The sequence below is a fragment of the Haemaphysalis longicornis genome, unplaced genomic scaffold (genome assembly GCF_048455015.1).
Source record: "Haemaphysalis longicornis isolate Haplotype H1 unplaced genomic scaffold, Haemaphysalis longicornis Haplotype H1 scaffold_8, whole genome shotgun sequence".
NCBI classification, from domain to species: domain Eukaryota; kingdom Metazoa; phylum Arthropoda; class Arachnida; order Ixodida; family Ixodidae; genus Haemaphysalis; species Haemaphysalis longicornis.
In genome coordinates, this window is record NW_027526445.1 from 194,977,607 (window position 1) to 195,106,280 (window position 128,674).

Sequence of the window (128,674 nt, forward strand, 5' to 3'; positions counted from 1 at the left end):
AACTAAACAGGAAGTAGAGAAGGCTCTCAAGGACATGAAAAGAGCAAAAGCTGCAGCTAATGACGGCGTAACCGTGGATCTTTTAAAGGAGGGAGGAATAATCGTACTGGAAAAGCTTGCTGCACTATTTTCGGAATGCTTATCAAGGGATCAAAATGGGCCCATAGCCTGAAAAAACAGCAACGTTATTCTGATTCATAAGAAGGGAGATCCCAAGTACCTCAAGAATTGCACACCCATCAGCCTAATCTCGGTTGTTTACAAGCTGTTTACCAAAGTTCTAGAGCGTCTAGCTGCAAAGGCGGCGCCCACGACGCCCCCCGATTGCAGCGCCAGATTTATCTATAGTATACATTAGTATGAAACTCTGTGGCTGTGGATATTCCAGAAAAGTGGTACGTACCTCCAGAGCAGCACATAGTCGCAGTGTGGGATTGGCCAACCAAAGAATTCATCACGAGTGTTGTATTTGTTTTGTTTGCGGCGGCCAGCACAACCAGCTGAGCGCACCCATTTCGTTTGGCCCTTGCGCCTCAGCGCTTTCCCCCCTCTCCCACATCTTTGTAATCCTCTCTGGATGCCAAGAGTTAAATACGCGCTTGTCGCAATAAACGTTGTTGTTCTTTGCCCGACCCTCGTCTATGCTGCTGCTCCGTGCGCGCTCGAGTTACCATAACAAGAAAGCTTCGCGTTCAGCCATCGTTGTTGTTGGACGGAGGGGTGCACGATTTTTTTTGTAAAAGCTATGTGCAATGTCCCTTTGAGGTTCTCTATATATTTTGTTGTTCGTATGGGCTTCTGGCTTTCTCATGTGTAACTTCAGTATAGCTCCCTATCCAGCTTCATGCTTCTATCCCCCCTTCATCCCCCTACAGGGATGAAGGGTGAGTTGTGTTTAAAAGTACCTCTGATCAGATGATTATTTGTCGTCACAATACTATTACGAGAAACGTTTCTAGTGTTACTAGCGGTCTTGCGTCTACTGAAAAATACCCCCGGTGTTGATGATAGTGAAACACGGGGATTGCACGAGTGCGGGGGTCGTGAGCCTAGCTAGCTTCTCGAGCCCGTGCAGTGATTCTATTATATATTTCTGTAGCCGTTTTCCCAATTCAATTCTACAAGCTGACTTTATATTGCTATGAAGGGGGTGTGTTAGACCCAAAAAGCAGCTCCGTTTCTTGGCCTATCCCCCACTTGGGTATGCTGACGAGTGAAAGAGTTACAACAACAAAAACAATTCCTGCCGTTGAATACATAGCCCTGTACTTACAAATAAAGTTTAATTCTCATCTTCTATCGATATTTATTGCAAGTGATCCAGTCTACTCTTCCCCCGGTCGAGACGCAACAAGTGATTTATGGGATTACGTGGTTCCAACAGTGCAGGAGGGTTCAGCAGTGCCGGCCTCCCGTAGACAATAGATGGACACTTGCAGAAGCCATAGCGCGCCTAATATTTGGCCTAACCCTACGGGGTTAGTATCAACTTTTTCCGCTTTCAAAAACGGGGGGAATGTTGCGAACAGATTTTTAAACTGGGGTCTCGTTTTTTTACAAACGAGTAAAAAATATGAGCAAAAACATGGGTTTTCGGGGTGTCTGTGTTTCTGCGCGCCGCATTGAAAAAAATCTCCCAATATCGAAATTCTGTTCGCAACATTCCCTCCCTTTGGCTCTTCTGATTGCATACATGCCGGTAGAAATCTTCTGAGGCGAATAGTTTTAGCGCTAGGCTTTCTGAAAGTTCTGCAGCTCGAGAACGCTCGCAATCAAATTTCCCACTCTTGTTGGTGGCTCCGTCTTTCGTAATCAGGAGGAAACATTATTAGGCTCTACCACTCACCGCGTACACGCTGCGGTCTTGGTGTGTTACTGCGCGGATAGCCGGACTTCTGGGCTTATGCGGCATACGAGCGAAAGAGCGAAGAAAAGTTTGCCGTCACTCATGCGAGTGGCACCACCGCTTTGATTGCAACTATGCATTGCAGCGTCATCTCTTGCGAGCCGGGTTCCAGGCTTATCAGCGCGCGGGGAAGTGCACGGTTAGAACGATGGCGTTGGTCGAAGCGGTGAATATTTTGCTTTTTCACCGAACGACGGCTTGATTCCGCAGTAATGCTGTTTAGTTTTTTTATTATTAAACTCTGAGCAAAGACGAAGCGCTTGCTCGAAGTGACGCGACCTCAAATCTTGCCGGTAAAGCTGTTGCTTGTGTCCATTGCATACTGGCGGTGTCACGGTGCAAAAATGCTGGAATAATATTTTTCTTGTACGATGGGGAAAGAGGGCAAGGGGGTGGTTTCGCACTTGAGCGGCTAAAAAAACTTTAGTGGAGCTTCCTGAACGGAAAACGGCACCTGACTTCTTTAGTTTTCTGTTTGCTCATTAAAACGTTTTGCCTCCTCTTTCTGCTCCTTCTATTCCTCCTTCTCCTCTCTCTCTCTCTCTCTCTCTCTCTCTCTCTCTCTCTCTATATATATATATATATATATATATATATATATATATATATATATATATATATATATATATATATATATATATATATATATATATATATATATATATATATATATATATATATATATATATATATATATATATATATATATATATATATATATATCTCCCCTTCGCGTAGCATGAGCAATATACATTTAGGAGCACCCGTTTTTCAGATTACAGGGACAGCTTTTTCTTCATCTTCAACTTTGGCATTCCCGCGAACGGAGACTTAGCTTATGCAGCCACTTGCATCTGCGTACGCGTGCGTTAGCGGAGTAATGCGTAAACCCGCTGACTCGTACGCTAATATGAAGCAGGTGTACCACATTATTGTATTGTTCAATTAGCGTAGCAATCTTCCTAAATGTCAGGCGCCTCTATAGAAATCGTAAAATGCAACGTTTTTATTACTTGATTCCTTGCTTATATCCATTCAAGGCTGCAATTGCTGAAAGTTGCAGATGGAGGTAACTGTGCGAGCGCACAGAATGTTCACCTTACTTGAAATTAAGTATATAAAATCCAAAGTATCACTCTCCTTGTACTGCAATTAATGGAAATTCTTCAGACTGACCAATGAGTTACTTTTACTGTCGGTATGAAGGTTAATTTTTCTGCAGTTTAAATGTGCCCTTCCAAAATTACTTCCAAAATCCTCCTTCACACCGTTCGATTTTCAGTCCCCAAGGCAAAGAAATGCACGGTGTGCTGTGAGATGCACTGATACAGCGTAGAGGTAAGAAAGCCACGCTAGGAAGTTTAGCTTAGTCTTTGAAAGAACGAAATTTGATTTTTCTGTTTTTTTCCCCGTTTCTTTCTTTCATCTTCTTTTCCATCCGTGCTAGCGCGGTCTTTGTTTAATAGTGACCCTTTTTATTTCCGTTCTTTTTATTACGCTTAGGGTCCATCGCTCATTTTGAACCCTTTAAAGCATGGATAAACGATTGGTCGTCAATGACCGTTCACCGGTGTTCGCCTTCCTTTATTTTTTTTTATTATTTTTTTGTGTCAGTCCACGCGCATACATTTTTTTGTTTATATTCGCGGTCTGTGTACAAATGAGACACGAACGGTACAATGTGTTTTCTAGTATCAGCGCATAATACGTATTTTAAAGCGAAGGTGCCACTTGCATGTAATTGTAACTTGTATCAACCTGTTGAAGCGCAGCACAAGACGAGGGACAAAAACGCAGAAGACGCAGATCGCACAGTGTGTCTTCCCAGTGTTCTTTCCCCTCGTCTTGTGCTGCGCTTCCACACGTCGTTATGTACCAACTCGTCAAAACCACTACTCTGCTGTAACTCGTATGCATTCATGTGTCTAGTGGGTTGGCTACAACAGCGCTTGCCTTGTTTATGCGGCACTTTCGTCGTCAAACCGATCAACGGCTTTCTGATTTTAACCGCACCCCCCCCCCCCCCCCACCTAACATCCAAAATTGCTGTTGTTGATGCTGAAATAAAGATTTCAGTGATTCGTATTTGTTAAAATGCTCTTTGGCGGGTACTTGGTTCATTTGCTTTCATTCCATTGGAGCATGCTCGGCGCATTTTTGTTACAGAAGAGACCGATCTATACCAACCACCGGCAGGCCACGACGGTGACTTTCTTGATCTTGTCCCATCCATCATGCTGGCGCCATGGCTTGTAATAACTCAGCGAGGTTCTGTCCTTTTACACTACATAAATGATACTGTTGGGACGCGTCGCTCGGCAGAGCTTCGCAAGTGAACAACTCGCGTCCCAAACAACAACTGAACTTTTATTATCATCCTTCGTCTCGAAGATAACTTTCTCGTGCGGGCGCATGCGCTCTCTGCACCGCACACAGAAGCGCCGCTTTGCGTCGCCACAGTACTCCCCCCCTAGTGAGTGCGCGCACAACGGTCGCACTCGGACGACCCACTGCGGTTCATAAGTTCATGCGCACCGGGGGTCTCGTCCACCGTCCACTCCGCGTGAACCGTTTGAGGATTTGTTGGGGCTGCGCTACGTGGTCTGCCGGGGGTGCCTGCGAAGATGGAGCTCGAGGTGGTGCAGGTGCTTCGCTGTCGGAGTCCACGTGTGCTGGTTTTACGCGGTCTAGAGAAACCACGTCGTGACGACCACCTCTGTCGATTGTAATGTGCTTGTCTGCCCGTCGCAGCACCTTGAAAGGCCCGTCGTACGGGGGCCGGAGTGGACGCTGTACGGCGTCGTGCCTCACAAACACGTGAGAGCAGGAGGAGAGTTCCCGGTCCACGTAGACTGGCCGGGCTGCGGGCGGACGCGGAGGAACAGCGCGTAGCTTGCTCATGATGTCTCGCAGTCGCACGGCGTAGTCCGCGTTCGCGTACACGTTCTCGTCCTTACTGGTAGCGAAAAACTCCCCTGGGAGGCGAAGCGTTGTTCCGTACACCAGTTCAGCAGAGCAGCATCCAATATCTGCTTTCAGAGCCGTCCTAACGCCCAACAGAACAAACGGCAGTGCCTCTACCCAACTGTGACTCGCAGTAGCCGTCAGGCTCGTCTTCAGATGACGATGGAACCTTTCCACTATACCGTTGCTTATCGGATGGTAGGCAGTTGTTCTGATGCGGGAAGTACCCAAGAGCCGGGTGACGCTTGCGAATAGGGCGGACTCAAACTGTGTTCCGCGATCCGTAGTCACGGTTGCCGGCACTCCGAAGCGGGCCACCCAGTGGAAGATAAATGCGCGAGCGACGGTATCAGCAGTCATGTCTGGAATGGGCACGACCTCCGGCCATCGCGTGAAGCGATCGATGCAGGTTAGCAAGTAGCTTTGCCCCTGACACAACGGCAGTGGTCCCACAATGTCAACATGCACATGGGCAAATCGACAGTCCGGCAGAGGGAAGGATCCCAAGGGGGTCACAGTATGTCGCTGAACTTTGGAGCGCTGGCATGCGAGGCACTCTCGTGTCCAGTGTCGGACATCCCGGTTTATTCCTGGCCACACGAACCTCGCTGTGCATAGCCGTTGCGTGGCTCGAATCCCGGGATGCGCCAGGCTGTGCAGCAAGTCAAAAATGCTGCGACGGAGGTTCGAGGGGACGAACGGTCGGGCCCTGCCTGTAGACATGTCGCAGCATACGGATCCTGTGGGTTCTGCCAACCATTGCAGCTTCAAGGCGCTGGTTGAAGACGTCAGTAGACGCTTCAATTCTCCATCACTGCGTTGAGCCGTCGTAAGTGTGGTGAAGTCCACGCCGCTCGGCAGGCTGATGGCATTCACTGGACCGCGCGAAAGAGCGTCGGCAGCAGCATTATCCGTGCCACTAACATGGCGTATATCTGTCGTGAATTCTGCGATGTACGACATTTGGCGGAGCTCCCGTGCCACGTGCGCACCAGAATCGGAGTTCGCGCGCAATGCGTAGGTGAGTGGCTTGTGATCCGTGAGCACAAAAAATTCTTGTCCTTCCACATAATGCCGGAAATGCCGGATAGCCGCGTATATGGCCAGGAGCTCCCTACCAAAGGTGCTGTACCTTCGTTCGGACGGGCTCAGTTTTCTGGAGAAGAAGGAAATTGGTCGCCACACTCCGCTCACCCTCTGCTGCAACACGGCTCCAATCGCTGCATCGGAGGCGTCCACCATGACGCATTGAGGAACACCAGGCTGCGGGTACGTGAGCATGGTAGCATTTGCGAGAGCTTCCTTAATCATCCGGAATGCTTGTGTGGATTGGTCGTTCCACTGAATGGCAGTTGCCTTAGATCCAGATGCCGCAAGTAGGCTGTGGAGAGGGTGAAGGATGTTGGCGCATTTCGGGATAAACCTACGGTAGAAATTCACGAGTCCCAGGAACTCTCGAAGCTGGCGGAGGTTTTTCGGCTGTGGAAACTGCCGTACTGCTTCCACCTTGTCCTTCTGGGGCTGTACTCCGGCACTTGAAATGCTGTGGCCCAAAAATGATAGTGTCGGTACCCCAAGCACGCACTTTGCCGTATTGATAACGATGCCGTTCTCTGTCAGTCGCTGAAGTACGTAGCGCAGATGCCGCTCGTGCTCTTCAGGAGTGCTGCTAGCAATCAGAAGATCATCGAGGTATACCTTGCAAAAGTCGAGGCCACGGACAACGCCATCCATGAACCGTTGAAAAGTTTGGCCGGCGTTGCGTAAGCCGAAAGGCATGCGTAGGAACTCGAACATTCCGAACGGCGTTGTTATTGCGGTCTTGGGAATATCCTCCGGTGCTACGGGTATCTGATGATATGCTCGCACTAGATCTATTTTAGAGAAAATGGTAGCACCATGCAGGAAGGAGGTCATGTCATGAATGTGCGGGACTGGGTAACGGTCTGGCACGGTTACCCGATTCAGCGCTCGATAGTCCCCGCAAGGGCGCCAATCACCGTCTGTTGATTTTGGGACCATGTGAAGAGGTGACGCATATGGGCTGGATGAAGGACGTACTATCCTGAGTTCCATCATGTGGGCAAACGCCTGTCGAGCCAACCGCAGCTTCTCGGGTGACAGGCGCCGTGGTCGCGCATAGACCGGTGGGCCTGTGGTTTCGATGTGATGCAGGACGCCGTGCTTTACTTCTGGAAATGCCTGTGGCTGTCGCGTCAGCTCTGGGAACTCTTGTAGTATTGCGGTGAAGTACGCTTCTCCAGCCGGACTAAGCAAGGCCGGGCTGATAGGGGGGTGCCAACACGGCGTGCCTTGTACCGCTCCCCGAGAAACAGGATCTTGAAGCCGTTTGTTGCGGACGTCGACCAACAGACCGAAGAACTGGAGAAAGTCTGCGCCTAGTATGGCGAATTTGACATCAGCAGCTATGAACACCCAGCTAAACGTTCTGCCGAAACCGAAGTTCAGCGACAGTGAACGATGGCCATATGTTGTTATCACCGTGTTATTGACAGCTTGCAAGGGCGATGCACTAGGTTTCTTTCTTTCAGCTTGTGACGCCGGTATAACGCTCACCTCGGCGCCTGTGTCAACTAAGAAACGTACTCCGTTGTTGCGGTCGGTAACGAAGAATACCGAGGGACGACTTGGAGGCAACGTAGTAGCACTGGTCGCCCTCAGTGCCTGCCGCGGCTGTTTCCCGAGTGCGCGCACGGTGGGACACATTTACGCGCACTACTTCCGAACCTCCGATGATACCAGCAGATATGCTCGTGCTGCTTTTGCGATAGCGGCGTGTTAGGCTCGGTTATCGTTTGCGCCCTCCTGCTTGCGTGCAAAGCTGATACTTTTTCGGCAAGTCGAGAAATCTCCTCACGCATCTCTTGAAGTTCGTTTAGAGGCTGTTGCGCTTGCACGGCAGCCATGGGTGTGGGCGGGGTCATCGCTACCAGTTTGTCAGCAAGTTCGGCGGCTGCGGTTAAATCCTTGTGCTCTGAGGCCGCGACGACCATGCGGACGCCTGAAGGCAACTTTTGCAAAAAAAGTTCTCGGAGCAATGCTCCATCTATCGTGGTTGATGTCTCGCCGAGCAATTGTTGCATGTGCCGCAAAAGCTGACTAGGAGTACGGTCGCCGAGTTCCGTGCCGCGAAGCAATTGCTGCAGTCGTTGTGGTTCGGAGGGCGTAACTCGGCGAACAAGGGTTTCTTTTAGCGTTGCATATGCGTTTTCGACAGGTGGTGCGAGCAACAGATCCCTGATTTCACTGGCTATGGCGGGCGGCAGACTGCTGACTACGTAGTGGTATTTCGTAAGGTCTGCGGTGATTCGTCTGGCTGCGAACTGAGATTCCACTTGTATGAACCAAAGTGCGGGGTCCGCAGTCCAAAAAGGGGGCAGCTTACCGTCGACTGAGGAGACTGTCGGAGGGGCGTCGGTCGTGGACGTTGAATCCATATTGCGGCTGGTTCGACACTCCGGTCGCTGTGTCTGTATTCCGGGTCACCAATGTTGGGACGCGTCGCTCGGCAGAGCTTCGCAAGTGAACAACTCGCGTCCCAAACAACAACTGAACTTTTATTATCATCCTTCGTCTCGAAGATAACTTTCTCGTGCGGGCGCATGCGCTCTCTGCACCGCACACAGAAGCGCCGCTTTGCGTCGCCACAATACCATCGTAGTCTTAACACTTTTATCAGAAAAATCTTAAATTGTATTTTGGATGAAGCAGGTTGGAGCTATTCCATATTATATTTCCCTTTTTCCCTTTTTTTCAATCTATTTCTGGTCCCACACATGGATGTGTAATTTACGCTGTATGTTAACCTAGGGATTTGGGAAGCCAGGCATGTCCTGCTCAGAGAGATGATTTCGCCTTCACGTAAAATAAGTTGACTTGTTTGTTTCTTTTCGAAATATCACGCATTGCTTCTTATTTTGTGTATGCCCCCATGCACAGCTCTTTGATGTTTTTTTTTTTTAATCGCTTATTCTCCGCATTTCATCCGCACTTGGGGCGGCGAGATTCAGTGCCCGTAATTATTCAGATTTTTCAGCCCATTTCCATAACTCCGTCCACAGTAAATACATCTGTAAATACATTTGTACCCCACACGTGAATCTGACAACATCCAGTTTACAGGCGGAGCCTGTACCTCATAATGCTACGATGACGCATCCACCGGTGGCACGCTTCACAATTATCGCTCTCACGCTCTCACAATTATCACTCTCACACACACGCACACACACAGACACACACGCACGCGCACACGCACACGCACACACACAGACACACACGCACGCGCACATACGCGCACACACATGCACGCACGCACGCGAACGCACAGAAGCGCGCGCAAGCACGCACGCACGCACACGCGCACGCACACGCACACACACGCGAACCCACGCACATACGCGCACACGCATGCGCGCACGCACGTGTACGCACACACACGCACACACACACACACGCACACGCACACGCGCGCGCACACACACACACGCGCGCGCGCACGCACGCACGCACGGACACACACACACATGCACACACGCACGCATGCACACAACCGCGCACATGCACAGACGCACCCACAAACACACGCAGGCACGGACATGCACACACGTACACACACACTCGCTCACACGCAAGCGCATGAACACGAAGGCACACGTAGGTGCAAGCCAGAGCTCTTTGATATTACTTGATGTTCTCTGAGTGACTTTGATACAAAGTAACTCGGGGTGCAAGCATGTCAGGAAAATTTGACGCCAAAGTAGCATCGCGATTTCATGCAATTAATAATCTTGCATTGTATTTTCTGCAGATTCTTCACACTTTTCTTTTAGAATTGCGAAATCGGTTTACCATGTCCATATAACTCGCGAATAACCGTTGCTCTCCGGAATAAATCAGAGTGCTACTCAAAGATTCTTGATCAATTCGATAGCAAATTCCGGGCCTTGCCTGTACCTTGAAATACTTCATAGAAAGATACGCAGCACGCCCGTCCCACGTCGGGGAACTATACGAATACAGTGTGGCTAAACCGCACCACCCGTGTGTACAGGAATAGCGACGTCCCTTGCTCAGTGGAACACCGCCGTGATTTCAGGGTTGCGGGCAGCAAAAACACGACTACCCAGGCTACAGTCATCACACAACGGCAACGCAAAATTTAGCAATTTACTCGCCGTGGTGGCTCAGTGGCTAAGGTGTTGCGCTGCTGAGAACGAGGTCACGGGTTCGATTCCCGGCCGCGGCGGTCGCGGCGGCCGCTTTTCTGATGGAGGCCACAAGCAAAAACGCCCGTGTGTACGAGATTTTGGCGCACGTTAAAGATCCCCAGGCGATCAAAATTAATCCGGAGCCCTCCACTGCGGCGCGCCTCATCACCTGCGTTGCGTCGGCGCGATAAAACCCTACAATCAATCAAAATTTAGCGATTTAAAAAAGCGAAAAGAAAGCACTCGGGAAGGTTCCCATAGCAACCTTGCAGTACCCGTGCACAACCGGACAGCCTAAACAAATATGTCCAGATACCCGTCACTGCGTGGCTGCGACAAAAGCGCAGCGAAGATGCGGGTGCCATCCCGGCCGCTCTTCAGATGGAGGCGAGAAGGAACAACGTCCCCGTGTCGAGATTTCGCAGAACCATCTGCAGGTGGTTGTAATTCATCCGGAGCCCCCCACTATCGCGCGCTTATATCCCAGATGTGGCTGCAGCGTGTTACAGTCCCAAAATTTCAATTTTTTTCAAAGCGCCCCGAGCGCAGTCCAGGCCGAGTTGACCTCATGCCCGAACATGGTACACCACGTTCGGAAGTCGCCTTGTAGTCACAGCGTCAGCAGGCGCATATTCGTTATCTCGCCTCTGCCTCAGCTGGCTGCGACGCGCGTCTGTCGTAGCCACGTGAACGCTGCGACTATTGATAACGCTGGGTCATGTAGTCTTAGACAATGCGTGAGACTGCCCAGTTCGCGTTATCTGTTACAGTAAACGGTCTCTGTTTTTCTGTAAACGTTGTTAACGGAACGTTGAAAGGTGGTTTCTGAAAGTGACAGAAATGTTGCGTTCGTGGCAGGCATTCAATTAATCTGCATGGGTCTTTCCATGGTTCGAAAGAAAGCAAGAGCGCATCAGACAGGACGGAAAGAGTAGTATTGATTGATTGTAGGGTTTAACGCGCCGACGCAACGCAGGCGATGAGGCGCGCCGTAGTGGAGGGCTCCGGATTAATTTTGACCACCTGGGGATCTTTAACGTGCGCCGAAATCTCGTACACACGGGCGTTTTTGCTTTTCGCCTCCATCAGAAAAGCGGCCGCCGTGGCCGGGAATCGAACCCGCGACCTCGTGCTCAGCAGCGCAACGCCTTAGCTACTGAGCCACCGCGGCGGGTCGGAAAGAGTAGTATAAAAAACACTTGCGCAAGTGTTTGTCAAGTTCTCTTCGTGGTCCGCCTGATGCGCTGGTTTCTTTCAAACTTATGTATTGATCAGCCCAACTTTTCACTCTTGTTTATGGCGTTATTTTCTGGTAATTACTGGGGTCATTGCTGGAGGTTAATTTTTACCAATTGCTTTGAATGTTTTTCGGACATGTCGATTTCGAATAGTGCACAATTGAGTATTTATTGTTCTTTACGTTGTCTGTACATATTAACATTGAAGCTTCTCTTTCACAGCACAAAAAGTCCAAAAATATTCATGAATGATCATACATACGAGCAAAATCTTCTTTGTTAGCTGAATTTTTCCGTTTTCTGGAATGTTTGGTTTATTTAGGAAGACGGCTACGTTCACGGCCGCCAAGGCGTGCAACCACGCACTATTTTATTTATTTATTTATTTGAAGCGCTCACCAACAGTGGTGTGCCTTCTCGGGTGAGGCACTGGGTAAATGTGGAATATAAGGCATACAGAGACAACACATAAGCAAGGGTAGTAAATCAAAAATGGGTAAAAGAAATGTGCGGGTATACGGGGTGTTTCATCGAGACTAATTATTTTTTTAAAAATGGGATTTTGGAAGTAAAGCTGTTTTTCTTGCGCTAAGTGATCAGGGGCCGTGCCAGGTGCCAAGTGTTTTTTATGGAAATAAGTAACTTGACTTGGTTAATCACCGTTTAAATTATCCTAAGTTAGATGCTTGATTGTAATGATTAACTTGTAGGGTATCATGAGTCCATCTCGTATCGATTATTGCATTTCCGAAATTGTAACTGCGTGCAGAGGTACAGCGCTCAGAACCTAAGCTCACCAGATGTGCGTAAAGGGTATAATGTGCTGTTGGGCTAGTTGGTGCATTATGTATCACGAAACTTGCGCTAAATAGACAGAATCAGACGAAGGAATCGTCCGTCCGCATCCGTGCGCATCGTCCGTCTTCCTTCGTCTGTTTATGTGTATTTAGCGCAAGTTTCATAATACACGTGCGTGAAGCCTCGGGGCGGAAGGTGAGCGCCGCGAAGCTGTGCCCTCAGGCTCATGTCACTCGGAGCTGTACATGCCACACGCACGACAGGCTTTATCTTCGGCCCGAACAGAGGCAAGGGGCACCTGAACAGCCGAAAAGCATCTGATAGCCGGATTTATAGGTTACAAAGCTCCCAGTCTGGGAGTTATTACGTCAAAACAATCTTCGGTCGGCCCATGTGGCCACCGAAACAATAATGACAAAAAAAGCGCTCCGACATTGGGAATGAGCGTCTCGGGTTACTGTGTTACTGAGGGGGAGGGAGGGGGGGAGGGGATATACCACTAAAAGTGAACTAAGGGAGGGCATGTTTTGGCCCAAACGGATAACCATTGGACCACCGTGGTAACGGAATGACTACCCTGAAACCAGAATAGAAAGAGCAGATTGATTGATTGATTGTAGGGTTTAACGCGCCGACGCAACGCAGGCGATGAGGCGCGCCGTAGTGGAGGGTTCCGGATTAATTTTGACCACCTGGGGATCTTTAACGTGCGCCGAAATCTCGTACACACGGGCGTTTTTGCTTTGCGCCTCCATCAGAAAAGCGGCCGCCGCGGCCGGGAATCGAACCCGTGACCTCGTGCTCAGCAGCGCAACGCCTTAGCCACTGAGCCACCGCGGCGGGTTAGAAAGAGCAGAAGACCGCCAGCGCTATGAACGAATGAAATAAAGAAATTAAGCGTAAATGAGTTATTCGGACAGAGCAATATAAACGCAGTTGGACCTCCACGGGCAACGCCCTTGATAGGCTGATCATTCAATCATTCATTCATTCATTCGTTCATACATACACACACACACATACATACATACATACATACATACATACATACATACATACATACATACATACATACATACATACATACATACATACATACCTGCGTATGCACATACGTACGTACGTACACTACTCAATTTACGCAGTGTGGACTTATTATGAAAAATTGAGAAAAAACGTGCGGTAATTTAAGTAAACCGGCATCAAATTTCGTTAGTCACATTTAGCTCAATGTATAACATATGACTTTAGCGTTGCGGTAACGTTTACCTAAGCTGTGACCTACGCATTGCACTTGTTACATGCGCTTTCGTAGTTCCGTAATATTTATGGTCACAATAATTTGTTATATTTCTTTACAAAAATAAACAATACAACAAAACGCCTCAAATAAGTGCGCTGCGTAGGATTTAAAGCCGTATAAATAGAACATCTTGGTGCACCACACATTTCGCGGAAAAGAACAAAAAGAACGAGCTAAGAGAGAAATCACCATTGTTACGTAGAGGAAGAACAGGTCATAAAAGAGCGTTCTAAGCAGAGCCATGGCTGGATCCCATCCGCAACACCCCGTTTCCCGTTTCGCTTCTCATGCTAAATACACCGGGCAGCTAGCCAAATTGAATTGTCCAAGAACTCACAAGTCGTCGCAGCAATTGCCACAATTACTACCGTTCGAACGAATAATAGTGTGATCGGGAAAGTGATAGTTCTTCATGTTTGGTGATTTTTTATGACATGTTATCTCGTCGATACTACGTACAGTCGTGTACTTTTACTTCAAATCCTATGTTGCATTGAACGAAACTTTTCAAAAGCAATACAGCGGTAATAAATTCCAACTAAGCTGTTTCACTATTCGAGAAATGTTGTAAATGATGTTATATCGACTGCGGAAAATATTAAGGAAGAAATTTGCTCAGAGTACAAATATGTTTGCATGTTAAAAGCGAAGCAGGTGACAACTTTAGGCACCCCTCTTCACCTGAAAGGGCTGATAAAGCTGTAGTTATCGCCAGCACAACGCCGCGCAGCGTGATTGGCTCGCCCGCAAGAGATGTGTTTTCAGTTTCTGCTCTGACATTGGTGTGATTTTCTTCATGCGTAACACTCGCAATCGTCGCTGAGGTACTTTAACCCGCATAAGTGGGATAGAATTCTCCTTGAAGAAGTCACGTTTCGTGGCTTCCACAGAAGCGCAGCGAACTAAGCTTCTATCCCGCAAATGGCAGGATTGACAACGAATGCTGAGAGAAGCCTGCAGCCTAGTAGGTCCACACGCACCCCTTGCCGCTTCCGTAGCTCGCTGCAATGCTCTTCTGTCGGTCGGAGCCATGTAACCGCCGCCGTTTATGCTGGCGCGAAAGTAAATTGTGTGTACGCGCTGTCGTATTTCTGTGTTCTTACCTGTGCGCGTAGATTGATACCAAAGGTTTAGAAAACCTCTAAATACATTTTCTGTCGCCTTCTTAGACGCAGTGGCCTTATCTGGGGGTCGCAGGAAATGAATGTATCTTTTCATTCGCACCACGAGAAGCACCCTCCTCGCCCTCTTTGCATGTCGCCGACTTCGTGTTCTCCAGAAAAAAAAACAGCATGCAAGAACGCAAAAAGAAACATATGGGCCAAGTCATGCCGGTATTCATTCCGTACTGATATCTGACATTCTTGGCCACGATCTTCGGTCGTATCAGGGAACGCTCGTGTCATCGCACGACCGATGCATGCCGTCATCGGAGCTATATTTCCTTTCGTGCGGCGGAATAAGGCGTGCTTCGGTGTGCTGGTTGTTTTTACACTGCTAGATTGCAACTACCTGACGCAGCTTTTTGGGGGCGGTACGTGATGCCATCTATGAAGCGAAAAAGTGCGAATCTGAGATGGCGCCGAACTGCTGAACCCTCTTAAGGAGGCGGCTAAGGAGGCTGCATCCCAGGGCCTCGTATTCAAGGTCAGGGAAAGGAGGTCCATGTATTGTAACTTGCCTAACGTAAAGGAACTTCGAGCTGCAAACATGACCTGGCGAATACCAGAACGAAAACACGCCCCCCCCCCCCCCTTTCCCCCCTGCCTGACCAACCCCAACATAGCAGCGGGCGGTCGCGGCTATTCCGCCGAAGCATCGACGCGGTCCTTTGTTTCCGAGCCAGGAAATTCAGGTCCCCGCAAGCTCCATGCGTCTCGTGCTGTTTATTTGTTTGTTTCAAACGCTGCGGGGCTCGTTCGGTCTCAGTGGGTTCGCCATTAGAAATATACATGGGTTAAAACCTGCGCGCGGGCATAGTGTGTGTCTGCCCCGTAGACGGCGAAACGGAACGGCACACGAACGGGAGTCCGAACACGCAGCCATCCGAGTTGACACACCAATGGGCCGAAGCTAAGCAGGCAAGATTTAATGCGGTGCTTGGCTGCTCATTTTCAGTGTTCGCAGAATTGCGCTTCCGCGTGTCTTTCGTCAGTTGTCATCACGCCGTGAGAGAGTGGAAGCATAAGAAGGAGACACGTTCCCGTTGTAGCTCCCAAATACGCAGCGCTCCTTTGCACGTATGGGCCCTAACAGTGCCGATGCAGCGAACTGGGTCGGCCAGTTCTGCGTACATGGTTCCAGTGGATGCTTGCTTTTTCTGCATCTTTTTTCTGTTTCACTGCCAGCTGCAACGCGTTGAGCTGCCATCGGCGGGTCGCATCCGTCTTGCCTCGACACGCCCGTAATAGGATGGAAAACCGGACACACTGGACACACCGGACAGGCGGGACACACCCAGGCGTGTTCTGGAAACCGCGAAGCAGCAAAGCCGTTCAAATCGCAGCGGGTGGCCGCGCAACCTGTTCTACATGGTGCGAATTTCGCCTGCGAATTCGCCGATGTGGCGCCGCATTCTCGTTGCTGTGACATATTTCGAAATGTATGAAACAGTCAAACTTCTTCTGTGAACACCGCTTGGCATTTGATAATTCGTCGCAGCAACGAAAATAGAAAAATAAGACAGTTGTGTTGAACGAGCGGCGCCGCATCTGCGAATTGGCAGCCGCTCCATCGAGCCGCCAGCCACTGAGAGTGGTATGGTTCCGATGCGTTGACTGTGCAAATCTAACGGGTTTTTACCTCATCTGCGGCGCTGCTCGAAATTCGGGAAGCCCATGCACTGCCGAGGCGGTGCGTCAGTTGTGCCCGAGAAAACGGCTAGCAAGAGAAACAGAGCAGGGACGATACGTACGATAGGCATTGACAGTGCATTACCAGAGCCCAGGTGCCGGGAACCAGTTGCATGGCATAAATAGACTCCGTGCTCATTCCAAGAAACCACTGTGTCTTCACTTACCATATTTTCTCGCGGTCGTCCCTAAACGATAGTAAACTTTTATTTTTTTAATGTTTTTTCTGGTGTGTCTTTGTCTGCACTTAATATATACATATGCATACATATATATACCGTATTTATTCGAATATAAGGCGAGGTTTTTTTCCAAAATTTGCGGTCTCAAAGTCATACCCCGCCTTATATTCGAAGCCCAGTATCCTTGGTATGCCGATTCTGGTGTGACAGTTTTGGTTTCCACCTTCCAACTATTTCCAAGCTTCCTAAAGAGCCCGACGACACTGTTGCAAATGTAACAAAGATATTTCAGAATAAAACGCATAAAATTTTACACGAACGCAGGTTGCAGATAGTAACTACCGAGTTTCGGCAGCTGCAAGGGTATTGAATAGTTCGCGATACAGCAGAGGTCATGGCAGCAGACGCCTTCGACCATGTCAACGAGCTGAGCCAGCAGTAGCCGTTCCAAGCCAGTAGCCGCAAAGCTTGTAAACAAGTCGGGACGCCGTTTTGCATTTTTTGTTAGAACTCTCGGAGTCCCTGCTGCAAGATTTTCTTTCTCTGTGCTTACTTCACGCGACCAGCGCAATGGCGAGTCGTCGTTGCCACTACGATGCAGCCTTCAAGAGGAAAGTCATAGCAGAGGCGGAAGTCACTGTAAACTGCGCGGCGGGTCGAAAGTTTGACGTTCCCGAGAACAACGTGCGTCGTTGGCGCAAACAGAAGACGTCGCTCTTAGCACGCGCCGCGACGAGGAAGGCTTTCCGTGGCCCACGAAAGGGAGCGTTTCCCGAAGTGGAAAAAGTGCTGACGGACTTCATCAAAGAGAGAAGAGGCCGCGGTTTGGCAGTTACTACCGACATCGTGCAGATGAAGGCGCGCGAAATCGCGAGAGAGCATGGCATTCCCGCTCTCAAGTTCAAAGCCAGCCGGGGCTGGGTGCAGAAGTACATGAAGAGGGCCGGGCTTTCGTTGCGAAGGCGGACCTCCGTGATGCAGAAGTTGCCAGGAGACTATGAAGAAAAACTAATTTCCTTTCAAAGATATGTTATCGGCGTGCGACACGACCACGACTCCCTACTTGGGCAGATTGGCAATGCCGACGAAACTCCGATTTTTTTTTTTTATTGACATGCGGTCGGCCCAGACCATTCACCACAAAGGTGATCGCCAAGTGAGCCTGCGCACTACAGGCAACGAGAAGGCTCGGATAACCGTGATGTTAGCCTGCACCACCGATGGGCGGAAGTTGCCCCCCTTCATCATCCTGAACAGAAAGACTATGCCAAAGAACGAGGTGTTCCCGCAGAACGTCCACATTCGTTGCCAGGAGAAAGGGTGGATGACGGACGAGCTTTTTCTTGACTGGATAAAGTCGGTGTGGTGCCGGAAACCAGGGGCACTTCTCGCCCGGAAGTCAATGCTGGTGCTCGACGCCTTCCGCGGGCACCTCACGGAAGGAGTGAAGAAGAAGCTCATGGACAACCAGACGGAGCTGGTCGTCATTCCGGGAAGCATGACGAGTCAACTACAGCCGCTTGACGTTTTCCTTAACAAGCCCTTTAAGGCACACGTCAGACGGCTGTACAACGAATGGATGGCGCCTGGCACTGTGGCCCTGACGCCGCCGGGACGTCTGAAGCGGGCGTCCCCGTCTATGCTCGCCCAGTGGGTGATCGACGCTTGGGCAGCGATCCCCGAAGCCATGGTTGCGGCATCGTTCCGCAAGTGCTGCATTTCAAATGCTCTTGACGGTTCCGAGGACGATGACCTCTTTGACTGCGCAAGTGACAAGGAAGATTCGGATACCACCACCTCTGAACACAGTTTCTAAGTTGCACTTTCGTCTCGCTTCGAATAAATCCCGTTGTGTGCAGATAGTTCATGAATACTTGGTGCCTGCTTTGCTGAAAGGTAAGGAATTTAGTTGCCTTTTTTCTTTCGTTATTTCTTTTTCTTGAGTCCTTCAACTCCCCCCTCGCCTTATAATCATGACCACCTTATATTCGAGTAGAAGAAACTTATCGAGGAGACAGAAGAAATAGTTGAGAAAATGGTAAACGCACGATTAAAAACAAAAACAGTGGTTTACTGACGTTTCGACTGGAGGCCTGGGTCTCAACTATGTATATATATATATATATATATATATATATATATATATATATATATATATATATATATATATATATATATAAATTGTAGAACAGAGACGTACGGGACGAGGGATTCCGTAACACATCAAAGTTGCAGTCCTTATTGCCAGTGCTGTTTGGCGTTTTAACAGTGTTTTATAGCGCCGAATGAGGTATGATTACCTTTTTTTTTATGCAGGAATAAATACTTGAAAATTCAAGTCGAGAAAAAATGCGCCGTTTTTTCCGGAAGCGGGAATCGAACCCACAACCTCCGCATAACGCGTGCGGTGCTCTACCATTGAGCTAGTTCCGCGGCGACTCCTCTCTCGACTGTACCGCGGGGTTTTGTATTTACGACTGCTCAGAGCCCGGTCAACTAGCGCCGCCCCTCGACCACCGCGGGAAGACGTAGAACGTATCTTCCCAGCGGCCGCACGTAAGACGTGGTCGGAAAAAAAAAGAAAAAGAGGCAATCATACCTCATTCGGCACTATAAAACACTGTTAAAACACCAAACAGCACTGGCAATAAGGACTGCAACTTTGATATATATACATATATATATATATATATAGGGAGTAGTAGAACTTTGAAGATGGTAGAGAACACAAGAGAAGAAAAACTTCGAACAAGGTAAAAGCACAATTGTGGCCTACGTTTCAGCAAAGAGAACTTGCTGGCCTACGTTTCAGCAAAGAGAACTTGCTTTCCTCAGGGCCCTGAGGAAAGCAAGTTCTCTTTGCTGAAACGTAGGCCACAATTGTGCTTTTACCTTGTTCGAAGTTTTTCTTCTCTTATATATATATATATATATATATTTATATATATATATATATATATATATATATATATATACCCGATTTTACCCCCCCCCCCACTACAAGTTGTGAAGTAAGAGCGTCGCGAAAATATCCTACCCGAAACTACTGAAGAACCCAACGTCAACGAGATTTGTTTCACATGTCCTCGGCACTGTTCCTTACTGCCCAGTCGATGTATAGCGACTATGACACGAACGGGGCGTGGCAGCTTGCTTATGGGCGGAGATTATGGAAGGCATAGTGCTTGCAGTGCCGACGGGATCCATATAAATTAGCCCAAAGAGGTTTGCTTAAAGAAGCTGCAGAAGTTTGTACGGGACCTGAAAACTTGCGCATATTGCTACCATCAGTTACTGTCATAACGATCTTGGAACTCCTGTTTGCGTAATGCAACGCTGTGTCGTGCACACACTGGAGATCATTTAGCCTTAACAAAAAAAATTAAGGAAGCTAAGGAAGGACGCGTAAAGCCCGTTCTACATGGAGCGATTTTCCCGGTGAATTCGCAGATGCGGCAGCGCTCGTGCGGCAAAATGACCTTTTTTCGTTGCTGCGGCAAAGTGCCAAATGTTAGGAACGATCGAGCATACCCAGCAAACGCCGCTCGTGCGGCGTGGAGGCGGTAGAGGGGCCGGAAATTGTAGCCAATAAGAACACAGCTAGGTGAACGTCACGGTCACGACACGGCATCACTATTTGCACGCTTAGCAACCAGATGGCGTTGCTTGCATACGCGCGGCGTAAGCGCGGGCGCACCAACAGAAACGTACGCGTGTTCACAACACCATGTCGCGCGCCGTTTTCAACGAATGCTTAATCAGTGTCCGCGGATGTCGCGGACATCACAGCAGTTCGGAAGAAGTACATAAGAACCGAAGAAGTCCCGTCCGAGTTACACCAAAATTTGCTAGGCACGCAAAACAAGCGAACCCAGGGTTGCTCGCTGTGTGTGTCTTCTCTGCTATGTGTGCGTATATTGAAAAATAATTGGCGATTGCTAAATGAAACAGCTAATAAACACATTTTTCCTGCAAAACAATAAGAAACAATTTCCCCAGAAAGAACTATAAAACTTATTTTTTAACATCCCAACAAGCTTTGCTCGTGGCAAACCTAATTCGGTCTGGAAACAATGTGTTTCTGAAGTGCGAAAATGGCGACGTTCGCAGGCCATGTAGACGACATTTTTAGACATTGCGAACTTCGCAAGCGCGAATGTTCGTTCCACCGAATTCGCAAGCGAAAAACGCACCATGTAGAACGGGCTTAAGGCTTGGATGTTGCGAAGCTCTACGCAACCTTCACAACCATCACGACGGTTTAAGTCCACGATTGCAGCCGACTTGCTGATTCTTCGCTGCCGCAACCACCTTTACAACATCACTATTGCTATGAATGTGAGCTTTTTCATTTTTTTGAAAGTGATAGTCATTGGACATCACCTTGGAGGGACGTACGCTATGCGTGTCGATCTCGTTCCGAGCAAGTGTTGCCCGAACGCTGGAGTTTTTTCTTTACCGATATTAGCCAATAAGCTATGTAGGTATGCGTGGCTTGACAAACGGGCGCAGGGGACGCTGGACGGTCGTCGCGAGGCATGTACACACGTGCGCTAGGCAATTTCTTGATTTTGTTAACTGCCGGGCGGTCACCGCAATCTTGGCCAATCTCCCTAAGTGGGTATGCTTGGCTTGACAAACATGCGCAGGGGACGCTGGGCGATCGTTGCGAGGGTTGCGAGGCATGTACACACGTGCGCTAGGCAATTTCTTGATTTTGTTAACTGCCGAGCGGTCGCCGCAAGGCCCGCGCTCACGTGCACGCGCTCGGCAATTTCTTCGTACTTTTAATTTCGGACCCAAAAAATTATGATTTGCTAAATAGCTTCGCTGTTAAAAAGGTTAAATATACTGCGCCAGCTGCTTCTGAGCCGACGCTTTGTCTTGTCGGCATACAGTGGCGAAATGCGGACACTGGCCAAGGCGCAAACAAGTTTGGCCTCTTTGTCATCATGACAGTGTCTGCAGTCATCTTCGCGCAGGTACTACAGTACAGATTCCTCTTCCCCTGTTGTGACGAGTTGCAACTTAATTGAAAAATAATTAATAAAAATTACCAGTGGCTTAGCTCGGCTATTCCAGGATATACGTAAGGTGAGTTAAGGTTCAGCAGGTTATGCTTAGCTTTCCTGGTTGACTAGGATTAGCTTGATTATCATGTTTACTGCTGCTTCAATGAAACACACACGGTATACGCATTATGTGACACATGTATATTTATCACGCGGCTCCGGCGCAGCGTCACCACTCGCCCTAGAGCTAAGCTGGTTCCACAGGCGCACGCCGGTGTTGCTACGACTCACGAGCCATCGGTTCCACACCCGGCCACCCCTCGCATGGTCATCAAGTGGACCGGGCCGCCACGTGCGGAACGGAGGTCGGCGAATACGCTGTGCACGTGGGGTGTGTGAGAGACACCGGGCAGCGAGCAACGTTCTGTGCGCCGTGTGACGTCACTGCTCCTCGCGCATGCTCAGCACAGCTCTCCAGGAGCCACGCGGCACTGCTCAACCTCGGCCAGTGTAGCTGCACGCTACAGACTCTTTGTGCGTCTAAAAGCATATTAGGCAAATGTAGGTTTGAACCTGTCTTTTTACAAAACGCATAAAAGTCAAAACAACCGCCTAGCTTCGTCTTAGTTCCATGGTTCCGTCAAGCCATGCCGGTTCAATCCAATCCAGTAGCTTGCCTTGTGGGCGTGGCGCGCGTGCATGGCAGACCACGCGTGCACCGAGCCAGTTCGGGCTGCTTGGGTCTTGGTCGCTGCGGGATTCCTGGCGTCGGGCCTATCGCGGTTCGTGCGGGGCTCTCCGGAGGAAGGGGCAGGAGGACAGAACCGCGGCACAGTTCCGCTGCGCCCTCACGGCCTTCGGCTACCCTGCGGTCACGAGGAGGCGCTGTATCCGGCAGGACCTTTGTGAGGGACCTTCGCGCGGGCATCCCGGCGACGAGTCCCTTCTTCGCTTCCTAGCCGCTCTGCCGACTGCCTCTCCAGAGAACCGCTCGCATCTGGGGAGAGCGAGATGGCTTCGGGCCAAGCGGTCGACACCAACGTGATGACCCTGACCCGCTTCGTGCTGGCCGAACAGAGGAAGGTGCCCGGCGCCACGGGCGACCTGACGCAGCTTCTCACCAGCATCCAGTGCGCCATCAAGGGCGTCGCGGCGGCGGTGCGGCGAGCGGGCATCGCCAACCTGTGAGTGGCAAGCACTCCTTCAATTTCATGGTGGCTGCGTAATTCTCACGGCAGTTTCCATATAAAAGCTGGCTGGCCTAACATTTGCTGAATAACACTACGTCCAAACGTAACCTAACATAACATAACCTCACCTAACCCAGCGTAACCTAACCGAAGGCGTCATAACCTACCCAAGTTTAGCCCAACTGCAACAAACCCTATGGTAGTGGCTACCATCCCGGCAACCGTGACAATAAGCGTAATAAATTTCTCACGGCAGTCTCCTCTGATTGGCTAACTCCTCTGATTGGCTAAGCCCGCCACCCGGAGATTCCATGGGAGAAATATTCCCTAGAAACTCTTTGGTCCTGTGGCGTTGACGTATAGCCCTTGCTATTCAACAATAAGGCTCAGGTTCGAGTCAGACATTACGGAAGCTTTTCTAACTTTCCGAATTTTTGCGGTCATCGTTATTTTGCTAATGCTTAGGCCAGTTGAGCCGAGTTTTGCCGTCGCCAGCAATTCTGCCTTCATTTGAGCGCCGTTGCGCCATAGCCTTGGCAGACCATCACGTGACTCTCAGCGCCGAACTCCACCTTCGCTGCCGGCTTGGCGTGTGCGCACTCCGCAGCCTGACCACGTGACCCGCCTCGCGCCTGGCTGATAGGAGCACTGCGCTCGCCTAGTCAGTGCGAGCTTGGCCATGGATGAGAGCGAGTCCCGGCCGTCTTTAAGCTCTGCGCGGGAGCGGCAGACTCAGAGCCGTCGTCGGCATGCGGCGTCTGACCACCCCGAGGATATCGCCAGACGAGCTGCTTCGCTGGAAAGGGCCCGGAATGCCAAGCGCGCGAAGCTAGTGTCGGAGTCTGAGTTAGAGCGGGCCGTTCAGTTTGCTTTGCATATCCAGGGTTAACTGACCTAAGCCGCAGCCATTTTTGCAGCGTAAGCTACACTGGCCGAGGTTGATCAGTTTCGCGTGGACCCTGAAGGGCCGTGCTGCGCAAGCGCGAGCAGCATTGTATTGTATTGAATTGGATTGGATTAAATTGGATTGTATTGGATTGGATTAGAAATTCAATCCAATTGGAGTACGGGTGTGTAGAGAATTTGGTCTGCCCATTTGCCGGTCGGCGCATTCCAGAGGAGTGACCTTCAGAGCTGCGGCAGACGGACTGGCGCCGGCGCGTGCCAAGCTGTGCGCCTCCGTTGCGCAGTAGCCAAGTCTGACACTGCGCCGGAGCCGCTTGGCAGCCGTTTCGCGTGGCTCCTGGAGAGCCGTGCTGCGCATGCGCGAGAAGCAGTGACTGGACCGTACTGGACTGGACTGGATTGGATTGGATTGGATTGCTGAATCTTAGTTCATGCTAGGTATATCCCGGCATAGCCGAGCTAAGGCACTGCTATTTTTTTTTTAATTTCCGATTGGCTGCACATGTTATTGTTCCCCGCCAATGATAACCGCGCATCCCTCGGGCCTTTGGAGTGGCCCAGTAGTTAGGCTGCCGGTTTCGGTTTCGTGGCGTAAAGGCCCCGGGTTCGATTCTCGAGACCTCCCTAACCACATTTTTTTAGGCGCGCCCTCCCAACACCTGCTCGAGGGCTCCTCTCCTCCTCGCCGCGTTTCCTCACACTTCTTGTGCTAGCATTTTCCCCCTCTCCATTTCGCCGAATATGATAATTTTCTGTTAACGCTCCGCACGGGCAGAGCTCAAGCGTAACAGCTCCATTGTTATAAACTTGCGTGGGCTACAAGCCATATCAGTTTTAAAGAGAGGCCTGTCGCATAATTTGAAGCTGAAACCCTGGGTGTGTCGCTGAAACGGCTGTATGCTTTAGAGCAAGCATGAGGTCACCCACAATCAGGGTGACTGAACGTCTGTATCAAACATTTCCTCAGTGCGATAAAATTCGTGCATTGGTGTTTCTCAAAGTTAAGACAATCTTTATTAGTTTTGCGATATCAATTCAGCTGTTTTATTCCATTTCGAACCCTTCAGAAAGCGCAACACTGAAAAAACGCGACGCGAACGAAAGTAACACAGGACGAGCGCTAACGTTTCGACATGCAATTTCACAAACTAGCCCAACTCGCCATTCTGCTGCAGCAGATTATATTCCATTCACACATTGGCCATCTCTACAAATCAAAAAACAAACGCGGCCCTAATAAAATATGATAAATATCCGTTTCTACGCGGTTCCTCAACGCGGTACCAAAGCAAGTGCACGAAAATGAGCCACCCTGCACCAACCTAGTGAGATCGCATTGCTGCACCCATGCAAGAGTCTTATCAGTGTCCTCATAGCACAGTAATTAATTTCCAAGTAATCTCAAGGCTGTGGGGAAACGCGACGTCAAGAGTTGGCGAATACAGTCTGGTGGGCGCAGGTACGGCATGGTGGGCCACACGAACGTTCAGGGCGAGGAGCAGAAGACCCTGGACGTAATAGCCAACGACCTCTTCATCAACCTGCTCAAGGCTTCGTACACCACCTGCCTTTTGATCTCCGAGGAGAACGACACTGTCGTCGAGGTCGAGGCTGACCGCCAGGGCAAGTACATTGTCTGCTTCGATCCGCTGGACGGCTCCTCCAACATCGACTGCCTCGGGGCCATCGGCTCCATCTTCGCCATATTCCGCAAGGTAGTCATTCTCTCCCTCGCGGGTCCCGCACACTTTGAGGTGCCTCGCGAGCATGCTGTTCTTTTTTGTAGACAAGCACAGATAAACCAAGCCCGAAAGATGCACTGCAGACCGGGCGGAACGTTGTCTGCGCGGGATACGCTCTGTATGGGAGCGCGACCATGGTTGTCCTGGGCTTGGGCAAGGGAGTGAACGGATTCATGCTTGACCCTGTGAGTAAGCCTTTGTTCACTTCTCATACTCCGTTCATTTAGTCCTCAGAGGTTCCTTTAGTTGAAGTGAGCTCAAACTGAAACAAAAGTTGTCATATCACAGCTTACGGCCGGCTACGAGAAAACTGCAAGTAAAAAGATTTGTCTGAATTGCACGTACCATGCAGGCAGTAAATTTTATCTGTCGCCAATCGCCAGTGGCTAAGGCTGCAGCCTCTGAGCACATTGCTGTGGGCAGTGCTTTAGGCGGCCTCGGTTGTTTTTGGTATTGAAGTGAGAGCCAAACTCCTTTATGAGATTTCGGAGATCCTCAATATCCCCATTTGGTCACAAGTTAACCCCGGAACCTTACAGCACTACAATTATGTCATAGGTGTACCTTCGATCCGTAAACGCTGGATTTCGTTTTTGAAGTTTTATTTACCTAGTGTTCCAGGCATCAGTGAGCTGCTTATCAACAATTTAACGCCTCCGTTATGGTACATCTTATGAAACAGCCTCTATTTTTAGAACAATGGGAATCTTGAAAACAACAATCTTTGGGTTAATAGAAACGGGCACAACACTCTTTAGGGAATTACGTAGCCTGAATTGTCAAAATGATGGAAGCTCTGTCAGTTCTGTATGCCACACTAACCCCTATTGTACCACCGCGCCACGTCGCAGTCTACTTAGAATCGAGCTAAGCAATAGACCCTAGCGTAACCAAAGCGCAAAGCGTGGTCATGATCACTTGTACGGACAGACATTCGGACACCAGCTGCAATGAATCGTCGTTTTGTGCAAAGTACTGCACGCTTTACACTGCAATACACAATTGCTACCACACCTCCTGTCTGGCCGCGTGGCCTAGTAGTAGCGTATTCGCTTTTGTGAGTACTTTTGAGGTAGTCGGTGGTTCGATCCTTGCTGGTGCTGTTTTTTTTTTTCTTCTGCGACTCCCTCTCAGCAGTTGGTCCTCGGGGAGTATCGGAACGGACCAATCGGGTGGCAGACTAACCGTTCATCCGCTCACATTCAGTCCCCAAGGGGAGTAATGATTGTGACAAAGTCAGTTAGTCCCCCAAAAGACGAACTTGTGGTCCTTTTACACGAAAGTGTTTTTTTTTTTTTCGGGATGCCCAACCATTTGAGTGACGTCATACCTGTCACGGAATTGACGCCAGTACAGCGAAGCAAGAGCCTGTAAAGGGTGCACCCTTGCACAAAGTGTCTTCTTGAGGGGAAGCCACTTTCAGAAATATAGAGCACGAAAAGTTTGTGTTAGGGTTTTATATTTTCGCACGAAAGTGTTTCCTGCCGGGTTACACCAAGATTTCACTGACGTCATATCCCTCGCGGAAATGACGCCAGTACATCTTTGCCGAAGCAACCTGCCAGCAGGACGTCGCTCGATAAGCATACCCTCAAGACTGCCGCCGGCCCGCAAATCATGCTCAGCTGTAGATTTCGCTGCACATTTCACCTTCGCGTTTCACCGATTCCTCTGACAGAGGAATCAACCACATTTTTTTTTGGTAACGTGTTGGTTCGTAACTTTCACTGCGTACCCCACCCATCTTTCTTCTAATAAAGGAACGTGCACTAAATTTAAGCGCAAGCAGGTTGTTCTGCAAGCTTATAATCCGTGCTTCATTTGCGTTGGATTTCGTCGGCTTCAGCCAATCGCAATGAGTCGCCTATAATACGTCATCAATTCAGTCCGGAAAAGTACCTAGGGTGTCACATGCCCATTCTCTGTTTTCCTCATTATACAGATTATTTGACTAGAGTTTGGGTTAAAAGTGGTGTCTTTCTTTCAAAATCAAATCTTTCAAGTGGGTCAAATTTACGTCCCCCTTTGAGGCGGATCGAGAAGCAAAGCGTCTCAAGCGGCAAGGCTGCGCCCACGCGAGGCGGAAGCAACACGTCTCAGACATTCATTTGCGAATTCAAGCTTTCGCATCAACAAACCATAATCTTTCCTGGGTCTATTCTTCCCCCAGTGCTGGAGAACCTGCTTTACGTGTGCATTCTGCGCGTGCGCTCTGTGTTGCCCCCGCTGCACCTCGTGTGTAGAGTCGCGTTTCGCGCGTGCCGCCTGCAGGCCTTGGGCGAATTCATCCTGACGGAGCGTGACATGAAGATCAAGCCTCGTGGCAGCATCTACAGCATCAACGAAGGATATGCCGCTGCATGGGACCCCGCGGTCACCGAGTACGTCCACTCGAAGAAGTTCCCCCAGGTGAGAGCTGCTCTCTCGTTGTATGCGGGCGCGGTAGTCGCTGCCGGACTTCTGGCCAGCCTGTACGACATGCAGTGCTTCCTGCACCAACCCTGCGACAGAGCGATCTCTGTTTCACAATAATAGCGTAAGTGGAGATGATTGCTCGAACGAAATCTTGAAAAACTAGAAAAATAAGAAAAATATAAAATAATTACGGAAAATGGCGAACCGTGTAACGCCCTGCATTTCCGCAATAATGAAGATTTCCCAAACGTTCCAAACGTAATCGTTATAATTACGTAAATGGAGATAATTGGTCGGACGAAATTTTGAAACACTAGAAAAATAAGAAAAATATGAAATGATTACGGGAAATGGCGAAAGAAGCAACTCGAAGAAGCAGCATGAACGAACGAAACGCGCATACTTAAAAACAAGGCGCCCGCGGGTGCGACGTGTGCCCTATCACGTGTTCTGTATCGAATGGCGTGGTTCCTCTCCCCACAGTCACAGCAGAGTGAGTGAACCGTTTCACTCTCGGGTACTAACTCACGGTCGTAAAGAGTCAAAAGAATGCCTGTTCCAGCGGGGGCAAAGTTTTTCTTTTTTTAAGTTGCATACCGAGACACTTACAGTTAAAACGTGGCTCAACAAGGGGTTAGAGGTATTGTGGGGCACGGATTGCACTGTATGTAAGCAACCAGAAACCATTGATCGTGTGTTCATACACTGCTGGATTGCGGTCCACTTCTGAGATGTGCTATATAGCGAACTCTGCATAACGACTTTCCATTAGACCCACACGGAATTCGTTACCTCCCTAGCTAACAAGAGAATGAAGTACCGTACGATTTACTGATGCTCCTGGGCCTCCATAGTATGTGGAGAGCGCGCAAGGCCTGGCTTTATGGCGACGTGAAAGCTAGGCCGGCGAGGCAGGCGTTCCGCGAGTGTGTTGCGCTGTTTATATTGAGGGGATTAAAATTCAAGGCTCGGTACCTGATTGGGCGGCACGTGTAGAACTATTGAAAATGATCAAATAATGTTATAACACAGCCAGCCAGGGCACCCGAATGGTGGCACTGTACGTGTTTTTTTTTTTTTTTTTTTTTATGTTCAACTGCTTAGCGTTGTTGCTTTTGTTATGCCAAAGACCGGCAACATATCCGGATGGCGGCACCGCACGTGTGTCGGTTTGTCTTGCATTGTAATGTTGCTGCTGTGAGTATGTAAAAACTGGCAATAAATTAAGAAAATGGTCGTTGCCGAGAGGGTAAGAGAACTGACACGCCTCGAGATTCGCGATCGCTGCGCCGCCTGCCGCCGCTTCTCCGCGGAGTTTGCGGGATTAGCGCTGCGTGGCTGATAGGTGGTCATGCAGTGTTTTGGTTCTCTTTCGCTTCTCTTTGCCTTTCCGCGCACTAAACAACTTGTTATGGTGACGTCTGTAAGCTAACTGCACGTTTAGGGCACTTAAAAAAAACAGCTGCGTCTTGGTAGAGCGCTCTAACGCCAACAAGAGCTACCCGGGGAGGCGGTTCTGCGCGCTTCTTGGCCGCTCTTGCGGGCGTCGGCGACGGCAGCAGCATATCACCGCTGTCACCTTCGAATACGTCAGCACAAGTGATCGCCTCGTTTAGACCTGATATTGGCACTGTAAGAGGTTGGTTCGTTTTGCAGCGCAAACAAATGCGGCTTTGCTTCGAATATGTACGTCGTAGAAAAATATGTTTCGGGGATGTGATAACCCAATAGCTGACAAAAACTTGTGCCTTTTATGGGAATATAAGCCACGCGAAAATGTTAAGTACACTCAAAGCCTGTGCATTGTCAGATATGTGACCACTTAAGCCTTATAGTAAGAACCAAGGTATATGTAATAAAATCACGGAAAAATGAAAGGTCTGCAAGTCAGAAATAAATAGAATAGTCGTAGGGGAATGAAAAAAAAAATGAGTGCAGCTTCTGAAATGCTAAAGACGTTTGTTTGAGCAAGGTAGTATTCACCAGACCAACTAGATGCGAAATGCACTGATATTTCGCTAGACATGGGGGGGGGGGGGGGGGGGGGGAGGGGGGGAGGACGCTCAACTATCGTTGTTTACAAATGCGGAGCGAAATCAACGAATGGACGTTTTAGTAACCACACACACAAGCTGCGTGTTCACTTTTCGTTTGTTTTTCGCCTTCAACGGACGGCTGGTCACTCGGCGGACGCATTTTTTTGAAGAATACAGCGTTGACAGTTCACAAGCGATACGAGGTGTCGTTGGAAGAGTTGATTGATGGGTTGCAGGGTTTAACGCGCCGACGCAACGGAGACGATGAGGCACGCCGTAGTGGAGGGCTCCGGATTAATTTTGACCACCTGGAGATCCTTAACGTGCGCCGAAATCTCGTACACACGGGCTCGTTGGAAGAGTGTCGTATCTGATAAGGGTCTCGATTTCGGTTTATGCTAGATTCTGCAGTCTCCCTGTGTCATACGATGTTTCGAAGAAGATTTTGGTCAGGGACGCGGATATCTCTATAAGCCCATCTTCGCGGTTCTCGTGGAGGATAAATGTAACAGATGAATATTTGCGAGCGCTCACCTCGGGACAAGACGACACAGCATTAAATTTGTCATCGTGTGCTGACTCCGGAGTGTAATTTTGCATTATCCATCGTACTTCTTTGGTACAATGCTTGTGAAATTTATGCCGCATTGGCTTGTTCATGGTACTAATCAATATCTGATATGTGATATTGGCAGGGGTAACTTGCGTGCTGTCAGGTATGAGTGCTCCGCTGGATTTTGTAAGTGCACAAAGTCGATTTACATCATAGTGTGTATGGCCGCAACATGACCATCGGAGGAAACACTGCTTACGGAGACACTGCAACTAAATTTCAGGGCAGCGTAATTGCAATCAGCTGCATGCAAATGCTGGCTTCGGGACGCCGACCTGTGACACACGCCCGGCGCTGATATAGATCTCACTAAGATCGCGTCATATACGTTTATACTCTCGTGAACACACCACGCTTGCGAACAGAGTGCCTGCTCCACGTTATTCGGTATTTTGAATGCGGACAAACGGTAAATCGCTCTCTTGAACGAGCCCCAAAAGCAACGGCGACATAGGGGAGCGGGCCGGGGACTCCCGCGCCCGCTTTCGAAACGGGCCGCTAGGGGGATTTCAGTGGCGCCCCTACAGGCCGCGCTCGAGGCGTATATTGATTCACCAGACACAGATTCGAATCCTGCCGCTGCCGGTGATTTCTTTTCTTCATACTGTTATACTGAGTTTTGCAAAACGCCTGAATCAACGAATTGCCAAACAGCTTCGATGTTAAAAGACATCTTCCGCGTCTAAAGAGTGGAGCTTAGTAAATTATAAAAGGCTCGATCTTTCAGATTGAGCGAGCTTGTATACGTCTGCACGTCTGCACGGCCCCTTTAAGCGGTTATACCAGGCGGAGCACCTTGTATGTAATCCCCATGCAGTGCCTGTTGTGACGGAAACCGTGCGTGTTCTCAATTTTCCGCAGTCTGGGAAGCCGTACGCTGCCCGCTACACTGGTGCCATGGTTGCCGACGTCCACCGGACGCTCAAGAACGGCGGCATATTCTTGTACCCTGCCACCAAGAGCGCCCCCACCGGGAAGGTAGGACACCTGCGCCTTCAGGGTTGTGGTGTGCGCGAAGGCACTCCTTTGCGTCTGGCATTCCCTCAGGCGCCTATTCCGGGTGTTCGTATAGACCAGTGGTCCTAAAAAGGAGTCCGCGAACCCCTGAAGGGTCCCCTAGGGCATTTCAGGGAACCGTAAAGCCCTCTCCGAACCTCTCCCCCATCCATTTCTCGTGTTTTACAAACCTCTTTCTGGCAATGCAAAAACGGTGGCTTCGCTGCACGACTTTCACGTTTCACTTACATTTCACGTTTCACCGCGTCGCGTAGGTTTTGACGTTGGCTTTTTGCACAGCACTCGAGCTTTGCTAAAAAGCCAGACATACAAGGGGCAGTATATAGGTGTTTCGGTAGCTTTTGGCTGCAAAAGCAACTTTTGTGACAATGTGACATGCCTCACCATGAAAGTCCCACGCAAAAGTCGGGCAACGAATGTGCATGTAGGCGACGTTATCTGCAAGTGAAAATTGTTTGACATTATGACACGAATGAACACAAATCATCGTGAGGTACCTCATCACTCTTACCAGCCCGAAAGGGGGCCCCGGCACACTCACGGTTAAAAACCACTGATAACTTCTGATAAGAGCACGTCATGTTGTTGCCTGTGTTGCACATGCGCAGCTAAATTCTTTCCGTCAACTCCGCCAGTTGCAGTGCCGCTAGCACAGCCTACTGATGCAATGGGTGTGCCAGGGAGGATGTAGTTTTGAAGGTGAATAGGAGGCAGAGAAAAGAGCAAACACTTCTTTCTCGCCATTGTGACCGCGTTTTCTTGTTGGTATGCTTATCTGGAGCGGTCGAGAAGACATGGAAAGATTGAAAAAGCTGTGAAGTCAAAACTGTCGGATAAATTATTTATCTTGTCTGCTGTACACCGAGCACCCACAGTAGACTTCGCTTCTAAGCGCAACCGCATCGGTGGGAAGAAATTTTTGTAGAGTCAGTATCAGAAGCATGGGACCAGGATATGGTTACCTGAGCGGCTTTTATTAAACACCTACCTTTATGAAGGTATGAAGCGCAATACACCGAGTCCCCACAATGCCAGCTCCACAACTTTACACAAATATGAATTGCTAAGAAGACATTTTTTAAGTATAAGTGACCATAGGAAAGCGCTAAGGCCCTGAGCTGTTTTTAAAATATCTCTCTGTAACAGCCATCCTTCCGTAATTGATGAAGCTCATAACTCTAAAGCTATCTGGCAATACAAATAGAAAACAAAACTCCTTCTGCTAGATACACCCGGTCTTAACTGACTTTTCTGCGTGTTGAACATTGTTAAAATAACCAACTTATTGTGTCTAGGGTGCTCTGTACACCAATTTCCTCTAAAGTCGGCCTAACTTCTATGCCCAAATGGGTTGGCCCTAAGGCACTTTCTATGGGCGATGTAAGTGCTTAAAGGAGCCATGAAGAGAAAACACAAGTTTGGTTCATTCAAAAGATTGTCTCGTTAGAATCATACTGACACCACTTTTAACGTAAACTTCGCTCAAATAAGCTACATAATTAGGAAAAACGGTAATGGTCATGCGACCCACCAGCTCATTTCCCGCAACAGAACCTGTGATGTCACATGGGCTAAGCTCTGCGATTGGCGGAGGCTGGCAGAAGCAGACGCAAATTAGGTAGAGCTTACAAACTAGACGAACGAGCGATTTGCGCTTAAATTTAGGGCACATTCTTTACAAAGCAATAGGAATGATGGGACAAACAGTGGAAGTTACGAAAGCACATGTAAACATAGAAATACTGATGCGTTCTGCTGTTCGTACTGCGCACAGCATGCTTTGGTTTAGCTGCACAGCACTATGGGGCTTGGGGTTGTCTCAGACGACACTGGCCGATTGACGCAAGCAACGGTGTCTTACGTGACCATATTTGTCGAGCGAGCACTGTTTCAGGGAACGATTATTTTCTCCCAGAACAAAAACAAGCCAGGTTTAAATGCGGGCAAAAACAAACCAAACGCTTGCCACGGTATGGTGGCGCCATCTAGGTTATGGAACGTCAAGAAACGCGGGAACAAACCAACACCGCTACAGGGTGGAGACAACCTTTGAACGGTCCCGTGCCGCCGCAATTGGGCCAACGGGCTCAACGCGTTATTCTTTTCGTTTCCCACGAGACCTAGCAACGCGAAACAGACAATATGATTCAAACTTCTTCAGTAAACCGCGTTGCGGCGATAATTTTAGCGCGGTTTTGACACAATGACTTGCTTCGGCGGCAAGCGAGCAACCGAACATGGCGGCGCCAGCGTTACGTGTCTCTACCCTGTTTGGCGGATACGTGAATGAAGGTACTCTAGGCTGCAGAGCGGTCGGTTCCCGTTCCCGTGATGTCACTTGGGACCACGAAAACGCACGATTGAGCGGGAAAATCAAAATTTTAACCTAAATTGTTTAATTTCTCAGTGAATAAAGCACCGTTTGTATCCGGACAAGCGCTGGGGGCACTATAAAACACGAAATCTTTCGAATAAAACCAACTTGCATTTTCTCTTCATGGCTCCTTTAAGGCCATTAGGCCCTTCTTTATTGAGTCCACATTACATGTTGCGCATTCTAACACAAGAATCCCACTTACCTACTCGCAGATACCAGGTATTTAGATCGAACCCGCGCCCTCGTGTTCAGTAGCACAACGCCTTAGCCATGCACTGAGCCACCGAATCGGGCAAAGCCTAGATAAATTGAATTTGACAAGCCTTCATCGCGTTCATCATAAGACCACGCATTGCATTTTTTTTTACCGCGGTAGGTGCAGGAACAGCGCGTTGGAGAACCGTGTCGAGCAGAGGCGAGATAAAAGAAAGCACAGTACGAAAGAAACGGTAGGTACCAGCACATGGTGCGCGAGCACTGCGAACGCGGGAGGATTCAACTGAACTGAGAAGTCTGCATTGTATTTATCATAGATGGTTCAAGAGGGAAATGGAAGAGCGGGAGAAATGCAGAGAGGAATGGCCGCACGGGGAAATGTTTGAGATGACTCCATTGGAACGGACGGGGTTAAGCTTGCATGGGTTTATCACGCGCAAATGTGTATGCATTCTGTTTTTTTTATTTTCTCAATCTTTTCCGTAGGTATTTTTTTCTTTTCAACAAATTTACTTGGGCGCCGGTGCCGCTGTTCATTTATTTTAAATCAGAATGCCCGCGATAGCTTGCTGGTGCGCGGGCTTTTCCCCAACTTTGGTTTAGGTTTTCTTTGACCTGCAGCCGCTCTTTTAGCGGGGAGGGCATTCCTGGTCTGGCAACCATGGTAGCCCCGCAAAAAAAAAATGCCGGGAAAATTTGCGGGTACGCCAGCCGAAATGCTACCGAACCGTACCATAGGGCTAGTGAGCACAAAGTGCTCCGTAGTAACGGTGGCAAAAGGCGATCATTTTCGACGGAATTGGCGGATTTTTTAAGGGGGAATCGTTAAAGCGAAGCTTTCTGCGCCTCAGTGGTGCCATCGATCGTTACGCCCAAAACGCAACGCAGGAAAACCCACTTACACAGTGGGTTTCCACAAAGGCTTATCAAGCGACTCAAAATAAAAAAAAAACGCATCCCGTGGTGGGAATCGAAGCCGACGTCTTCCCGGTTGCGCCATTTCGATAGGGTCGAAGAAGTTGGCATTTCGGACTTTGACTGCGATTGCGCGAGAGCAAGCTTCGAGTTTTAACCACTTTTCGCTCAATAAACTTCGGGATGATTAACGGGGCGAGTGCTTCGGGAATGGTCGCTGCATGCAGCTGCGGCTGCTGTACGAGGGCATCCCGATGGCGTTCCTGTGCGAGCGCGCGGGCGGCATGGCGCACACGGGCAAGCAGCCCGTGTTGGACGTGCAGCCGGAGTCCCTGCACTGCCGCTGCCCCATCTTCCTCGGCTCCCGGGACGACGTGGCCGAAGTGGTCGAGCTCTACAAGAAGCACCACCTGGCCTGATCCATCACTGCTGCTGCTGGCATGCTGCGCTAAATTGCGGCCTGCATCTGTGGGCTGTCTCTATTTCTGATTACATTTTCGCACGTTGAGGACTTCGCGAGCTTGTCACTTCCTTTGGCGTTGTCCTTATCTCAGTGGGTAAGGTGTCTTGCGGGGATCAGATGTGGAGCCAATCTGATTCGTTGGTAAAATGCAGTCCAGAAATGTGGTGTTGACGAGTACGTAACAACTACGTTCCGAAATTTGGGGCATGGCCCTTACTTATTAACACGCAGAAACCATTTCTTCTTGCTCGGCTAGCACGCGAGACATTCCGGGCCTTCCGAAGGAGGATTCATTTCTTGCGTGATTGCATTTGATCATCATTAGAAAGGGGGGGGGGGGGGGTGTCCTCTGAGTAAATGAAAGTGTTTTATTCCGGTATACACAAAGATTTTCATGACGTGACGCCATGAAGTGACATTAGTGCAACAAAGCAAGCGGCTTGTAAAGGGTGCACCCCTGCACACAGGGTCTTCTTGTGGGGAAGCAATCTTTAGTTCTAAAGAGAACTTTATACGTAGGGTTCATTTTCGGGTGTTATATTTTAACACGAAAATGTTTTATGCCAGGATATATCAAGATTTCACTGACGTCATATCCATCACAGAAATGACGCCAGAACACCTTTTCCGAAGCGGCCCGACAGCAGGACGTCGCTCGCCAAGCACACCCACAAGACATCCGCCGACCCGCAAATCATGCTGATTTCGCTGCAGATTTCGTTGCACATTTCACTTCCGTGCTTTACCGATTCTTATGAGACAGGAATCAATCGCAGTTTTTCTTCTTTTTTTTTTTGGTACCCACAGCGCCTGTTGTCATTACAGTGGGGTGGGCGGGGGGGGATAACATAAAGAGACAACTAGTTGCATTGATAACCGAAAAAAACATCCGTTCACACAACAATCGTTCACACAAGGAGCGGAAAAAAAAGAAAATGGAAAAAACATATGCGTCATGCTCTTCGAATTTTACAACTCACGGTTGTCAGTCGCAGCGCAAAGCGGTACAGAATATCTGCGAGTTTCAAATGCTATACAAAGAAAAGGCTGCGCCGTTTCCCTCGCTTGCTTTCCACTCAGTTGCTGTCGACAATAAAAGTTAACACAGTGCATCGACAACACGAGCAATAAATTACGAAAAAGTAAAAGTACAACGCTGTCCTACCTTATCAGGATACAACGCAGTTCGAGTGTTTCACACACACGCACATGCACACACACACGCACACAAACACACAAACGCTTTTAGATGCGGAGCATCGCATGCTCGGGGCTGTGTCCCTCCCTCCCTTGTCCGCACTCTACTGCGCATGCGGCCAACCAAAGGATCCACCGCGAGAAAGCTTCGCCTTCAACCACCATCGTCGTTAGACGGAGGGGTGCATGATTTTGCTTTTTTCTGAGTACAGATCACTGCCGCTCATGTGCACTTTATTTAAAAAAAAAAAAAAAAAAACTGGCAACCGGCGCCACCCGCTCGTGCCACGACTACACATTATCTTATTGTTGGATGCATATAGACTGCTTGCGCCATGAAATCACTGCGATGGAAATGAGGAAGGGAAATTCTTTGATTTATTAGCGTTGCCTCAGCAATCAAAGCACCTTTCGGCCCTGAGTCAACGTCAAAATGGCTATGGGAAGGTCACACTTTGAAACTAACTGGCTGTCTGTCGTCAGTGTCCTTCAAGCAACAGGTGATTCGAGCGTGGGGAGAGAAGGAAGACTGACTGTCCGACTGCGGCGGACGTTTTGTTTTGTTGTTTTTCTCCCTTGTTAGCGCGGCTATAAAAGCGCGTCCCTGGGGACACCAAGTAGTCTCATGGGGATGCCGTGATGCCATGATTTTAAAGCGAAGCTTTCTTCGTCTCATTCATGGCGGTTCCGTCATCTAAAACACACTGCAGGTAAGTCAACTTTACACAATGGGATGATATGACGCAAGAAATAACACTTCTCGTATAGAGAACCGAATCTGGGTCCCCCGCAAATATGGAGCCGACGTCTATCCCAATGCGCCATTCCGGCATGATCAATGATGCTTTCGTCTGACTTGCAGGTGGTTTCTACTTCGATCGTTGACGCTTTGAGGTTTGATTGCAGCAGCTTTGACTTCGCACTTCCCCATTTGATTATCGCACGCAAGAAAGCTTTGTGTTTCAACTATCTTCGTCATTAGGTGGACAGACGCAGGATGGACAGAGGGGCGAGCATGAGATGCGTTGCATCTAAAAAAAAAAAGAGTAAACTCCCCAGTTTACTCCCAACTCGCCCCTTTCTCCGACATATCGCACGCAAGAAAGCTTTGTGTTTCAACTATCTTCGTCATTAGGTGGACAGACGCAGGATGGACAGAGGGGCGAGCATGAGATGCGTTGCATCTAAAAAAAAAGAGTAAACTCCCCAGTTTACTCCCAACTCGCCCCTTTTTCCGACATAGTACGCACCCTTCATCACATAGTCCAAGGTAAAGTTGAGAGAAAAGATTATCAGCGTTTTTTTATGTCGCGTAACTCCATGATATACTGAATGTATCATTCTTGCGGGAGGAGATTACCATAGGCTTCATCTCAAAATGCATTCCGAATAGTTGTTGGTAAGTGCTGCAGGGACCCCTTTAAGTGTTTTTTTTATTTCCCCATCACAAGTCCCTATTTTCTTAGCGCTAATTTCGACACCTATTGTACACAAAAACAACTATTCAATGTTAAAAAATATTCACTCTAGATAACAAGTCAAATCAGCTGAATACAGTTGCTAATAAAAATCCAAACCACGTGAAAAAAAAAATTGTGCATGCCTGGTTATTCTTCACGTGTGTAGGGTAATAAACTTGGGTGATTTCACTTTTAAAGCTTTTGATTACATTGCAAATTTCAATGCAGAGAATGGTGTACAGTGGCTGACCAGCACTCGCAATGTTCACTTCAGAGATCCCTTATCACCAGGAGAACTGCTCCACTCTGCGTCATCCCAGTCCTCTTCATTTCCGTTCACAAAAAAAAAGAAAAAGAAAAAGAAAAAAGTATCTGAATCACGTTATCTTCACTGGAAGAGGATGCCAAAAACAGAAAGCTTCTCGATTTTGGTTGACGAGACAGCTACGCATGCATCGCTGCCACCGGATGCCCCGTTCTCAGTCAAAAACTGCGCTCTTGCTGAAGGAGGGAACGAAATCGTCCATTAAAGGCCCTCAAATTTCACCTCAACCAAATTTATTTTGAATGTGTAGTATGGGCCACCAGATCAGCTAGGTCAAGAGTGGTAGCGCCGCGAAAAGCTCCATTAATCAGTCAGAAGCTTTTACGAAAGCTCCGCTGCAGACCTTGCTGCACCTGCCGGCAGATCGCGTCAACAGCCAGGATGCGCACGCCTGTGACACTTCGGCCGACCGGAACTTTTTCCTCTGGCCAGCTACATAGCCGGACAACTGGTTGAGCTCTGCTGTGCATGCTTCACCCATTTGCTTCCCCGTGCACGCGTAGAGCTTGCGCGCAGGCTTGCTCCCGACATGTTTTCTGTCTGGCCGCTCGCTGGTCGGCTGCAACGTCACTTCAATGTAACCTTGTTGACCGCAGCAAAGAGAACAGAGGACGAGGGATACAAGGACGAGCGCTTCAATGGCCGCGCTCTCCTCAGCTTCGGTTTCAAAATCGCCGATTTTTGCTGATCACTTGCGGCGTGTCTATGCGCGTATTTCAGCTGTTATATTTTGTACGTTGCTTTATTTTTAGGCTGACTATACGGAAATAGTGTTTTCAAGAGGTCGAAATTTTGAGTGCAGCTGGCCTTTAAGAGGAGCACCTATTCTGGAACGACAAGAACTCCTACGCCATGATGTTCTCTACCCGAGTTTGTTTCAAATCCCAAATCATCACTTTTGCTTTCCTCCTTTCCACAGCTCATTGGAGTGACCCAAGTTTTATTTTGAGGCGCATACTTAACCCCAAAATTTTGCCTCACAAATTGAACCCTGGGAATACAGACGAGGTCCTCACTATTCGTTGTCCCAACAGAGGTAGCTTATGGTTCATTATTCTGAAGGATTAAGCCAATGATTTCCCGGAACTCTTTTCCCAAGCAAAGGCGCCATTAGTGGCAAATAGCGATCGATTGATTGTGGGGTTTAACACATCGATGCTACACAGGCAATGAGGCGTGCAGGCAATGAGGCGTGCTGCAGTGGAGGGCTATGGATTAATTTTGAACACCTGGGGATCTTTAACGTTCGCCGAAATCTCATACACACGGCCGTTTTTGATTTTTGCCTCATCATAACATTAGCGGCAATTAGAAGCTGGCTAACGTGACTGAAATTCCCAAACGAATAGCCCTCACTTGCCCTTCTCTCCTCTGGCAGGCTTGTCCGTGGACAATAGCCGATGTTCACAGCAGCTTGAGATAGCGAGGGTGATTAAAAAGGTAGATGAATTATAAATGCGTTGAAAAAACTAATTACACACTCTAAAATGCATGCATGAATTGAATGGGCACTGACTCTCAGATTCTGAAGGCACCCAATTTTGTAAACCGACAGCCAAAGTTAGGAACTGAGTCAAGATTTTAGTAGTCAGAGAATAGCCCATCATCTCCTTCTCGCACAAGTGAGGAGCAAATTAAGGAAAACTGCTGTTCTTGCACACGCACGAATACAGCCAAAACCTCTTCAAAGGAGGACGTAAGCCTGAATTTTTGCCGCTTCTGTGGCCTTGCAGCCAGCAATGCCCAAAAGCGGATACACCATGAACAAAAAAAGGTGTGCCCTCTTCTTCCTATACAAAAAAAAACAAACAAAAACAACAAACAGCAAGCTCTGTTCCCTCTTTTGCAGCAGAGGAACAGTCGCGAAGGATGCAACAGTGAACACTTTATTAACCTCACAATGATGTACAATCAACGCAAAGCATTCAGACTAGCACCAGCAACTCGCCGATGTCTCCGCTCATGCAAAGAAGGCAGCAGTACTGTAGAGATTCCTTCGAAAGCAGGCGCAACAGAGGGTTGCAGATTTTAGCGAAATTTCTCCACACCACAAAGCACGCGCTTTAGCTGTGTGCATTTCAAACTGAGTTGCTGAAGCCGCTACAATTCACATTTTAAATTAGGAACCCCTCGTTACAGCCACTTCTGATGGACCCCGTACATTGCATGATGAACTCAAAACAACCTGTGCTGAGCATTGAGGTGAATGAACCTAGTCTTCGGTCATGAAAAGCGAGCAATGTGGTTCTGTACACTGCATGAACAACTTGTCGTTGCACGGTCTTCGAGTGGCTGCTCCCTCCGAGGCACTGACTACAGTCCTATGGTGTACGACCGGCCACATGAGTTGTGGACGGTGCCGGTATCTGGACTGGCTACCAGCCACTCGTACCAGACCTTGCGCGGTGACACACACCGCCAGAAGTGCACCTCCAGCTTGCAGCCTTTGGGCAGACGCATGGGTTCCTGCAAAGGGATCAGGGCACAGGTAGTTCGTTAACGGTAAAAGCTCGTTAATTCAAACTCTGTTAATTTGAACTTACAGTTAATTAGAACCGACTCCCCGGTCTCGGTACAGCCCTGTAAATTTCAACGGGGGAAAACTCCCGATAAATTGAATGCATCGGTTATTCAGAACGGTTCATTCGAACTGGGATCCCCTGGCTTCCATCGCTTCTCGCAGGAGTCAGCCCACAGTGATTACAATGTGTCGCAAGCCAAACCAAATTTACTACCAAATTTACCAAACCCAAGCCAAACCAAATTTACTACAAAACAACAACAAAAAAAAAAACAGCTTATTTCGCTTCCGCAGTGTGCCGCTACTTTTAATTTGATTGCCTCGACCCTGCCATGTAAGTGAACGCATTTTCAAACATAAACAGCGTCATTATTTACAATATCATTTGCCATAGACATCTAAACGAGTCTAGGAGTGGCTTCTTTGTGTTGTGCTCGCGCAGTGTGGCATGATGTCCATTCATTCTAGCCCGCAAATTTGAACCCCGCTTAATTCGAACAATTTTACGGTCCCCTTCGAATTTGAATTAACGAGCTTTTACTGTACTTCCAAAGTTCGTCCACTTTTTACTAACTCAGCCATTAGCAAGGCACCATACCGTTCTGCTGAGGGTGAGCGCACCTCCCACCCAGTCTAGGACCTGTCCACTACTGATGACAACCCCAAGTCATTTATGCGTTACAACAGCTTCATTATCACGGTCAAGCCAAAGGAAAGAAGTTACGAGCCATGCCAATCCACGAGAGGGGATGACCAGGGAAGCTGCATAAAATGCCCACCACACCCACGGTTAGGGAATGTACCAGTATCCGTCTTTCTTGGTCATTCGGTAATGGTAGTGACTATGGCTTTGTGAGTACTCAATAAAACTAGGGAGGAATAGTTTTATAACAGGAGGAAAACATGGGGCTGTCTGCTTCCCTTCCGTGGAAGCCGGTGTATCGACAATAGATGGGAATAGATGTATCGACAATTTTTGCTACTTCGCTGCGAGCTACCTAATTATGAAAGATACATGAAGCCCTGCCTGATGGTTGTCATTGTAGCAGCCAATGGTCATATAATTTACTTACAGAAGGTTTTCATAAAACAAGAGTTACAGTCATTTGTTGATGAGAATTCCCAATATGGTTTTGCCCCAAGTTGTTTTTGACACACAGAACAAAAATGCATGGAACCCCGGCCAATGTCCGTTCCAAACTCAGAACACTTTAGTTTATCAGCATGAATGAACGAAATGCTTTTTTGATGCGTTCTTGAGACTCCAGCAGATGCTAGCATGAGAAAATTCTTGCTACTCAGCAGTCACGCAGTATGCCATGCTTGGGCCCCAGCCCCAAGCTCCTTCTGGGAGGATAACAAACATCCTAGTATGTGCAACAACTGCGCAGTCGCTATCGAAATCATGGGCCATTCGAAACATGATACAGACCCCCGAAGCTCTCTACGGTGAAGAATCAAGGGAGCCAAGGTCGTCTAATGGCTCCATCTTCCTCAAAGAGAGGGTCCTCTGCATTTCCATTGACAGGCCAAAAAAGACACGGAACCCTGCTCACACGCAGCTACGCTGTAAAACGTAAAATTTGGGGAAAACATTGAATTTAGCCGCAAATGGCTTTATATAGCAGGAAGGGTCTTCCCTCGGCAACAGACTGTCCTGAGGATAGTTATAAAGAAAAGGGAGAGGGGGGTAGAAGGGGCTTTAGTGCGTCAGACACGTCATCATGCGATTGAAGCAGCTCTGAAGTGTACTACCTTGACCATAATTTTGTTTAGTTATGAAGTTCATCTTCACAAGGGGTTCCAGGCTCAATTTTAGGGGTTCTGGCTCAGTTGTGTGAACAGGATGCTGTTTTCTTCAATCAACCACGTGTTGTTAGTGCTCGTGCCATCCAGTTCTCTTCCCTGTTTTACACACTTGTAGTTACGAAATGTACATGTGTAAGTGGTGCCATAACAGTGCCAGTGACAATAGGAGTGCCTCCCTTGATGCCTGAACAGTGCCCACGCCAAAGACTCGTATTAGGCAAAGCTGCTTGCAAACAGAACCTTGAAGGCTGGAGGCATGGGAGGGCTTCCCATGTTACCTTGATGGGGAAATACATGGGGAACCAGCTGAACATCCCGGGAGAGTGGGAGTTGGGGCAGATACCTGGAAAAAGGGCGAGAAGAAAAAAAACAACCAACGTCACATGCAACATTATGGGGAACAACTTTCTCCACAAGGTTTGCTGCATGTAACAGGAAAAACAAAAAAATCTTCAGTGAACTAGTTTCCACTGGGTTGTTCACCTAAGCAAGCTTTTAGTGCCCACATCGTGAACGGGTACTATTAGAGACACTCCAAGAAAACAGTTTTCCACGCGGTGAAACTTTTGATGCAGCTAACTAGAGGACTGGTGGGCAGCAGACGATTTAGCCCAAGGCCACAGTGGCGTGTGTATCTTATTATACAGTGGAACCCTGATAACATGACTTTCAAGGGACCGCACAAAAAATTCGTATGACCGGTATGTCGTACGACCGCGGTACAGGTAGATGCTGCCCTAGTAGGCGTTCTCACGCGACAGGTGGGCTAATGACTTATTAAAACTACTGGTGCAGTCTCGCACAATTTGCAGACCCCTCACGGAAACCCAAATTTCTTTAAAAAGAAAAAAGGAACACCCATTTTCTGCCCCTTCCCCCATGCCATTTCTGCTAGCTTCACAGCCGAGCAACGTGCGCTACGCAAGGTAAGTGGGGAATGCCGGAAGAGGTGAGAGTGCAGAGCTGGCAATGCTGCAAGCAAGTCATACAAGGGAGGGAAAACCATCCCTGGCAAAAACCGAAGCAGTTACAGTGTCCGACCGATTTTTCGGACCTGGAGGGGAACGAAAAATAGTCCTAATAAAAGAGCATCTGAAAAATCCGTGAGTCTTGACTCCTATGGGACAACTGGCAGTTCCTCGGGAAAGTCCGGAATGTCCAGCAAGTCCGAATTTTTGGAGTCCGGAAAAAACGGTCGGCTACTGTAAATGCGGGAAGAGATGGCAACCAATTTAGTGGTGACCAAAGGGGAAGTAGAACAAATAATACTAACATACGGCAAGGAAAGAAAGGGCGGGAAAGAAGGAAACAAAGCGACAATGCAGCTTTGAAAGACACTGATAGGCAGAGATAAGGTGATAAAAGCGGTAAAATGCAGAAAGAAACGGCGGTTGGCATTTGAAGAAACGAACAGGCCAAGAGAGAGCATCGTTAAAAGAAGACACTTGGATCGAACGGATGAGGAAAGTGGGAGTTCGCACATTTGTCGGCTAAGATTGGACCTTCAAATTGGTGGTCCACTGGCCACCGACACTTTGAGTTGTCACGGTCGGCGCGTTGATGTTCTGCTGCCGCGTGGGGCCATCGAAAGTGAAGGGTCTTCATACAACTTTTTATAATTTTCAAGTAAACTTTGTGAAACTTGTCAGTCTTGCTGCTTTTTTCCCACTGGTTTCGAATTGCCATAATTTTTTCAGCTGGTCAATTCGTTCCCAAGATAATTGGAGATAATTAGCCATTTTTGGAGGAATAATAGACAAAACAGTTTCAGTCACAAAACTGTAATCTCTATACTTTGCTGTACTATGAACCCTGGTGAGTGCAGTAAGAGAATCCATTTTTTAATGGAGCGCCTGGAACTAATTTCACAGCTCATTAAACTTTGGTGGCACCAGTGGCAAGGAACCATTTCAGATGCCCATTTCAAACACCGAAGTTTAATGAGCTGTAAAATTAGTTCCAGGCGCTCCATTAAAAAATGGATTCTCTTACTGCACTCACCAGGGTTCATAGTACAGCAAAGTATAGAGATTACAGTTTTGTGACTGAAACTGTTTTGTCTATTATTCCTCCAAAAATGGCTAATTATCTCCAATTATCTTGGGAACGAATTGACCAGCTGAAAAAATTATGGCACATTTGAAACCAGTGGGAAAGAAGCAGCAAGACTGGAAAGTTTCACAGGGCTTACTTAAAAATTAAAAGATGTTGTGTTAATTAATTTATTTATTTAGAAAATACTGCAGGCCAAGAATGGCCCAGGCAGGAGTGGAGGTGGTACAATACGAGAACATGACCGAAAAAAAGAAACAATACAGGTGGCACAAACTAACAGGCAAATATACAAACTAATTACGGTACAAGATCTAAGTCACTTCACAAAAAATTTTCAATACACCTTAACATGTTTCCAGATTCAAAAATGTGATGTGGTAGTTCGTTCCATTCTGTTATTGCGTGAGAAAAGAAAGAGTATTTGAAATTGTTAGTTCGAGCAAAGATAGGAGTGAAGTTTTGTGACTGATATCATCTAGTTGAACGCGAAGATAACAGAGCAAGAATATTTTTTAGGTCTAGTACAGTGTTTTTTTTTTTGCTGGATAGATAGAAAAGAAATTTTAGTCTTGCTGTTTTCCTGCGACATTCTAAAGTTTGAATTTTGTTATCATGCATTAGTTCAGTTGGGGAATCAGACTGGCGAAATCGGTTGAAAATAAAACGGACGGCTAACCTTTGGATTTTCTCTAGATTGTTAATATCTTTTTTAGTATGCGGATCCCACACCACACATGCATATTCCAAACCAGACCTGATTATTGTATTGTATGCTAGCAGTTTAGTAGTGGGGGGAGAACTATTGAGTTTATTATGCCTAGCATGCCTAATTTCCTACGTGCGGATGAACAAATCTTTTCAATGTGAGAAGACCAAGTTAGTTTGCTAGTTATTGTTACGCCAAGATATTTGCAAGTTTCTGTTAGTAAAATGGGGGTTCCTTTTATACTGTACGGGTAAATAAATGGCTGTTTCCTGTTAGTGATGCGCATGAACATAGTTTTATCAGGGTTTACATTCGTTCCCCAGCGGTCACACCACATTGGCAGTGGTGCAGCATTACCTGATCATTTAAGGAGGTAATTGAACGGAATAGAAGACAACCATCAGCAAATAAGCGGATTTCTACACCTTGTTTAGCACATGTTGTAACATCATTAATATAAATAAGGAAAAGCAGAGGCCCAAGGACACTTCCCTGGTGAACACCGGAGTTAACAGGGAGAGGGTAAGAACAAACACCGTTTATGTCAACAAACTGTGTACGTGAACTTAAGTATGATGCAAAATATTTAACAATTGCAGAGGGAAAACCTATCAAAAAATTAAGTTTGAGAATTAGTTTGGAGTGCACTATCGAATCAAATGCCTTGCTGAAGTCAAGAAAAATGACATCGGTTTGGCCTGATTTATCTAGTACCACGGAGAATGAATGGACACAAGGAATTAATTGGGTAGTTGTGGAAAAGACCTTTACGGAAGCCGTGTTGGAATGGCGATAGAACATTCCGCGCGTCTAAAAATTTGATAATGTAATTTGAGATGATGTGTTGCAGCAGTTTACAACATGTGCTTGTAAAGCGTGAACCGCATGGTGCGTTATTGCACGCGATTCGGGCGCGTCAGCGTTGCGCGTGCGATTTTTTGACGCCCGCGTCGGCGATTCAGTGCGAGCGGCAGCTTCTTCCTCGCTCAGAAAATGACGCGTGTCGCGCGCGGCAGTGGGAGGAGCCTGGCGCCTTGCGCCAATGGGGAGGCGCACACCTCATGGCGGCGGTTTCGAAGCGCTCGCGACAGCTGGCTGGCTCTGCCGGGGATGTTTAGGCTTAGCACCCCGGCAGATATTGAATGGGTGCTTTCACTAGCGGCGCGGATGATGTTTTATAGTACTGTTTTCGCCCACATTATAAGCTCCTTTACCGCACAAGCAACTTCATGCGTGCCTTGAGCGGCATTTTAGAGAGTGCTTAGAAGCGGTCGCTTGAGCTCCCGACACCACTTCGTGGCCGAAGCCACTGCCACGTTGCTGCCGCCGGCCTCACCGCGCGCACCATGCGGGTGGTTCCGAGGTAGCGTTTAGCACGCTTGTGCCATGCGCGGCGCGTTTTCGCAAGCAGAAAATGCTCCATGCGGTTCTTGCTTAAGTAATTGGTTATGAGGAGATTATTTCCTTTTTTAAGTACTGGTACGTGCCAAAGACTCGTGCCCCCTTAACCTTCTCAGTGGCTCTAAACCACAAATGAGAAATGCCCCATTCTGCACCAACAGCAATCCGGGCATGCACTGGAAGTGAGAGCTTCAAACGGGATGGTCTCACTGAGCTTGACGTCCTTGTAGAGCACCGTGTCGAAGTAGCCTGCGAATCCGTGCAGGTAGTAGTTGTCCTCGATGTCAAAGTGCAGGACCTTGTAACGGCTGTTGTCGATCGGAGTATCTGGAAGGAGTCAAGGGGTTGGCCGACACTAGTCCCGAGGGCCGAAAATTGCCCAAAAAAGCACTTTTCTCTTAGTGCGCACAATATTTCCCCTGAAAAGTTGGCACTTGAACAGTACCAGGTACCTGTAAAAGCTGTAGAGGCCCGATTTCAATGAAAAGAATAACAATTCTTCCATAATTTCCACCTTTTTCACCTCAAGCGGTACTGCAGTGGTAGGAAATCATTTAGAGGTACATCCCAGCATGTAAAGCGGCTAGAAAGATCATTTCTTTTGCAGTGTAAAGCTAAATGTTTAAATTTAACGAGTTTACATCGTCTGCAGAAACAATGGCAAAATTACTGCTGTGGTACAGTTGCACTCCATGGTGTTTCTAAAGCACAACAGGATAAGAAGTATTAAAGTATATCATAGGTACACATCGAAAAAATTGCCCGAAACGAAATGTCATAACATGTTGCACAACTCTAAACTTTCACCACAGACAAAAAAGAGTGCATGTTTGCGCTCAGGATGTTAAAACACTCTTGAGGAGTATAAATCTCAAGTACATAGGTTAAAAAAGAAAAATAATGTTCCCAAGGCTCGTGTTCCCATTTAAAGAAAACATAAAGAAAAACAGAGACCGGTTTGTTTGCCGTGTTGCACACAGATAGTTCCATTTTGACAGCTCCTGTCCAACTACCCAGAATGTCGGCACAGGCAAAAGCAAGGCCCAGCAAACGAGAAACACGCCATAAGGTGCTAGTGACTTGGATGTAAGCACACAGGCCTGAGACCTTGGAAACTCTTTCCCGAGCCTCCAAACCAAAGGGAGTCCAAAATAATGTTGCCGGGGAGAGCATCTGTTCCACTGACCTCTGTTTGGATGCACAAAGGTGAACAAGGGCTGGACTTCCGTCAGGATGGTCACATTGTGCAGGCGAACCACGTAAGGTGTCTCCACGGAATGCTGAAAGCACACAAGAGAGACGGGAAACTTCACCGTGCAGTCATTTATACGTGTTAAGGGGGGCCACTGCTCTTAAACCAACTTCTTTTAATTTTCAAGTAAGCTCTGTGAAACTTGTCAGTCTCGCTGCTTTTTCCCCACTGATTTCAGAAATGCCATTATTTTTTCAGTTGGTCCATTAGTCCCCAAGATAACTAGAGATGATTAGTCACCTTTGGAAGAACAGTAGACAAAACAGTGTCGGTCATAAAACGGCACTCTTTGCATTTTCCAATAGCATGAACCCTGGTGACTGCAATAAGAGAATCGGTGCTTGGATGCACCAATTGGAACTAATTTTATAGCTCATTAAACTTTGGTGGCACCAGTGGCCAGGAACCATTTTGAGTGCCCATTTCAAACACCAAAGTTTAACAAGCTGTAAAATTAGTTCCAAACTGTTTTAAGAGCAGCGTCCCCCCTTAACTTCATTCATTCATTTCCCGATGATCTCTCCTCAAGGTTGGGCAGCAAGCAGCCTATGCGCCTCACCAGCGGGTGCTTGTCCTTCTCCCGCTGGGCCACGGCCTCCGAGTACAGCTTGTGGGACTGCAGGGGGGCCAGGTAGGAGGTGTACTCGCGCGGAATGCTGATGCCGTCATCTGGCCACCAGAAGGGGGGGCGGGGACGACACGCAAGACAAGAGTACAGAATTACAAACACGTGCTTGGCGAAACATCGGGGCAAAATACGCGCCGGAACTGATTTGAAAGGTGTTTTTTTACCACGAAAGTGTTTTATGCAGGGGTGCACAAACCTCACCAATGTCATATCCGTCACGGAAATGACATCACCAGAAAAAGTTCCATTGGTGCGGCGGCGCTACGTTTCGAGCCTGCGATTACTCTGGCCATAACAGGACGTGTGAGACGCTCTACCAACTGAGCCATGAAGTCATGCCCGGGTAGCTGTACAAACGCACCTGATGTCTTTCCCTCTAACTTGTCCATTCAGATGGTGCTTGCCGTCTAGGACAGGTGAAGCGATGTAGTGCGTCATGCCGCTAATGAGCGCTGATAGCTGGCGCCTCGATAGGGCGGCATGTAGCACTGGAAGCTGCTGTGTTTATCCGTACGTTGCCTATGTAGAACGCCACTCAGCATGTGGAACACCACCACTGCATTCCACAAGCTCATCACAACGCAGGTGTCCGGCGTACACAGCATGGAGCAGGACCAATGTGGTCGCACCTTTACCTAAGCGACCCGCCAGCAGGACACCGCTCGCCAAGCACACCCACAAGACTGCTGCCGGCCCACAAATCATGCTTTTTTCGCTGTAGCGTACTGTGATTTCACCAAACAATTCGCTGACAACCCGTTTGGTTTCGTTCGCACGGTTTGCAAGTGCCTGGAGTTTCAATCGGATTTACGCAATGCTCCGGCATGTGCAATCCAGTGTCTAATGTTCATGCGTGTAACGGTGCCACAGCGACAAAATATAAATAGCGATGTGCAAGTTCATATCGATACACAATAAACATTCAACTGCTCCTGTGAAGGCACATTTAACTTTCGTGTTTTACCGACTCCTATGAAAAAAGGATCAACCACATTTTTTTTCCTTTATCTAAACGCCAAAATGCAGGGTGCAAGAAGAGCTCGTCTACAAAATTAAAAACAGTACTGCAAGCGCTGCCATACAAACCATGTTTTTTGTTTCCTTTCCTCCAAACTTTGCCATTTTAAATTTGCACACTGAAAGTATGCGCAGGATGTGACCAGTTTTCTGCTCAAATCGGGCGCAGTTAAACGTAGACCTGCGTAGTTCCGGTTTCAGTGCAACAGAGAAGCCATCCTCTGCGAGGTATTATAGCGCAGAGGTTTCTCTTTCCAGCCATGCAGCGGGTTTCTTGGGTCGTCGCTGCTGCCACAGGGCCAAGAGGGCACACCAGATACAATGTCGGGGCTGAGACAGAAATGTTCAGTTGCCTTCACAAGCAAAGCTAGGTCAGCCGTCAAACGAAGAAAAAAACAGCGCATAAAAGAGACAAAAACTGCACTCAACTTCCAACTGGTTTTATTGCGAATAAAGCACAATATACAGATAGCCACCCAACCTGGAGATGCGCCAACAATAGGCTGTCGGAGCATGCGAACAATGTAAAAAACGTGCAGGAGGAGAAAGATGTGGAAGGCTTCTTGGCAAGCCATTGTTTGAGGTGTAAAGACTGTTCGCCAGATTTGCAAAGCACTCCCATGATCAGGAAGTGCAAAACACGGCTGTCACGTGAAATTGTGGAATCGCAATGAATTTTAACACTTGGTGAGGCATGCGTCAGCACAGCCTCGATCATGCTGTCTGAAAAAGAACTAAAATTTCTACGCAAGCACAGATGAGTCGCTGGTCGGGCGGCTATCTATTCATTCGCAATAAAGCCAGCTGGAAGTTCAGTGCAGTTCTTGTCGTCCTTTCTCGGACCTTGTTTCGTTTTTGCACTGTTTTTTCTTCGATCATGTACGAGCATGCCCAGTTTCCCCGTCAGCCATCAAAAGCCCTGGCAACTCTTCCAGCTGAAGAGGAGAGTAAATGAATGCAGCCCCCATGGTTGGAAAAGGCTGAAGCAGGTATCTCCTGCATGAAGGGCAACACTGATTGGGTACCAGCTACGCTGTCAGCAACGCTAATTGTGTACAAGGCGATGCTCTTATCTTCGGCGAGTTTTTGCAGGCCAAAGATAGGAGCAGCTAACCAAGCAGCTAACGAGGGCTGCTGAAAGCGAGATCGCAAACTGAAAAGGCATTTCACATACTAACCTCACATAGATCAAGCGATAGCTATCAAACCTCATCCACTATACTGCAGTTTCATACATTACATATGACAGGAGCTCCCTAAAAGGTGTGCTCGGACACTCACAGTAAATTCCTCCCTCAGGCAGCTTTCCTCACTCACAGACGCCAAGTGTCTCTCCAAAACATGTGCACTGCAATCACCAACTGTGAACCCAGACATGTGCCTGTCACTTCAGGCAGGGCTCCCGCATTACACTGTGGAATAAACGTAATCTGTCCCTAAAGCGTTGCACAGCTGCTCATTCCCTTTTGCTACTGCCGAGTTAGAGCGACTGCTACCTTGTGCATCACAGGTAAAGTGTGGGGAATTCTTGTGTGCGGACACCAAAGAAAAAAATGAAAAGTAGCGGAGAAAGCCGGAGACCTTTGAGGAACCGCTGGGCGCCGTCCAAGCACTCGGGCGAGACCTCGTTGTCCCCAAAGGAGCCGAGCAGCTCGGACACCAGGACGTCCGCCTTCTCGGGGGCCCGGAAGTCACGCATGTCGCATGACACCACCGTCACCTGATCCTTCCACTTCTCCTCTTTCTGGCAGAGCAGGCTGCAAGTGTGTATAGACAGAAAAAGTGGAGGAGGGGAGAGAAAATGAACATCTCCCCCCCCCCCCTGCTACGGCACCATCAAGGATGGCAAGTACTGGTAACTAAAACTGACGGAACGCCGATAGAATCAACACCTGAGAATGTCATTCTGAGCGAGAAACGTCCAATAAACTGGAATATAAGTTGAGTTCACCCCCTCTCCTCCCAAATGTGCATGAAAGTATCCACTCGTCCCTGTAGTGGTCTTTGGCAGGTTGTCTATATTAGTCTGGCAGCCATAACAGCACGAGCATCCTACTAAAGTAGAATTTCGATGATACAATTCTGGGTGATACTAATTCCGGGATGATATGAATTTCTGAAAAGTCCCGGCGAAATTGCATCGTTTGCAATGGAAAAATTTTTGGCTGTTACAAACGGACCTGCGCAGCCCGGCAGATGATACGAACGAGCCGCCGAGACGCCCGACTGCCGAACGAGCAAGTGACGGCTCTCTCTCCCCTCTTTATCACTCTTTCTCCAGAAACGGCCAGGCTGTTGTTTTCGGCTCGCGAAAACGTGCCACGCAGCACGCCCCACGCACGGTGACACCGCCGCGAAACCCCCCACATGCTGCGCATGGCGCGGCCAGCGGCAGCAACATGGCAGCGGCTCCAGCTGCGAAGTGGCGTGCACGCTCAAGCGATCGCTTCTAATATTCCTCAAAATGCCACTCAAGGCAGACATGAAGTTGCTTGTGCGGTAAAGGAGCTGATAATGTGGGCAAAAACGGTGCTATAAAACATTTTCTGCGCCGCTAGTGAAAGCTCCCATGAAATATCTGCAGGGGTGCTAAGCCTAAACATCTCCAGCAGAGCCAGCCGGCTGTCTCAAGCACTTTGCAAGTCATCAGGCTCCTCCATTCTGACGCGCGCATCGTGCGTCATGTTCTCATCGAGGTAAGAGCTACCACGGGCGCGAAATCGTCGATGTGAGCATGAAAATACAGCACGCACAAAGCCGAGGCGCGCGAATCGCGTGCAAAAACGCACCATGCGGTTCACGCTTGACTGATGTGGCGTGTAGCGAGCTTGGGCACAGCGAGTCAGGAGACGAGCGCGAAGCCTTACGCGCTCCAGAAAGGACTGCTTTGCGACATGGGGGTTAAAAAATAAGCAGAAAAAATCCCGGATTTCTTCCCGCGGAAGTAAGAAAAGAAATACTAACCGAAAACTTTTTTCAGCACTCAATTTTTTGGTCTGTGTTGGTTCATACGAATTTCGGATGATAAGAATAATTTTCGCAGCCCCACGAGATTCGTATCATCGAGATTCTACTGTACTGGTATCCCCACCACCCATGCCTCAATGACAGAGCCACATTTTCTCAAAGGGCAAGCATATTAACAAGGTGAAGGTTTGGGCGAGTTGGTATATCATACTTGAATATTCAGAGCGCAAACGACTATTTGCGCTTTACTGGCCAATGACATCACGGGAACCGACCACTCTGCAGCCTAGGGTGCCTTTATTCACGCGCCCGCTGCAGGGGGTGGAGACATGTATACGCTGGCGCCGCCATTTTGGGTCCCTCGCTCGATGCCGAAGCAAGTCGTTGTATCAAAACCGCGCTAAAATTACCGCCGCAACGCGGTTTACTGGCGAATTTTGAATCATCTTATCGGTTTTGCGTTGTTGGGTTTTGTGGGAAACAAAAAGAACAACGCGTTGAGCACGTTGACCCAATTGTGGTGGCAGGGGGCCATTTAAAGAGTGTCTCCACCCTGTACGGCGGCGCTGGCATCGAGATACCCTACGGCGGCGCTTGCGCGTTTGTTTACGTTACTGAACCTATGTTACACCACCATACCGTGGCAAGCCGTATTTCAACCTGGCTTGTTTTTGTTCTGAGAGAAAACAATCGTCTCGTGAAACATATTGCTCGCTCGACAAATATGGTCACGTAAGACACCGTTGCTTGCGTCAATCGGCCAGTGTCGTCTGAGACAACCCCCAAAGCCCCGCAGTGCTGTGCAGCTAAACCAAGCATAGTGCGTGCATAACCAACAGCAGTATACGCACCGGTACTTCTATGTTTACGTGTACTTTCGTAACTTCCACTGTTTGTTCCACCATTCTTATTGCTTTAAAAGGAATGCACCCTAAATTTAAGGGCACAGGGTAAGGCGAAATTTTGAAAAAATGACTTTTTGTTTTTCTTCGCAATTAGGGAAGTTCAATTCCTTGTGCACATTTTCCATATTCACACTTGCCTTAAAAAGTCTTATTTCTCGCTAAAAAGCAGTTTTCCCGTAAGCAAGTAGTAAGTGCCCACATCCTCTTTAGAATGTTCTCAGGGTTTATTGTCATTTTTTTTCATCAAAAAACTTCCAGTTTCAGATCAAAATGCTTTTCTGGAATCATCTGTATTAAGAAATTGCATAGCAATCATTGCAGAGCTGATTTTTCAGTGAGGGCAATCCCAAGACCCTGTTGCACGTTTTTCCACATTTGCCCTTCGAAGCTGCGAACAAAAAAACATCTTTTTTGGGCTTCACACTCTAATGATTGTAACATTGGATGCTGTTCTTTTATTAAATGATGAAGCAACGCATGAGCCAGCATTTTGAAATCATTCAGACCAAAACCTGGAAGCAACACCACCATTAAGTGGCTTAAAGAGGTTGACCACAAGCAAAATACTTTGTGAGCAGATCTGTACGATGGTGCACAAAATAGTCAAGGAAGGACAGACGACCGGGTGAAAAGCAAAAAAAATGACTTTGGCAGTGATTATGAAGCTGCTGCTTTTTAAATAAATGGCTCCATTGGTGTTTTTGGCAAAAAAGTATTGTTTTTAACCTCTTTTTTTACTTTAAACTCAATTATCTCAAAACAATGTTTTTTCTTACATAGGTACCATTATTTCCTATATCGTTCACGATAACGAGCTGATTTTTCCCCCCTGTCATCTACATAACGTTTCACACCTGCTGTACTAGAATTGAAAGTATGCACGCAACAGTTTTTTTGTTACACAATTTTTAATGCTAAAATAATGCCAAAATTTAGGTACTAACAGACAAAAAATGATAAAAACTGAAATTTTTAAGGATGTTTATAATTATAGTACAGTTAAAAGAGCACAAAATTTGAAAGAAAATGATATATACGTTATGTAGATACCTTTATTAGATGCCGAGAAAAATGTACCTCAAAATGGCCAAAAATGCATGGGAAGTATAGGGCTTACCCTGTGCCCTTAAGCACAAATAGCTCATTCTGCAAGCTTTTAACTTATAGCTCAGCCTAACTTGCGCTTGCTTTTGCCGGCCTCCGCCAACCGCAGAGCAGGCTGGTATGACATCATAGGTTCTGTTGTGAGAAATCAGCTGGTGGGTCGCATGGCCATTCCCTTTTTTCCTAATTATGCAGCTTATCTGAGCGAAGTTTATGTTAAAAGTGGTGTCAGTGTGATTCTAACGAGGCCGTCTTTTGAATGAACCAAACTTGTGTTTTGTCTTCATGGCTCCTTTAATGACCAACTGGACTGCATCACATGTTCTTATCCAGATAAGCTACTTCTTGCAGCGATACTCCTAGGGACGGCTGGCTGACACTGATACATCCCTAGGACTACTGCTGCAAGAAGTAGCATATCTAGGTAAGAACATGTGATGCAATCCATAGTATCAGTGTGTAACATGCGCAGGTGGTGTGTTCCTACTTTTCAAAGTAATCTTCAGTTGTGAGTGCAACCCTGTTCGTGTTTACCTCAATCCTTCGTCCATGTCTTTTTGTTCCTAGTGAAGATGTTTCAGTCGTAATATCATGAACATTGTAGTCATTGTGGGTATGCAGTCAAGCCCACTCAAAACAATCATATAACACTCGCTTACCCAAAACAAAAACAGTGTGATAATCAGAAATAACATTAGAGCAATGGCGCAAAATTGCAGACAAAAGGCACGTCCGCGAGCGGGAGTGAAGCATCTACGCACGTTTCTAAGAGAGACAGGTGGAGGTGGAAGGAACAGGGGTCAATCAAAAGGTGCGAAGAGTGAACACTCACGAGACAACCGCGTTGGGGTTCTTCTCAACAGCATAGACGCGAACCTTCCGGTCGGCGCGCCGAGCAGCATTCAGCGTTGCCGTCACCAGGGGGCCCCTGCCAGCTCCGACAACCATGACGACGCTGCAAGTCGCATGTCAAAGAGGAAGGGGGCAGAAAGGAATTACTTTCGCCTTTGGCGAGATTAGCTCGCGTTTTGCAGCCGGCACTAATTATTATTCCAAGCAGCGTCACCATTCAGTGCCTAGACTGACGCCGAAATGCCTGTTGAAACTTTTGAAATGCCTCTTACTGACATGTGGCAAAGAGAGAGAACACTGCTGCTACTCAGTCTGCTGAGCAAGTTTCATCTAAATCACGCTTTCGACAAGCGCGCCTTGCAGAGGCCGTAAATTTTATCCCGCTGCACGAAGTAATCTGCGATTGCGTCGATACGATCCTTCTTTCGTGCCGTTGCCGTCAACTCTGGCTGCCATTTTGAATTTTGCGATCGGGCAGCTTCCGGTAAAGACTGCAGCTGTTTTGTTTCGACAGCAATTGTGGCTGTTTTAAACGTGGTTGATGTATGGTTACTGCATGTTTACTTGTTTTTTAGACCACAGTCGATAGTATTGTCCACAGCGACCATAGTGCGAGCTTTCCGTCCACAACATATTATTCCCACTCCATGCTGCCCATGTGCTTCCAAAGAAGTACCTCATCGCGATCCATGATTGTGGTTATGCCGTGTTTTCGCATCCTACTGTTCATGCCTGCAAAGTGCTCGCTTCTGAGTTACGAGACGCTGTATAGTCTTTGCCCATGATTGCAGTACAGCAACTCCAGTGCAAGTAGTTTTTTTTTTCTTTTCAAATGTGTATCGTGCCCACTCCGGATTCTTGGAGTAGCACCAATGCGAGTTAAAAAGTGCATTCTCCAGGTTGAAAAAAAGAAAAAAGAAAGTGATGTCTTCCAAACATGCAAAGTAGCTTCTACTTTGGAGCAAAAACTTGTATAAAAAATCAAGGCCTGAAAAAAAAAAAAAAAAATGATATTCGATATTCGATTTAATATTCGGCTTTCTTTCCAAATTCGAATCGATATTCGCTTCGAAAGTTACTTTTCGGTATTCGCACACCTCTAGTAACCACCAACCAGATAAATGACCAGCTTTCAACTCTCTCAAAGCATCGCCCATGGGTCAAATTTAAGAACAGTGTTGAGAAGAGGGAGAAGGCAGATGAATGCATCTGCCAAACCACAGACTCCAAGCTCTTGATTAACTGCTTGTGACGCAGGGAGGCAAATCACCGAGCACAGATAAATGCGACAAGGAAAAAAAAAAAAATGAAAAGAGGGAGATACCACTCACATCTCCTTGTCCTTGCCCAGCTCTTCCCCCTTGTCGATGAGTGCAAGGTATATGGCCTGTGGTAGAGAGGGAGCAAATAAAATCCAGTCAGCTGCTCTAAAAAGCTTGCAGTTTCGGGGGAAAAAACCTCAACCAATATTTCCGTTTCATACAGTATTTGTGTACATGCATATCTGGTTTTTGTTGTTGCAGCCCGTTCAACATGGTGTGAGTTTACCTGCGAGTTCGCAGCTACAGCGCCACTCGTGCGGCAAAACAACTCATTTTCGTAGCTTTGGGACACGAAAATACCGTAAAAACCCGCATATAATACCAGGTGTAATTTGAGGAAAGCAAACATGAATAATAATAATAATAATAATAATAATAATAATAACAATAAAAACAACAACAACATTAATAAAGTAATTTCAAATCTGCATATAATACGAGGAAAAAAGCTGAGAGAAATCATTTATTTGCATTGCAGTTACTGTTCAGCTGTAGTCAGCTCCACTTTATGGCATGGTTATTCTGTAATTGCGACCCAAAATAATGGCAATCAATCATTAATTATCTAAAAAAAAAGATCAAATTTCAGAAATCTAATTGCAGATTTGAAATCAGCACAAAGAACTGCATAATACTGCGCAGTTTCATTAATATTGGTTAGTAAATAAAAAAAAAACCTCTAAGACCAATACGCCCCCTCAAAGGCAGCTGAGTAGCGCTTTTGCAGTCCCAACATCATGATAGATAGACTTTCAATGAGCGTGCCGATTCTTGGTGTAGTCCAGATGGCACCACTTGAAAGAAGCAGCAGACCGCTGAAACCACCGCAAGATGGCGCATCATCCTCCACGACGAGTCTTGACAATGGCACTTTCAAAGAAACCCAAAACTGCAAATTTTCGGCTGAAAACTTTGGTGGGTATATAACACAGGGCAGAAATTTTACATGGTAAAATTTAGAAGAAAACTTGCACTATATGCGGGCTTTTACGGTACGCCATTTTGCTTCACGAGCAGAGCCACAGCTGCAAATTCACCGGTAAATTCGCGCCACGTAGAACGGGCTTGAGCTCTCACACCGCAGGCAGCGTGTTTTCAATGTGCAACAAGAGCCCCTACTTGTAGAGTATTGACAGTGTTAAACACTGCATCAGGAACGCCACGCCCTCACCTGCTGGTACTCTGTGTACTTGACTGGGTCCTTCTCAAAGGTTTCGTACGTCACCGACTCCAGGTTGTCACCCAGCGGCTAGAGGAGGAGAAGAAGAAGAAGAAAAGGAAAATGAGAAGTGTTCATACAAGTGCATGGAGAAACTCAGCTACACAGTCAACTGGCTCACACTACCAGACACAATTTTGCTATTCTCCCGCTCTGACGACTGCCAGTCAAAACTTGTCATTTTGTGAGTCTAACCTCATCACAACAGAGCAGCATCAGAAGCAATAATTTCTTCTTTGCATCATAGAAAGGCAGTGCCTGATTTTTAAATAGCAAGAGCAATGCTATCGACGATCGGAGGCAGAAGACAACACTGCATCTGATAGGACTCCACACATGGCAAAAGAACTCCGTTTCAACATTTCCTTAGTTTAGGTCACGGCTAACGACTTACGTAATAAACTTTGTGGTTCTGATGCATTCACTTTGACAGCATGTTCTGCGTAGCAAGGTGTGTCAGTAGCTGAGCTTGGTTCATGGCATTCACGTGACTTCCCATTACCAGAAACATCAGGCTTGAGATGGGAAAAAAAAGACATCCTTTTAGACTCAAAGGTGGGACACTGGTCTTAAAACAGCTTTTTTTTTTAATTTTCAAGTAAACTTTGCGAAACTTGTCAGCCTTGCTGCTTTTTTCCTACTGATTTCGAATATGCCACTATTTTTTCAGTTGGTCAATTAGTTCCCAAGATAATTAGAGATAATTAGCCGTTTTTGGAGGAACAATAGATAGAACAGTGTTGGTCATAAAACTGCAATCTTTATATTTTCCCATACAGTGTAGACCATTTATAACGTAACTGCTTATAGTGCGGGACTGGATATAACGCGGGTTTTTGTGACCACTTGTTCACCTCCCATAGAACTCAATGCATAAGCATACCGCTTAGAATGCGGTTGGCCGAAGCACAATACCCTTTATAGTGCGGTTTTCTGGCGGGACTGCTGATCGACCGGCGCAGCTGGGGCATCATTTTAGGGTAGCAAAAGAAAAAATAAAGGATGAAATCGGCCATTTGACGCAGCGCGCACCCCTTGCTCTCCTTGACACACAAGAAAAGAATAGGCACCCTTTAGTTCACGCGTACGTGATAACCACAACTGACCTTGCTTGACGCACATCGGAAAATAGCGACCCCCGTCCCCGTCCACACGTGGCAATGGCCCATTTTCGCACACGATTCACGCATGTCGGCGTTCGCGTGCGTTTTTTTTTTTTCACGCTCGTGCCAATGATTTTGCACTCGCAGTGGCTTCTTGGCATGGCAGTGGGAGGAGCCTCGCGACTTGCACCAATGGGAAGACTCGCACCTAATGGCGGGAGATTCGAAGCGCTCCGACCAGCTGGCTGGCCGCGCCAGAGATGTTTAGGCCTACCACCGCGGTGTTTTTTTGATGGGCACTTTCACAAGCAACGTGGATGGCAATTTATATGCCTCTTTTCGCCCATACTATCAGCTCTTTTCTCGCATAAGCATCCTCGCTTGCGCCTCGTGCGGCATTTCAGCGAGCAGTTAGAAGCGGTCGCTGGAGCTGCCTGCATTACTTCACAGCCAGGGCCGACGCCATTTGCCGCCTCTTACCGCACCGCACACCACGCCAGTTGCAACTGGGCCAGCGTCACCGCGCCTGCGGCGTGCACTGCCCGTTTTCGCGACAAGAAATTGCTCCACGCGATTCACTCTTTAGAACGTTGCGCAGATAAGCCACCGCTCTTTTCCTTTCCGAACAAGCGATCCGCGCGAAGCCGAAGATTTCCACCACCTGTACGCTGCGCTGATAAGCAGCCGCCTTCGGCATCGTGAACACAAGGTGGGGTAAAAAAAAAACAAAAAAATCCCACTGGCGTTCTTATCACGTTCCGCGGCATCTTTTCATTGACGCTAAAAACGCAGCCATGGTCCTCCAAAACACAAACACAACGGAAGTTAAAGCCGTGCTCGCTGTTTGAAAGACCGTGCTTGCAATGCGTAAGACCCTGCGGCAGCAGTTGATGTGAGAAGAAAAAAAAAAGTATAAAGGCCAGGCCTTTGTTTTTAAGTGCCATGTGTTTGAGTGATGATAAATAAAAGATGATTTTAGAGGTAGGTTGCGAAGTGGTTGATATTGCCGCGAACCATACATTGGGTTTGTTTATTTGTGTTTTGCTTTTACCGCCCGGCTGCGCTGGTCTGTGTTATCTCTGCGCCAAGGGAAGCGCGTGTTCCATTCTTTCTTTCTGTGCCGCATGTGTTATCTGTTGTGATAGGGAGAGCATTCTGATCTAACGTGAACAGCCCAGAATAATCTTCTTGGATCTACTATGTTCTCGATGCGAATCGATGTTTCGAGAACCACGCGCGCCAAAAGATAAAAAGCCTGCAGTGCGGACGCCGGGGCATTCGATTCGACGTCACTCGCCTGTGCAAGTCACTTTGTTGACCGCTGCTTCGCCGCCTCTGTATTCTTTTGAGTTGTTAGGGGAGCACAAGTTCGCTCCAATAAACGTGTTTCTCATTCAACACCACTGCATCGTCCTTGTCTTCGTGACATCTGGTGGAGGTGCTGGGTACGCACCCTTCATGCCCACTACAACCTCGAAAAGCCGCCAAGCCAGTCCAACAAGAGCCAGCCCCCGCCTGCAAGATTTACCGCCCGAGTTCGGTCTTCTGCCAGAAGGGCCCAAGAGAAGGAACGCTGCAACCAACACCATGGTGCAAGAAACAACGTCGCCAATCATCCTGCAGCAGCCCCGAGAACCGCCATCGTTCCGGGGAGCCCCCGCTGAAGACCCCGAAGAATGGTTGGAGAAGTTGGAGCGCGTCCGCATCTTCAACAGGTGGGACGATGAAGAAACGTTCCGGCATGTCTTCTTTTACTTAGAAGATGCTGCTCGAACTTGGTTCGAGAACCATGAGAGCTCTTTGACCGACTGGACTCAATTCAAGAGGGAGTTCCTTAAGACCTTCACTACCGTGGTGAGAAAAGAGCGAGCTGCGCTTTTGCTTGAAACTCGAACGCAGCACCCCAACGAAGGAGTCGTGATTTTCGTTGAGGAGATGAAGCGACTTTTTCGTCGTGCGGACCGTGAAATGACCGAGGAAAAGAAGCTCAGGTTTCTAATGCGAGGAGTGAAGCAAGAGCTTTTTGCTTGTCTAGTCCGTAACCCTCCGAAGACAGTGGCCGAATTCGCGTCTGAGGCGGCCGCGATGGAGAAGACGCTAGAAATTCGAACCAGGCAGTACGACCGCCCTGTCAACGCGCTGTTCTCGGAGACCATCGGTGCTGCAAATGGAAGCTCCGATACATTGCGAGAGACCATCCGAGCAGTGGTCAGGGAGGAGCTTCGGAAGCTTTTTCTAACGACGCCGCAACCTCAAGTGGCTTCCCTGACCGACGTAATCCGAGAAGAAGTCCAAAACGCACTGGGAACTTCTACGCCGTCGGAAGCACCCCGCGAACCACAAGCCATGACCTACTCCTCGGCTGTTCGTCAACCCCGCCCTGCTCCAACCCGTCGTCAAGAGGCTGAGCCATACCACCGTCCAACGCCGCCCGCCCGACGCCCTGTAGACCAATACCAGACGCCAAGGAAGACCGACGTGTGGCGAACGCCCGATAATCGCCCGCTGTGCTACCACTGCGGAGAGGCCGACCACATCTACCGTCGCTGTCCCTACAAGAGGCTCGGTTTGCGAGGGTTCTCCGTCGACGCCCCACGCCCCCGATACGGCCAGCGCCCTGCTGAGATCGAAGAATACCTCTCCAACACCAACCGAGGACCAGCCCGCTTCAACCGTTCACCGTCGCCCTACCCGTCTCAGTCACCAAACCGCCGCAGCACTGCTGACTTCTCACGTGGAAGGTCCCCCAGCCCACGCGGGGGAAACTAAAAGCAGCAACTTCGGGAGGTAAAGTTGCACAACGGCGGAAAAATGAAAACCCTCCAACGACGCAGCGACTCGCTGAAGACCATCATTCACGACATGCCCTCATCCCGACGACCCGACCTAGCCCTAACGAGACTCCTGAACACGACGACAGCTACACGGCGCGACGCGTACCCGACCTGACCAAGACGTCCGTTGAGAAGACGACGACAACGACGATGCACAGTGCCCGACCGTCAACACGTACAAGCAGAGATACGACGCCCCGACGAACCCGCAACTCGAGGACGACTGCATCTGACGTCAAGGTGTCCATCGACGGCTTTGACGTAGTCGCCCTCGTAGACACGGGAGCTGACTATTCGGTAATGAGCGGACCATTTGCGTCTAAACTGAAGAAAGTTATGACCAGATGGGACGGTCGGCACATACGCACAGCAGGAGGCCACCTCGTGACGCCAAGTGGAACGTGCACATCGCGCGTCACCATAGACGGCACAACGTACCCTGCGGCGTTCGTCGTTCTGCCTAACTGCTCCCGCGACGTGATTCTCGGAATGGACTTTTTGACGGACAACGGCGCAATAATTGATCTGCAGACCAAGTCGATAACATTTTCCTCCAATCACTCCACGACGCCGCAGCCGAACCCCGATCACCGTGCTGCTGTCAGGATCGCCGACGATCACATCACCCTGCCACCCCGCGCAAGCTTGATGATCGCCGTCTACTGTGAGGATGCTGCTTCTGACATCGACGCTATCGTAGAGAGTGATCGAAGGTTGCTTCTCGACCGCGGTGTCTCCGTCGCAAGAGGCATTGCGCACTTTAAGCAACGCCAATCTCACGTTTTGGTCACTAATTTCACCGAAGAGTACCAGCATTTAAACAAGGGAGCTGCAATTGCGTTCCTCGAAGAAACGCAAGAAGCAAGTGATGTGATCGCAGTCGCCGACTTTGAACGCACACCCGTAGAAACATTCAAGCTCCCGCAGCCATTCGACGTGAATCCGGCGCTACCGCAAGAACAACGAAAAAAATTATTGGCTTTGCTGCGTCGCTATAGCGAATGTTTTTCGTCGAGCGCAAAACTACGTCAGACCCCTCTAGCGAAGCACCGAATAATAACCGAAGATGGAGCCCGACCTACCCGACAGTCACCGTACCGCGTCTCTTCACACGAACGGGAAGCCATCCGGACTCAAGTCGACGACATGCTGAGCGATGACATTATACAGCCATCGAAAAGCCCCTGGGCTGCGCCCGTCGTACTCGTAAAGAAAAAAGACGGCACATTAAGGTTTTGCGTTGACTACCGGCGACTGAACAAAATCACGAAAAAGGACGTGTACCCCCTCCCCCGAATCGACGACGCCCTCGACCACCTCTGCCACGCGAAGTACTTCTCATCGATGGACCTGAAGACCGGCTACTGGCAAATTGAAGTGGACGAGAGAGACCGAGAGAAGACTGCATTTATAACCCCAGACGGCCTATACGAGTTCAAGGTGATGCCGTTTGGGCTGTGCACAGCACCAGCGACGTTTCAAAGAGTCATGGACACTGTGCTAGCTGGCCTTAAGTGGCACACCTGCCTCGTATACCTCGACGACGTAGTGGTATTCGCCCGGACTTTCGACGAACACCTTGCAAGGTTGGAGTCTGTACTCGAGGCCATTCGTACGTCGGGGTTGACGCTGAAGCCTGAAAAGTGCCGTTTCGCATACGGGGAACTCAAGTTCTTGGGCCACGTCGTCAACGCCGCGGGAGTCCTACCTGACCCGGCAAAAACTTCAGCTATCGCGAACTTCCCTAGGCCGAAAGACAAGAAGGGCGTGCGGAGATTTCTCGGGCTGTGCGCATACTACCGGCGCTTCGTCGCAAACTTCGCACGCATTGCAGAGCCACTCACGCGCTTGACGAAAGATAGCACCCCTTTCAGCTGGGAAAACGACCAAGAAAAAGCATTCGGCGAGCTGCAAAAACACCTGCAAAGCCCGCCCGTGCTCGCTCATTTCGACGGAAATGCCGAAACGGAAATGCATACGGACGCCAGTGATATAGGCTTGGGTGCCGTCCTTGTCCAAAAGCAAAGCGGCTGCGAAAGGGTAATCGCCTATGCTAGCCGTGGTCTGTCGAAGGAGGAGAAAAACTATTCTGCCTCTGAGAAAGAGTGCCTGGCTATTATATGGGCGATTTCAAAATTTCGCCCATACGTGTATGGAAGGCCATTCAAGGTTGTAACAGACCACCATGCGCTGTGTTGGCTCGCCAATTTGAAGGACCCCTCTGGCCGTCTTGGGCGGTGGAGCTTGCGCCTGCAGGAGTTCGACGTTACAGTCGTTTATAAATCCGGCAGGAAACACTCCGACGCCGACTGCCTGTCCCGCGCCCCCGTCGACCCACCACCACAAGACTCTGATGAAGACAGCGCGTTCTTCGGGATCGTGACGGAGAGCGACCTAGCCGCCCAGCAGCGTGCCGACCCCGACTTACGCGTCATAATCGAGTACCTCGAGGGATGCGACGTTGCCGTTCCTAGGACCTTCAAACGCAGCTTACCAGCATTCAGCCTGAGAAACTCCGTCCTTGTGAAGAAGAATTTCAGCCCCGGAACAAGAGCGAATTACCTTCTCGTCATCCCCGCGGACCTTCGTGACGAAATTTTGGAAGCGTGCCACGACGACCCGTCTTCCGGACATCTGGGCACAGCCCGCACTATCGGAAAAATCAAGGCGAGGTACTACTGGCCCGGCCTTACCTCTGACGTCACCCACTACGTCCGGAGCTGCCGTGACTGCCAGCGACGAAAAACGCCGCCGACAAGACCCGCCGGACTTCTGCAACCGATCGCCGTCCCATCGAGACCCTTTCAACAAATTGGAATGGACCTTCTAGGCCCGTTCCCGACGTCACGATCGGAGAACAAGTGGATTGTCGTAGCGACAGACTACATGACGCGGTACGCAGAGACCGCCGCTCTTCCGCGGGGGACTGCACAAGAAGTCGCCAAGTTCTTTATAAACCAAGTTGTGCTGCGACATGGAGCCCCTGAAGTCCTAATCACGGACCGCGGAACGGCCTTTACGGCGGAGCTGATGCAAGGAATCTTACGCTACAGCAACACCGATCACCGAAGAACGACGGCGTACCACCCCCAAACGAACGGACTAACAGAACGTCTCAACAAGACAATGGCGGATATGCTGTCCATGTACGTCGACGTTGAACATAAGACTTGGGACGAAGTCCTCCCGTATGTCACGTTTGCGTACAATACAGCGACGCAGGAAACTACGCAGATGACACCGTTCGAGCTTGTCTACGGAAGACGACCGACTACGATGCTCGACGCCATGCTTCCGCATGTAGAAGACGACGACCTCAACGCCGACGTCCAAGGATACCTTCAACGTGCGGAGGAGGCCCGCCAGCTCGCTCGAGTTCGTATAAGGGACCAGCAGCTGGTGGATGCCGGCCGCTACAACCTCCGACGCCGAGACGCCGAGTACCAACCAGGGGATCGTGTGTGGGTTTGGACTCCCATCCGACGACGCGGACTCAGTGAGAAGCTCCTGCGAAGGTATTTCGGACCCTACCAGATTCTACGACGTGTTGGCCAACTTACCTACGAAGTGATCCCCGATGGTGACTCCGGCACATCACGACGACGCACGCGGCCTGAAGTCGTCCACGTGGTTCGCTTAAAACCTTTCTACGGACGATGACGAACTTTTATTTTCATTTGTTCGGACTGTCGCTTATGTTAGCATCGGGTCGATGCACTCTTAGAGGGGGGGGTAATGCCGCGAACCATACATTGGGTTTGTTTATTTGTGTTTTGCTTTTACCGCCCGGCTGCGCTGGTCTGTGTTATCTCTGCGCCAAGGGAAGCGCGTGTTCCATTCTTTCTTTCTGTGCCGCATGTGTTATCTGTTGTGATAGGGAGAGCATTCTGATCTAACGTGAACAGCCCAGAATAATCTTCTTGGATCTACTATGTTCTCGATGCGAATCGATGTTTCGAGAACCACGCGCGCCAAAAGATAAAAAGCCTGCAGTGCGGACGCCGGGGCATTCGATTCGACGTCACTCGCCTGTGCAAGTCACTTTGTTGACCGCTGCTTCGCCGCCTCTGTATTCTTTTGAGTTGTTAGGGGAGCACAAGTTCGCTCCAATAAACGTGTTTCTCATTCAACACCACTGCATCGTCCTTGTCTTCGTGACAATATCGCGCATGTTTTGGTTATAGTGCTGCTTATATAGCGGATTTTTGCGGCTCTCACGACATACATTATAAGCGGTCTACACTGTACTATTAATCCTGGTGAATGCAATAATCAAAGCAGCTTTTTGATGCACCAATTGGAACTAATTTTATAGCTCATTAATATTTGGTGGCACTAGTGGCAAGGGACCATTTTGAGTGCCCATTTCAAACACAGAAGTTTAATGAGCTGTAAAATTGGTCCCAAGCGATGCATCAAAAAACTGCTTCGACTATTGCCTTCACGAGGGTTTGTAGAACTGGAAAACACAAGGATTACAGTTTTATGGCCAACACTGTTTTGTCTGTTGTTTGACCAAAAATGGCTAATTATCTCCAATTATCTTGGGAACTAATCGACCAGCTGAAAAAATAATGGCACATTTGAAATCAGTGGGGAAAAAGGCAGCCAATCTGACAAGTTTCACAAAGTTTACTTGAAAATTAAAAGAAGCTGTTTTTAAAACCAGCGTCCCCCCTTAAGACTTGTAGGAGAGCTATCTTTCCCATCCTGGAATCCCCTCCAGCCTTCTTGGCTTCTGGGCTTTCGTTTCCAACAAAAGACAATGAAAACAACACCGCAGACACAAAACTGAGCCCCACAGCATGCAGGCAGCACAGAGTTGACGTCACCCGTGAAGAAAAAAAAAAAAAGAGTTTCTCAAACACTTACGTGCAATCTAGGGGTGATGATGCGAACTCCCTTTGGAAAGAAACCAGAGCGCAGGAATGAAGAGAAAGACCCGAACCAAGCAGCTAGCCAAAAATTTCCTTCCCACTAGTTGCGCGCATGAACCCTTTTATCTGGCGTGTAACTGAATGCAGTAATGTACGAACCATAGTCATAAGCGTTCCAAATAACTTCTCTTACAAGAAACACAGTGCTGTCAATGAAATCCAGTGCTCTAACAGCAGGAGCACATACACTTTCAGGGGGGACATGGCTCTTACAACAATTTCTTTTATTCGTTAAGTAAACTCTGTGTGAAACTTGCCAGTCTTGGTGCTTTTTCCCGACTAATTTCAGATACGGCATTATTTTTTGAGCAAGTCAATTAGTTACCAAGATAATGAGAGATAATTAGCCATTTCTGGAGGAGTAATAGACAAAACAGCAATCGCCATAAAACTCTAATCTTTATATTTTCCAATACCACGAACCCTGGTGAGTGCAGTAAGAGAATCCGTTTTTTGATGCACCGCCTGGAACTAATTTTACAGCTCATTAAACTTTGGTGTTTGAAATGGGCATCTGAAATGGTTCCTTGCCACTGGTGCCACCAAAGTTTAATGAGCTGTGAAATTATTTCCAAGCGATACATCAAAACTCCGATTCTCTTACTGCACTCACCAGGGTTCAGTGTATTGGAAAACACAAAGATTGCAGTTTTCTGACTAACACTGTTTTGTCTATTGTTCCTCCAAAAATAGCTAATTATCTCTTAATGTCTCTTGGTAACTACTTGACTGACTCAAAAAATAATGCCATATTTGAAATCAGTGGGAAAAAGCAGCAAGACTGACAAATTTCACAGAGTTTACTTAACAATTCAAGGAGGCTGTTGTTTTAAGAGCAGTGACCCCCCTTAAAGCCCGTTAAAAACCACAGCCTTTCAAAAACAGCAGTGAGGCGTCTACCTGAGATGGGAAGCACCAAACATGACACAGAACTCACCTGCAGTGGAGTTTGGAGGTAGTCTTCGAAGCCCCTGACAAAACTCCCCAGCGGGTCGTCGTGCGGCATAGTCTGCAGTAGACACCAAATGTAAGCAGAACAGGACAGCAAACACGAGGTGCAACATTAACCGTGCAGGTCTAAGCCTTCAGCTTTTAAACTGGAAAGCAACAACCGCAAAGCTAACATAAAGTTGGAAATGTGCCACAAACTTTTCATGTAAAATGTTGCGCCTTATTTTTGGCACGTATGCCGAGACACCAGCCTCATGACAGCAGGAAGAAAGGCTACTCGCCCAATTCATCAAGTTCTCCAAATGGTATATGCAGAAAGCAGATAAAAAAAGTGGGGGCAGTGCACGTTGCAGTGCTGAATGCAACGTGCCATGACGCCGTCGTTTGCTCACTATGGCCCACAAATTACTAAAATACACACTTCTGACATTGCTTAACTGTTCCGTTTCCACACCTATTCAAATCGATCACCGGTGATCGATGATTTATATTGCCTATTTCAACATGTTGTAGTTGTTTCTCGTACACCTAATGCGGCCAGTGGTTAGTCTAGGCACTGCACTTATAGAATCAGTTTAAATTTTCCCGCTCCGGCGACACCGAGATTCTTGACAGCGTTTTTTGGAGCTGAGGTGAGCGTGTTTTTGAGGAAGGGGACGTGGCTTCTGCCCTTGACAAAAAAGGATGCAGATCGTGGTTAGGCTGCATTACCATAATATTTTTTTGTCGAAAGGCTCCTGGCAAGTCAAGTACCAAATAATGATGTCAGCTTTGCAATCCGACAGCATTGAGAGGTGATGATTACTTGAAAATGACACCAGCTATTCACTAGTGATCTTTGGTTCAGGGAAAGAGCAGCTTTATTTGGCCAAAGTTTATTTCTGATGGTCCCCCGCATGTCTAGCAAGTGTGCCTGGCATTTTCAGCCAGTTTCCAGCAGTTTCGGTTTCATTTTTGCATTGCGAAATTCATATTTGGCACTACTACGCAGTTACCCAACTACAAGCCCATTTGCCATGGCGCCTTCGTTCCCCGCTACTGTTCCTCGAAACAAGCACGCCGCTCATGCTTCCACTTTATCTACGCCTTACTTCTGCGATAACAACTTCCATTGAAAGTCAAAAGATAACACCAAGTCATCGGGTATCAGTTCAGACGAGGAGAACGCTTCCAATTGGCCTTGAACAGCACCAGCTGTTCACCTGCCAGTTTCGGTTTCATACGAGGGTATTTCCGGAGGTCTAGTGTCGCTTCTTAGTAAAACTGCCTATTCGGACAAAGTCTCCAACAGCCTTGTATTTGTTTCTTTTCAAAATTGTTAGATGGCGCTGCAATGTAGTAGGCTCATAGTGCTGAACTCGCTTCATAGCACGACGGCAGCTTGGTGAAAGCTTGCTGGGCACGATTCTAGCGCATGGTACCGTATTCCTGCAAGCAGGGCTATCATAGCGAGTCAGAACATGATAATAAACTGCAAATGAAAGTTCTTACTGATAAGTGATCATCAGAATGTACAAGCATCCACCAAACAGTTTGGTTTTCAACTTCAAGAGGATTTTTTCCCATCGCTTGCTTGCCTTCAATATTTTGCCGGTCATAATCATTGACAAGGTGTTTTTACATGATGTAGAGGCTGATTGGGGCCTTTAATAATGTCAAACCACCATATTTCTTCTAGAGACACTGTACCAGCAAAACAAAACTAGTCGCCTACACTTCATTGGTACGTCCACTGTTGGAATATGCTGACGTCGTATGGGATCCTCATACACAAACAGAAAAACACTTGCTTGAACAAATCCAAAATAAATCCCTTCAGTTTATTTACCACACGTACAGTAGACACGTTTCAGTCACTGAATTCCGTAATAGATCCGGTCTTCCCACATTAGAGTCCCGTAGAAAGCTACATCGCATAAAATTCCTGTATAACTTAGCCAATGGACACTCAGGACTCGCCTTTAACACATACATGCAGTGCAATACATCGCGAAAAACTCGGAACAAGCATGATAAAACCATAGTGATGCCGCTTACAAAAACAAATTCTCGGCGATATTACTTCTTTCCACGAACGATTTCCGATTGGAATGAACTGCCCCGTGACGTCACTGGCATTGCAGCGCCCGACGCATTCTTATCAGCTGCCACTTGCCTGTTTGTACTAACAGTTGTCTGGTCCCATGTGCAGGTTTCAATTCCTCTTATCATGCTTTTCCACTTCGTGTTGTGAACAAAAGTTGGATTGTATTTCGACAGCGCTCTTGTGTTGCTCCTGTAACCCGAGTATACATGTCCCACGCAAGCCTGTTATGTGGTGATTTTATTTCTGCACCGTGAACTGTACTGTGTTGCGCGGCTGCAAGTATGCAAGTTTGTATCACTCCTGCCTTGGCCACCAAGAGGTGGCTGGCAGTATGTATTAAATAAATAAATAAATAAAAAATAGCAAAATTTCAAATAGTGGTTGGGCTTCACCACAAGGCACGGGCACCACGCGGGCTAACATTTTCTGTTATATCTGACAAATTGTACCGCACAGCACAATTTTTTTTCTAGGATGGGTTTTTTAAATGTTTACCTACAAAAAGTATATTCTGAATTTTTTCTACTACTAGTGGTTTATTATACACAACTTACGTTTTTTTATTTTCTTCGACGCCTGGAAAAAAATTTCGAATTTGCTAATTTTTTTTTGCAATCATTATTTAAGAAAACATTATTAAAATTGGTGTCGTTGCAAAGCGCATGGAATCATCTGCATTTTATGTCACTGCAATGTGTGCCTAACGAATAAGTATAGCACAGAAAAAATGTTTTGTTCGGTCAATCGGTCAATTTCCCGTGGCAGCGAAAGCATTAAAGGAGCCATGAAGAGAAAATACAACTTCGTTTAATTTGAAAGAACTAGGATTCAGTATCTCACTCAGCTCCATTACAGTCACAAAAGATGTTTTTTTAACGAAAAAAAAGCAAGAAGTATTTAAAAACTTTCAAATTTTGCGCCACAGTGACGTGTTATGAGCAAGAATGACGTCATACGGGCCAACAATAAAACATAATTTTCAGTGCATTAACTGCACGGTAGCATTCAAGTGATGCGGTCAAATGGAACTAGAGGCCCCATTACAGACGTCCAGTCATGTGTCGTCGCGACAGGTCAGTTAGGCGGCCGCCAATCGCACAAACAAGGTTCCCTGACGTCATAGAAAAGTTGCGGGAAATTGGCTAGGGGGTCACTACTGCTTCACACGTTTTCTCTAATATCTCCGTTATTTGTTCGAAGATTGCGATGATTTTGGTATCATTGTTATCGGGACTAAGCAATCTTTCTATTAAACCCAACTTGTATTTTGTCTTCATGGCTCCTTTAAGGGGGGACACGGCTCTTAAAACAGCTTCCTTTTCATTTTTAAGTAAGCCCTGTGAAACTTGCCAGTCTTGCTGCTTCTTTCCCCACGGATTTCAAATGTGCCATTATTTTTTCAGCTGGTCCATTGGTTCCCTAGATAATTGGAGATAATTAGCCATATTCGGAGGAACAATAGACGAAACAGTGCTGGTCATAGAGGTGTGATTTTTGTACTTTCCAGTACTATGAACCCTGGTGAGTGCAATAAGTGGACCGGTTTTTTGATGCACCACTTGGAACTAATTTTACAGCTCCTTAAACTTCAGTGTTTTAAATGGGCACTCAAACTGGTTTCCTGCCACTGGTGCCAGCGAAGTTTAATGAGCTGTAAAATTACCGTATTTATTCGAAAATAGGTCGAGCACGAATATAGGTCAACCCCCTAAAAATTGAAGTCGCCGAAAAAAAAAATAATATATTCGATTATAGGTCGACCCATACTTTTAAGAAAAAACTTGAGGAAACTTTTTAAAACTCCCATTTATTTACAACGCGGTCACCTCACTGGTCGGAGCCACACACTGCGTCGTCGTCGGAACTTGCGCCGCATGCGCCGCAGTTCATTACCCACCCCCGCCCCCGACTGGCTTTGAAGGCTGAACGGCCAATGCCGCCTTGCAGCGCTAACTGTTGAGCTTTGGTCTGAATATCTTCGCAGGACCTTTCGCACGCTCCTCTTCCACATGCAGCCGGAGTTTTTTCTCGAGAGCATCGTGCCTCCCAATTGTAGGGCCACGAAACGCACGACGCAGTGCCATACAAGCAAAAAGTTCATCCCGCTGTTTCCGCCATCCCCTGATCAGCTTTTCATTACCGACTAACTCTCGCTGAGCGGCGCAGTTGTTCCAAGTTCTCAGCAAACAGGATCACCCACCGCTTAATGTCCGACGTGACATCGCGAAATGCGCACGAGAAAAACGTTGTGTGCGGAAATCACAACGAAACAAACACAAAGAAAGCGCATGAAACGGAGAACGGGAGATAGTAGAGACAGCGAGCGAAGCACGCAACGCCGTTCCGTTCACGAGGTGGCTACGCTAGGTGGCGAAAGTCACCTTTCACCTTCACCTTTGTCTTTACCCCCACCTCGCGCTAGCCGCTACCGCCAGAGTTACTGGATATAGACAGTTGCGAAACTCCCCATAGGCCCCATGTATCGAAAACCGGTCTTCGGTTGCTGCCCCCCTGCGCTGGGGCAAGCACGGGGCAAGTTGACTAGATTGTCGTCTGTCGGCAGGACGTTGAAGCAGTACTCAAGTGCTTGCGGCTGCTGCCGTAAGTCATAAAAAAAAGCCGCAAAAACACAAGTAAATTTTACGCAATTATTGTGTTTCAATTTAAAAAGCAATCTTTATTTTACAGAAGAATTTTGAATAATAATAGTTTAGCGAAGATTCGTTTTCATCTCCTAGGTGCCGCGCGCGTCGACTTGCCCCTCAGCTTCCACGGAGTGGGGGGGCTAGCGCCGCCCGGATTCTGAAGCAGAGTTTCGCAACTGTATATTGAGTAACTCTGGCTACCGCGGCTCCGAAGACACCAAGCCAAGCCAGTCTGGCTCTCTAGCCAGTACGTCAGCTCGCTCGTGTCCGGTTCGGCCGCAGGTAATGCGCGATAGCCGGCAGTGACTGTGGGTGGTTTTCTTACGCTGATTGTTTTGTTATTTTTTCTTTTATTTTCTTGCCTGTCTTTGATCTAGATGCTCCGCGCTGCCGCCTCAAATTAAGGAGCGCCGGGCGCGACGGAGAAACGGATCGCTTGGTGCGCTCGCCATTTTTGATCACGACTATAGGACGAGGTTCTTCGGTCACGATTATAGGTCGACCCTCAATTTTTAAGCACATTTTCGGAAAAAAAAGGTCGACCTATATTCGAATAAATACGGTAGTTCCAAGTGGTGCATCAAAAAACCGGTCCACTTATTGCACTCACCAGGGTTCATAGTACTGGAAAGTACAAAAATCACAGCTCTATGACCAGCACTGTTTCGTCTATTGTTCCTCCGAATATGGCTAATTATCTCCAATTATCTAGGGAACCAATGGACCAGCTGAAAAAATAATGGCACATTTGAAATCAGTGGGGAAAGAATAGCAAGACTGGCAAGTTTCACAGGGTTTACTTAAAAATGAAAAGGAAGCTGTTTTAAGAGCAGTGTCCCCCCTTAACGCCGCAGCGCACGGCAGTGCCAATAATTTGCTTAAAACTTGAAGCCAGCATGCACTCCAGAACCCGACAGGGAAAGTCAGGGCCAAGGAACTTTAACTGTATCGTTTTCCCGCAAGCGACACGTTGTTCCCGCAGCGAGCACACCCATTGGTGCAGCGCCAGCGGCAGCACTCACCGTGTACAGGTGGTCGAGGTACTGGTAGTAGAGCCGCCTGTGCTCATGGTGGCAGTTGCCTTCCACCATCACCTGGCAGTTGAGCTGCACAGCGAGATGCAAAAGAAAAATGCAGCAGCACGCCCAGTACTACAGTGGAATCCCGCGACAACGAAATTGATGGGACGTGCGAAAAATTTCGTTGAGGCGAAATCTGCCCCAACACACCACGGAAAAGCCAGAAAAATAGCCCTGTATGTTTCCGCATCATTCGCAGCATAATACAATGCTTAGAAAAAGGAGTGACGCGCAATAACGTCGTGTTTATTCGGATAACAAACATACCAATAGTTATCTGTTTTTTCACTGCATGCAAAGAACGCGTTACGGAGGGGAGTGAAGAAAGGCAGGCACAAAATGTATTGCTGTGCAACAAGGCATGTCCACCAAGCTGATTACTTACAGATAGCTGCTAGGCCGTCCGAAGCCCCCCTCTCGCTTGTGGCAGGAGCAGTGCTGTTATCTTATCCTGTGACAGGGCATGGCAGCTACTGACCTTGGCAGGCAAGACGCGCACGCTTGCATTTAACATGACCGCGCGCTCGCGACTAAGATAGGATGACTTGGCCTCAAGACCAAACACGCAAGCATGATTTTTGCTCTTGGCCATGAAGAATGGTAGAAGGAAAACGGCAAGGACAGCTGCTCACAACGCATACATGACAGCGCCGCACCAGCAGCGGAGCACATTTGTGCAATTTCAACTGGATACGGATTGGCTATACATAGCTCCAGCTGTAGCTCCGGCTTGGCGAACCGGGCCTGCGCCTCACGTAAAGACGGCCAGCCACATCGTTATCACCATCAAACAATGGCGTCCGCCTATGAGTTTTTTTGTTTGTTTGTTTTTGGTGGCGGTGTGGGCGCACCGCGCATGTTTTCGGTGAAACTAAGCGTCCTGAATGTATAAAAAGTTACAGATAGCTGGCGCTATGCTTTTTTTATAGTAAAATATTGTTCAAACCCAGCCCAAATAATTGAAAATTTCGTTGAAGCGAAAGCAAGCCTGATGAATGGTTCGTTGTGGCGAGGACTTTGTTGCACTGACTTCTATGGCTAGCTGACGGGGAATCAGAAATATTTCGTTGAAGCAGAAATTTCGTTGAAGCAGACTTCGTTGTAGCGGGGTTCAACTGTATGCACGTAGGGTCCAACACCACTACAACGAACTCTGCTTCAACGAAATATTTCCATCTTCCTTCCAGCTAGCCATAGGAGTCAGTGCATTGAAGTATTCCCCATGATGAACTATTTGTCTGTCTTGCCTCTGCTTCAACGAAATTTTCGCTCAGTGGAACTGGGTTTGGAAATTTATTTTACGTAAAAATGAGCATAACACCATCCATCTGTAGCTTTTAACACGAAAGTGTTTTATTCCCGGATACGCGAAGATTTTGCTGACGCCATATCCGTCACGGAAGTGACGCCAGTACAACGAAGCAAGCGAAGGGTGCACCCCTGCACACAGGGTCTTCTTGCAGGGAAGCAACTTTTGTACTAAAGAGTACGTTAAGGTACATGCACGCCAGCGGTGCCGTGCCATGCTGTGTGCCGTTTGCCGACGTCGGCAGCCGCTGGCAACCTGTTTTCGCCGAGAATGGCGCGTTTTCCTTGCCGCAGAGCAAATGCATCCGAAACCCATTTCTGCCGTGCCGCAGACCGCAAAGGCCAATGAGCAATAGAGAGTGGAATGATGCGCTGGTCACGCGCATGCCAGCCTGTTCCCGCTTTCCCACCGCCGCTTCCTCAAGTGCACACCGTCTCGACAAGAATGCATTTCGCCCAAGAGCTGCTCAGAAAAGTGGGGGGAGGGTGGGGGAGCTCTCGCTCAAGGCACTCCCGCAGAACGGGTGTACCACGCGATCACCATGGCAGCGAGTTGGTGTGGCCTTCACTGACGCCGTGGCGCTGTGCCGCCGTCGGCAGGAGGCGGACTCTTAGCCTTCAACCCAGCGTCCGAGCTAATTGCGACTCATGCGGCATATTCTCCCCTGGTGAGCCTGGGGAAACATTACTGCGTTGTTGTTGCCCTAGCAACGCCATCGCCATGTTGGCCTTGAAGGCGTTATAATTGCCATGGCAACAATGCGAGGGCACGCAGCTTGCGTGAGGGAGAGGTAACGCTCTCCCTTCTCATGCCGGTTGGATTCCTCCCCCCCCCCCCCCCTGTCCCCACCCGGCAACCGCCACCGCCACCCCGCTGCCTCCAACGGGCAAGCCTCGCCGGCCTCGCTCCGCCGGCACGAAGCCACGCCGCTTGAGCAGTAACGACGCCAGCTCGAATATCACTTGAACACTTTATTCGCGTTACGTGCGCGAACGCTACGTGCGGCGAGAAACACCGATGACCAATACAACACAGACAAGGTTGTCTGTCTTCAAGCACAGCACACGCACAACACAAGTCCTATCCTTCAGCTCAGCTTCACGTACGGCATATGAACGACGTTCTCACCTTTTGCTAACAGCACTCGGAGTCTTCGCGTTACGATTCATCCTGGTGTTCTTGGCGTCCCTTTTGTAGCACCGTAATGTCCGAGGGAGCACATACGAGAAATAGCCCACTACATGAAACGCGCGTCGGCCTCGCCGTTGCGCACGGAAACCGTTCTCGCGCATGCGCAGCAAGACGGGGCGACGGGGCTGACGGCGCGAGGCGGGGGTGAGGGAAAGCGCTCCGTGAACGAGCGAAGAGAAAAACCGGAGAGAAAGAGAGCATTTTGTTTCCCCAGCGCCACTGGCGTTTGGCGCGCAATAATAGAACCGAAACTAGAAAGAGTAGCATCGGACTGCCGTCGGCCTTCGGCAGGGCGGCACAGCAAGTTCAACGCTAGTGTGCACGTAGCTTTATACTTAGGGTTGTTCGTTTTCGGGTTTTATATTTTAACACTAAGATGTTTTATGCCGGGATACACCAAGATTTCACTGACATCATATCCGTCACGGAAACAACGCCAGTACAACGAAGCAAGTGGCCTGTAAAGGGTGTACCCCTGCACACAGGGTCTTCTTGCGCAGAAGCAACCTTTAGTACTAAAGAGTACGTTATACTTAGGCTTGTTCGTTTGCGGGTTTTATATTTTAACACTAAGATGTTTTACGCCGGGTTACACCAAGATTTCACTGATGTCATATCCATCACAGAAATGACGCCAGTACACCTTTGCCAAAGAGACCCGTCAGCAGGACGTCGCTCGCCAAGCACACCAACAAAATAGCCGCCGACCCGGAAATCATGTTCAGCTACAGACTTCACTGCACATTTCACTTTCATGTTTTAATGATTCCTATGACAGAGGAAGCAACAACGTTTTTTCTTGAGGCTTGGGGCTTTTTGGTGCGACGAAGGGAAAAAACTCGGCCTAAGCAGCTCTGCTCTTAAAAACACCTTCGTTTGCATAGCAACCAAACCCGGGAATCCACAACAGCAGTACAGTGAGTTACCACCATGCAAGCTAAACACATTGCATGCAGTACTGATGTCACATTGCGTGGCAGGTAAAAGTGACGGCCCACGGGTAACCCAGGTGAATGTCAGTCACCGAGAAGTCTGATTCTGAGAAAGCCGTGGCATGACGTGTCGCCATTCTGCCCGTCAGAGTAACGAGTCCCAGAAGATGAACAAAGGAAAACGAGGAAAGGGATGCAAACACGGTGCAGCAGTAGGGAAGTCTACGATAAGCATCGGCAAATAACGCGGTGGGCATCCTCGATTTACGAGTCCTGGACAGTCCACGGGGAGTCCGAGGACTGCGTTCGGACCGGAAGTCTCACAGGAAAACATGGGAAAATCGAGCGCCGGATCACGTCTCAGGCAGTCCGCGGACGATCCGGGACTCATAATCGAGGAAGCCCTGCAACGCTTTCGCCTACGAAGCAGGTGAGCAGCCCCGAGGGTGTTTTTCCACCGAACGGTGGTCGGTACCTTGAAGAATCGCAGCAGCACCTCCTGGTGCGGCCTGGACAGCACGGGGAAGCCCTTCTTGTTGGTCAGGAACAGGGTGGTGCTGACCACCACGCAGCGCACGGGCTCCCCGAGCCAGCGCAGCAGCCGACGCTCCGACGGGAGGTCCGCCGTCAGCCGGAGCACCAGGCCGATGCGCTTGTCCGCTCCGCACACGCCCCGGAACACGTTCCACCTGGACCGTGAGAATGCAGTTGGATTGTCGGAAGCTGAGATTTCCCCTTTAGCCGGCTTCGTTGCCGCCTTCGCGGGCAGCCGCCATGTTAAAGGAGCACTGACACCAATTTTCGGCGTTAATATTATTGCACAGTTCGCTTCCTTCACTCAACAGAATACCCTGGCTGAAATATGAGCGGCCTGCAACGCGAACATAGTTCAATTGGATCTCATTTATCGCGCCGACGAAGAAGCGCGCGGAGCGGCACTCAGCAAATGGACATCAGCGTGACATCACTCCAGGAGAGGAAAAAGAAGTGACGCGACAGCGCTCGTCAAAAACTCGTGACGTCACGTCACGCGCGCGGCCCCACGAAGGGCGAGCGGGCGCAACACCCTCTCAAGCGGGCGCCGGTGACGTCCGCACAAAGCGGTGAGGTCAGGCAGGGAGTCTGTCATATGCGCCGTTCGGGATGAAAGCGCGGGAATTTGAAACAAATGATTTTCAGGCCGTTCAATGTAATTAACTATCGTGCGCTGAAGTATTTGAAGGGCTGTTTCAGGTTGGCCAGACCATTAAGCATCGATAAAAGCAATAAAAGTGTAACATAAAATTTTCATGTCAGTGCTCCTTTAAGCACCATTTCAATTCGAACGAAGCAGTCAATGAAGACTGCTTCGAGGAGACGGCATGAAAGTCAGCAACGATGCAGGTGACCTTCCTGTCCAAACTAATAAGTGACGCCAGCACCACGTTTTCGCGTGTTAATGTTGGAACAAAGGCCCTTTTTCCTTTATTGAAATACGCAGTATAATTTACTAGTGGTGAATATGACTGTTTAATTTTTAAACCACGTAATCTCGCCAGTTTCGTAAATAGTATTACCGTTATTGTTACAAACATTACGTGATTTAAAAGCTACAAACAATTGTACAATTTTAAAATTTTACAATTGTACCAGGCTTGTACCAGAAGTTACGACCATTTGAAGTTTGGGCCTGGAAGGTGGGAACCAGAAAAACCGGTTTTGCCTTCCAGGCCCAAACTTCAAATGGTCATACCTTCTGGTACAAGCCAGGTAGAATGATGGCGTTAGTCTTACTGCACTCCTTCATTTGTACACAGTTCACAGGTACTTTGTTCAGCTGCATCCCTTCGGCAGTTATTTTACAAAGGCTGTCCAAAAATCAAATACAAAAGTTCGAATAAATTTGAATGTAGTCGTTTTACACAAAAACAAATTTCATATTTACAATCAGAATGAAGAACTACATACGTTTTTCAATTTCCATCATCATAACTGTAAAAATACAGCTCTTGGACATCAAAGACCCATGTGCCCCTTTAAACGGGATGCACGAGTCCCATGCGTCAACAGGGGGCATATTGGCCAACCTTTAACATGCTCGCAGCACGCCCGAAACTCCAGAACGGTGGGGCATATACCATTCCCAAGGGTCGTCGACGCCGGTGGGGTCGTTGTCCTTCTCGTCGATAGTGTCTTCCGAACGATCCCCTTGTCCCTGCTCCGCAGAGGAAGGCTGGCACAGGTAACTGCGGGTCTGTGCACTGCCCGAGTCCATAGGCACCAGGATCCACGGCTGGAACATCAGCTGCGAGGCAGCCACAGCCGGTTCAGAACGCGCCCGTTCGGAACATGCAGTCTAACCCACTTGGGTATACTAACAACATTGAAGTGCCACCGAAAAGCCACTGTTACAACCAGTATTTGTTATAACAGTGTTGAGCAGAAAAAGTTGCTTCTGCAAGCATTACAGGTTTTCACCCAGAATTTACAAAACGGAAATGGAACTGCACGGCCGAGCACCCAGACTTAGCCAAGCGGGTGCCCCTAGAAAAGACCACAGTCTTTCACATCAGGAGGAAGTCTCCGCATCAAATCTTTGACTGTTCCTTTCTTTCTGGTTGGCAGATTGCATGTTACTGAAGTGGCATTGTTTCCTGCCTTTTTTAACATCGGTGATGTTCCTGCCTTTTTTAACACTGGCCTTTGCCCCCCTGTAGCTTTACTCTAATCTGGACAGCGTTGAAGAGCTGCCCCCTGCCTCTCTTATTTTCTGGGCCGGCTGACAGGAGGAGATCAGAGGGGCAGTCAGGAGGTCTCCTCCTTCAGGGATAGCATATGGCTGCATAAAAGGCACCAACTTTTTCCGAGTGTTGGAAGGATAGAAGAAAATGCCGCAACTTATTTCACGCTTAAAAAGTCATGCTCGGTCACACACAATGCACCCATGATCTCTCAGATCTCCAAATACTGCACTTTACGTAGGCTCGCACCGTCAGGCTCAATTGTTATAACCAACAATAAGGAAAATGACCATTTCTATAAGCGGTTTGTTTTACCGTATAACATATAGCAAAGTTGGTGGTGCCACGACTGTTCACTGTTATATCCAATATATAAATTTGTTATAACCGGTATTGTTACAAGTGGGTAGGACTGTATTGTCATGCAGTGTAGAACAAAGCAAAGCTAACGTTCACTGGGGCGAAGTTGTGCTCTGCAATAAACAAGAAGACAGGACAAGCGGCGAAGAAGCAGTCAACGAAGTGACATGCACAGTCGGGCATCGGCAAATGAAATGCCATGGCGTTTGCTTTTCATGCATTTCTTATCCACAGTGCTAATAGTTCTGGTAACATCAACAAAGTTCAACCTCATTATAACGAACACTCACGTAGTGAACTAAATACCAACTTTCATTGGTCACGCTTAACGAAAGTGAAACTGTGAGATTCGCGCGTGCTATCCAATACAAACGAAGAAATATGTGGCCAGTAGGCTGAGAAGCAACTCGGAAAAACTACCGGCGTCCGAAAATACAGAAGTAGAAAATGCTCCTTTGTTCAAGGCCACCGTGGAAAACTCTATCCTGCTCAGTGCTGTGAACAGCCCCCACACATAGATCGCATCCTTCCTCTCAAAAATAGGAATGCAGGCCTGCTGTGTCAAATGAACTTTGTTCTGTTCGAATTTCCCGTTTCATGTTCTGGTTCATTGAGCTTGAAATGCCAGGAGGAGGAAGATCAGGGTTACCTTGTTTGCAGTAGGTTTGAAGATTAAAATCATCTGTTTTTGTATCAAGGATTTTTTGCATGAGCCAGATTACTGATTGGTTGGAACCGATTTTGAGCACTACTGTTACAGTCGAGTCCCGCTACAACGAACGCCGCTACAACGAAATTTTCGCCACAACGAAGGTTTTTCGGTTCCCCGTCAGCTTCCCATAGAAAGTAACACAAAACAGCTCCTTAATAACGAATGCGCTTTATTAGATATTTCCGCTTCAACGAACTTTTCGAGAACGAAACTGGCACTTCACTGAAATGGGCATTGCCGAGCAGTCAAATTAGACGGCCCTTCCAAAGCTGCGACGATCGGATTCACGCTTCAACGAGGTTTTCGAAACCGAAACTGGAACCGCACTGAAGTTGAGTGGCCGCCATATTAGGAGACAAATCTAAAGTACGAATTTGAGCCACTGCAATCCATAGCCACCCGTGGTCATCACGCGGCCGCGACAGTGGCGACAGCGATCTTCGATTTTCTCTGTGTTGTGTTGGTTGAAATGGCTACAAAAACGAAGAAGCGCAAATTTCTGTCTCTCGAGGAGAAGGCAAAGATTATTGCCGAGGCAGAAGGCGGTAGGAAGAAAGCGAACATTGCCCACGATTTCGGCATTTCACCGAGCTCGCTGTCGACGGTGCTAAAAAACAAAGACTCCATCCACAAGGCTCTTGCTTCTGGTACGTGTTCACAGCACAAGAAAGTGACGCTGCCCAAACATGACGAGCTGGACAAGGCCGTGTACACGTGGTTTGTGGACGCACGAGCAAGAAACATTCCACTGAGCGGAGCGACTGTGCAGCAGAAGGACCTTCAGTACGCGTGCTTGCTTGGCCTAGACGATTTCAAGGCCAGCACGGGGTGGCTTAGCCGCTTCAAAACCCGACACGGCATTGTTGGCAAGGTGCTGTCTGGCGAGTCGGCGGCCGCTGATGAGGAAGCTGCATCGGAGTGGATTTCCGATAATGCCGCGAGCTTGCTTGAGCAGTACAGTCCGTCGGACATTTATAACGCTGACGAGACTGGCTTGTTTTACGAGATGCTACCGTCAACGACGCTTGATTTTAGAGGACAGCGTTGCCACGGTGGGAAGCACAGCAAGAAGAGAGTTACGGTGCTGCTGTGTGCCAACATGGACGGTTCAGATAAGCGCCCACCCCTTGTAATCGGCAAAAGTGCTAAGCCGCGGTGTTTTAAAGGCAATCGAGGACTACCGGTAAAGTATGTAGCGAACAAAAAGGCCTGGATTACACGCTCAATTTTCACAGAGTGGGTTGTCGCCTTCGACTGCGACATGAAGAGGCAAGGCCGCAAAGTTTGTTTACTGTTAGACAACTGTTCGGCCCATCGAATCGACGACGTTGTTCTGACGAACACAGAGGTTAAGTACTTTCCTCCGAACTGTACGTCTCTAATACAGCCGTTGGACCAAGGGGTGATTGTGAGCCTGAAACGAGCGTACCGCAGCCGGTTAATGCAGCGCCTTCTGCTGAACATTGAAACTGGCCGAGAGACGAAAATCGACCTGTACATGGCGCTTCAAATGATGGCTGCTGCGTGGAGCACTTTGAAGCGCGAAACAATATTCAACTGCTTCAAACACTGCGGTTTTGGGAACAACCAAGCGGCGACCAGCTCAACCGAAGCCGAAGATGAGCCCGCGTCAGAGCAGGCTGAAGACGCACTAATCGCTTCACAGTGGATGGACCTTGAGGACAAGGGATTTGTGGCTGCCGATCTTCAGCTGGACGACTTCGTTAACGTCGACGCCAACGTAGAGGTGTATGAAGAGTTGACCGATGCTGAGATAGTCGAGAGCGTGCAAAAGCGTGGTGATGTTTCGTCGTCCGGGGAAGATGATCCCCAAGACACGCCGACTCCAGCGACTGCTTCCAAAGTAATGGACGCTTTTGATATTATCAGAAAAGTTATAGGAGCACACGACGATGACATTGCGATGGCTCTTCTAACTGACTGTGAGGCTCGCGTAATGCCGTTGCTTGCTGTGAAGCGAAAGCAAGCCAGGCTCACCGACTTCTGGAAATAAAGTTCCGGTAAGCGTAAGCTTGCCAAACTTGCTGATTTTCATGCATATACAGTTAAATTTTGATAATTTAAACCGCTTCACTGCGGCGGTGCATGTGCCGCAAAATGCGTGTTTCGCGATCGCCCGGGCATGAGCGTTGAGTTAGCGGTTGGCCGCAATGTAAGAAAATGGTGTAAGAGCGACGCTAAATGCATTCTCTGGTGAAGTTAGACAGTTTATTGACCGCCTTAGGTATGTCAGCCTTTGGTTTCCCCCCTCCCGCCATCGCGGAAATTTCACGGACGATTGTTTCGCTCGCGGCTTGGCCGTTTGGCGTACGTATAACAGTAATTTTGCATTAACGAAGTTCCGCCACAACGAAATTTTTCGCGTGTCCCGTGAATTTCGTTGTAGCGGGACTCGACTGTACAACGAATTTCGGATACAGTCAAACCTTGTTGAACGAAGTAGTATCGGGGCAGTAAATTAGTTCGCTATATCCGATATTTGTTATAAACAGAGGCGAAAATCAGCCCTAATAAATCGGCAACCTGGCTCGCGCAACAATCCTAGATAAAAAACGCATTGTCCTAGGCCTTGAACCCACTATAAACGAGGTGGTCCTTATCTGTCTCCTTGTGTCATTTCAAACTACACAGACCGGAACGTGAGAACGTGAAATTACAAAAGAACAAGGTTTGTTCGGCTAAACAGGCCGGCCTTCTTTACTTGAAGGAGGACGTGCCCTTCGCCTGGTGGCTTTTCACAGTCTGAGCAGAATGAAGTTTTTCACAGTGTCCACGCAATAAAGGGCCTTAAGCTTCTAAAAAAAAATGACTGTTTTGTCTCCCTTTTTTTTAACATTTTGCTTTTATTATGCTAGCTGTCAAGCTTTGAGCCTCGCGGGAACCAAATATCTCTTCGTTACAGCCAATATCGCGCGGCTCTCGAGGTTTCGGTTTCGTAATAAAAAGAATGGGTGTCATTGAAATGAAGCGTGACCAACAAAACTTCATATTTAGTTTGTTATATCTGATAATTCGCTCTATCAGTGTTTGCTAAAACGAGGTTAGACTGCATAACGAACTAAATTACTGTCCCGACACTGCTTCATTATAACGAGGCTCCACTACACATTGAGAACATTTAGAAACAGCCTAGAAAAGTGACCACAAAGGAACATTAAGACTGCCCGCACACAGTACAAAAGAAAATGGAAAGAAGAGCGCATTTCGCTTCAAACACAGATCTGGGTGCGGCCAAGCGTGGGCACAAAAACGCACAAGAATCGCAACCACCACCACGGTTTGCAGCTATATTGCAGGAGCACAAAAAAAATTACAACTGCAGCCTCCGGAAAAGGCAAGCTAGGCAAGCATCAATCACACCTAGGAAAAAACAACATCCCCACAGACACTGGAACATATTCAGTGGGGCATCTTTCTTCCTTCTTACACCAGATTTACAGCTTAGGGTGTCTATGCAAACTTCACACGGTTGCAACCAGACAGCGTAATCAAGACGTCACGACTACTGCGAATATATGGATGCATGTAGACTAAGGAAACTTATTAACAGTACGAAACTTGTATGTGAAAAGTTAACCACTACATAAGAAGTGCGTCTTGCTGTACCTTGCAGACTTCTATGCTACAAATCTACTTCACTGCGTCCAGAGATTTCAGGATTAAAAAAAAATTAAGCTTTGCGAACATTTTTTTTGATTAACCCTTTGCGACACAGCGTGTACAATTGTGCATGCGACCTTTAAGAGCATTTTTGTGAGTTACATTCGTCGTCGTCCCCACTGAAACCGCTCAGCCAGCATTCGCATTTCCCGCTCTACGGAACGGTGCTGCCATCTCGTGAATTCCGCGCCGTTACCATCCACCAATGCTTTACCGAAACAAGAGAGCAAGACAAATGCCTCGCTGATCTACAGTGCGTCAAGTAGGCAGGTGTTCTTGGTGTTACCTTTTCTTCCTAGTTGAAACGCTTATTACAGCAAAACTGAAACTGTTACGTTAATATATAGGGGCTACACAACAATGTCTGTACGTTTTCTATTGTAGCAGTGGTCAGGAAACGGTGGTCACGTTCATGATGACGTGTTTAGGATTGGGACATGACCAAATTAGTTAGTTTAAGCCCGTTCTACACGGTGCATTTTTCGTCTGCGAATTAGGTGGAACAAACATTTGCCCTTGCCCTTTTTTTTGGCAAGGCCCTTTCTTTTGGGACATTTGCCCTTCTTTTGGGATTCATGTTCTCATTAAAGCGCGCGCTTATTTTCAGCCACGCATTATTTTATCATTATACTACGCCTATATTCATAGCCATTTTTCCTATTGCATTTCATCCTGGGGTAATACATATGCCAGTCACCTAGAGCCCCTTCAACATCTTCAGAAGCGGGCACTACGTCTGATCACCTTCGCTCCATTTCAATCGCCTTCTACACCACTCTTTGTTCATTTTTCCGTGCTCCCAATTAATCATTTATTCACTCTAAAGTTAGCTATATTGATGTACCGCCTTATTTATCATCGTCTATGTATTTCAGGGCTATCCATGCAACATCTTGTCAATACTAATAACACCAGATTTTCAGCCTGTCACAATTTCCTTCTCCCTAAAGTGCGTACCAATTATGGAAAACTAACTCTTAAATTTACAGGTGTATCCGTCTGGAACAACATACCACTTGAAATAAAGTTAAGTCCCACATTCTATTCGTTTCGCAAACTCTTTAACTCTTTCGCTACCGCGCCTATCAAAATCGATCAATTTGATCGATACTTTTGGGAGCGCCTTTTCATAGCGTTCCAGACGTTTCTCGAACAAGTAAAGCTGTTCGGAGTTAGATCAGAAAATGGCCTTTCAAAATCAGTTTTGTTTTCATTTTTGCAACGGAAACGTGATTTTTGACACGCTTTTGAATCACCTGGGTGTGGAAAAGGGGCGTGGTCATCGCGCGTCACGGCTACCAACGAAGAATGCGTGCAACTCGTAATTACTCTGCACCAGCGCTTTTTTTTTGCTATCAGGGCGTGAATGGGGAACTAGCAAACGATTTTCAATCGTCAGGTTCGCGCTCTGACAGTAATATTCCCGGAAATCGGCTGAAAATGTCAAGCAGTGTCTGGTTGCCAAGCTACTTTATGATTTTAGGCAGTTTTATTGCCTTTGCGCAAGTTGTTCTAAGTACTGTGGTAGTTCTACTTACCCCAGGACCATTCGCAAACAGTTTACAACAGTTTCGGTTTCGTTTCTGCATCGCGAAATTCATATTTAGCGCTACTACGCAGTTACCCAACTTCAAGGCTACCTGCCATGGCGCCTGAAGCGTCCGCGACTGATCCTCGAACAAAGCACGGCGCTCCTGATTTCCCCCCACCCGAACCCGATTTCTGCGATAAGAACTTCAGATGCAAGTCAAAAGGTCACACCCAGTCGCCAGATATCTGTTCCGCCGAGGACAGCGCTTCAAACCGGCCTTACACTGCCAGCTGTTCGCCTTCCAGTTTCGTTTTCATGCGAGGGTATATCCGGGTGTCTAATGTTGCTGCTTAGTTGAACTGTCTATTCGGACGGAGTCTCTGATAAGTTTTTGTACTGTTTCATTTGAAAAATGTTAGGTGGCGCTGCAATAGAGGACGCTCGTTGTGCTGATCTTTTTTAGCGCGCGACTGCTACTCGGCCAAAGATCGCAGGGGACGATTCTAGCTCATCGTACCTCATTTTTGCGAGCAAGGCTACAATTGCGAGTAAGAAGAGGATAATAAAGCTCAGCTTTATGCTTTGAGAGATAACTGACCGTGAACGACAACACGCATCAGCCACGGCGTTCCGTTTTCAACTTCATGCATGTTTTTTTCTGCATCGCGTGCTTGTCCCAAATATTGTGCTCGCTGTAAATGCAAAGTCAGCCATTGACAATATGTTTTTACGTTATGTGGGGGCAAATTGGTGCCTCTGATAACGTCAAACCGCCAGATTTATTCTAGGGAACCACCCGAAATTGCACATCTTGAATTAGAGGTTGGGCTTCACCGCATGACACGAGCACCGTGCGTGCTAACATTTTTTTTTTATATCTGAAAAACTGTTCCGCGCAAGTCGACAGTTTTTTTAGGGTGTGTTTTTGAAATGTTAACATTTTATTCATGTAAATGTATACATTCCTGAAATAAAGTTTGATTGATTGATTGCGAAGTTTGCAATGCCTGGAAATGTGGTCTACAATGCCTGCGAACATCACGGTCTTCGCATTTCAGAGGCACATTGTTTGCAGACTGAGTATAGTCTGCCGCGAGCAAAGCTTGTGATTTTTTTTCAAGAAAAGGTCTTATTTTACTTTCTGGGAAAGTTGTTTCAGACTGTTTTGCAATTAATATGAGTTTATCTGCGGTTTCATACAAGTCGCCAATTATTTATCAACATACGCACACCTACCAGAGAAGACAAACACAGCAAGCAACCCTGGGTTCGCTTGTTGTGTGCACCTAGCACACCTCAATTTACTGCCGGTTCTTCTTGGTTTTTCTGTACTTGTTCCTTGCTGTGATGTCCGCCACTTGCGCATGTACCAATGGAGCATTCGATGAAAACAGCGCGCGACATCATGTTGTGAATGCGGGCGCGTTTGTTTCGGTGCACCCTTGCTTACGCCGCGCGTATACAAGCAACGCCATCTGGTTGCTAAGCGTGCAGATGGTGATGCCGTGCCGTTCACCTAGCTGTGTTCCCATGGGCCGCAGGTCTGACCCCTCTACACCGCACGAGCGGCGTTCGCGGGGGATGCTCAACCGTTCCAAACATTTGGCACTTTGCCGCAGCAACAAAAAAAGCTTGTTTCGCCGCACGAGCGGCGCCGCATCTGTGAATTCGCAGGGAAAATCGCAACATGTAGAATGGGCTTTACTCATGAGATCAAGTTGTTTATGGTTTTTAAGTGGAGTTTTGGTCATCGAAAGCATACACAGGGAGTTACAAATTTTTCTGACGGCGACATCCTGATGCGTGTCGCAAAGGGATAAAAGTGCTGAGAGTGTGTTCAGAGAAAAATACCCTTAAAAGCGCCCCTCAAATGCTTCAATGCCCTACGTGCACGGTTCTTCTTGCTCTGCACCAGCAGCCACTGGAGTCTGCGGTTCCTCCATTGGGAGGTGACGCCCCGCCCCCCCTCCCCCACCTGGTAGCTGCTGGCGTTGACGAGGTAGTCGGCCAGCATGCGGGCCATGTTGACACAGCGGCGGCTCTCCACCTTCAGCAGGACGGCCGGCACCCCAAGGTGGGCCGCGTACGACAGCTCCTGCAGGAACACCTGGGAAAGGGGCCAGCCAGCACACGGCCTCTTGAAACGTCCAGGCTTGTGCAAATGTTCGGCCACTCCGAATGTTCGAACGAGTATTACAGTATTCGACTTTGCTTCACTTCGAATTTAAAATTCCCGACATTTCGAAGTATTTGGGGCGAATTAATATCAAAACTGCGTTCGTTCACCTACTATGAGGTGTTTCGATTTCGTTAGGCAAGCCAGTGTCACTGGCATCAGGCTTATATATTGACTACATGTGGAGCCAAGGCAAGCTAATTCACATTCGGAGCATAGTTGCAGCCACCTTACGCGCGCACGTTCATCAAGGTAGTCAAGGCTCCCGTTTCACTGTTCCAAACAATGAAACGGTAACTCGTGTGGCATGCACGCGGTGAGCAGGTGTTGATCGCCCTCTGCGCTTGAACTTCAGAGTGCATCAGTTGCTTCAATCAGTCAAGTGACACGGCCAATGTGACCACGGGTGCCAACCCGGCATGAAACTACAAAATATGTTACCAAACGATTTTCTGTGATGTTTTATGCACGTGTGTGTTGTAGGGTGTTATCTGTGTAGAAGGGAGCACCTTCTTCTACAACTTGTCTATACAAAGAAAATTTTTTTACAGGTTAAGATATGTTATCATAAGTTCTCGTGATGCCTTTGTATGCTGTAACCTCAGAAATAAAAAATTTTTGCATACAGCAACTTCAGGGGTGGAAGCAGGGTCTAGCTTTTTGGAGCAGGCACGGGAGCAGCAAAAGTCTTATTTTGGAGCAGCTTTGGAGCAGCAAAAATCCCATTTTGGAGCAGGTTTGGAGCAGTTTAGGGGCTATTTCGGAGCACTTTTGGAGCACACTGACGGCTTTAAATAATGCGACTGAGCGCACTTTTAAGAGCAACTAATCCAAAAACTGCATGAAAAATAGAACTGGCCAGAATGAAATATTTAGCAGGAGCGCAATAAATCAGATAGGAGCTAGCACCTTGATATTACCCTTTACTCGGGACTGAAACCTGCTTTTTGCCAATTCCTTTAAATGTAGCGACTTTTTGGCTTTTATTTGTATAATAATCAACACTATTTATTAAAACTTTTTTTTTTCACTTTTACATTGCACAGGAGGTCCCCATACAGTCTTCGACTATGGGACCTCCTGTATATTTTGCCCGTGTTATGTATTTTTTGTAATAATAAACTGACTGATTGATTGACTATGTTACTAACGGTGGCTGCTCCTTTTAATTTTTTGGTAAAGTAGTTTCGAGCTAAAACAATTGCGTGCAGTGCGCCGCCCCGCTGCCGCCGTCGCCGCAACCGCGAAATCAGGCGTCGCCAGTGTCGCGAACGTGCCCTACCCACGCGGCACTCGCCGAGCGCGCATCGTCTCCCATCGATAGGCCCGAACACGAAGACGGGCGCCGTACAATATGATGCTGTATTCCCAGCAAGCTGCCACCGCCGCGTCGACCGAGAAGGCAGGCATCATAGGCAGGCAAAGGCAGGCAGCGAACGAAGACGGCGATTTCACGACGCCTCGTTTCGTGGTAGACGCGAAGGCGAAAGCGGACACGGCATCCCATCAAGACGCCCGTTTTCACGGCGGAGTCGGGCCTCGTCAGCGCGCGAACGAGTACGGCGGCTGTGTGGCGCGCTGCACGCAACTGTTTTAGCTCTACACCACTTCTTTTATTAAAGCAGCGCGAAAAATTCGGCTTCAAATGAACTTCTGATGCAAAAGGGCCGTTATTAACAGCGGAGCTGTGGTTACTGGCCGTAAGTTAGGGGTTCGTGCGCGCCGAAAACTCCCACAGAGGAACGCTAAAGGTACGTCCTCACTTGCGACAATAAGCGCGCTCAACGCCGCGCGCTCAGAATCGCGCGCCGCAAAACGCCCTTTCGCGGCAACTTTCCCTTGCCGCGCAAAGATGGGTCTTGGACCCATTTTCCGCTCGCTGCCGCGTTGAGCGAAACCCCAGGAACCAATCAGAATGCCCGCGGTCACGTGAGCAGCGAGGGGAATGACCCCGCCGGTGGGCCCGGCTGCCCGTGCCGTCGGAGCGCGCGGGCAAATCTGTCTCGTCGTCTGCGCCACATTCCTCCACCGTGGTCTGCGCCGGACACTTGTTGCTGCAAGCATGAACATCGTCCAGCGGTTCGTTGAGGCAGTGCGACAATTCCCGTTTCTGTTCAACAGAGTAAAGGCGAGAGCGGCTTCCTCCCGGGCGCGCGTCGCCAGAGCGGGCGAGAACCGGTTTCCTCCTCGCCGCCGCCGCTTTTGGGGCGCGCTTATCCCCGTGGTGTGGCCATAGAAAAGCGCTAGCGATTCTGAGCGCGCGGCGCTGAGCGCGCTTATTGTCGCAAGTGAGGACGTACCTTAACGCGCACGTGTCCCGCAGCTCTCCACTGGACTCGACAGCGGAAAGGAAAGTGATAGCAGTGATAGCGGCCGCCACAACACTAGAGGAACCTTGCGTCGTCGTGCGCATGCGCTCAGTATCGTACAATAGCACACGCGTGCAGTAGCTTCGCAGTTCTCGGTTCGTGCAGGTCCCGAAAAATTAGACTTCAAAACTACTGATGCGAAGGATGTGCGAAGGGGTCGTTCGTCTTACTTCGAGCAGCTGCAAATTCCAGAGGCCATGCCTCAAGTTATAACACTGGATAACTGTTCAAAGTGCTTTTACTCACGCTGGTGACGGCCTTCCGGGAAAGCCGCGGCGATAACAACGTTGCGATAAACTCCACGAGGGAACCACGTGTGATGCGGCTGCGTCTATTATGATAGATAGACAGATATGATAGATATACTGTTGCCGTTCCCTTTTAAACGGGTAATCGACGGGAAATCCGGCGCTCAGCTAAGGTGGCCATTCTAGCCACCTTAGCTCCGGACACGGGTGGAAGCAGTGTAAGAACACCGTGGCTCCGGAAAGCCAGCGCTCAGTGTTGCCCGGACGACGACAAGCCACGGCTAAATTTGCCGTTGTATGCTCTCAATGGACAATAATCGCGCAAATTGCTGTTTCTGCGCAGCTTGGCGCAGCAGGGCAAATTGGCGCACAATGGCGCAATTGGCGCAGCAGTTCCACCCCTGCAACTTGAAACTGTTCAGTTCTGTTCTTCGGACATTTGACAACTATTCTAATTCACTTTGAAAGTATTCAGCCCCGAGGACTATTCGCTTCGAACTAAAACATCACTATTCGCACGGGCCTAGAAACATCCGCTCCCATGCGGAGCACTTCGGGAAATATGTTGTGTACACCGAATTCCCCACTTCTCTCTCATTCCATTTTCACAAGCACTGCCACCTTGGCAAGGCCAGCATTAAAGGGACAGACAACCGATTTTTGTGGAGCGCACGTCACCTAGCTTGTGTGAAAAGCCAACGTTCTATACAGTGGGGTAACTGCAAAAAATTTCAAAGTAAACAGGAAAAAATAACTTCAATTTGGCCCTAAAATTTCTCAAGTCCGGAAGGTGGCGATACATAGTGTCTACACGCCCAAACACCTTTGTCAATTTAAACACGCAATTCAAAAACCACATGAAAGAACCGGCAAGGTTGCACATTATTATTGATTTAGCCGGGGACAAGCTTTTAAACCCCTCTTTTTAATCTCACGTGAAGTTAAAAGGATGTCGCCGCATGGCTCACTACTGTCACAGTTGCCAGCATTCTTAGCAGTTATATGCATGGCTGGCAGATCCAAAAATTGTGATTTGAAAAGTTCTACGGAGCCATCAGCCAAACCACTTCGGGTTGAGGTGTTTTAGGCGCTGTTCTTTCATTTGGGATAGGATAAAGAAAATGTACTCGGCAAAAATCAGCTGTTTGTCCCTTTGTATCTTTTATTTGCCTGCCCAGAGCAGCTTTGACCAGTTCCTGGGCAGCCCAAAGCTGCTCCTGCAATAGGAATTCTATGGAAAAATAAAGTACGAAGCTGCTATGCGGCCGTTCGGAGCTGTCCAAAAGGACAAATTAAGAGAGGCCTCTTGAAACGAGCGTCTAACACAAGAAAGAGTACAGCCAAGTCTCCGAGATCAATGCTTAGTTCTCCTTTGCAGGGACTAGAAAAAAAAAAACTATTGCGAGATATGTGGAAAAAAGAGAAGCCAAACCAACGTGGAATAAGCAAATATTTCTGAAAGCATCGCTACAAAGTTTCCATGGGACCCAGAGTATGCCTGCATCATCAATGATCGCTTAAAATGAGTTATTCGAAAAACTTTTGCAGTGAAAACCAATTCAGCGACCTTCCATTACAATGCACCTTACAGGCTAGGAGTTTCTTTGACATGTTTACCCATCGCGGTGGCTCGATGGTTAAGGCGTTGCAGTGCTGAGCACGAGGTCGGGGGTTCGATTCCCGGCCGCGGCTGCCGCTTTTCTGATGGAGGCGAAAAGCAAGAACGCCCGTGTGTTCGCGATTTCGGCACACATTAAAAATCTCCAGATGGTCAAAATTAATCTGGAGCCCTCCACTACGGCGCACCTCATCACCTGGGTTGCGTCAGTGCGTTAAATCTTACAATCAATCAATCAATCAATCAACCAATCTTTGACATGATAGGCCACAGGCTTTAAATTTTTAGGAATTCGTTTTCCTATAGTAAGTCGACATGGTGACGACAACCCTCGAAATGAAAACCTCGCTACTGAAGTGTGCTCCACGAGAGCCAACTACACCCCAATAATGGCTATAACGTACAACAGAAATCCAACGTACCTTCTCAGACATTTTTCGGAAATTCTCGGCCGGCGAGTCGACGTCAATCCATTCCGATATCTTGAGCGTCACCAGGCTACCCCAATCTGCAGTTGAAGTGGAGGTGCTCTTAAACAGAGGGAATCTGCCACCCACACACCAGCGCCAAGATTTGTTGCGTCTCGTCAAGAATGCGACCCCGGCTTTGCAGTGAAACACAATATCGAAACTGACAACACGGACATTTCTAGAATTTACGCAAAAAAAGTGTGGGTTTGGTGTCATAAAATTCACAATTTGGCACACGCTCTGCCCAATTTTAATTGAATTGCTAAAACTTTGTAATCTCAATTCCGGTTTTATGTGCTGCAGGTACACATGGGCTTATTATTAGTGAAGCCATAGTGGAGGGCTGCTGGTCAATCTACAGGCTACCTGGAAATAGTCAATGTACGGCAATATCTTGTATACACTGACACTTTGATCCATACTACCTTTGTCAGTAAACTGACCCGTCCGGTTGGAAATCCGAGATGCTCAGTAACAGCACTACCATGCTGGTTAACATTTAATTTCTACCAGATGAAATCGGATGCACGTACCAATAAAAACACGCTGTTCCCCTACGCGCAAAAAAAAAAGTGAAAACGACGGCATACAGACTGCCGACAACACTAGAAGTGCAATTGTTATAACTGGCTGATTAAAGTTACTACCGCTTTTGCACAAGAGAAAGACCCTTCTCGCGACTTGTCCCCAACAATTCTCATTTATATTCTTTTGCTTAGTCCTCTCTCCACACTGTATCCTTTACACATACGTACCAAGCGGCTGAATTTGATACGTCACTGCCATTACTCCTTTGATAGCATACTCCCCCGATAAAAAGGAGCTTTCTGGAGTAAATTTAAATCAGTGGTACCATCAGAACACTGTTGTCAGGTAACTAATTTTAGTTCTACCTTTTCTTGCCACCCTCCCACTCAACATTGAGTTTATAATTGTTCCTTCCGGCATACATCAGCTGGTCAGCTCTTTCGTGATCACGCAATAGGCCATCGTTCGCGGGTGAACGATGATTTTAAAACCTCCCACATAAAGTAAAAGCGGCGCTATTTGGACAACCAAAGCCATCTGGCGTGTTCATTGGAAACCTCTTTTTCAGTTTCATTGATGTTTGTTTACATTTCACGCAGGTAGACGGTGTTGGGAGCGGAATTTGAACCCGCAAGTTGGGCGAAAATGGCGTCCTGTTTCACTGCGCGCTCTGGAAAGATGGACAGCCATTTCAGGGACTTCGACCACTGCTGCTGGTAATTTTTTTTACCCCAGAAGCAGTGATGACTCCAGCAACCATGTGAATTCTTCCCATTTTAGTTCTGATGAAGACTGTCCCGTTCAACAGCCTCAGACTTCTGCAGGTGCTGCCAGGGAAGGTTCGTTTCTGACTTCGCGCTGTATTTATAAGCAAAACGTGCGTAATATCTGACGACAACGGTATTACTTTAAATGTGTAAGGTCTGGACAATGCGCGAAGGGAGGGGATATTCTGCCAAATGCACCGCGCCAAATCGCGTTATCACCTTCAAGATAGCCTGGCGCTCGTGTAATGCACACTCAAGAGCACTCAATTTTTTTTTCTTGCTTTTTGCCACTGCAGTGATAAGGATTTTGTGTGAAGACTGAAACAAGCATGCTTGGATGCGTATTTTAGAGAGAATGATTGACTCCCGAGTGGCTTCGCGGAGTGGCACAGCCGTCAGGGCCGTTCGGTTGGTGGGCCCGCAAAAATCCAGAACTTGGTGTACAGTGTTGATGTATACATTGAATCATAGCTTGCGAACGCAGAAACATTTCCTATATCTTATTATTCCTAAAAAGTCCTAAAAAAAATTTTAGGCTCAGTAAAATTGCCTATTTGTGTTTTGTGTATACTTTTTGTACATTTTTTTGTTTCGTTGACGAATAAACTGTCAATAATTATAGCTTTCACATAACTGCTGTTAAGTGTTTGAAAGAGAAACCTATAAGCTACAACTTCAGGCATAGCAATGCTAAATGTGTCCAGTAGCTCAAGAGAAAAAAAAAAGTTTTCTGGACGCATTCAAAATCAGCCATTTTTTCACGGTCACGGCCAAAAGTCACGAAGGAGTTAATGTCCACATCTACCTACATATGTTTTTCTAAGATCACTTTCATACCCCATGCTCCTGCCTTTAGCTAAATAAGCCAAGAAACAGTTTTACTATATCCATCACCTAGTTATCGGCCATTCTGTGAAACTTGGAGCTAAAATGAACATGGCCGTAGCACTCTGCCCTTCAGTTGTGTAGATCAGTCTATCAGGTGCTAACGTGTACAGATGTGTGAAGCAGTTCAATTTTCAACCAGAATAATGATGGACAATGTGGCCTTGTAATCTGATATTTCATCATTCAGTGAAAGCCTAGCGTCCCACCCTACTTGCAAGATCTGAGGAAAAAAACCAGGAGTGTGTCACGGCCCTCTGCAGTGATGTAATTCGGGTTTCCGCTGCAGTACGACGTCAAAATTACGCCCAGTCGTCAAAATTACGATTCCGACCTAGTTTGCGGTCAACTGCGACACTCTGTCTCTATATGCATGGTTCACGTGGGTTAAATGTGATAGCAATCTGCTGTATTCCACCTTGCGGGCATGCCAATGTGCTATCGCTGTCGTAGCCGCCAAGTTGGCAAGGAGCAAACAGTACAAAAGTAAGGGCCCTCCAGAATGCACTTTTCTCACGAAAGATGCACATCAATCAATCAAATCAACTAAGATCAACTATACAAGATAAAATTTAGACTCATCAAGTGATTATAATGCAATAATAAGTGATAATAATAATAAAGTGATAAAACAACAATAATAATAAAGTGATTATAATGCAATGTTATAATGCAATTTGGCAAGGCACCCTCTTCATCTTGAAGACAATCATCGCAGACTTTACTGCGAGCAATTCAGCATTACTTGCCACGGTGGCTCAGTGGCTAAAGCGTTGTGCTGCTGAGCCCAGAGACACGGGTTCAATACCAGCCGCGCTGGCTGCTTTTCAAAAGATTGACGCGAAAAGCCAAAGCACCTGTGTGTCGAGATTTCAGCGCACATTACAGTTACCCAGGTGGTCAAAATTAATCCGGAGGCCTTCACTACAGAGCCTCATAGCCCAAGGGTAGCTTTGGCATGTTAGCCCCCCCCCCCCCAATTTGAATTCGAGCAATCCAACTCGAATGCCAGCTGTTGACCAAACTACCCTGTGCTGACCCATAACTTGTACACCGAGCAACCCACCCTGAGAGGGGAGCACCAGGTCAGGTCGCAACGACGATATTTCGGTCTTGTCATTGGAATCGAGGACCCCTCGCCTCGCCCGTGGGTGGCTGACATGGACCGCCACAAACTTGAACCTACAAATGGAACGGGTAGTACATGAATTCAAACAATGCAAATGGATCCCCGTTTTCAACCTCATCTAGCAAAACAGTAAACTTCCCAGCATGGTTACAGCATGCATGTGTGCATATACGTATTTATGGGGGGGGGCATGAAAGACATTCTGGCAAGCATCCTGAAAAAAAGTGAGTGCACCTTTCGCAGTACAAACAATCCCATTTTTAGCCCGCAACTATGAAATTCCTGCCAACGCACATGACCCCGCATCCATTTGGCATGACATTACAGTGTCGTCTCTAGTGACACAAGCCCTTCTGCTGCACAAACAACCAGCAGTATTGATAAGTTCAGCTTATGCAGGTACACGTTTCCACCTGTTTACGATCATTCTTGTGCTGCCAGTAAACCTTTTTTTAAACTGTGACCTATGCAACCTGATGGCAACCTGTTCTTGGAGCACAGCAACGGTCAAGGAGGTGGAAAATGACATAGCAAGGAAAAGTGACAGCACAAAAGAAAGCATAAACATCTTGTTTAGAAACAGTTGGCCCTGTTGTTTCCTCTCCATCTTGTGGGAACCGAAGCTCAATGAAGCTTAGTCACTTGCCCTCGTGCCTGCCAATGAAATGAAGGTGCTTGGGTGACGGTCCGATAATGAGTCGATGGTGGAGTCACTGTGACAGTTTGAACAGTGCCACAGAGCCCTTTTCGAATGTGCTTTGATTGGCCCAACTTGAAAGGTTTGCACTGTGTTATGTCTTCAGGTATGGTTCTAGAAATGGCTGAAAAATTGCTGCCGCACTGGACAATCGTTTGTGCTTTCAGAATTACAATATCAGAATGAACGGCTATCCTGCCAGAACCGTGTTTAGTGCCTTGGTTAAGCAAACCTAGCCTCCTGCATCCGTGAATGAAATCGTTGTTATTATAGTGGGTACAAAATTTCATGCATAATGAAAAAAAAGAGCAATGCTCCAAAGTTAATCTAAACAATCTATTTGTGGTGGAATGCTACTATCAAATGTATGCACACACATTAACAAAGAAACCAAGGCACGGAATCGTCTTCGTGGCATTTCACTCATGTTAACATGCTTATGACAACCAATATACCCTGAACCAACCTTTGCAAACTGAAATTTGACGTTTGACTGCAATGAAGACCTGTGTTTTTTTTAGTTAACATTGCTGAAAGAGGTATTTCGTACTGATCGATGAAATTATTATTTGACCAACAAACTATTCCCTCAACGTGGCAAGACGTTCAAGATAGTCTGCAAGATTCAACAGGTATACGCAGCATTGTCAGGGGCCTAGCACTCAACAAAACTGCAACAAGATTGAATAAGATACGACAGAAATAATTCTAAAGCTAAAATGTTACAAATTCCAAATGAATGACTAACGTTGATGTGCGTTCCAAAGCACGCACATGTCAAGCGCGCAGCGTATGAACCTAGATAAGCAGAGCGCATGATAACGTTATTTATGAATTACTTGAACTACATTTATTCCTACGACATCGCGTCGCGAATGTAGATCCGCCATAACAATGGATGCGAATTAGAACGCGAGCTAGAACGATTTACCAACAATGCACGCGACTTCATACACGAACTACAAAAATTAAGCGAACAAAACTGGCAAGACAAAACAGGCATTTCAACACAAACTTTCAATGACTTTGACAAAAATTGTGATGCACAAACCCATCTTGTCCAGCAGAAATAAGTGCTTGAGAGAGGTCTTTCACAAAATGCAGGTCAATTCCACACGAGACTGACTTGCGGCCCGCCATGTTCGAACTCGCCGGGAAAGAGTGGAGGAGGAGGTGGAGGAGGGCATACACTAGCCTCGCTCCGGAGACAATTTTAAATGAAATAAAGTTCAAAATCTTCAAGTATTACTATACCCACATAGCTTTTAATAATTTATCATACGTATGACTAACTCCGATTGTTGCTCCGTTGCTATGACAACAAAGAGCGAAATATGGCCGCGCCCAGGCAAAAGCATGTGTTCCGTCAGCGAGCATCGTTCACTGGGTCTCAACTAGGGTACAGTAGGGAGAGCGAACTAAACGTTTATTGTAGCCAGGGCATAGATCACAGAGTTTGATGCTGCTACATATATAGAAGTACAAAACTGTACTGGGCAGATATTTTTGTTCTACAGCACCTCAGTCGAACCATCGCGATTGTCGAACGCTCGCGCTGACATACTTCTCGACACCGTGGCATTTGTTGTCGTTTGGCGGATATCAGTAAGCTGAAAGGTAGCAATTAAACGGAAAGCCTTACCTGTACTCAGCGTGTGGTGGCTGTTTTTCTTTTCCTTTTTGCGGTCGCGCTTCTGGTCTTTTGGCTCACTGGGCAGCAAAGTACCAAAGCTTCCTGGAATCAGGCCTCCCACCAAAGGCCGACTACGGTTCCGTAAACGTTTACCCTCCTCCTTTTCGGCGGAATACACAGCAAGAGCGTGCTAACATAGTTTTCCTAACGAAAAGTCTGTTCCGAGCATTAGCGAACATTTGAGGCAAAGGCTCCGACAAAATGTAATGCCTGAAAGGCGCTGTGGGTACAAGAGTAAATAAATAAATAAAATTTTGTCAGCCTTGCCAATGAACCGTTGCATGAGAGAGCACGGCCCAGGTACTATATGAGAGAAGTGCGAACACATCTGGTTAGACTTTCCGTAAACGCCCAGCACTGAACACGTTTCAAGCGAACCAGAAAGCATCCTACTAATTAGGTGAGCCCGTCGAGCAAAGCAGTGTATTTGTGTATGCAGTGTCCCTCCTCCAGCGGCGTAAATCATAGGGGTCAGGACCCTGACTACCCCATAGCGCGGAATATTTGTTAAAACAATTATAAAAATAAAATGGCCGTCAATGCAAGATGTGTGGCCCCTTGTGTGACAGCACACGTGGAAAACTGTACGCAAAAGGGATCGCTTGTATCCCGAAGATAAAGGAACCTGTTCACGAACTGGCAAACAAACAGGTGGGCTAATCCAAGAGCGCCCTCCTTGATGGGTTGAAATATAGGTTATCTCTACTGAACTTTTCCCAGCTAGGCCAGATGAACACAGCGAATTCTCGACGCATTTTTTTTTTTTTTTTGTTGCGCACGCGACGATTACTCAGTAGCAATGGACACAGCCCTCCCGGAAGATAATGTCTGACCCTTCTCAGTTGCACATCTACCAGTGGAACTGCAGGTCCCTCAAGAAAGCGCAACTAAACCTTTACATCGCACCCGAGCCGCCCGACGTTATTGCGCTACAAGAAGTGGATACCCCAAAACCCGAGCTTCGCGGCTATTGCTCGTATACACAAGACCCAGGCCACCGAACAGCTGTTCTAGTAGCGCAGCATATTACTGCACAAGAACACCTCATTGCATCAGAAATCGCCCACACCTTTATTGAAATTCTCCCTCCCCGCCCGAATCTCCCAAGTGTCTACATCCTGAACGTGTACAGTCCGCCGCTCTCATCCCTGAAGACCGTTGACCTGCTTATTCATGAAGCAAGCCGAAAGTCGCAGCAAAGCCCTCTCATTGTACTAGGGGACTTCAACGCCCCCCATCACTCATGGGGATATCACCAAGCCTCTAAAAAAGGAACAGCCCTCCTCCATGCAGCACAAAATCATTCCCTAACCCTATACAATGACCTCACCACCCCCACCCGCCTTGGAAACAGTGTCTCTAGAGACACAACACCTGATCTCACCTTCGCCCGGAACGCTCCCCATTTAAGCTGGTCCCTCCGTACGGATACCCTTGGCAGCGATCACTATATAATAGAAATCAAGCTGCCCAGCCTCCAAACGGCTCGCAAAACCGGAAAAGCCCACATAACAAACTGGGCAGCCTTCCGTAAAGACTCTACATCTCTTCCTCCAATCGAAGAAAACCTTGAAGCCTGGACAGAAGCCCTTGAAAGTCTGGTCCGAAAGCACACCAGCACTGTCCTTTTAACCGACAAAAACCCAGTAGCAGACGCCCACCTACAGCATCTTTGGGCAGCCCGCCACGGTCTAGTTAATCGTTGGAAGAAAAGGAAGCACAATCGGTCCCTCAAAAAAAGAATAGCCGAAATTACTCAACAGGCAGCAACTTATGCCAAGATCCTCCAAAATCAAAATTGGCGTAGCTTTTGCGATCAGCTTCAGGGCACGCTCACTACCAAAAGAACCTGGCATATTCTCAGGAAACTCCTAGGCGACAAGCCCCTCGCAGACTAGGACAGCAACAAATCCAACGTCTCATTCATAATCACCACCTTCCCCCCCAAGAGCTGCTCGATTCAATTCGCACCCACCTCTTCGGGCACCCAACAACTTACCCACCCCCACCTGAACAGGCCTAGACTGGACCCCCAAATGACTCACTGGACGCTCCGTTCACTTCATCTGAACTGCAACAAGCACTCGGCAGACTCACACGCAACACGACCCCAGGAAAAGACAAGATAACCAATAAATTAATCCGCAACCTGGATGACGGGGCCCAAGAGGACTTATTGACTCTCTTCAACTATCATTGGAAGCATGGTACTGTACCTCCTCAGTGGCGCCACTCTGACATTACCCTGATCCCCAAGCCTCACAAGCCTGTAACAACGACCAACCTCCGCCCAATATCACTAACCTCATGCCTAGGCAAGCTCTTTGAGCATCTAGTACACAACCGCTTGACCACCTACCTGGAAAACCGTGACCTCTTCCCCCACACTATGTTCGGTTTCCGTAATCACCTTTCCACTCAAGACGTCCTAATTCAAATCAAGGAGCACATTATCGACCAACTTAGTAAAACCAACCCCAGCTGTGTCCTGGCCCTAGACGTTCAGGGAGCTTTTGATAACGTGACACACGAGGCTATTTTGCAAGGCCTTCAAGAAACCCACTGCGGCCCGGCCACGTACAACTACGTCAAGGCATTTCTGACCAACAGAACGGCCTCCATCCGTCTCGGTACTCATCAGACACCTACTTTTCCAACACCGGCAAAGGGGACACCCCAGGGCTCTGTCATTTCGCCTCTATTGTTCAATGTCGCCCTGTTGGGCCTCCCTAAGCTCCTCGCCGAAATTCCGGACCTACATCATGCATTCTATGCAGATGACCTCACTTTATGGACAAACAAGGGTTCTGCCGGGCACCAGCAAGACAGTTTACAACAGGCAATTGATACGACAATGACGTACCTCGCCACTCGTGGGCTTACGTGCGCACCTCAAAAGTCTGCACTTCTTATCCTTCGAGCCCGCACTAGAGGACGCCCCCCACAGCCTACTCCGGATCCGACAGTTTTCATTCAAGGCACCCCTGTACCTCAAGTTTCGACACTCCGAATACTGGGCGTACCCTTTCAGGCTGACGGCTCTGGTGCTGCCCTCTTACCCCAACTACATCGTACAGTAACACAACTTATTCATCTCATCAAGCGAATTTGCACCCACCAGCACGGTCTTCGTGAGCAAGACACCTGCCGCCTCATACAAGCCATTCTCATCAGCCGCATCACGTACGGCACCCCATATGTACAGCTAAAGCCTCAAGAACACTCCAAGATTGATGCACTCATCCGTCGGGCGTACAAAATCGGCCTCGGTCTTCCTGCCTTCACACCCACCCAGAAGCTACTGCAGTTAGGAGTGCATAACACTCTCGCTGAACTCCTGGAAGCGCAGCAGGTAAACCAACTCTCCCGCCTGGCGCTGACACCTACCGGCAGAACGGTCCTCCGATCTCTGGATCGACCAACCCCTCCACCAGCAGAGACACTCCAGCATCTCCCGCAACCTATATGTAGCTTCATCAGAGTAACCCCCATACCGCGCCACATGCACCCAGAGTACAACAATCGCCGCCGTGAAGCTCGGGTCAATTACCTCAACAGACGTTATTCTGGCCAACCAGACAGCAGATACACCGACATCGCGCACTGCAATTTCACATCTCGTGCCACCCTGGCAGTCACGGATTCTACAGGTGCTATACTCACCTCGGCCACCTTACCTAACACCACAACCGCAACAGCAGAAGCAACCGCCATAGCCCTGGCAGCCACCACCACTACAAGTACGGGCCACCTCACCATCTTAACAGACTCTCAGCAGGCCTGCCGCTACTACCTTCTTGGCCGCATTCCCTACCAGGCTCTCAAGATACTTCAATCCCTCAAGACTCCCCCAACCATCCAGATAGTGTGGACACCTGGGCATGCCTTCCTACCAGGGAATGAGGCGGCACATGCCGCTGCCCGTGAGCTCATTTTCCGGGATTCCCGTCCAAAGACAGACGACTTGGCATTGTTATGACTCACCGGCGCCATGTTTGCGCGGGTCAGTCACCCGCCGGTCGACCTCCCCACCGCTTGTCGACGGAAACGAAAGGAGGCCGGCAACGCAGCGGCGGCCACTGATTGACAGCGGCTTTTGAGCGGTGTTGAGTGTTGTTGCCCAAAAGGGATTAAGGTGCCGCCGCTCGTCCCCCGGCCTAAGCAACTGAACGCGTGTGCGCGTGAAAGCCCAGACGGCGACGACCGGACAATGGGACCCAGTGGCGGCGGCAGCACAGCGAAGAGGGCAGTGTCAATGGTCGAGCCATTAACCCTTCCCGGAGTGATTCCACGAACCTTGTTAGCTCCCTGGGAAGTACGTGTGAGAACCCCACCTTGGGAACGCAGCGCGCGGCGGACACCAAAAAGATACGAGGCGCTCGCGCGTCTTCCGTTCTTCCCCTCTACTACAGCAACACCGACTAGATGCTCCTGACGAGTGGCAAGGGTATGTGTGTGTGTGTGTGTGCCGTGCATCTGCCGACATACCTGAAAGGCGTGTCCCTACCCGAGGGCGGTGCTTCACAGCGAGGAACTTACACATCACCATTGGTCCGCATTGTTTTGTATGGGGATCCCCAACCTAGGGAACTAGGGATCGGGGGTCAACAAAAAGGGCGTGCTGCGGCCCGCCAAGGGCAGTCTTCTGTCTTCATCTCGACAACTCACTGTAAAAATGTAAATAAACCCGTTGAGTTTGCTCTAAGCTCTCCCCTAGTCCTGGCTCGACGAAGCGACGGCGACCGGCCCCGCTACCAGCAGACTGCGGTCGCTACAACTCGCAACAAGACGCAACAACTGGATGGCAAGCGGTTGGATCTGAGCCTGGAGGACGGAGAATGATCAACACGCCGAGATCACGGAGACTGACAGCTGTGAACTGGTGAGTGCTGGCTTTGGTTTTTCTGGTTGCCAGGCTGATAAGATAGAAGTGCAATCTTTTCGCTGGTAGAGGCTACCACAGAAGCAGTTGTTTCCGGAACTTCTGGGTAGATAGTGAGCCGCACCACACTAGTTCTCTGTCATGGATTGGAAGCGTTTGTTGAAGAATCAGCTGCTGATTCTGGGGGAGGAGCTGGGAGCAGAAGTAGATTCGGGGATGAAGAAGGACGAAATTGTTCGCGCTATCGAGGGCTTGAATCTCACCAGTGAAGATATTACAGAAACGTGGAATGAGATTCAAAAGCAACAGGAACAGGAGCGCGAGCAAAAGCGGGAGCAACAGGAGTGCCAGCTAAAGCAAAAAGAACTGGAAGTAGAACAGCTGCGCCTGGAAGTGGAAGTGAGGAAGATGGCTGAGGTTCAAGGAGTAGAGGTAGCAGGAAGACAAAATCTTTGTGATTTATCTAAGCTAATGCAACCCTTCAAAGTAGGGCAAGATGTGGGCCTCTTTCTTGTGAACTTCGAGAGAACCTGTGAAAAAGCGAAGCTTGGCCGTAGCACATGGGCTCGAAATTTGTTAAGTTTGCTGCCATGTGAAGCAGCGGATGTGATCGCGCGGCTTCCGGTGGAGGATGCGGACAATTACGACAAAGTGAAGGATAGCCTTCTAAAGAGGTTCCGACTTTCGTCAGATGCGTTCCGGCAGCGGTTTCGCAATCTGACAAAGAAGCAGGGCAGCACGTATTCTGAGTTTGCCTACGAGTTGAAGGTAAACTTGGTAGAATGGATAAAGGGAGCCAGCGCTTTTGGGAACTTCGAAAAGGCTCTTGAGGTAGTGGCTCTGGAACAGTTTTTTTCTAAGCTTTCCGAGCCAATGAAGCTCTGGATCCAAGATAGGGCCGGAGTAGTAACAGTGCAGGCAGCTGCCGACTTGGCTGATGAGTACGCGTCACGCCGGGGAGAAAGGGACGAGGTTCCTCCCGCAAAAGCGGGAGATAAAGGAAAACCTTGGACGGCGAGGCAAGGGGCTGGCGCAGGTATGACGGCACAGAAAAAGGCGGACTTCGCTGCAAGTAGTCAAGGATCACCAAACAAACAGGAGGGAAAGGCTTCGGAGAGTTATCCCAAAAAGAGTCCTTGTGACGCGCGGCAACCACCTACCTGCTACAAATGCAAGGAGGTCGGTCATATTGCCGTAGGCTGTCGTAGACCCAGACCAGCCCTTTCGTATACTTGTGACTCTGCCACTAGCGAGGAGCTTCTCAGTCCGTACCTTTTTAACCTAACAGTGAACGGAAAGCCATGCCGCGTCTTACGAGACAGTGGGGCAACCATTGATCTGGTGCACCCTGACTATGTGGCACAAGCAGACTACAACGGCAAGTGCGCATGGATTAAGCCGGTTTTGGAAGATGGAAGCATTTGTCTCCCGGTAGCTCGAGTAGTCATCACTGGGCCGTTCGGAGAAGTAGAGACGGAAGCGGCGGTGTCAGACAAGCTGCCCTCGCAATACCCCTACTTGTTCTCGAATCGGACCGACCGTCTGCTTAGAGAGCAAGGGAAAAGTTTTCACGAGGGAACAGTCCAAGCATTGACTAGAGCTAAAGCACGCGCTTTAGCAGCCGAACTAGAGCGGCAAGAACCGAGTTTCGCCGGGCGTACAGCAACACCAGCTGGAGTCAGCACAGCGGAGCCTACTATCCCGTCACCTGCTGAAAAAGAGAGAGAGGGATCAGAGGAGGAGACTAGCGCTGATATAGCTGAAGGGGAAACGGAAGAGGGGCTGCTCGTGTTGCCTGTATCAAAATCGCTAGGCAATGTACTGGGGAAAGTGACAAGAGACGAGCTCATCGAGCAGCAAAACAGCGATCCCAGCCTTAAGGAGATTTGGAACACCGTCAGGGAAGGGGTGGCGAGGAAGAATGTCAGTTTTCCCGTCAAAAATGGCATCTTGTACCGCCACTACCGGAATGCAAAAGGTCGCACGTTTGACCAGATTGTAGTGCCGGCTAAGTATCGGCATGACATTGTTGATCTCTGTCACGGAGTTGGTTGGTCGGGGCATTTAGGAGCTCGGAAGACCAAAGATAGGCTCCTAACGGAGTTTTATTGGCCAGGATGCTTCAAAGAAGTTGAGGACCACGTAAGAGCGTGTGACACCTGTCAGAGAGTGGGAAAACCGAACGAGAAGGGAAAGGCACCACTTAAGCTTGTTCCGCTCATTTCGGAGCCCTTTCGCCGGCTGGTAATAGACGTTGTGGGACTACTCCCAGCGACAAAGTCAGGCTACCGGTATTTGCTTACCGCCGTTTGTCCAGCAACCAAATTTCCAGAGGCGATCCCAATGAAGGAGCAAAGCTCAGTAGAAGTAGTCAACGCACTACTGTCTATTTTTTCGAGAGTGGGCTTTCCTCAGGAGATACAGTGCGACCAGGGTTCAGTATTCACCAGCGTTCTGACTACGGGCTTCCTCGAAAAGTGTGGGATGAAAATAATCCACAGCTCAGTTTACCACCCACAGTCCAACAGTGTAGAGCGGTGTCATTCCGTGATGAAGCGAATCCTGCGAGCCCTTATCTTTGAAAAGAAGTGTCAGTGGGATGCCTGTCTCCCAGCAATGCTGTTTGCGCTGAGATCGGTCACTCATGAAGCGACGGGTTTCAGCCCCGCGGAGCTGGTTTACGGAAGGACGCTCAGGTCTCCACTGCGACTTTTGCGCGAAACCTGGGAGTCGAAAGGTACCGACCCTACGGTGGTCGAGTACATTCTCGAATTGTTGGAAAGATTGCGTTGCGCTCGCGACATGGCTGAGGCGAACATGAGAGAGGCCCAAAGTAGAGCCAAGAGCTACTACGATCTAAACGCGAAACTGAGAGCTTATCAGGAAGGGGATCAGGTGATGGTCTTGCGCCCCTCGCGAGCAAATAGGCTGGAGGTTCAATGGGAAGGGCCCTTTCGGGTTGTGAAAAAGCTCTCGGACACAAATTATGCACTGGAACGGAAAGGAAGGCGCCGAGAGGTTGTAATTTATCACCACAATCTAATGAAGCGCTATGTGGGAGAAGTGCAGAAGGTGAACTTGGCTCTTAATAGCCCGGAGGAGCTAACGCCTGAAATTCCAGGCTTGGTTGAGGTTGGAAGATCAATGGAGGTTACCGACGTCATGAAAGCCGTGGCACCTACTGAGGGCTTGACTGAGACGCAGCAAGTCGACTTACGTAACTTGTTGTCAGAACACATCACAGTTTTCTCGGAAAGGCCAGGGCGAACTACGGTTATCACTCATGACATTGAACTAACTTCTGACACCACCGTGAAGTCGAGGCCGTACAGGTTAGCCCCGCGGCAGCAGGAGATCTTGAAAAAAGAAGTAGATCGAATGCTGGAGCTTAAGCTTATTGAACCATGCGAAAGCACCTGCACGTCCCCCATGATACTAGTAGAGGTTCCTGGCAAGGATCCACGACCTTGCGTGGATTATCGCAAACTTAACGCGATAACGAAGGACCAGACATATCCTATACCCAACGTGGAGGAGCTGGTCGAAAAAGTGAGTGCTGCAAAATACGTCTCGACTTTGGACTTAGTAAGAGGCTATTGGCAAGTTCCAATGTCTGAACGAGCTAGTGAGTATGCAGCCTTTGTGGCACCGACGGGCACATTTCGGCCCCTAGTTTTGAGTTTTGGTCTTAAGAACGCCCCATTTTGCTTTTCAAGGCTAATGAACCGAGTTCTGAAGGGGGCTGAAGGGTACGCTGTTCCCTACTTAGACGACATTGCTATTTACTCCAATACATGGGAAGATCACCTATACCACCTTAGCGATGTCCTTAGTCGTTTGACGCACGCTGGACTGACAGCGAAGCCGGCTAAGTGCCAGCTAGCTCGCGCCGAAGTACGGTACCTAGGGCACGTGGTAGGGCAGGGAAGGAGGCGACCTGACGAGTTGAAAGTAGAGGCGGTTAGTGAATTCCCGCAGCCAGAAACCAAGACTGCTATCCGCTCCTTTTTGGGACTGACGGGGTATTATCAGCGCTACATTCCTCAGTACTCGGAAGTAGCCGCTCCGTTAACGGATGCACTGCGCAAGAAGGCCCCAGAAAAGGTAGTTTGGAGCCCGGAAATGGAGGGTGCCTTCCAAGGCCTCAAAGCGGCTCTTGTTAGCTCACCCGTACTGCATGCACCGAACTATGATCGTCCCTTTATTGTGCAGTGCGATGCCAGCAATAGGGGCTTAGGAGTAATACTCTGCCAGGAGGATGAGAACGGGAACGAGCACCCAGTGCTGTACGCCAGCAGGAAACTCTCAGTTCGCGAGGAGGCCTACAGTGCGTCAGAAAAAGAATGTGCCTGCATTGTGTGGGCCACCCAAAAATTGGCCTGCTACCTTTACGGAACTTCTTTCGTCTTCGTCACTGACCACTTCCCGCTGACATGGCTCTCGCAAATGTCGGGAAAGAATCCGCGACTACTACGCTGGAGCCTTGCGCTTCAGGAGCTTAACTTCACTGTGACGTATAAGAAGGGTTCTGCCAATGCCAATGTTGACACATTAAGCAGAGCCTTCTAGCTTTTCTTTCGCGTTCTTTTGTTTTCAGTTGAGGAACGTTTTCAGTAATGGTTTTGAGTAGTGTTGTGAGTAACTCAGTCTAAGCTTTTAGCTGTGAGCAAGAGTATTGGTGTGGTTGCCATATGAAAAAAAAATTGAAAAGCGTAGGTGCATTGTAGCACCTTTGAAAGAGCAGCCTGGTTGCCGAAAACTCATTGCCGGCTCTTGCTGGTTCGGGAGGTTGGTCTTTGTGGTTTCAATGGTGCTGAAAGAATGCTGCTACTGTGATCTCTCCCGTCGAGCAGCTGATACTACACGACGTCCGAGATCTTCCCGTCGGCGGAGGAGCTGTTATGACTCACCGGCGCCATGTTTGCGCGGGTCAGTCACCCGCCGGTCGACCTCCCCACCGCTTGTCGACGGAAACGAAAGGAGGCCGACAACGCGGCGGCGGCCACTGATTGACAGCGGCTTTTGAGCGGTGTTGAGTGTTGTTGCCCAAAAGGGATTAAGGAGCCGCCGCTCGTCCCCCGGCCTAAGCAACTGAACGCGTGTGCGCGTGAAAGCCCAGACGGCGACGACCGGACAATGGCACCCAGTGGCGGCGGCAGCACAGCGAAGAGGGCAGTGTCAATGGTCGAGCCATTAACCCTTCCCGGAGTGATTCCACGAACCTTGTTAGCTCCCTGGGAAGTACGTGTGAGAACCCCACCGTGGGAACGCAGCGCGCGGCGGACACCAAAAAGATACGAGGCGCTCGCGCGTCTTCCGTTCTTCCCCTCTACTACAGCAACACCGACTAGATGCTCCTGACGAGTAGCAAGGGTATGTGTGTGTGTGTGTGCCGTGCATCTGCCGACATACCTGAAAGGCGTGTCCCTACCCGAGGGCGGTGCTTCACAGCGAGGAACTTACACATCACCATTGGTCCGCATTGTTTTGTATGGGGATCCCCAACCTAGGGAACTAGGGATCGGGGGTCAACAAAAAGGGCGTGCTGCGGCCCGCCAAGGGCAGTCTTCTGTCTTCATCTCGGCAACTCACTGTAAAAATGTAAATAAACCCGTTGAGTTTGCTCTAAGCTCTCCCCTAGTCCTGGCTCGACGAAGCGACGGCGACCGGCCCCGCTACCAGCAGACTGCGGTCGCTACAACTCGCAACAAGACGCAACAGCATCCGCCCCATCTCTCCACCCTCTGCCGCTCAGATACACCGACCTGCTTGCCCACTACCGCCACACTCGTTTCCACTTCCCCCCTCCCCACCCGTCGCTCACTACAGCAGAGGCCCGGACGTGGCGCCAGCTACAGACAGGCACACACTTCAACTGTACCGTACTGTCGCACATCTCCCCTACCACATTCTCCTACTTCTGCCATTCCTGCAACCTCCCCGCCACAACAGCCCATCTTGTATGGTTCTGCCCGCACCATCCCAATCCCCTCCCTTCCCCATCCCCTGAGCGGTGGGAACGCGCGCTGACCAGCCTGCACCCGGAGGACCAGCAACGCCTGATCAACCGGGCCACCCGGGCTGCGGAAGCGCGCGGCTTCCTGAACTGAGGACGCCACCCACCTTCTTTCTTTCTTTTTTTGCTCAATAAAACGTTTTGCCTCCTCTTTGCACATGCACCCGCGAGGAACGCAACACTTGCATCACGTACCACACTTTGGCAATAAAAAATAAGTTACACATGGTCGCCTTCGCAAACATCGACAGATAATCTCATTTCCACTTTTCTGTCCTCTAGCGTAAGCATCCTGCGTTCGGCTTGTAACTTCATCTTGAACGAAAAAAAAAACAAACAAACACAGGACGCGTCTTAAGAAAACACGGACACAAGCATTGTGTCCCTGTTTTCTTGCTATGTCCTGTATTTTTTTCTTTCAAGCTGAAGTTACAAGTCGATATGAATCAACTCGCCCAAACCCAAGAAATTCTGCGTTCGGACACGCCAATACGTATATACGGTTCGCTGTCCTGGTATAGCACTCCAGCGGCATCCCTAGATACTTAACGGGGCTAGTTTCCCATTTCGGTGTCGATGACCTGTCCCCTTGCCAGAAACCCAGACATTTCCCCCAGTTTACCCCAGTACCTGTGGTTCACCCAAAACGCTGAATAGTGTCCACCGCGTTTGTAACACTTTCCTTGGTTGTATACAGAAAACAAACATGTCGTCTGCGTAGGCCAGAAATTTTACTACTGCCTCGCACAGCTGAAACCCGCGAATATGTTCACCTTCAGTTATATTCAAGCAGAGCGTCTCAATACACCGGCAGAAAAGAAACGGCTTTAGAGGGAAACCCTGGAGCATCGACCGTTCCACGCTAATGGGGGCCCCCAGCATCTTGCTACCAATCAATCTCCAAGTGCACCTCTCCCGTACGCGAGAGCCACCCCGGCCCCTCCTTGATGACTGCTTCTGCGTCCACATGATGTAAAATCAGCAACAACAATTTATCGGACACACAATGAAAAGCTTTCTCCAGGTAAAGCTGGATAACAGAGCTTGGGCAGCGTCACAACCCGCTTCCCCTATCCCAAGATGAGGTTACTAGTGACACTAACTTCGCCATTCCTACATCGTCGAAGCAGTTTGGATATTGGTCTTTGACTTTGATTCTGGTTGCATCGGGGAAAAAGTTTTTGCTTCGCGTTTTAATCATCTTTGTTTCACCCATCTTGAATTTTTGTTCTGTTAGCCAAAAGTAGCCAATCCCCACTGTAATTCCGTATGACTACCAGAAGACCCTTTGACGGTGGCCAATCTCTACTGTGAATACGCTCAACTCGTTAAGGGCTTAAGTGATATCGTCATCAGCTTGCACGCTTGCAGTCCCTGCTGGAACTCTGAACGGACCCCTTTCCTCAAGTTCCATTTCAGCGAAGAAGCGCCGTCTCACTGCGCAGACTGCCGCTCCTGCTAGGTACGCCGCTACGCTTGTCCCCTGCGGCTTTTGACACTGCAGCCTCTCCAAGAGCCCTCCTTCCAGTTCCGGTCAGCAGGTCTGGAACTCGGGTCGGCTTCGGGCGGGCCCAACGCTCACCTCTTGAAGCTTCCAGAGAGAATCTTTGCCCGCGGAAGCCAGCCTTGCAGCTCCTTCGCAAAGAAGGCGTCCCTGACAAACCGCTGCGCCACCCGCAGCACTCGGGCGCTCGAAGACGCACGCTAATGGGCTACCAGCCATGCAGATCGGCGCCACGACGACACGACCCTGGGTCGAGGGCCGCAGCCTCTGCCCATGACCAACTTTACATCGGACCTGACCAGCCAGCGGCGCTCTATGGGAGCGCTTGCGCCGAGTCTAGTTTCGCGCCAGGCCGCTAGGGGCGCTTTTACGCACTGTTGCGGCGAGCGGCGGCTACGCTGGGGCGGGCGTGCTCGAGCGCTAGTCGGAGCCGTCTGGCGCCGGAATTCGTTTTAGGGGCGAAGCTCCTAAAGCCATGGGTCTGTCCATCCCTTGTGTCTCGTGGTACGTGACCGCCGCATGCTTTCGGAGATGTCGCAAAGTGGTCCGCGTTGCACGCGCAAGAACCGGCTGCAACCGGCAGCGCAAACTCGGCACCGGGAGCGCGAGCTTGTCTGTGTTCGCCAACGGAGGCGCGAGCGCACGTGCACTGCGAGGGGGAGATCACGCAAGAGATCACGCCACGAACGCCGGCAGTCGTTCTCGGAGATCGAACGAGACGCAAGGACCTTTGCTCGTTTCTTCTCGTCTTGTTCGGGCACAAGTTCGCCCTAAATAAAAGTTCTTTCTTTACCGTTGTGTCCCATCCTACGTGACAAATTGTGGTGGACGTGCGGGGTAGTCCTCGATAGCGCGGGGTCTTTCACCAGGTCTGGGCCTGGGAGCATTGACTCCGAAAATAAAAGTTGATTTGTACAATGTACGCACACAGTCTTACGTCTTTAATGGGCGAACTTTCACGGGAGAGTTACGGTTACAAGCCCCTCTCAAGCTTCGCCCCACTTATCATCATTCATTCCGTGGTTATGGCGTGATTTTTTTAATCACACTACAGTTAATTGATTTCGGTAAATCCGAATGAAAAAGTAGCAGTTTTACGGGGACCAACTCTGAATGAATGTTTTTTTTTCTGATTAAGCGTGTTAAAGCGGGGCGGGGCCTCCTGATTGGCTTACCCCTTTTGAGATTCGTTGCGGTGCACGCGGCGCATTTAGTTTCGTGGTCTTATATGAAGTGATGACAAAAAGAAATAACATTATATCACGTACTTGTCATGACAACGGAACTGGCTAGCCAACCAAAGTGTACAGGTTCATAATCGCAGGGGGAGGTTATTCCCGAGTATGATGTACATTGGGAAGTTCATAGCATAAACCAAACTTTGGTCATAAAAGCTTCCCAGGAACTGTTTTTGTCATAGTAAATACAACAAAATTGAAGCTTCCTGTTTGAATTCCTCATGAAGTGTAGCAGTAGCAGTTCTTTCTTGTTATAAGGTTGCGGTGGAATTTCATATGCTCAGAAAACAAGATCCGTATACAAGCTCCGAAGATGCCAGTTGCGGTCTTTCACGCACTAATAAGCGACGATGGTTTGGCCCCTTCTTTACGAATAAATTGAAAATTTTTATTGACAGTGCATGTGAAGTGCTACAATGACCTGCTACACTAATAAATCAATAACGATGTCATTTTAAGCTTATTTACAGGCTGATTTTTTACATACACAATGCCGCGGTTTAGGCACACAATGCCACACTGTAGTCAGGTTTTCATAACAATAATGGACGCTGGTATTGCACAATCTTTCTCACTTTGGCATTCTTTTCAAGAGTTAATTCTCGTTCATAACCCTACACTTCACTTGAACAGTGAAGCACAGTAGTCACACTTTCAGCTCTTTTCTGAAGTCTGGTTTTTTCGCAATCCTTTTTCCTTTGAACTCTTGGCCGTTTCCTCCGCAGCAAAATTTATGAAAAAAAGGTCGGCTAAACTTTTCGAGCATGAGCTCAACCACTGCCCTCGCATGACTATCCGATGAGCCGTCGTGGCTGAAAAGCTTGTTTTCTAGTGCAGCTTGTAGCATCATCTTAACGAACAGCGCCATCGGTTTTTTGTAGGATATCGCAAGTTCTACGAATGCTTGGGCCGCTCTTTCCAGTGCACAGACAAATTCCAGGAACTCAAATCTGGGATAAGATAGCCCACCCCGGTCGAAATTAAAGGTCACCGTAGTGGCAGGTCCAGATGAGCGAGGCGCCTTAAGCCGCTCCACGCCGAGTGAGCCCTTAATGTGTTCCTCTACGGTTCTCACAAGGAAGCCTGCAATGAGGCCCACTGTGCTGGCCTTGATAACTGGAACTGGATGGCCTAAAAAAGCACCAATAAATTCTGTGTAAGCATGACAGGTAGGCTCAGATGTAAAGACAGCGCACCGCTGCTCGTTTCTATTTCACACCAATCGACCATATTAAAATACGATAACTGCGCAGCGAAGCATGCTAGCTTCAATCTGTCACGATCGGTCGAGCGATTAAAGCGCATAATTACATAAATCAAACACGATTGTTAAGGAAAAAAATAAAAATAAAACCAACAGTTTTCTCAGCTTTCCTTGAGATTGTCTTTATCCATTTGTATCGAACTTCAGTGACGGGGAACTCGTGAAAGGAAACATTTGTCACCTTACCTTCTTCAGATCTACAATAAGGTACGAAACTGTATACCATCGTGCTCCTTCGAAAGAAATACTCGGTTCAGAGGATTGAGTACGCTGTATTTTTTTATGCCTGAAACTTCGTGCTTTACATACAGCAGACGCAACTTACGTTCCACGCCGCGTCTGCAATTGCGCGTTCTGCATGGCTGCGCCCGCGCGTGTAGCGGCCGCGGCCGAGGAACACGGGCGGCGACGAACGACAGGGCGTAAGTAGCGCCACACCACTTGCAGCGGCAAAATTTTTTCCTGCGATGGCGGTGCTGGGGCTGCGCTCGCTGGGCAGGTCCGAAGTATAGTTGGTCGTGCCTCTGCCCTGGCATTGCGGAAGCAGAACACGCAGGCAAGACATCTGCCTCTGCGTCATCTACCACAGGACCCTTGCCTACCGCGTCCGGGGCTCGTCTGGCGGCGATTACGGCTACCAACATGTTGCCCTGCGTTTCTGGCAGTGGGTCGAGTTGATGCACGCGAACATCGTGTGCGGCACCGCGCTGACTCTTCTGAACAAGACACGGCCAACCTCTTTGCCGTCGTTCAACGCATCGCTCGCTGGATTCGACTGTTTCCCCGTCTCCCCTGCATCACGCATCTGCGAGAGCTCCTCAAAAAAACTCGCCAGCAGTGTTACCTCAATCAGCGGCGGGTTATATTTGGACCTTTCCTCTGTAAGAACGCTTAAATGATTAATATTCCGTCGAGATAAATGATGAACTGTTCATTAATATGCGTTTATAGGATCTATTCGACAGCAAGATTAAATTCAAAACAGCAGTTGTAATGTGGAACGAGTAAAATAAATGGACTGCCGTCTACGGCAGTCGAGCGGAATGCGATAAATTACACCACTACTGCATGGCACAAAGCGCGTGGCGTGCTTCTTCGAGCACTCAGGTCTTTTCGTTTCATTGTTCAGCTTGTTGCACATTTTCACCAACTTGTGGGGAACCGAAAACACAACGGGCACTCCGCATTTTCCCGCCACCTTTTTGAGGCGATGCGAGAGCTGGTGGATGTAAGGCACCACCGCTGGTCTCACTCTTTCGGACGGATCCTCGCCCACAGCATTGTGTCTGGCGCCTTTTATTTCGGCGACAAGGCTCTCAGCCACTCTGGCAATGGTTTCTTGGGGGAAACCTGCACTTTTTAAGCGCTTGACCTGTGTCGTGACGCTAGTGCCAACCTGGTGTTCACAGGACTTATCTAGAGCAAGGCGCAGGCAGTTCTTTGCTATACCCCTTTTTATAATTTTTGAAGGGGCCGAATCATAACTCAAAATTTCTTTTTCAGATCGCGGATTGTACCTCCAGAATACGTTTTCACGGTTCATGCAAATGCATGTGTGAAGGTACTGCAGATACCCGTTTTCTGGCATTTCGTACGTGAACCGAAGTCCTTCAGCATTTGCTCTAAAAACGTCTAGAACACTGTCGACAACAGGGGCACTTACTAGAGGCTCGACCCCTTTTAAAAACATATCCAAAAACCGTGGCAACAACTGCTGAGTCAAGGCACGGGGCAATGCGCTTGTCAAAATAGGATAAAACCAAGTCACTTAAATTCGGTGCAAGACAGGAGCCTATGCATATTCCTTCCCTCTGAACAACGTAGTCGTCACCAAAGTGCACCACAGTTGAAGAAAGATAAAAACTGAGCAACTCTATAAAAAATTGTCAACTGACACTGTTGCTGAATTCTGGAAGGCCACCGGCCCGAAGTTCGTCCTGTGTTTTTCCTTCTCGTGTGGTCCGTCTTTTGCGCTATAGTAAAATGCACCCATTACTGTACAGGATGCCAGGATGCCCTTCGCGATTGTGGCAGTCCTTCCCGCAGCAGTAGCGGTGCTGCCACAAATTCGTTCCTGCAGCATTTTGATCCTTTCGGACACTGCAACCTGCCATTATAGCTATGCTTCTTAAAAAAAAAAAAAAACAGCGTGGAACCGCACACAGAGCGCGTGTTTTCACGTGCGTTGAACGGCTGGTCACGATATCCACCGACACAAAGTTGCTAAGCGGCGGCGAGAAGCGGCGCTGCAGTCGCGGGCAAACTTCAGTGTCCGGTGCCTATAAACCAGGTTTATATATATAAAAAATTGACACTGCTTTTGCGCAATATTCGGTGGTTGACGCAAGCAAGCACTCTTTTTTTTAAAGCAAACCTTTCTATGCCTCACAGATGGCGTTCAATGCCGCGCTAAAACTCACCGCAGAAAAGCCAACTTTACAGCGTGGGTTTCACAAAACGATGATGATAAGTGAAGGCACACCAAGAGCCTCAAGAAAAAAACGCTTCATGTGGTCGGAAGTGAACCTCATGATAGCGTCACGTTATGAAGCCGTCGTCTATCCAATCAATTGCGCCCTTCCGACACGGTCAAAGCAGTACAGATTTTAGACTTTGAGTTTGACTCAGGCTGCATGGGACAAAGCTTCGTGCTATAACCACCGTTCCCTTACCAAAGGGCCTTTATTTTTGTTTTCTCTTTTACACCCCCTGAACGTGCAACAATTATCTCCAAATTTAGATCTGGTAGAACTAGGCCACGTCTTGTTTAATTTTATCTTTTATATATTACTTATTGTGATCCCAACTTGAGATGCCTATCAGAAGGCAGTTTAACATTGGCCAATCCCCATTGCTGGTCCGCTCTGCGTTTTAGGGCATCAGTGTTATCGTCATCAGCTAGCACGCGTGCAGCCCCTGCTGGAACACTTAGCGCACCCGTTCCTTTGCGTTCCATTTCAGTGAGGAAGCACCGTCTCACTGCGCCGCAGACGTCCGCTCCTGCCAGAAACGCCGCTACGTCTCTCGCCGGCGGCTTTTAACCCTGCAGGAAGAGCCCTCTTCCAAGCTTCGGTCAGCACGTCGACCTCGGGCAGGCCCAACGCTCCCCTCATGAAGCTCCCAGAGAGGCTACTTGATCAAGGAAGTGTGCCTTGCAGCTCTTTCCAAACGAAAGGCGACCAGGACAAACCACTGCGCCACCCGCAGCTCCCAGGCGCTCGAAGACATGCGCTGCTGGGCTACCACCAAGATCATCGCCGCGATGACGCGAACCTGCAGCGGGTCAAGCGCTTCAACCTTTTCGCCCTTGGTGGACGCAGAATCCGCAGGCAAGACACCTGCGGCTGCTTCGTCTATAAAAGGACCCTTGCCTACCGCGTCCGGGGCTCGGTACTGTGGTGCTCACGGCTACCTCCATCTTTCCCGGGGTGTTCTGCACTGGGTCGGGGAGATGCACGCGAACATGGTGTGCGGCACCGCGCTGGCTCTGCACGACACACGGCCAGCCTGTTTGCCTTTGCCCGACCCATCGCTTGTGGGACCCGAGTGTTCCTCCTCTGCATCTGCTTGTGCGAGCGCTCGTCAAAGCAATTCGCCCGCCGTGTTACCTCAATCAGCGGCAGCTTGTTTTTGGACCTTCCTTTTGAAAGAACTTTGAGATGCTTAGTTTCCCATCGTGATCAACAACGTAGTGCCACTGATCTGTGTTTCTAGGTTTTATTCGACAGCAAGATAGAATTCGAGACAGCAGACCCCAAGAAGTTATCTTGTGTCATGAATGAAGTAAACATTATGTTTAGAACTAGTTCAGCCTCCGCCCTACTGTGCAACTGCGCATAGCCCAAGTTCCGGCTGGGCCGTAAGGGCTAAGTTGTATGTGGATTTTAAAACCACTCGACACGAAATGTACGGAGTAGAATTATGACGGCATACTGAGAGAGCTGAAGAATGGGAAGTGCCATGTCATATGCAGGACGCTGTCGCTAGTGCCTGCCTCACTGCATGCACGCTTTATTGGCGTCTGTTAACGGTACAGACGGACTGGGTGGGGCGCGATTTTGTGGTTGGCTTACCAATTCCGAGTGCGATCAATCAATATAGAAAAGGGGTCACGATGGTGAAGATACGTTTGGCGAGCATTTGGTGCGTCTCGAAGTGATTCGCCAGAAGTTAGCATAGGTTAATCTTGGGGCTTGGCGGCCGAGGTATGTGCGTGCCCCAGTCGAGGTGCGTGGAGTGATCTTAGAAGTCATCAACTTGGGGCAGGACATGGTACACGTGCCTCTCCCTCCACAGAAAAATAAAGCTTTTACCTCAGTAAAATAAAGTTTCGCTTTCTCTCCCTTTCGTAATAGACTGGTATAGGTGGGGCCAAAGGACACGATCATGACCGTGCGTGGACTGAACGGAAGCTTAGGCATGCTGCCGTGTTAGCACGTTTTGTGCGAATTCATGAGGACTTGTGAAGCCAGAAAACGGTGTCGGCGGCAATAAAAGTGCTAAGTCGCCATCCCGGCCACCCCAAAGGTGGTCCAGCGATGTTAAAAATCGCTAAACTAGTGATCGGTGTATGCAATCCCCTATTACTATTATAAATGTGATGGAAGTAAACAATTACTTTGTGGTCGCTGGGGTACACACCGGGGTGGATTCTGCGATGAATCAGCATCCGTACTTGGCTATAATGCCAAACCCCACTTGATGTGCAGTGTACTGCGTGGCTGCTGGATTGGGATGGTCTTATTAAGCGAGTCCAAAGTTGCCCCTGCTAATGGAGGGGGAGCAAGCTTACTTGCCAGGTTTGGAATTGAAACGTCAACGGTAAAGTCACGGACGATATCGTCTTGTCTAACCCATCCGAAGTGCTTTGGCACGAGGTTCTGAGTTTATGTTCTGGAATTTCATGTGGGTACCATTGCGCAAGTTACACAGGACCCCCACAAAACGGAAAATCCCGGCCAAAGCATTAATCAGTACGCTCAACGCCATCATACGAAGGTCCTACAAGTCCGCGCTAGGCCCGTTTGATTCTACAAGCGCACCGCTCCTCCTCAAGTTAGGAGTCCATAATACGATCAAGGAGATAGCAAAAGGCGCAACGTACGGCCCAGTTCGAACGTATATATCTACAACAAAGACTGCAAAAAAGATCCTAGACTAATTAATGGGTAATTCGGGTTTAAATCATAACGAAGTTTCAATTTACGGTCTCTGTATTTCCGGTAATAAATTAGTATTTTGAGGTCCTCACGAATTTCAACAATTTAGTTAGCCCTGGCAAATCCCACTTGTGGGTACGCGCAAAAAAAAAAAAAAAAACCGTTGAGGGCACCATCATCATCATCTTCTTCTCCCTGCTCAGCGACCCACCCGCCGATTGTTGTTGTTGCGCCTTTAGATAAGGCACATACCCAGTAAGGGGATCGGCCAATCAACAAAGGACGGTTAAAATAAATGGAATTCTTTTCTAATTACAAGACGCTTGGAAATAGTTTTGGTACCATTAACGACAGAAAAAAAAAATTACACCATCTTCCCGTGGGGAACCCTGATGAGGATGCGAAGCATCGTGGCGGTTCCGTGTGGTTCCACTGTGTTGCCGTTATGTTGAGTGATCTGGTTTTTACTAGCGCCAGAGGGAATTCCGCGTCCGGGTCCAAACCGGTGGCAAAGGCACGCAAGTGCTGTTGTGTTACGGTGAGTAGGCGGTGGTTCTCGAGGCGCCGAAACTCGTCCATCATGTTCTTGTCGATGTTGTCTCTGTGGTAGAATCGGTAGCCTCCGTCAGCTTTGGTGAGGTAAAGGTTGTTGACATTGGTGCACCGGCTAAGAGCAATGTACACGCCCTCCTCTTCGCAGCTTTGTCTTCTCGTTCTTCTTCTTCGGCGGTTCCCCTACGGGAAGACGACGACGGTGGTTGAACGCGAACCTATCTCGTGATGGATTCTTTGGTTGGCCAATCCCTAAGGGCATCCTGCCACAATCAGCATCAGAGGCGCTGCGGACGGCGCTGGTTGAGCTGCAAGGCGCGTGGCACTTCCCGCCACAGCTTTCCCACGGGAAATTCAGCATCCCCCTCTAAAGTTTTCAGTTCGTCGTTTCCGTTGACGTTCAGCTTCGCGTGCCTTCGTTGTATCAGTAGCTTATTGACGTCGTTTGAATGAGTCAAGGACATAAGGCGCGTTCGTAGCACTTGCTCCAGTCACGGATTTGTAGCGTAGTGAGAAGAGCACCGCGTACCTCCCGTTGCGGCCAGAGAGTCGTGGGATCGAAACCGGGCGCCGCTAACTATTTCTTTTTTATATAGTGTAGTATCGCGGAGCTGTGGGTGTAAGGAGGAGAGTTGCGCATGCGCAGTGAGAGTGTGGACGGCGCCGCCATCAACGACGGAGGATCAGGCGAGCCTAAGAAATGCTCCGCATTTAAAAACTGGAAAAATCAAGGCGATGGTGACCAATCGCAATCATGAAGTAAATCTATTGGAATTTTTAATGTAGAGCAGGAGGGCAGAGCATACATCCCGGCGGCAGAACCCCGTTTCGGATGCCCCGAACGATAGTAGAGCCGGCACTGTTAGGGATATCCCCAAACTGCAAAGCGGCACCTCCAGGGACTGACGTCTAAGACTCGAAAAACGTCGTCATGTGGTAGTGTTCTATACACTCGTCTTCGTTGCAATAGCTGCACAGAGCTGTTGGCGCCAGACGAGACCTGTGTAAGTACCTATTTAAGTGGGGTACTCGACAACGTAGGGCTGTAATAATCACCTCTAAGTTGCGTGAAAGGCACTATTCGGGTTTCCATGAGAATTTCAGATGATTAAAATCTCTTCATGACAATAGGGAGTTTTAGCTGACCGTCTTTCACGGTCCGCTCCGCTCCGATAGCAAGCGGAAGCGCCATTGCGCATGCGTGGCGCGCTTGGCCGCGAACGGCATTGGCTCCGGTTGCGTTGAGCGGGCCGCCGATACCGGAGCGGAGCGTCGAAAGCGGTCAGCTAAAATTCTCTATTAAAACGTATTCTTGCTGTTCGTGGAGTATCAGCATCCTACGGTACCTAGCAGCGGTTATTAAATTCGTCGGCTCTATGACGTCTACTACAGGCCCAGAAAGTGCAGTCCTTGCTAGAGAGTCGGCGGTCTCGTTGAGTGTGATCCCCGCATGACCAGGAACCCAAAGAAGGTTAATTTCAGTGAGGTGAGGTGGCAGGAGTGACAGAAACGTCCGCAGAAGAGGAGTGTCATTAGGGGAAGAAAGGGCTAAGCATACACAAAAAGAATCTGAAACTATTATTGGAGATGCAATTGATGCATCCAGCTTTCGTAGTGCCAGGACAATTGCCAGGGATTCCGCGAAGATTATAGGGATAAAATCAACCAGACGAACCGAAAAGCACCATTTAAGGGAAAGGGAAAATATAATACCTATACCGGATTTTTCTTCTCGTCGAGAGGCATCTGTATATATTATAGCACCTGGCTTCATGGAGGCCAAATAATCTTGGAGAAGACGATTGAGCAGTCGGGCTGGTAACAGTTTAGCATTTTTGGGAAAAATGTTCCGGAAATTGATAGAAAGAGGGGAACTACTGTCAATATATGGAATAACCTGATTTATTGCTACACTCAATGGATAAATGAAGCTCTGTACCAAAGTGCTTTGCAGACATAAGGATCCGGGCCATTGGTGCACCAGAAACGCACCTGGTTCAGCAATAAAGATAAACTGCTCCCTGTTCACCCCAGAGCATTAAGCTCTCAGAAAAGTTTCCACAGTAAGTATCCGGAACCTATTAGGCAGAGGAGGAACGCGCGCTTTCAAGTAAACTACTGCATTAGCTGCGTTCTTAGGTAACCCTATGCAGCAGCGAAGAGCCTGGCGCTCCAGAACAACCAGACGATGTAGCTTATACGCCGCAGACCCCGCGAATACTACACACCCAAACTCTAAAATGGGGCGAACGTACATTCTGTATATCATAAGGAGGGTCTCTGCGCATACCCGTCTTTCTATGACTGAGACGCCTCAACATCCCAACAGCACGTGCACCTATGGCCTCTATGAGGGCTGTATGTAGGGTCCAGTCAAGCTCACTGGTGTATATTATGCCAAGATACTTTAAAGAAGGAACCTGAGGAATTATGCACTGTCTGTAACTGAGTGTAATGTTAATAGTGGTTGAGGTCAGAAAAACTAATAAGGAACTTTGTTGACATTCATAGAAAGACAAATACTGTCCAACCAGGAGGCAATATTGCTCAGATATGACTGCATTAATTCGTAAAGTGCTTGAATGTCAGGTGGTTATGCAAAAAACGCAATATCGTCGGCATAGACATATGTAGAGACACCAGAAACCACCGGAAATGGCGCTTACAAGGATGTTAAAAAGAACAGGGGAAAGAACCGCCTCTTGCGGTACACCCCTAGACAGTGGCCGCTGTGAGGAAGTAATATTAAATTTTACACAACTGAACTGCCTGTCTCTCAGAAATTCTCAAATCCAAGCTATAATGTACCGCGGGAAGTTTAAGACTTGTAACCGGGACAACAACCCAGGGTATTCCACGCTATCAAAAGCTTTTGATACATCTAGGGTCACCAGAGCTGGAAACTGGTTAGTGCGACGGGCTAGTTTAACCCGGCTTTCAAGGTCCATATGCGCACTCCACATCGAACACCCAGGGCGGAAACCAATTTGTCTCGGGCTAAAGATTCTAGAACTGGACACCAATTGCATTATGCGCTGCTGTAAGATCCGCTCGATTAATTTAACCATGTTCGGTATCAACGCGATAGCCCTGACGTTTTCAATCAAGAGTCCTTGACCAGCACTCTTAAGTGCAAGAAGTATTTTGGCGAGACGCCAGACATCGGGGATCCATGCATGTCTGATTACAGTTACGACTTATTTTTCTCTTCCTCCTTCTCGCCATCCCCATCATCACCTATAATAGTTGCATGCGCTGGCATTGCACGTGCTTCCCCTGCGTTCTTTCAGGCTTGGTTCGTCTCCTGGAACGCCGCCTCATTTAACAGTTGTTGCGGAGTACGCCGAACTGTCGCCTGCGACCACCGCCAAGCATCCGCAAAACCGCACTTGTATCCCGGGTTGCGGAACTTACCACGATCAGGAGACAGCGACAAGGCGCTTAACTATGCAAAGTGAGCGGGTGACGAGCGCTGCTCCACGGCCTCCCCACCGGAGCAGCCATGTCGACCCGATGGCGTCTCCTCGCCCGGCCCAAGAAGAAGACCTCCGCCCATCACGGGCGTCCAAACGACGCCTGCCGGCGGAGGGAACAGCGACGCAGGGTGCAGCCGTGGGGACAGTTCCTCGACCCTACCAAGCTTTCCCTACCGCAGTCCGCCCAGATGGCGACGCAGACCACCACGGCGAATGTGACCATTTCAGCCAGAACTACACACTCATATTCACCGTCATTCTCGCCTGCTGTGACCTTTCGTCGCCTGCGCGCCTGGTGGGTGCCACGGCTACGGCCGGAGCCGGCGCTGCGCTCAAGGTGCATGCGGACGGCGGGTGCGCCGCCCCGTGGGACGGGGACGTGGCCTTCACCCATGACCAGCCGGTCGCCGAAGCGGAGGGTGTGACACTGCCCGTCCTGTGCGGAATGGACGTGTGCACTGCACTCGTGTGGCCACTCGGGGGCTGGTTTTGCTGTGGACATTGTCCACGCTGCCGAGCTCCCAGGAACGAATTCTTAACGGAACTCTTAGCGGGCACTCTCAACGATTGGACGATACATTTGAACTGCAGCGGGTGCACTACTTTCCCTTGGCGCCTAATTTCGCATTCATTTTTGATAAAATAGTTTCAATTGGCATCATTGTAAATATTTAGTAAATACGCCTCTTTTAAAGCCTACGTATCTTCAGTATCCTGATTTGACGTAAAAGTACTTCTTCTTGGGAAACGTATGGCTCAAGTCAGGCGGTCTTTCAAGCTCTCGGAGGCCAGTTGCACGGCCGGTCAATAGGCCAGACTTGAAGGCGTACGTCATAGTGCAGACTTAGCTGTATCTAGTGGTTGAAAGGCCCAGACGGAGCACATGATAGAGAAGCAAGTGAAGGCCATGGTGTAGCACCCGCCACGTCCACTGCCTCGTTCTTCGTCAAAATGTCGAAAATCATTCCGGGTACATGGGTTAGATATGACGTATTTGAAGAAAAAAGAAGAGCTCGCTCTGTCATTTTGTCTATGCCATTCAGCCGCGCCAATGTCGAGCGCGTGTCCTGACAAAAGAACGCCGTGAAGTCCCGCAATAAAAAAAATGAAGTCCCCCATAATGAGTGGCGTCCTGCACGTACGTTACGGCCTCAAGTTGTAAGGTGGCTATACTTCTGGGACTTTCAACCGATCGCGAAGATGTTGCAGTTTTTCAACTCGTGAAACGTACACGGTTCAGCCGAAGTAGTAGCCAGGGGAGTCGCACGCCTGCGGAGCTTCCTGTGTGTAGTTGACGTTCAAAAGAAGACATACGTTGAGGCAATGCCTCCTAGGCGGCGCTGGTTGGGGACTCAAAAAGCCAGTAAGTCTTGCTTTGGCGTGATTGAGACAAGTGATAAACCAAAACCAGCATTGGACACCCTGGAAGCTACCTAAAGCAACATCGTCATAACCATTATAATAATCATCATCATCCTGCTCACGTCCAATGCAAGACGAAGGTCTCTATCATTGACTTCCAAGCGCCCCTGTCCTGCGCCGCTCGAGTCCACAGTTTACCCTTGAAGTTCTGTATTTCATTCCTCCATCGTGTTATTGGTCTTCCCGTTCTTCTTGACCTATCTGTTGGTATCTCCTCTGTCTGCACATTCATTCCCAGAAATGCCACAGTGACTTGAAGCAATTAAAAAATAATATTATGCCCACCCCTTACTAGGGGGTCATAATTAATCTTGACGAACCTCGGCCACAAGCTGTTCATACGCGCCGCGGTGAAAAGAAGACTGCAGACACTGGAGAGCTGGCCTAGAGTCGCAAATCACGGCCCATTTTTGTGGTACTTGCATTAGGTACAGAAGAGCCTTGCGAATAGCTCTGAGTTCGGATGCAGTTGACGTTGTTAAACTGGACAGCTTGAGGGCAGTGTTTATAGATCTGGCTGGCATGACTACAGCTCTCGCAGAACTGGAGTGTGTTACCAAGCCATCAGTGCATACATGAATCCTGTCTCTGTAAACGTCACGTAAAAAGTACACAGAGAGCTTTTGGAGACCTTGTGGTGGAATATCCGCTTTATTTGGTTTTTCCCGGGATGGTTAGATACACCACTGGTTTCGAGAGGCACACAAGGGTGATGATGGTCGTGCCGCAGGTGTGTATCATGAGGAGAGGCTCTCCCAGTGAGCTGCGACTATCTTCGAAAAGGATGCCCGTGGTCTCGTTGACGGCAGGGATGCAAGGTGGTGATGAAGCAGCCAAGCGAGATGCCTAATATGATCCCGAAGTGCATGTACCGCCACGTAGGTAGTTATTGGATAATCTGTTGCGATGCATATGGTTGCCACTGTTCTGGAGCAACGCGGTAGACCAAGACACGTCCGGACACCTCGGGCTTGTATCGCCTCAATTGCGCGTAAGTTGGTTTTGCCTGAATTCGACAGAACGGGCAGGCTGTAATGTAGAACACCGAGAAATAGTGCACTGTAAACATGTAGAAGTGAGCGAATAGATACGACCCACGTTTTTCCGGCCAGAAATTGGAAAAGGTCGACAATTTCTGTGAGCCTTTTCTTCAGAGATGATATTTGTACTCTCCATGATGAGTCCCGACCGATAATGATTCCAAGAAAGCGGTGCCTCTTTACGTAAGAAATGGGGTGTCCATTTAAATGGATCCCATATTCCGACATTGTTTTGCGAGTAAATGCCACTACCGCACACTTATCTGGTGCTACTTCAAGTCCTTGTTGATAAAATAATGCACATGTGTGGGTCCCAGCTTTCTGAAGGCGTGCCTGAACCTGAGGGCGTAAAACTCCCATTGCCCAAATGCTAATATCATCAGCATATGTGGAGAGTTGTGCAGTGGCTGGTATGGCTTTTTTAAGTCCGATCAACGTGAGATTGAACAATGTCGGGCAAAGAACACTTCTTTGTGGGATGCCCCGGGAAACCTATTGCTCGGAGGCTGTGCCGCTGGTGGACTCAACAAAAAATGGTCGTCCAGATAGAAAACTTTGAATCTATCTGTACGTTCGGCCACCCACTCCCGCATCCTACAGGCTATTCAAAACGACGTCATGTAGTACGCTGTCGTAAGCCCCTTTTATATCGAGAAAATCACTACAGATAGGCGTTTCAGCGATTTATCGTGCTGCACTGATGTCACAAGGCAATAACACTGTCGACGGAAAAACGGTCTTGCCGGAATCCCGACAACGCGTTTGGGTAAATGTTGTGGTGCTGCAGACGCACCAAAATTATTCTTTCCATTAATTTTTCTATGCAGCTAGGGCTAGGACGATACAACGCCAGGTCCATGGCACTGGAGACTTGCCTGGTTTGAGCGCTGGAACGAAATGGTTAGATTTCCGATTTTCAGGGACGGTGCCACCTTGCCAAGACGGGTTTATACGTCAAAGAAGGGTGTGACGGGCTCCTTGACCTAGGTAGCACAAGGCGGCGTATGTGACACCGTCTGGTTCTGGTGGTTATGTACGTCGGCACAGAGATGTTAGTGCAGCGTCGAGCTCTCCCATTGAAAACTGTGGGTTCATGAGGGAGTCCCGTGATGTTGGATCAACGTGTATCTCGTCTTGCTCGGCAAAGCTGGACCATGGGCGATTCTGAGGCAGAAGTCCTTCGCAACATCAACTTCCAGGCGTTTCTCATGAAGCGCCAAGGCACTAAACGTGCGTCGTCGCTGCGTCCTTTATCGTAGGCCCCTAATAGTGTTCCAAATGTGAGACAAACGCTCTCGATGACCACTTTCTTCGCGGATTGATTTCCATCGTTGTGCTTGCACTTGTTCAATACGGCGTCGAATTTTCTGTTGGGTACGTTTGGCCTCACGAAGATAGGCAAATAGAAAAATCCCGATAGCGGCGAACTTGAGCGTCACTGTAAAATCCGTATTGGCTGCAAACGCGTGTATGCGAACGCCCGATGTCCTCATTGGTTGAAATGCGTCATAAGGTACACTATCAATAATGGCATCGAAGGGGCCAGCCGATCAGCTGGCGTCCTGGGGAGTGGGAAAGACGCGGGTAGGCACCGGCAGGCTAACATCACGCGGGAGGGCGTCATTTTTGCCAAAAGGTGAGCCCAACAGCTGGAGGGGAACGTACGAGGAGACGGGGGTTTGTGCTAACAGCCCCACTCCTGGTGCGCACAGGGAAGACGTGGAAGATTACGCGGTGGATTTCGAAGAACGCGTTGCCTAAGCAGCACTGAAACTCCATGCTATCCAAGCAATATTGATGAATTTGTGCTGCCATATAGCAAAGAACCTCGAAAACACTGTTCAGCATATCTACGCTTTCACACCCTCCCACATATATAAGCGCACTTAAATCTCTTCGGCACTTCCTTTTTCTTGCTCGCAAAATCTTGGGATTGCATATGTAATATGATTTTGTGGCAGTTTGCGCGCTTATGAAGGGAGAAGATATCATTATCACCGGCGACGTCATGCACACCGACGTAGGAACGGTTAACATCTTGGAAAACGGTCAGAGGCACTGAAGGAGCCGAACACTGCGTTCTTTTTTCTTTTTTTTCACCTCGGACGGAGGTTTCAGCCAAGAGAAAAAATGAGAGCGTTGTTGTTCCAAGACAGGGCGCTGCAACTCCTGATGACATTCCTGAGCGTTGTAAATATTCTTACTGTGAAGTAATACCAAGTGCCATAAAATTGTTCGGGCTTTTTACGCTTACTGTTAACAACCTCCTTTCGGTGCCCCTGCATTAAATGTGCGCTAATTTATGGCGCAGCTTATTACGGAACAAAAGGACGTGCTCATGGGCAATTCGAAAGTTCTCAGCTTTGTTTCGAAATAACCTGTTGAAGAACCGATACGAAAATAGATTATATACTGTAATAGTGGACTTCCGAAGACGATATCAAAATTATGGGAGGTATTTCAAGGCATGATGATTATGATGGCCACAATGTTTTTGTAACGTACCAACAAAGGGGGACTGGCCGGGGATAATTACCTAGTTTTACTTCGATAGGACATTACAATACTAATTTATGTCCAGAAACAATTCCCTATGATTAAAATTACAATTATCTATGCTTAAATTACAATACAATTACCTATGCTTAAATTACAATAAGCTCTCTATGATTAAAATTACAATTACCCATTTATTATGTGTTCTTCAGCAACTGCAAGCGGACAGACAGACAGACAGAGAACTTTATTGAGGTCCAGAAAATCCGTGGCAGTCTTAGTGACTGCGTCCTGCGGATGCGGGCCGCACTTGCGCAGGGGGCGGAAGTCCTTGTTCCTCCGCTCTCTCGCAAGCAATCTGGACAGCCCGGAGTTGAGTCATGTACTCTTCACTTTGTAGGGCTTCTTCCCACTCTTCTTCTGTTATAAAGTCACCGCGCGGTAACGCAGGGCATTGCCAGAGCATGTGGTTTAACGAGCATGTGGTGCTACTACATTTTGTGCAGTGTGGTTGGATGTCGTGCGCGAAGTGGCTAAATACGCTTCTCGAGGGGTATGTACCCGTTTGGAGCATTCTAAAGGCAGTGGATTGTGATCGCTGAAGCTTGGTGTGCGGGGATGGATATTTCTTTCTCTCTAGCTAGTAGTGTGCCGTGATCTCGTTGAAAGTTTGTAGCGGATCTCTATACTCTTCCCAGTCGCTGGTCGTCGAGCGTCCTACGCTGCCGCGGCGGGTGATTTCACGCGCCCAGTCGTGGGCCATCTCGTTGGCGTTGGGAATGTTCTCATGTATTCCATGTCCCATGTGGGCAGGGAACCACGTAATGCAGTGATAGCAGTCCTCGCTTCTGTTGTTAA

General features: G+C 48.5%; 3 protein-coding genes across 3 annotated transcripts; 1 reads left to right on the top strand and 2 right to left on the bottom strand.

The window, feature by feature from the left end:
- Positions 1–4,423: 4,423 nt before the first annotated feature.
- LOC144148644 (uncharacterized) lies at positions 4,424–6,151 on the bottom strand. Its single transcript, XM_077680155.1, has 3 exons — positions 6,065–6,151; positions 5,475–5,583; positions 4,424–4,881 (listed from the first exon to the last, which is right to left on the bottom strand). Exons 1-3 carry the CDS (start codon positions 6,149–6,151, stop codon positions 4,424–4,426), a joined length of 654 nt encoding a protein of 217 aa, XP_077536281.1.
- A 16,334-nt stretch (positions 6,152–22,485) lies between these two features.
- On the top strand, positions 22,486–35,342 carry LOC144149357 (fructose-1,6-bisphosphatase 1-like). The gene is made up of 6 exons (XM_077680925.1): positions 22,486–22,670; positions 25,042–25,297; positions 25,369–25,509; positions 27,596–27,733; positions 31,250–31,366; positions 35,141–35,342. Exons 1-6 carry the CDS (start codon positions 22,498–22,500, stop codon positions 35,330–35,332), a joined length of 1,017 nt encoding a protein of 338 aa, XP_077537051.1. The 5' UTR covers positions 22,486–22,497; the 3' UTR covers positions 35,333–35,342.
- A 4,884-nt stretch (positions 35,343–40,226) lies between these two features.
- Positions 40,227–98,268, bottom strand: LOC144149964 (protein arginine N-methyltransferase 5-like). The gene is made up of 17 exons (XM_077681718.1): positions 98,126–98,268; positions 96,315–96,430; positions 93,021–93,106; positions 88,163–88,294; positions 79,301–79,467; positions 77,659–77,872; positions 73,695–73,778; positions 67,928–67,999; positions 58,069–58,146; positions 56,907–56,962; positions 55,556–55,678; positions 51,329–51,504; positions 48,662–48,771; positions 48,037–48,130; positions 47,061–47,177; positions 42,967–43,031; positions 40,227–40,824 (listed from the first exon to the last, which is right to left on the bottom strand). Exons 1-17 carry the CDS (start codon positions 98,212–98,214, stop codon positions 40,672–40,674), a joined length of 1,932 nt encoding a protein of 643 aa, XP_077537844.1. The 5' UTR covers positions 98,215–98,268; the 3' UTR covers positions 40,227–40,671.
- Positions 98,269–128,674: the final 30,406 nt, after the last annotated feature.

Excerpts from the sequence above, each read along its gene's own strand:
- LOC144148644 (XM_077680155.1), bottom strand. The coding sequence starts at position 6,151 with ATGCTCACGTACCCGCAGCCTGGTGTTCCTCAATGCGTCATGGTGGAC. Across the intron at positions 5,584-6,064 it reads GAGCCGTGTTGCAGCAGAGG|GCAGGGCCCGACCGTTCGTC; the intron begins GTGAGCGGAGTG and ends ACATGTCTACAG. Across the intron at positions 4,882-5,474 it reads CAACGGCTATGCACAGCGAG|GGGAGTTTTTCGCTACCAGT; the intron begins GTTCGTGTGGCC and ends TTCGCCTCCCAG.
- LOC144149357 (XM_077680925.1), top strand. The coding sequence starts at position 22,498 with ATGGCTTCGGGCCAAGCGGTCGACACCAACGTGATGACCCTGACCCGC. Across the intron at positions 27,734-31,249 it reads ACTCGAAGAAGTTCCCCCAG|TCTGGGAAGCCGTACGCTGC; the intron begins GTGAGAGCTGCT and ends AATTTTCCGCAG. Across the intron at positions 31,367-35,140 it reads AGAGCGCCCCCACCGGGAAG|CTGCGGCTGCTGTACGAGGG; the intron begins GTAGGACACCTG and ends CGCTGCATGCAG.
- LOC144149964 (XM_077681718.1), bottom strand. The coding sequence starts at position 98,214 with ATGGCGGGCCGCAAGTCAGTCTCGTGTGGAATTGACCTGCATTTTGTG. Across the intron at positions 96,431-98,125 it reads ATTTCTGCTGGACAAGATGG|GTTCAAGTTTGTGGCGGTCC; the intron begins GTTTGTGCATCA and ends TTCCATTTGTAG. Across the intron at positions 68,000-73,694 it reads ACCTCGACCACCTGTACACG|ACTATGCCGCACGACGACCC; the intron begins GTGAGTGCTGCC and ends TGTCTACTGCAG.